This window comes from Gopherus evgoodei, chromosome 7 (assembly GCF_007399415.2).
Source record: "Gopherus evgoodei ecotype Sinaloan lineage chromosome 7, rGopEvg1_v1.p, whole genome shotgun sequence".
Taxonomy (NCBI): domain Eukaryota; kingdom Metazoa; phylum Chordata; order Testudines; family Testudinidae; genus Gopherus; species Gopherus evgoodei.
The window spans coordinates 120,229,666-120,373,844 of record NC_044328.1 but is presented as its reverse complement, the minus strand read 5'-3'; the positions used below and the strand labels follow the sequence as shown (position 1 = coordinate 120,373,844).

The 144,179-nt window shown below is 43.9% G+C and overlaps 1 protein-coding gene and 1 pseudogene across 1 annotated transcript; both read right to left on the bottom strand.

Annotated features, from left to right (window-relative positions):
• Positions 1-56,974: 56,974 nt before the first annotated feature.
• RYBP (RING1 and YY1 binding protein) lies at positions 56,975-128,163 on the bottom strand. The gene is made up of 5 exons (XM_030569893.1): positions 127,997-128,163; positions 126,780-126,905; positions 64,466-64,642; positions 64,229-64,327; positions 56,975-61,027 (listed from the first exon to the last, which is right to left on the bottom strand). Exons 1-5 carry the CDS (start codon positions 128,026-128,028, stop codon positions 60,775-60,777), a joined length of 687 nt encoding a protein of 228 aa, XP_030425753.1. The 5' UTR covers positions 128,029-128,163; the 3' UTR covers positions 56,975-60,774.
• Positions 123,432-123,609, bottom strand: LOC115655659 (annotated as a pseudogene).
• Positions 128,164-144,179: the final 16,016 nt, after the last annotated feature.

Genomic DNA, 144,179 nt, shown 5'->3' with positions numbered 1-144,179 from the left:
TCGTCTTATGTTCGGCACATTCCTCGACACTAATGCAGCACCATAACACCACACAAAAAACATTCAGACTCCACTTTCCCACCTCTTAATGAAATGGCTTACTAGCTATAGCAGGTATGTTAGACTGCCTAAGGCTGAGCTACTGTCATGCCAGCAAACTAGGATATTTATAGAGAAACTGGGCCAAGTTTTACTTTCATTTGCACTGGTACCAAAAAAGAGTGTCGCATTCCTCCAGTGATGTTAGCCTGGTGTAAGCGAGAGAAGAATCTGACCCAATAGCTACAAAAGCAGGAGCTGCGACCTAGGAAGAAGAAAGGATTCATGTCATCATCAGAATAGTAGCAGTTATAAGTTTATGCTCAAAGAGATCATGCCAAAGACTGTTTTGAGCTAATATTAGACAGGTATAGCGCTGAGGATTTTGTAATCCATTTCTTCTCGCCTTCTGTTTGAAGCACTGGCATTAAGTACATTTGTTTATACTTTTAAAGAACATTTCATGTGGGGGGGAATGAGGGGGACATGAGGAGAAAAGTTCTTTTCCATGCTAATGCTGCCAGCCACCATTAATGAGCTTTGGCTGGCTTGCAAGGAGTTTTGACAGGCCTTTTGAACTAGTGCCAAGAAGAGATGAATGTTTGGCTTAGAACAGCACAATGCTCTGTTTGTCTCATTGTTACATGGGAAGCGTGAGCAGACTAATGCGATGGGATGTAGAAACATACAACTGAAAAATGACTGAAAATAGAATTCTGTGTCAGTAGTGGCTATTGAAAGATTGTCTCTGTTGTCTTGGAGGGAACCTTTCTGATAACCTAAAAATAAAAAAAACAGGTGTGTGTGTTTGGGGAAGCAATCATTTAGTTGTAAACCTAGATCTGAGGAATTGCACTCTGCTAGACCTTATGTGCTTCTCAAGATTTACCTATAGTTCTATCAGCAACTATACTACAACCCTGTTTTCTACAATGCATGTTCTTGCAAAGAACGGTTATGCAAAGCATATAGGAGTCTGAGCTCTTTTCTGCTCTCAGGTATGTCCCCATATTCCTGTGATGTCAGTGAAAGGAATCCCCTGGATCTGAAGGTAGAATGCCAGAACTGCCATAACAGATCAGAGGGCCATCTCCTCCAGTATCCTGATCCTTCAGAGGAAGCTATGAGAATCCCAAAGTGAGTCAGGGGATAACCTGCCTACAGGGAAAGTATTTCTTATTTCTCCTCAGATGTTACCTTATACCCTGAGGACCCTTTATGTTAAATAGCAGACTGATGTATATTCATCCTTACACTGAGCCATGTTGTCCCCTTCCAGTGGAAAGCCACTCATGGGATAAGTTCAACTGGGAATTCTGCTTGGCTCACCTGAACTTTTCCCCTGAGTTGTTCTGCCTACAGGTGACCAAACTGCCAGCCCATATGCAGTGGACAGGGAGCTTAGCTCTCTACATGGATGGATAGCCTGAGAACCAAGAGGAAATATGATAAGTCTTGGGGCAACTGTTGCCACCCTGTGCCACTACATTGCTACTGAACCTCTTCCCCACCCCAACGCTGCAACTCTGTCAGGAAATACGGTAAAATTTAGGGTATCGGTGGAGACCCTGTGGCTCCACATGACCACCTGGACACCTTCTCACCCCCGACAGTACCACTCTCTCAGGAGCCATTCTGTTGTGCAGTGCCACTGTGGGCTGCCTCCCCCGCACCAGCTTCTGGCACCTCCATGGCTAAAGCTCTTATCAGGCTTTCAGAGATCTGTGGATAAGAATCCAAAAGAGCGGCAACTTGTTTGCTATAGAGCAAGGGTGGTGTGGTTAAGGCACTGGACTGGGACTGAGGAAATCTAGGTTCCATTCTCTGCTCCGCTGTAGATCTCCTAGGCAAATCACTTAAGCCCCACATCTTACCAAGACATGCTTAGCTTTCAGTATGTGACTTCAGCGAGCCTGCCCGTGCACTTGAAGTTAAAGCACCTACTTAAATCTTTGCAGGATGAGGGCCTTGCTCTCTCGCTGCTTCAGCTCCCTATATGTTAAATGGGAATAATACATCCTTTCTCCCATCCTCTCCTCTGCATATGTCAATAATTAGCTCTTTGGGGCTGGGATTGTCAGTCTGTTACTTTATGTACAGCACCAAACACAATGCTGTTTCTCTTCACCCCCGCAAAAAATCAGCTGAGGACTCTTGGTCCTACTGTAACATAACTCGTTATCTAACCTAAATTTATAGTCCAAGCATTGGGACTCTTCATCACCAGTATAAAAATGCTTTAATTTGGAGTTGCTCAGTAAAGAAAAAATCAATCAGTAATCGGGAGAATGTAGAGAGATATTGGGCCAGAATTACAGAGGTATTTAGGAGCCTAATGATGCAAATAGGTGCCTCGTGTGGTTTAGAAAAGTCCCATGACATGGAATGGCAGTTAATTGCCTAATCGGTTATATGCCACTACGTGCCAATATGCAACGTTAGGCTCCTAAATACCTTTGCAACCACAGACCTGATTTATAAAGTGCATTTTTAATGTACAAGATACCTGGGTTTACCTGCCCTCCAAAAATAATTGGATTGCATCTAAAACCAGCAGTACATAAAGGAGTACTCAACTTCTCTATTTTATAGTGTCTCATTTTTACATATCATCAATGCATTGAAACGTATCTGTTTAGCTAAGGTAGCTGTACTGTAGGTTGAAAAGACAAAACCATGAACATTTATTTAGATTCCTGGCACATTAGTATCAAGCTTAAAGTTCATCATATAATTATGTAAAATAGCTAGCCGTACTCTACCGAGACCATGTATAACCATTTAGTTATAGCTATATATTCTGCGGCTTGTACGTCAGGAAGAGACTAGCTGGTGCTAAATGTGCCCAGTTCGGTGCAGTATCGTTCAGCTGTTCAAATCATTCAAGGTTTAAAAAAATTGCAAGAAAAATGTGAGTCCTTTGATCTTGTTACAGTCTATTTTTCATTCATGAGATAGTTCACTAGGATTGCAGCACATGGAGTACAAATGTGTTTCCCACCTACCAAAGTTACTAAAATCCCAGGCTAAAGGAACTAGAGATTTGAAGTGTCAGCAGATTGGATTTTGGAGACTAGAACACAGAGGCAATATCCCTGGTGAGCTCTTTGGGGCAAGGATAGTCATTTATTCTATGTTTGTACCATTGCTAGCACGAGGGGGCTCTGGTTAAAGGATCTAGGCTAGAAGTGATCGGGGAGAGAATTGTTTGGAAAAAAATGTTTGTTGTTTGCATTTTGTAGGGCTCAACAAATGGACCCATTGTCAATTTTTTGGTGATGTTTCCCCACAATAATTTTAATGAAAATTTTATCAAGAGTTTGTTTATCGAAAGCCACATTTTCCTACTGATAGGCAGGGTTTTTGGCACACAGGTGTGTTCCAACACACACAGTGATAGGGACTTTGGTAAAAAAAGATATTTGCGGGAAACTTCAATACATTTGAGAATTAAATAATAATAAATAATAATAATAATGATAAGAAGAAACAACCCACAGTATTCCCCCTTTTGTGCATATGAGTTTTCACCTGTCTCCAATATACTTGTCTAAGGTCTAGAAGGAGGCGAAAAGTAGACCAGTTGAAAGTTTCTAGGTAAAGATAAAGGGGGAGGGAGGCAACAGACAAACCAGGAGTGATGTCTTGGTAAGGGGTCTAGTACAAAATCACCAAGTCAGGAAGAGGTGGAGGATGTGGCATTTCTAGAACAAACAAATATCCAAAAGCACAAGACCTGATAGTAATGGAGTGACTTTAACTACCCAGATATCTGTTGGAAAAACAACAATGCAAACAAACTTTCCCATAAGTTCTTGGAATGTATCAGGGACAACCGCATGTTTCAAGAAGTGGCAGGGGACAGCCATTTTAGACTTGATGGTGACCAATATGGAGGAATTGGTTGTGAATCTGAAGGTGGAAGTGCTCATGAAATGATAGATTTGATGATTCTAGGAAAGAGGAAGGAGTAAGAGCAGTAGAATAAGGACAATGGACTTTGGACAAGCAGACTAAAACTCAGAGACCTGGCAAGTAGTGTCCCTTGGAAAGAAAACTTCAGGGATAAAAAACGTTCAGGAAACCTTGCAGTTTCTCAAGGAGAAAATACTAAATGTTCAATGGCAGACTATCCCAATGTGAAGGAAAGATAGAAAGACTAGTAACAGGCCAATACAGCTCCACCAGAAGCTCTTTAGTTAGCTGAATAATCAAAGGAGGAATCCTACCAATAAATAAATAAAGTGGAAACGTGGACTAATTGCTGAGGAGGAATACAAAAGAATAGCACAGGCATGTAAGAAAATCCGAAAGGCTAAGGCACAACATGAATTACACATAGCAAGGGACACAGAAGGCAATAAGAAGAGGTTCTTAAAATACATTTTGAGAGAGAGAAAGACAAAGAAAAGTGTAGGTCCTCTACTTAGCTGGGAAGGGGAACTCAAAGCTGATGACATCAAGAAAGCTAAGGTGTTTGAAGCAAAACAGGCATTAGTCTTTCCTAGAAAGGGAAATGGTGACCAGATACTAAACACAATTAATATTAACAACAAGGGGGAAGGAATGCAAATCAGAATAGGGAAAGAACAAGTTAAAGAATATTTGGATAAGTTAGATGTATTCAAGTCGGCAGGGACTGATGAAATTCATCCTAGTGCACTTAAAGAATTAGCTGAAGCAGTCTTGGAATTTTAGCAATTATCTTTGAGAACCCTTGGAAGACTGGTGAGGTCCCAGAGGACTGGAGAAGGGCAAAACATTGTACCTATCTTTAAAAAGGGGATCAAAGAAGAGCTAGGGAATTATAGACCAGTTGCCTAACTTCAATACCTAGAAAGACACTGGAGCAAGTTATTAAATAATCAGTTTGTAAGCACCTAGAGGATGCTAGGGAATAGCCAGTATGGATTTGTCAAGGACAAGACCGGTCAAAACAAACTCATTCCCCTCTTTGATAGGATTACTGGCCCAGTGTACAGGAAAGAAAAGCTGTAGATGTGACAGGATAGTAATTTTAGTAAGCTTTTGACACTGTCCCACATAATATTCTCATAAGCAAACTAGGGAAATGCAGTCTAGATGAAATTAATATAAGGTGGGTGCAAAACTGGCTGAAAGACCGTACTCAAACAGTAGTTATCAATGGTTTGCTGTCAAATTGGGAGGGCTTGTCTAGTGGAGTCCTGCAGGGGTCAATCTTGGGTCCATACTACTCAATAGGACTTGGATAATGGAGTGGAGTAGATGTATGAAATTCGCAGAGGAGACCAAGCTAGGAGGGGTTGCAAGTCGGCTGTGAATTAATTGCAGTTAATACCTGCAATTAACTGACAACAAAATGAATGCATTAATTTTTAATGCATTAATCACATGCCTCCCTCCCCGCCCACAGGTATCGGCAGTGAGAGAGCTGAAATCCCAGTCCAGAGTTCTGTGGGCTGCAGTAGAGGAAGGGGGTCTGAAGCCCAAAGCCCCACGCCTATATCTGAAAAAATAGAAAACCTAAAACTATTTGAATAAATGGTATTATAATATAGTTTAGCCATGTGATTAAAACTGCTATTAATTATGATTAATTGCTTGACAGCCCCAGCTGCAAGCACTTTGGAGGGCAGGATTAGAAATCAAAACAAACTGGAGAATTAGTCTGAATTCAATAAAGACGTACAAAGTGCTAGACTTGTGCATTTGATTTCGCCCCTGCCCCCAAACTACAAAATGGCTAGGCAGTCATACTGCTGAAAAGGTCTGGGGTTTAGTAGATCACAAATTGAATACAAGTCAACAATGTGATGCAGTTGCAAAGAAGCCCAGTATCATTCTGGGGTGTATTAACAGGAATGTCCTAGGTGAGGCATGGAGGTAATTGACCCACTTAAGTCAGCACTGGTGAGGCCTTAGCTGGAGTTGTGTGTCCAATTCTGGGCACCGCATTTTAGGAAAGATGTGGATAAATTGGAGAGAGAGTGTGTCCAGAGAAGAGCAACAAAAATGATAAAAGATCTAAAAAACTGACCTATGAGGAAAGGTTAGAAACCTGGGCCCAGGGCCGGCGCTACCATTTACGCAGCCTAGGCAATCGCCTAGGGAGCCAGAATAATTGGTGGAGCTGCCGCAGTGGTGCCTGCGGAGGGTATGGTGCTCCACGGCTCCGGTGGAGCTGCCACAGTCGTGCCTGCGGACGGTCGGCTGCTCGAGCAGCTCCGGTGGACCTCCCGCAGGCACCACTGCGGCAGCTCCACCAGAGCCGCGGGACCAGTGTGAGAGGCAGCAAAATTGCCGTCCGCCTAGGGTGCTCAAACCCCTGGCGCCGGTCCTGCCTGGGCCCGTTTAGTTTTGAGAAAAGACGACCGAGACCTGATAACAGTCTTCAAATATGGGAAAGGCTTTATAAAGAGAATGGGGATCAATTGTTCTCCCTGTCAAGTAAAAGTTGGACAAGAAATCATGGGCTTAACCTGCAGCAGTGAAGATTTAGGTTAGATATTAAAAAGAACTTTCTAATTATCAGGATAGTTCAGCGTTGTGGAATCCCCATTGCCAGACATTTTTAAGAACAGGCTGGACAAACACCTGTCATGGATGGTCTAGGTTTACTTGGTCCTGCTTCAGTGCAGGGGGCTGGACTTGATGACTTTGAGGTTCTTTCCAGCCCTACATTGCTATGAATACCGGTACTCCCATAACATAAATGAGAAAATAGTTTGAGCAAGCATGCAGCTCTCTTTCTGGAGTTCCCATGGAATCCTGTGATACATCCCAAATGGGTGCAGAACAAACAGACATTATATGGAATACAAACTTCCTAAGGCTCTTGGCTGCTCAGGATTGGGCCTGCTCTCAAGGCAACTGGTTCTAATCTGACCATAGTTGGTTGGTAGGCACAAAAAAGTTACTACCATCATCATGATACAAGATGCATAGGTGCAAACTCTGTGGATGCTCCAGGGCTTAGCCCCCACCGGCAGCCCCCCATCAGTGTCTTCCCCTCCTCCTCACACCTGCTGCCCACTGGCAGGCCCCCCAATCAGTGCCACCCACTCTCTCCCAGCGCCTACTGTGGATCAGCTGTTTCATGGCATCAGGAGGCGCTGGAGATGGGGAGGAATGAGAGCACAGCGGGGGGGGGGGGTGGAACTGGGTGGGCATTGGGGGAAGGGTGGAGTGGGGGCAGGGTCTGGGCACGGGCAGGGGGAGCACCCCCCGGTAGATTAGAAACTCAGCGCCTATGGTGAGATGAACTGGCAATTCTGATCTACTTCCCAATGGACAGACATCTCCATCACAAGCATCAACACCAAACCTCAGAACAGAGTGATTTTTAAAACAGTGAATGAATCTGAAGGAAAGCTAAATCAGATCAATGCTTTAGATCAGTGGTCTCCAAACTTTTTTGATCATGCACCCCATCAGTAAAAAAATTTTGAGCACGCACCCCCCGCCGCACTGGCTCTACCGTTTTTGCCAAAGCAAAAAAAAAAAAAAAAGGCTGCTCGGACTCCCGCCCGAACTTTTGAAGCAAAAAGAAAAAAAAAAGCTCCTCCGGCCGCGCACCTCCACGGATCCTCTTGCGCACCCCACTTTGCAGACCACTGCTTTAGATAGCTGGAGTACAGCTAATGCCAAGCAGAGGCCAGCACGCTAATATTCTAATAGGGCACAACAATAAAACACTGTTTCCATAATAAGCATTTCACCGGGTGCTTCATGTTTTTATCATACAAGCCCACCAGCAGCTGAGAGATTTAGGTGTGGGCTAGAGGTCAAGGGTGTCTAAGCCAGCGATCAATAAAAGTAGGTGGCTCTGGTGGCCTGATGGACTCCTACTAGCTTGAATTCTCTGCATGCACACAGAGATATGGATCCCTGGCCCTGGAGGTGGGTAGCCACTTTGCACAGTGCCATCCATAAAATGTGGGCATGCAGCTGACATAGCAGGTCATGGGATGGTCAGTCCAGTGTAGAAGGGGCCTCCAGTGGTGTAGACATCATTGCATCTCCTCTCCCATCACCCCTTCCCTGCTGCCAGTGTAGGAATTGTGGCTCCCTGGGGCTGCTGGCAGCTGAAGTAACTTAGGAGTAGCCTTCAGACTCCACTCAGCTACACTGGGGGACTGGCCTGACACCTCCAGCTCAGCAACAGAGACCACAAAGATCTCCCTAGTATCCCCCTTCCAGCAGAGGTGGGTGTTTGGGGATTGTAGCTGAGCCTGCCGTGTACCTACTGAGAGGCCTCATGATCGAGTGGAATGAGCACAAGATCAGATCTGGGTTCAGAAATTCTGATTCCGGCTCACTGCAGGTTTCAGCAAGTCATTCTGTTATGTCTCCATCTGTATAGTGGGGACACCACCTGACCGCCTGCCACAAAGGGTTGTCAAGAGTTAGTGAGTGCCTGTCTCTCTAGCACTCTGAATGCCAGCCCTTAGCACCTGGATACCAGCTAAACATTATTAAGGGACCATTGAAATTCAAAGCAGTTACTTCCAGACACACCTATATGGGGAGAATAACAAGCCTGAAATACAGCCCCTTGATGCATATTTTGGAAGAGGTGACTTGCACATTAGACCTTTGGGAGGTTGTGCACCAGCATTTCAGATTCAACGACCCCATCATTCTGTGTATAGTAAAGGAAAAAAGCAATTGCAATCCATGTCTGCAGCCACTGTCATACAATATAAATGAGAGCCTGCTGCTGCATACAGCGAGCACTTGTGATTCAGACTCTCAGAAACAGGTTTAACAGGCAGTGTGAAATCAGGGCTGGCTCTCTCAGGAGCCAATCTGAAGCTGGCTGCTCTGAGAGGGGCTACTGTCTTTCAGAAGGAAGCACGTGTCAGTGCCATTCCTGTGAGAGCTAGTAGGTGGCAGCTGTCTCATAAAGTGACAGAGAGATGCTCACGGGTCACCAAGCATGAGTCAATATCACTTCTCCCCCATGCAAGCCAAATGATTACCAAAAAAACAAAACAAAAACCCACATGCCAGTGGGAAAGTTTATCATTGCAAGATGAAAGAACACTGAGGGATCCCAAGCCAATCTTCTGCCCAGCACCGCTTGTCCCCAGGGGGAATTGATCAGAGGCCTGATTAACTCATCTAGTCCATGAACCACATCTGACAAAAGAGGTGCATGTCTAATTCTTTCGAGAAGTTCCACCAAAAATAGATGTCTTGTGACTAGGGTTGCCAACCCTCCTGGTTTCACCAGGAATCTCCCTGAGTCAGGCTCTATCTACCAGAGCTACTGAAGCCAAACCAGGAGATTTTGGATCATAAAAGTCCAGGTCCCTACCTGCCCTGGTTCTGTGCCACCCCAGGAAGCACCTGGCACATCCCTGTGGTCCCTGGTGTGGGGTCTCTGTGCACTGCTCCCGCCCTGAGTGCTGACTCTGCAGTTTCCATTGGCTGGGAACTGCAGCCAGTGGGATCTGTGAAGAAAGTGCCTGCAGGCAGGGGCACCATGTGGAGACCTCCTAGGCCCCCCACCTGAGCTCCTTTGGGAGCTGCCTGAGGTAAGCGCCTCCTGGCTGGAGCCCACACTCCTCACCCCCTCCCACACCCCACTCCCCTGCCCCAGCCTGGTGAAAATGAGTGAGGGTGGAGGAGAGCAAGCAATGGGAGGGGGAATGGAGTGAGCAGAGGTGGAGCAGGGCAAGGGTGTTTTGGTTTGTGTGATCAGACAGTTGCCAACCCTACTTATGACCCAGAAGGCTTATACCATGCATGGGACTTGCTCCTTTTTTGGAGGGTGGGGGACACTGTAGAATACATGGCCCTGGCATTAAAACCCCCTCACAAGGTCAGGACATGTTCACTGCCTCCCAGATTTCTGAGATAATAGGTATGCATGGATGTAAAAGAAATAAGTGTGTTCATAGCACTATTAGACAGGGCATTCTCAGGGCCAGCACTTCCATTTAGGCGACCTAGACGGTTGCCTAGGGCACTAGGATTTGGGGGGGGGGGGCAGCATTCAGTCGCTCCGGGACCTGCCACCAAAATGCCCCAAAGACCAAGCTGGGGAAGGACCCCCCGCTGCAGAATTGACGCCAACAACTGAGAGCGAGAAAGGACCCCCGCCTAGGGTGCCAAAAACCCTGGCGCCGCTCCTGGGCACTCTGCAGATGAATATTTTGCCTCATCACCTTTGATTTACCTGCGGTATGATGGTGTTTATCACTGTGATTCTGAACCATGCATCGCCCGCACTCATACTGTCTCCTCTACCTGCTTCAGTGATGCCCCTACCAATGTGCTATGCTTACCAGAGACCTTTTCCAGCTCAGCTTGTTCCTTTAGTTACATGCTACAGGCAACATGTTCATTTTCAGGGTCCCCAGGAGCCATAAAGGGAGGTGCTTTTGCAGCATTTGGTAAAAAGTTGCCTCTTCACCTGCCCTGGTTTCTATCTCAGATGGGTTTCCTGCTTAGCTGTTGGGCAACAACCCACACTTAAGTAGCCTGTTCTGCCCAGAGCACAGCTGTAGACCAGTGTGCCTCAGCGGTGCTCCCAAGGAATGTTACAGGGACAACAGCTGTTGCATCTGTTAATCAGCTCTGCTGTCTTTGACAGAAAGCAAAGCGAACAGTTTACTTTCACGTGCTGTCACCTCTCAATTAATTCTGTTGCTTCTGCAGGGGAACATGTGACTACAGGTCACAGGGTCACCACAGCTCTGTTTCTTTGCCACAAAGATTGAATAGATCTGCAGAGCAACATATGTGATCAACTCTCCCCCTTTCGCTGGAAGGGAGTGGCAGGAGGTCAGCGTTCAGGGTGAGTGCAGCTACTGTGATCAGAAGAGGAGAGGCGGCTAGACAGGGGAAGGAAGAAAAGATGAAGGCAGCAGGGGATGCCTTAGAATGTTTACTCAGAGCAGCTGCTGCAGGAAACACCTTGACTCCTCTCTGGGAAGAGGTTGAGCTCTCTCAGAAGAGGAGCTATGCAGAAGCCTGCCTCACCAAAAAGCTTGTCCCTTTTGGACAGAGATAGGCCGCAACTGAAGTACAGAATCCAAACACCTTTGTACTTGAGAAGCAGGAGGGATACAGTATTTGAATTTATATGCCTGGATCTGCACTCACTCTTAGGATCTTGGGACAGATACAAAAAAGAGGAAAAGATACTGGGAGTGGCTGGGTCATTACACAGATTGAATCTATTTCCCTATGTTAAGTATCCTCAGACCTTCTTGTCAAACTGAAATGGGCCATCTTGATTATCACTACAAAACGTTTTTTTTCTCCTGCTGATAAAGCTCATCTTAATTAATTAATTAGCCTCTTACAGTTGGTATGCCTACTTCCACTTTTTCATGTTCTCTGTGGCCTTGGCTACACTGGTGCTTTACAGCACTGCAACTTTCTCCCTCAGGGGTGTGAAAAAAACACCCCCCTGAGCGCTGCAAGATACAGCGCTGTAAAGTGTCAGTGTAAACAGTGCTGCAGCGCTGGGAGCTAAACCCCATCAGGATGTGGGGTACGTGCAGCACTGGGAGAGCTCTCTCCCAGCGCTGTGACCACACTCAAACTTCAAATGTAGCCATACCGTGTGTGTGTGTGTTCCATTGTAGTCATCTGATGAAGTGGGCTGTAGCCCACAAAAGCTTATGCTGAAATAAATTTGTTAGTCTAAGGTGCCACAAGCACTCCTGTTCTTTTTGCAGATACAGACTAACACGGTTGCTACTCAAACCTAAAAAAGAGGAAGGAGTCTGCTTTCTTGAGATTTCAGCCTGAAATAGTGAAATTCTCACCAGCTTAACCGCTCTGAGACTTCTGTGGCTCTTGAACAGAACACAAAACAACCTGAGAAGTTATAGCCAACCTATTATCCTTAACTTGCACATCACACTAAGCAGGAGTGAGCTCCCTGACATGAGAGGGGCTACACACCCTCTTAAGTACCTTCCTGGGTTAGGGGTCAGTATGCTAAGTGCAGCTGACTAGAAAAGGCATCTCTATCTTGAGATTTACTCAGCCCTTGGGGCCAGATCCACAGAGGGTATTTAGACACCTAATTCACATGGGCGTTAGGCACTTTGAGGATCCGAGCCCTTAGGAACTATGGCAAGGGGTGCTAGAGAGCACCCCAAGGTGAAGTAATCTAAAGCAGCAGACATCACTCCTCATTAGAATTACTTGTACCCAAAAGAGTGAGTGTTGGCAGTGACAAACCCCTGGAAATAAAACAGGCTGTAACTGCAGCACCATTAATGAAATGCTAGAGAGAAGTACATAAAAACTTGCTTTCCCAGACTTTCAGGGCCTTCTGTAGAGTTTCATCATGAAAAATCCTCTACATCAGAGCCTAGCATTTCAGACAAAAAGCAAAGACAAAAAGGCCCCATGTACCCACAAGTTCTTTAACTCCTGCTGTGCTCCCTAGTTCAATCTTTCAGGAATAGCTTAGCCTAGGGCTTTTCAACTCATCCTTTTTACAAGCTAAGCTTCCCCTTCTGTGCCTCTATCTAGTTGGGTTTTTTGCTAGGCTTTTACACACCTGCCAACTCACCCCCTCATTTGCTACCAATTAGCATTTAATCATCCAATTACCTCAGCAGCACAAACTTTCCCACAGCTGAAGATGTACAGCTACTTAACAAAGAGTTAGCCGTCGCTTCCCATGAGGCCTAATGGCATGATACTACTCTCAGTTTGATGACTAGGGCTCAGAGGTAGGAGTAAGGAAACTGAGGTTTTAGTTCTATCACAGATGGGTTGGGTGGCTTGGGGCAAGTAATTTCACTTCTGCCTTAGTTTCTCCACCTCTAATATGGAAATAAGGGTACTCTCCTTCAGGGAGTGTTTTGAGGTCTAAAGTAGTAAGATTGTCCTGGAGATAGGCCACTGCGCCAAAGACCTGGGTTCAGTTTCCAACTCATCCACAAATTATCCTATCTGAGTTTGGGCCAGTCACTTCATTCACCCTGTGCCTTGTTTCCCCCAGAGGGATTTTATTAGTTGTAAAAAGAACAGGAGCACTTGTGGCACCTTAGAGACTAACAAATTTATTTGAGCATAAGCTTTTATGGGTTACAGCCCACTTCATCGGATGCACAGAGTGGAACATCTGGTAAGAAATCTATATCTATACAGAGAACAAGAAAAAGTGAAAGTAGCCATACCAACTGTAAGAGGCTAATTAATTAAGATGAGACTAACATGGCTGCTACTCTGAAACCTTTATTAGCTGTATTACCATACAGCCTAGGATGCCTAGATAGCCCCTTTTGTGCTAGGTGCTGTACAAGCACAGAACAAAAAGACTGTCCTTGCCCCAATCTAAGTAATAATGTTTCCTGATCTGATGGGGGTGTTGGGAGCACAAAGTCCATTAATGATTTTGCAGCATTCTTATCATACAGTAACAGGGGCCAACTAAGTACTTAGATATAAGAGGTAAGAATTTATCTTATCTGCTTTTAACAACAGACTTCAATCATTAAACACTGTCCCTGTGCTGTGGTGAGTAATGAATAATGAGCACTGTCTATCATTAATTATGTGCATTTTTAAAGTTCCTGTACTTAGGGAGCTAGGATCTGCTGTCCTGACATTTTTCAATTTTCTGAAATGTAACCATTTGAAATAACTATAATTGGTAGAGCTGATTGGAAAACACTGACAAATTCAATTTTTACAAACACTGGAAATCAAAAGTTTGTGAAAATGTGAGCAATATTCCTCCTTCCCCCCCAGCTCTACTAACCAGTTACATTTGTGTGCTGTGTATTGATTGTTTTCAGTTACATATGTATAGATGAAATTATCTTATAGACATAAGCTCAATACAGAGAGGCATGAAGGGGGAACAGCCATATTCTCACCTTTCTTCCATCTGCTTTAGTCCTTTTCTATACTTCCCAAAATGTTGGTTTTCTATGTGGGATGTTTGCTGCAAAATGTTGATTAGTCTCATGGTTACTTTTGAGAGCTGGATTTTCTGGTGTGATGCTCACCTACTTACACGTCTCTCAAGCTACCTCTGAAAAAATGAATGGAGGTAGGGAAAAAAAGGCATGAGTTGATTACAGGACTGGGAATTTCTGGCCCTAATGAAGTGACCTTGTCTCAGTTTCCCCTTCTGTAAAATGAGGGTAATATTTATTCACCTACCTCACAGGGATATTATGAGGACAGTTGGTTGCCATCTTCTCTAAGGCGGATGGTGCTGCATCATTTCTCTTGGGAGGATTTAATTTCTTGGGTCATAGCCCATCAATTTTAGAGAGTCATGTGAGACTTGTATGATTTGTCAATCAATAAAGAGCTATTCGGAGTCTTTCCTTGATTGTCTTTCCCTTCTGGCCATTTCGGAACTATTATCTACATCTTCCTATCATTTGTAGTTGGCACCACATGCACGTCCTTCAGTAAGGGAACAGAATGTTCAGTACATGAGCTTCATGCTAGCACAGTCTAGTCACCATCTGATCTCATGGCATGAAAGTATTCTGGGGTAAGGGGAATGTTGTCTCTAAGGTGCCACAAGTACTCCTCGTTCTTTTGGCGGATACCCTGTGGTTCCGGAAATCCTCAATCAGGCAGCAGCAGAGACAAAAAAAAATAAAATAAAAAGGGGGGGCAAATACTGCTCAGGGTTTCAGCCATAGGGGGTTGGGGGTGCAGCTTCACGGTGTGTGGTGGAGGGAGGTTGGGGCTTCTGACCCTCAGGGAGCACCGGGGCTCAGGGCTTTAGACTGGGGGGAGGGGTGCTGGGGTTCTTGGCTTCAGCCCCATAACTCTGTTTCCAGCTTCAGCCCTGTGGGGGGGGCACCAGGGATCAGGACTTTAGCTATGAGGGGAGTGCCCATTTCAGCCCCAGTGCTCCCCCCATTGCTAAAGCCCCGAGCCCTGGCGTGCCCTCCTCTCTCCCCCCCCCCCACTGAACCCAGGGGGCTGAGCCATTGGGAGCCCTGAACCCTGGCACCCCCCACGGGCTGAAGCCAGGAAGGGAGCTATGGGAATGAAGCCCTGAGCCCCAGTGCTTCTCCCAGGTCTAAAGTGGTGAGCCCTGATGCTCCCATGGGGCAGAAGTCCTGAGCCCATTGCCCAGAGCCCTGGTGCCTCAACGGTCAGAAGCCCCAACTCCCTCCCACCCCCGGAAGCCCTGACGCGTCCCCCCCCCACCATTTCCATTTCTGAGGTGTCCGTAAGTCTGAGGTTCTCCTGTATTCTCATAAGCAAACTAGGGAAATGCAGTTTAGATGAAATTACTATAAGGTGGGTGCACAACTGGTTGAAAGGCTGTACTCAAACAGTGTATCAATGGTTTGCTTTCAAATTGGGAGGACCTTGTTTAGTGGGGTCCCGCAGAGGTCGGTCTCAGGTCCAGAACTGCTCAGTATTTTCATTAAAGACTTGAATAATGGGGTGTTGAATATGCTTATTAAACTTGCAGATAACACCACGCTGGGAGGGTTCGCAGATATTTTGGAGGACAGAATTAAAATTCAGAATGACTTTGACAAACTGAAGAACTAGTCTGAATTCAATCAGATAAAATTCAATAAAAGTAAGTGCAAAATACTTCACCTTCAAAGGAAAACTCAACTGCACAACTACAAACTGGCTATGCAATATTCCTGCTGAAAAGGATCTGGGGGTTTATAATAAATCACAAAATGAATATGAGTCAACAGTGTGCTTGTAACACACAAGAGGTAACTGTCCTACTCTACTCAGCACTGATGAGGCCTCTGCTGGCGTACTGTGTCCAGTTCTAGGGGCCGCACTTTAGGAAAGATGTGGACAAATTGGAGAGTCCAGAGGAGCTCAACAAAATTTATAGCCTGACCTGTGAGGGAAGGTTTAAAACCCTGGGCCTGTTCAGTCTTCAGAAAAAAAGACTAAGAAGGGACTTGGTAACAGTCTTCAACTGTCAGAGGGGTTAGTCTGGATCTGTAAAAAGCGACAGAGCCCTGTGGCCCTTTATAGATTAACCAACGTATTGGAGCATAAGCTTTCATGGGTGAATCCCCACTTCGTCAGTCTTCAACTAAGTTATGGGCTGTTATAAAGAGGATGGTGATCAATTGTTCTCCAGGTCCATTGAAGGTAGGACAAGAAGAAGTGGAATTAATTTGTAGCAAGGAAGGTTAGATATTAGGTTAGATATTAGGAAAATCTTTCTAACTGTAAGGGTGATGAAGCTCTGGAATAGGCTTCCAAGGAAGGTTGTGGAATCCCCATCACTGGAGGTTTTTAAGAACATGCTGGACAAACACCTGTCAGGGATGGTCTAGGTTTATTTGGTCCTGCCTCAGTGCAGGAGGCTGGACTTGCTGACCTTTTGAGGTCCCTACCAGCCCTACAACTCTATGATTATTTATATTACAGCAGTGCCTGCAAGCCTCGGTAAGATCAGGGCCCCATTGTGCTAGGCACAGTAAAAGACTACCCTTTCCCCAAAGAGCTTACAGTCTGAATACTAAGGCCAGACAAAGCCTGGGAGGAAAAACAGAGGCACAGGCCTGGGAAACGACTTGCCCCAGCACAAACACCAGACAAGTGGCAGAGCTGGGACTGAGAACCCAGGTCTCCTAGGCCAGTGTTGTAGGCAGCTATAGGCCACGCTGCTGCTGATCAACCCCATTCTTCCACATTTTTACAGTGCCCACTTGTGTGCTGCTAGTGTTGCAGGTCAGTGCAGTCAGGCAGATTCTCCGGTTCAAAGCTAGCCTCGGACCTTTGTTCTAGCACGTGAGTTTTTCCCCTGCCTTCGGTGCCCTCTTTCACAGTGTTTCATTTGTGATGCTGCAGTACAAATTGCCTGAGCATGTCCATTATAATTTCCTGGTGGTTGTTCTTTTTAATGAGTTGTAAGCAGAGCTGTGAAAAGACTGCCTGTTCCAGTTCACACTGGCTTCTACAAGCTGTTTTTGGTCAGTTGCAGTTCATGTGGTTTCAGGTCCTTGACTTTACCTTGAAAGGCCAAATTCAAAGGACAAAAATAGAGGAAAAAGGTGGTTTGCTCTTTCCCGCTTCTTTGGATTCAGCACACCACGTATTCCCTCTGCTTGCCCCTGAGCATCTCTGCATTCAGCTTCCCCTCACTCAGGGGATCCTGATCAGTAGCACTCAAGGAGCATTTGGCATAAAGACTGGCATCAAGTGGTACCTGGGGAATGGAAAAGCAGCTGCCAGACCTGAAGGATCCTGAAAGGCAGGAAATCCTAGGGAGGTAGTTGAGAATCTGTATCATGCAGGAGAGAGGAGGACACATTTAATTTTCAGGGGGTAGCTATATTAGTCTGTATCCACAAAAACAACAAGCTCTTTGACATTTAATTTTGGAAAGCTGCTTCACACATTCCTAATTTTCAGATTGTGTAAGAAGCCCCTAATTCAGGACAACTCTATGGGACTATACACCTGCTAATACCTATTGTCAGCTGTGTGTTAATCTCAAACTCTTGGACTGCTGGGTCCTGATTCAGCCAGTTAATTAAGCCTTTGCCTAACTAAGAATGCAAATATATTTATTGAAACCATTGGGATTGATCAGAGGTTTAAAATTAGGCCCATATATAACTACCTTGCTGAATTGGGCCTGGAAGAGAGGAAGACAAGAGGATTCTGCGTACTGCACATGGGCTTGCTAACTAGATTATGTTCAGCAGGTGCCAGGGAAGTGGATGTAAGATTATGTTCAATATCCCCCAGACACTCTATGTGAGCAAAATGCAATTGCTGAAAAAGTCATCCGGGGACCAGGCTGAACACAATGGAGTCAAGGCCAAGGATCAGACAAATCAGCCTTCCTAGAATGCTGGACCTGGAAGGAGGAATGAGGATTGGCAAGTCCTTGGAAATATGGCATCCAAAGCCAAGCAACACCCTTTCCAGGAAAGCTGCTGCTCTTTCACCATGTGGCATATTAAATTGGAAACAAGAAAGCTTCAGCAAAAGAGGAACTGATGAGTCCCAAGGCTACCCGCCGGCAATGAGAATGTAGACAGACCCAATGGCAACGTTTCAGAAACAAACAATCTTCAAAGCACTAAAGCTTAGTCCCCTAGTGGCTAAGTCCCTTGGTGACTGAAAGTCACTGAGTGCATGCAGCTGTCTGAAGCCAGGGCACACGTGCACAGTTTACAGGTGTGTCAGGATTATGCAACACTCACATTTTCAATCTATACTATTCATTACAGTCGCTCTGAAATTTCAAGCTTTAGGGCCAAATTCTGAACTCAGCTAGCTGGAGTTATGGAGTTCCTAGCGGCATGTGCTCTAAAGATATAATGAAGTCTAGCAACACGTACCACATAGCAGTACATTCAACAGAGTGGACTCATTGCCTCCAGTATGCTCCAGTGCCTCTCTGCAGAGATGTTTTGCTGTTAGCAAGGGGACAATAATCCTGCACCAGCATTTTTCAGTATTCCTTAAATGTTCCTCACGATAGTCCTCTTCTTTTTCTTCTGAACACAGATTTCTTGCAGTGCCTGGAACAAACAGGGGCGCATGTAACATTTTCACAAAGATGATGCTTTACAGACCAGAAATGTTTGACTTTGGCTGAAATCACACCCCAGCTCCCCACACTGCAGCTGTCCTCTCTACAGTCTCTCCAACTCTTGAGGCTCCCAGGTACGCAGCATGCTATTACCTGCCTTCCTATGCACACAAGGAAGAATGATCAAATAAGCCGGATCCCCATTGTGTTTCCAGCCACAAAGCGCATTCTGTCTGTTTCAAATGACTCTAAGGGGGCGGGAAACAACAACTGGCCAGAAGCAGTAAAGCCTGCTTGAGAGAGCAGAGTGTGTGTGAGCCCCCACTAGAACAGCTCCCAGAGCAACATGGCTCCTGCCCGCAGGCAGCAGCCTCAGAAACTTGAAAGTTCAGCGCACAGAAAGCAAAGGCAAAATGGTTGCAAAGCAGCATAGGCCACAAACTTCAAGCAGCTCCATCAGATCCCCATTTATTTCAGGAGAGTGTTAGAAATGGCGTTTGGTTCACATTCAGAATGGCAGCAGGTGGATGGACTTCTCCAAACTGAAATAGGACAAGGCCTCTGACACCACCAAAGTCTGGAAAAGTTGACTTTGAATTCAGGCCTCAATGACTGGCCCCTGCATCTAATTCTCCCCTTCCAGGAACCAGTTTTGCAAGGGGCTAGCACCACTGACTTCTACAAAGTCACTCCCGATATACACTGGTGGAAATGAGAGCAGAATCAACCCCCCAAGGTGTGATTCTCTACCATCCTGCACCCTGCGCTGTCACTTCTGCTGGTGCAAAATGAGCGTGTGACGCTGCTAGTGATCTGGTGGAACTGTATACTCACTTTGCACTGGTGTAAATAACAAGACAAGGGGCAGGGCAGGGGAGAATTAGGCCTCTTTTCACCAATGTGTGGCAAAGCAAGGCAAGGCTTGCTGCACTCCTGCTATTTAATTTACTGCATTTCGTGCAGCTCGGTTAAAGAATAAAGACTGAAATTCTGTGCTGAGGTACAGCTGGGGGGGCAAAGGTAGCTTTAAGAATTCCTCACCCACTACCATCTGGCATCCACCGTGCTTCACCTGTGGTGCCTTCTTGCACCAGGGCTTGGGCGGGGCACACACATAGGAGAAGCAGCAGCCATAGGTGAACCTATCTGTACCATGAGAATTCTTACAGCTCCTCTGCACCTGTAAACCCTCCCTAAAGAGCATGCTAGATTTGCATTTCTGCTGTAAGATACACCTAGGGTCTTTAACATGCTTGATGGGTGGATCCCTTTGTAAAATGCAAACATGTTAGAACAAACACTTCTGTTTGTGGAGTGGAAGGTAAAGTAAACAAGGAAACATCCAACTGCTGAATGCCATTGGTTCTTGCATGATTTCGACCGAGTGCTGAGACTTGGTCATTTGCTTTCATAACAGTTTGGCCTATAAAATGAAAATCCCTAAAATAAACATGCCCATTTTATTAGTTTTCTGTGTGTTTTCAAAGCCCTTATCCCTGCAGTTATGTTTGAGGAGCTAAAAATAGGCAGCAGAGTCACATGGAAATCTCCGGATGTGAGAATTCACATAAAAGATATGAGCCTGAGTTCTCGTTTCCTTGGAAATAATACTAGTAGTAATTCTTGAATGTGAGGGCGTAATGGCGAGATCTAAAAATGGCCTATTGTTCTCTGAACCACTCCAGGAATATCCAGGGACAGCATAAAAACTGGCTACAAAGAGAATCAACTGCTTTAGTTCTTCGTGCTGAGTGGTGCATCGCAATTGTAGCAATGCCACATACATTATTCAAAACTCAGAGGTACTGATCAGTACATTCCTGTTACACGGTGAGACAATCCTGCCCTGAAGGGCTCTGGAAAACTGACAGAGGCTTGATTCTGGGAAGCAATTCATACCTGTGGAGGACTTTCCCAACTGGTCCAGAGCTTTCCAATATTACAGAGAGTGGGAGAGGGCATTCCAGAGCTCTAGAACTGGCTGGTTGAAATTTTGATTGAAGGTTTGGATTAGGGATTAGAACTGGGTCTTGGATTGGATTAGAGATGGGCCTATTCTGTGACGGGCTGGATCACAACCTCCCCTCCCCCCAGGAGCTGCCACCTGATGTGGCCAGGCTACTTCTACCCCTGCCTTCCCTGCCAGCTAGGGGCCCCCACACCCTGTCTTGCTGAGCCAGATACTCCTGTCTGCTCCAACACAGACCCAGGGTCTGAATTACCTGCCCCAAAGCTGTAGGTTTACCTGAAAGCAGCTCACAGAAGTGTTACTGCCTTTAACACTCAGCTGCCCAACTCCCAATGGGGTCTAAACCCAAATAAATTCGTTTTACCCTGTATAAAGCTTATGCAGGGAAAACTTATAAATTGTTCTCCCTCTATAACACTGATAGAGAGAGATGCACAGTTGTTTGCTCCCCCAGGTATTAATACATACTCTGAGTTCATTAATAAATAAAAAGTGATTTTATTAAACACAGACAGTAGGATTTAAGTGGTTCCAAGTAGTAACAGACAGAACAAAGTCAGTCACCAAGCAAAATAAAATGCGCAAATCTATGTCTAATCAAACTGAATACCGATAATCTTACCCTCAGAGATGCTTCAGTAAGTTTTTTCCTCGGACTGGACACCTTCCAGGCCTGGGCACAATTCTTTCCCCTGATACAGCTCTTGTTCCAGCTCAGATGGTAGCTAGGGGATTCTTCATGATGGCTCTTTACTTCTTTGTTCTGTTCCACTTTCTTTATATATCTTTTGCATAAGGCAGGAATCCTTTGTCACTCTGTGGGTTCCCACTCTCTCCTTCACAATGGAAAGACACCAGGTTAAAGATGGATTCCAGTTCAGGTGACTTGATCACATGTCACTGCAAAACTTCATTGCCCACTTGCCAGAACACACCTACACAGGAAGACTTACAGGTAAAACACACCCATCTACAGTCAATTGTCCTGGTTAATGGGAGTCATCAAGATCCCAAACCACCATTAGTGGCCCACACTTTGCATAATTACAATAGGCCCTTAGAGTTATATTTCATAGTTCTAGTTTCAGATACAAGAGTGGTACCTTTATACAAATAGGATGATCACACTCTGTAGATTATAAGCTTTGTAATGATACCTTATAAGAGACCTTCTGCGTGAAGCATATTCCAGTTACATTGTATTAACTCTTTAGCATATTTTTATAAAACCATATAGACTGCAACATCGCATATGCCCAGGGGCCCTGGCCAATTTGGGGCCCCCAGAAAAATCTTCCCCACTGCTGCGGCCCCAGGGCTGGAAAAGACACAGAACTTCTCCAATCTCAAGGCCACAGCAGGGGTGAGGGGCAGGGCCGCCAGAGAAGAGGCAGAACGGGGGCGATGTTGTGGGTGGAATGGGGGCAGGGCCCCGGGGGAAGGGCATAACAGGGCATGTCTGTGGGCAGAACAAAGGCGGGGCCACGGGGCGGAACGGCACAAGGCCGTGGGTCTGGTCACAGGCGGAAGGAGTGGAAAGGGGCCGGGTCGAAGGCAGAAGGGATGGGGCAGGGCCTCGGTTCCCACTGGGACCCTCTCACTTGCTCCAGCCCATGGCCCCAAGAGACCTTGACTTGCCTCTACCTGAACTCAAAGCTTGGCTCCCCACACTCCCAATCTTCGGATCTGGATACAGATTTGGAGCTGAGCTTGGCAGCTGGTGATGAATGGGAGAGTTGAACCTGGGCACTTTGGGGAAAGTTCAGCTCTGAATCTGAACTCCAAGGCTTAGGCCCACCCCTGGCAAGAATCTGTTAGCCATATGATAACACAGCAGCTTTTATTTAGCAATTCCTTTATATTTTAATTGTAATGACTTGAGGCTGTGAGGTTCTGAGTACCTCTTGCGTGATGCTTCGTATCCTCAACTTCCATTCAGTGGGCAGGGTGGTCATTCCGCATCATATAAGGAGGCACATGGCAATTTACATGGATAAAAAACACCGAGGGGCTGAGCCTTCCAAAGCTTTCTAGGGGATTCAGATGCACAACTCCTTCACACTTCAATGGGACTCATGAGTCTAAATCACAGCTTGGACAATCACAGCCAACATTTCTAAATTCGTTCATTCCTCCTGAAGTGGAATCTATTTTCTTTCCACTCAAAGGTTTTCAATTTCTGCATTGTCAAGATGAATTATGTGCTGGCTCTTACAAATCCTTTCTAAAGGAACGTCAGTATTTACTTTCTTTCCCAAAAGTTTATTGCTCTCTCCATAGATTTATTACATTAAAAACACCTCCATGGAAAGAACATTAAGGTTGCAAAGTTGAGCACTCAGAAGTTAGGAAATGCCAGAATTAAAGAGCTTTGGGGGGATGGTGCTTGCTTATGGCAGCCAGAATCTTAAGAGAATTTAGTTGCCAAACTCTAACAAGTCTCTACTGAGCACTCGCAAAATGAGATTTTTCAGAGACTCATAACTAAGTTTCCGTGTTTGTCACAGAGGTTGTGGAAGTCAGGGCTGCCCAGAGGGGGGGCAAGTGGGGCAATCTGCCCCAGGCCCTGGGCCCTGCAGAGGTCCCCACAAGAATATAGTATTCTATAGTATTGCAACTTTTTTTATGGAAGGGGCCCCCGAAATTGCTTTGCCCTAGGCCCCCCTGAATCCTCTGGGCAGCCCTGATGGAAGTCACAGATTCTGTGACTTCTGCAGCAGCTAGTATGGCTGACCCTAGGGCCGCCCAAGCAGCTGGCCCTGGGGATGCCACACTGGCCGCTGCTGGAGCGGCTCTGCAGCTAGCTGCTCAGACAGTCATGCTGCAGTACCGGGGGCGGCAGGAGCAGACAGACACAGCTCAGGAGCTCCCAGTAGCAATCCCAGAGCGGTTGGTGCAGCAACTGGCCCTAGGGCTCCCTGCCCTGGCAGCGGCCGGAGTGTCAGCGGGCCCCCTGGGGCTCCCCCCCATCCCCCAGCTACGGCTGAAACAGCCGCTGGCTGCCCAGGGCTTCCCTCCCCACCCCACCAGTGGCAGCAGGCCTCTCAGGATTCCTCCCAGGTCTCAATGGCAACAGGCCCCCTGGGGACCCCCCCTGCAGTTGGTGCCACAGGCCCCCTGGGGCTCCCCACCCACTACTGCTGGAGCAGCAGTGGGCCCCAAGGGGCTCTTCCCCCACCACCACAACTGGTGCTGCAAGCCCCCCGGGGTTCCCCCGCACAGCTGTTGCCACAGGCTCACTCCCCCTCACAACACCCGCTCCCGCTTAGGATTCAATCAGGGGTATTTACGGCATAAGTCATGGGCAGGTCACGGGCCGTGATTTTTTTGTTTTTTGCCCGTGACCTGTCCGTGACTTTTACTAGGAATACCCATAACTAAATCTTAGCCTTACTCATAACTAGGCCATATCTGGGCAGATTTTCATAGGGAAGGCAAAAGGCATTCCCCTGATCCCAGGGCAACTCTCCCGCCAAATTTAAAGCCCTTAATCCAAAGCTTGGAGAATTTTTTTAACATAGTTTTGACTATGTCCTTTGCCCTAATCTTGCTTTCAGAAGTGGCTGAACCATTTTAGCTGAAACTTCCCCCAAAACTTCAGCCTGAGGCAAATACCACACATGGCACATTTTAGCCCAAATAGTTAAGTTTGGGGAAATTATAAGCAACTGAAAACAAGCGGTTATAACGGAAAGTTATATGACAGTGGAAAGTCAGGCAGCCGTAACTATACAGGCAGCGTTACCAGTTCCACTTAGTGCTTTACAAGCAGTAGATCCTAAAGCACTTTGCAGAGGAGGACGGTATCATTCGTCCTGTTTTACAAAGGAGGAAACTGAAGCATAGGGCAATGAAGTGAGTTGCCCAAGGTCACCCACAGGCCTGGGCTGGAAACAGAGCCCGTGTCTCCTGAGTCCCAGTCCAGTGCACTATCCACTAGGCCGCACTGCCTCCATATTTGTCCCCAGCACATCCTCTTTTAACAAAAAGAGGGAAAAAAGAGGATGACTCCTTGATGACCACTAGGTATTTGACTGTGCTGTTCTTACAGACCTAGAAAGCTCTTAGATGCTACTGCGATGAGCATAGAAAACCCTAAGAGACAGACGTATTAGCAAAATATTGCTGGTGGTATCTAGTGCTATTCTCCAGCTAACAGACTGCTGCTGTTCTCCAGCTCCTGCCTATTTAGAGCTGCAGAAGGAACTCCCATGCCACCCTCATTAGCAAATTGATTTTAAAATAACACGATTATCCCTTCCCTCATCACCTATTATCTACCTAATCCCACCCCAATACTGTTTCAAGTTCATCTCCAGATGATAATACAGGGGCAAGCATTTATGAACCATCCGTCAAACACTACTGCCTGTTCATTGTGTTGTATTTGTGTATTTGATTTCTTTTCTCTGGGATACTATTTCCCCCCCCCATGCTGATGGTTTCTGTTGTAACTCCACTATGGCAATAATACCATACATATAAAAATTATTTCACCGCTGAGAGTGTAAAGAAGTCTGCTAGAGCTGGGCAACATTTTTCAATTTGGGGCAATTCTGATGAAATTCCAACCAAGTTTTTCAATTAAAAAAAGCAAAGAGCAAAGAAAAATGATCTTTTTCAGGAACACCCCCCAATTTTGAACCAGCTGTAGAGCGGGTGACATTTCGCAGCTTCCGAAATTGCAAATTTCAAAATTGCAAATGTAGGGGATGGACCCCACCCCACTTTTTAACACCAGCTCCAGAGCTCCTGTGGGTAACCTACCTGCTGACGTATAAATGAAACCAGCCTCTTTGCAAGTCTCCAGTGTAGAGTGCCTTAAGGACTGGCTGCACTTCAAGCTGGGGCGTAATTTCCAGCTCTAGGTGACTTAGCTGTGCAAGTTCGGAGCCCCTCCCGCTGCTCATGCTGCTGTGGGTTCACTCTGTTTTTAGTGTGAAGAGCCTCTCGCTCCATCTCTAACTTTCCTATCGGGGATCCATTCTGTGACTGTTCTCCTGCTGTCTCTGTTTCATCTTCTAGGAATCTGGGAACTTTCTGTAGCTTTAGACAAAGGGACAGATCCTGTGTTGAGCCAGATGAGAGATGAGACGCGGGGAGGGTGAGGGGGTGAGTGGTGCCGGCGGGGCAAAAAAAAAGCTGGCGGCAGAAGAAAAAACAAAAGCAAAAACACTAGAGTCGCCAGAGCATAGGAAAAATTGGTAGGGGCTGAGCACCCACCGGTAGCTCCACGCCCCGCCCCTCCCCACACCGGCTCACCTCTGCTCTGCCTCCTGCAGCATCATGCTTCTCCCTCCTCCCTCCAATACAGCTGATTAGCGCAAGCCTGGGAGGGAAGGGGGAGGAGGAGGAGGAATGCGGCGTACTTGGGGAAGAGGTGGGGCCAGAGCGGGGATTTGGGGAGGGATCCAATGGAGGAGAGAAGGGGCAGAGTGAGGGCAGAGGGCATGAGCCCCCTCCACCTGTGCGCCGGAGGGCAAAATGTCGGGACACGGGACAAACAAGTAAATATCGGGACAGTCCCCATAAAATCAGGACGTCTGGTCACCCTTGCTGAGCCCTGAGAGAGAGAGCCTAGAACTCTCAGCCTGTGGGTGGCACAGGCCCAAGATGACTTCCACCACCTTTGGTAACCTGAGCTGCTGTGAATAACAGCAGCCTCTCCTGGCTGTCCTAGGGACTGCAGCGCTGCCTGGGATCTCCACAGCCCCCAGTGCACCCCCTCTGCCAAGGCTTTCAAGAGGGTCCCCACTTACAGCTGGCTTCCACTGACCCCGCTCCAGAGGAATCCAGCCCTGCCTGCATACAGGGCTTTGGGAGCCCGTTTACGCTGCTCCTGTCCGTTTATATGCCACGAAGCGACCAGAGGTGGGGGTTAGGAGGATATCACCCAAAGACTTGGAAAAGTCCCAGCCTGATCCCCCACCCCAGGAAGCCAAATGGAATTGTTGCCATTAGCGTCAATGAGAGCAGGATTGGACCTGAATTTGTATTATGAGTCAGCCCTCTCCTTTCCTGTAATGAGCGTAGGGTGCCTCGTGGAGAGCGGGTACGGCTCAGGATCGTTCCAGGCATTGCAGCCACTTCTCCTACTCTCTACATCAGTCGGTTTGTCCTGTTTCTAGGCTTGCCAACCCTCCAGGGTTGCCCCTGGAGTCTCCAGGAATTAAAAATTAATCTTTCATTAAAGATTATGTCATATGATGAAACCTCCAGCAATACGTCCAACCTAAATTGGCAACCCTGCCAGTTTCATGTATTTGATTTCGTTTCTCCTGGTTACTGACCTTTTATTGCTAGTGGCTTTAACTGTAAGTCCTCAGTGGCTAGATAAAAAATATGCACAAATCTTACCTTGTCATTATATCTGTTGGTGTTGCCGCTGCTGGGCGTATTCAGGGTTCCTGCTGCTGCTACTGGAGATAATGTTGCCTGAATAACAACTTTCTTCCTGCCCCACATTTTCTGCAGGATCCTGAGACTGCAGCAATCAATCTGATGTGATGAGAGTCATAACAGAGTGTGCAAAACCCTGCTGCTGATTTTACTGCAAGAAGTGAAAGGGGAGCATGAGCTGTAAGGGGAAAACCCAAAGAGTGAAACAGAAAGGGCTGGAAAGAGCAAAAACATCAAGACACAGTACAGAAAAAAATCAGAAAAGTAAAAAGGGTCTTAGAGGCTTTGTTCTATTATTTGTGTTGTGATAGAGCACACAGGCCACTCCCCCATTGTGCAAGGTACTGTGCAAACACAGAACAAAGAGCCAGTCCCTGCCCTAAGTGCTTACAAACAAAGACTATTTCGTGGTAGTAGCAGTGCACTCCGAAGTGCTGCACGGTTAGTCCCTTGTGGGGATGCCGTGTGCACCAACTAAAAGACTCCTACTTGGCATTAATGGAATCCTGTTTGAAGAGAACTATAGTAATGTGAACTGGGAACTTTTTAGCTTGCGCCTGCAGCATCCTCATGGGAGAGATACAGCGCCACACTTCGGTGCGCACCGCTGTTCACACTCCCGGATGGCAGGGTGGTGTAGACAAGCCCTGCGTAACTGACCAAGCGATTAAATACTTCTGATCAGAGCTACAGCAGATCAAATGGGGAGGGACCCCAATGTAGCAAACAGGGCTATGTTAGTGTAAAAGAGGGGTCAGTGAGATCAGAGTCAGATCTAAGTTGTGCATGTTCACCATAAAACATAAAAACACCTTAAAGTTGCCTGGTTGCGGGGGGGAGGAAGGGAGGGTTGTTCTTGGTTTGTTTATTTAAAATACACCCTCATTCAAAAGGTTCACAAACTTTTCAAATAAACTTGAGTCTTGTGGTCGTGCATTAAAATCATGTGGAGTTTGTGGTTCCTGTGCAAAACCAGTCACCCAGACGACTACTTTCAAACTCGATGTGAGCCTGCAGTGGAGGGGGTAAAGTTAGAAGCCCAGAGGACATATTCACATGGACCTGTGCGGGGCAGACTGGCTGAGTGTTGTACAGCTCTGCTTGGGAGTAGGTTTAAGTAATGGTAAATTTTAAACTTGGCACCTGTCTGATCACCCTCCTTTAATAGTGTTATGTTTGAAAACACTTTGATTCACTGATGGCTGTTCTGTTTTGATCAGTGTAGCACTTCTCCTAGTTTGACACGTCTCTGGGGCTTGCTTCAGAATTTCACTCGTTTTAGTCTTCAGCAGATAACAGATAGATAAGGGTCAGCATGGGGGGATGGATGAGATGGTCTCTTGAGGTCCCTTCCAGCCCTTCATTTCTATGATTCTATAATTGAGGCTTGGTCTATGCACATGAGCAGGGTAGCATGAATCCCAGGTATACGCCTATGAAAGCTACATGGACCTTGGGTCTGGATACAGGTGGGGATGTTGCATGCCCCCTTACTCCTTTGACCAAGTTGAATAAGGCCTTGGTTCTACCCTCTTTACTCATTGGCTCAAGGGCTGTAGTAATTTTGCTGGTATAGGCCAGCAACAAATTGCTACTCCTCCCACTGGAGCAAGGAGAGTAGGAATTGCAGTTCTAGGGTTGCTCCTGGTTATGCAATGTGCACTGCTCTGTGCTCAGGGAGTGTCTCTAAAGGCACAGCCTAACCCACAGCGAGCTCGAATTTCATATCCATCCACTGAAGAAATGCATCCACTGCGCTAGCAACATGCATGTGTAACCCACACACATAGAACTTAGAGGGAGGAGCAGAGGTTGCAGGAGGGAAGAGTTTGGAGGTGGCATCACAAAGCCAATCTGTTTGCACCTGGCTGGAACAGAGCTGTAATTGCAACATCTCTGTAAGTAAGTCACTTAATAAAGAGCACATTTAGTTTTAGAAGCTTGGAGTCCTCTCCTGCTATTATCCAGTGCATGGTACATGAAACAACTGCAGGCTCAAACCTAGAGAAAATCTTTGGAACGGGACAGATATCTCCATGCCTCATGGCCCACTTTCACCTATGCTCATTTGTCACTGCTACCGAGCACAGATCACCTCATCTGGGCTCAGCTGCCTGGTGGGGTTGCCAGGTGTCCAGTTTTCGACCGGAACGCCTGATCAAAAAGGGACCCTAGTGTCTCTGGTCAGCACTGCTGACTGGGCCATTAAAAGTTCGGTCGATGGCACAGCAGGGCTGGCAGGATTCCTGCCTGCCCTGGCTCTGCGCGGCTCCCGGAAGCGGACGCTGTTTCCCTGCAGCCCCTAGGCACAGGGGTGGCCAGGGAGGCTCTGCATGCTGCCCATGCCCCAAGCGCCGGCTCCACAGCTCCCATTGGCCAGGAACCACAGCCAATGGGAGCTGCAGAGTGGCGTCTGCGGGCGAGGGCAGTGTGCAGAACCCCCAGACCACCCCGGCACCTAGGGGCTGCAGGAACATGTTGGTCACTTCCGGGAGCCGCCTAAGGTAAGTGCCGCCCAGAGGCTGTTAAGGATGCTGGAGACATAACACAGTTCATGCGAACAAACATGGCTCTGGCATCATACTTTCTATTTAAGCAAGAGATACCACTCACTACAAATTAGAGGTCAATGTTAAGTGCATTGTCACTTGTTCATCCTGAAGTTGAACACTGATTCCGAACAAGACCAGCAAATGCTCACTATCTTTCTGCAAGAAACTCAACTAACTGGCTAGAAGCATGCGGTGCAACAGTGAAAGACTCAACAGTTGAAAAAGTGACGAACTCTCTCACCACATTCCAAAAAATTGCATACATGGCTGATGAATGCACCAATGCAAATGGGCATCCAGTATTAAGTCACTGTGTATGTTATCTTGATGTCAGGAGTAGGCCAGTAGATGCATTTCTAGATGTTCAAGTTATAGAAGACACATCGGATGCATCTGTGACAACCAACATCTTAGAAGAGTTAAATGCTTGTCAATTGGACCCCAAACAGATGGCTGCTTGTGCATTTGATGGAGCTGCAAACTTCTCTGGAACACATGGAGAGAAAAGTGTAACCCTAATCTCTCCTATACACACTGCAGAGGCCATCTACTCCAACTAGTGCTAGTACATGATGCAGACTTTTCAAAAGACATTTTAAAAGCTATGCATTTAATGTCATTATATTCTTTTTTCAGCAAGAGTCCAAAAAGACTGAATATCTTGGAAAACATAGAAAATACCCTGGGACTGAAGTTCAAATTAGTCCAACCTGTGAAAACCCGCTGGCTTTCTCATGAGTGATCTTTAGCTGTCGTAAAATTACTCCAGCCATTATTACTGGCTTTGGAAAGTATCTCCCAAGATGGGATGGATCTAAGTAGTGAGGCTGGTGGATTACTTTTGCTACTACATTCAGAGAAGACTATTGCCATTCTCTCTCTTGTAAGTCTACTGTTGAAACCACTTGGGTCATTAAACGATGCTGTCATAAATATAAAGGGAAGGATAACAATCATCCTGTATACAGTACTATAAAATCCCTCTTGGTCAGAGGCATAAAATCCTTTTACCTGTAAAGGGTTACAAAGCTCAGGTAACTTAGCTGGCACCTGACCAAAAGGATCAATAAGGGGACAAGATAACTTTCAAATCAGGGGGGAGAGGGAGGCTGTGTTTGTCTGTTCTTTGTCTGTCTGTTCTGTGTGCTTGCCGGAGACAGATCAAGAAAGCAAGCAATCCAACTCCATTAGAAGTACTAGCAAGGGAATGTGTTAGCTTACTTTTATTTTGACTTGTGATTTTCTCTGTGCTGAGAAGGAGGTTTATTCATGGTTTTCTTTTTGTAACTTAAAAGTTTTGCCCAGAGGGAAAGCCTCTGTGTTTTGAATCTGATTGCCCTGTGAGATTAGCTTCCATTCTAATTTTACAAAGGTGCTTCTTTTACCTTTTTTCTTTCTAAAGTTCTTTTTTTTTAAGAATCTGATTGGGGTTTATTTTAGTGTCCTAAAAAACCTCAAGGTTGGTCTGTGCTCATCTTGTTTATTCTCAAGCCTCCCCAGGAAAGGGGGTGTAGGGCTTGGAGAGATATTAGGGGGAGTAGGATTTCCAAGTGGTCCTTTCCCTGAGTTTTGTCTGATCACTTGGTGGTGGCAGCGTTACCTAATCCAAAGTACAAGGAAGAATTTGTGCCTTGGGGAGTTTTTAACCTAAGCTGGTAGAAGTAAGCTTAGGGGATCTTTCATGTGGGTCCCCACATCTGTACCCTAGAGTTCAGAGTGGGGAGGGAACCCTGAGAAATGCCATCCAGGCATCTGCTACAACAATAGTAGATCTTTGCCCAGCAATAGAAGTTACATTTGGATCAATCTGAGAGCTATCCACTGAAAAAATACTGGAAGAAGCAAAGACTTCAGTCCAGAAGTTGACTAATTAAGGCATTTACATTGAATCCATAAGTGAAGAGGACAAGAAGTGTTTGTTAAGACAATTGAAAAAGTGCACAGACTTGATTCTTAAAAATCTACAGCAGCGGCTTCTAGATTCTACTCAACCGCTTCGTAGCTTTTTCAGATCCCTGTCCTATAAAACTCCGACAGTTGAGTGGAGTGAGGCAATACCAGCAATGGGGTTGCCATATACTCAGAACAGAATAGAGAATTTGAACACAGAGTGGAATATCATACGACGAATGAATGAAGGTTTGACTTCAACTTCATTTTTATCATTACTAGTGGCTCGACCCGATGTTTCTGTTCTGTTTCCTGGGATGAAGAAAGAAGGAATTCATCTCTTGCTACTCCCAGTCACAACAGCTACTGTCGAGCGTTCTTCTTCATTGTCGAATAGAATTTTGTGTTCTGAAAGAAGTCTCCTTCTGCCTGATCATATTAACTAATGAGCATATCAATTGAAGGAATGGAAGGACCGGACACATGAGAAGCCAAAGATGAACACATTGCATTCAAGAAGTTCATTATCAGAGTTGTGCAAAATTATAACAAGAAACCAAGATGGATGTAGACGTAGTGCTTCATAGAAGGGTTGAGTAGCCAACTTTAATTTGTGTGATGATTTTAAAACATGAGTTAAATCTAATACAATGGTCATGAAACATTTTTCAGTTTTTACTATGTGCCATACAGCCCACCTTCACCCTCATTGGTCTCAACTCTCATCAGCCCTGACCACCCCCGCGTAAATTCAAACACCCCTTTCCCCCCACCCCCATTTCAATTCCTGGGGAAAACACTGGTTCTAATCAACCTGTGTACTGGGACAGGAGGACAGACTGCTACAAGACTAACCACTAAGAATTTTATAGGCAGGCTCTTCACCAACATCTGAAATGCTGTCTGTCAGAGAGCACAGATTTTGCTAAAATGATCGGCTTTGGCTAGCAGCACTCCCACCCTTTTCCATAGGCTGGGGCTTGTCTGTCTCTTGCTTCGCCAGATGCCTTGATGAGGTTTTGTTATGGATGACCAGAAACTGAATTAGGTTGCATCCAGAGAGACAGAGCCATGTTGCTGGGCAATTGCGCCTGGCTGAAAGAAACTGACAGTCATCCAGAGTTACTGATTTGTACAGAGTGCAGTCACAAGGTTACCTAATTCTGAATGTGACCTGTATATATTTTGTGTATGTTTTAACTGACAGCGAGCTGAGCCTTGAAGGTCAAGGCTTGTTAGGTGCTTAGGACCTACAGGGCCGGCTTTATGACCCACGGGGCCCGATTTGAATACCCAGCAGTGGTCCAGGGCTTCAGTGGCACTTTGGTGGCGGGGAGTCTGCTACGGGTCTTCTGTGGTACTGAAGGACCCCCCCCCCGCTGCCAAAATGCCGCCGAAGACCCCTGGAGTGGACCCCCTGCCGCCAAAATGCTGCCAGAGACCCCCCGGAGATTCTGGGGAATAGGAGGAATTGGCCTAAAGCCGGTCCTGAGGACCTTATTAAGGAATAGGCTGCCTAAGTAGGAGTTGCAGAGAAAACAGAGCAGAAAGCAGGCCATTCAGTTCAGTCTGTTTGGGTCAGTCTCTGGGGTGTAGAGCAGGTTCCTCCATGGCAAAACTGCAATGAGGATGTCTGGAGAGCTAAGTTATGAAGCAAACCAGAGTGGGTTGTGAGTTCAGCAAGATTCTGAATCCAATCCTACTCCAATGTTAAAAAGCAAGTTTCCATCTTCAGTGTGACATGAACTGCTTTTCCCTCAGAGAAAGTGGTCCCCCCTTTCACCATCAAGGTGTTATTATTGAACAGAATCTTTTTATCTACCGCTACAGGCTGTGAGCTGGTATAAATTTCTGACATACCTGCCTTCAAAATAGCAGGATAGTCTCCATTTTGGAACATTGGTTCAGCAACCAGGGAGCAGGATTTTCTCCAGGCCTCACCCCCTTTTAGCTGCTGGTGGCATCCTGCTGGTTGTTGTTGCAGATTAATTCCTGCTGATGCTTTAGGGAAGGTATGGTTCGTTAAACTCCACCCTGAATGCAAGGGTTGCTGCTGGGGCAGTGAGCTGGGGGAGAAGGAGCTCAAACAGCCAAAGCTGAGATGCTTTACACTGGTTCATGGAGTGTTATTTTGGAATTACCTTTTCGTTAATAAAAACTAGACCCCAGGAAGAGGGACTTTGGGACTCTGTGTAATAGAGCTCATCACAACACAACCTTGTTATTGTCTGAAAATGCTGATTCATCAAAACTGAAACTCTTTGGTCGGTTTCGGTTGATCTCCCAATTTGAAAATTTTGGTGGGGGAGAACAGTTTCCAACTTATCAAAAAAATCCCATTTGCACATTTTTTGAAGTGAAACATTTTGCTTTCCCGTCTGAAACGTCCCTTCATTTCAAAAATAAAAACGTCACGACGCAAACAAAATACTGCAAAACCACCGACATGAAATATTTGTTGCCCCAGTTCAAATATTTTTTTGAATGATCAGTTTTCAACATTTTTACTGTTTGTCCTGATTCAGTGGCTCCCATGTGCAGTTTTTCTTTGGAGCCAGTAGCAACTACACCAGCGTCCACTCCTGATTCCCTCTGCTAGAGGGTACAGAAAACAAGGAAAAGAAGAGAGCTCTTCCAGTAGGCTCAGCTAATTTATAATCAGCAATGTCCAAAGGAATCTGAAACCTGTTAAGTTCCTCTCCAAGGAGCCAGTGAGCTGAAAGGAAAACACTGACTCGAATGAACAACTCTGAAGGTTGGTGATAAGGGACACAGTGCAGGAAAACCCTCCTTTAGGACCGGATTCAACACGGTCCTAAGCATGTGCCTAATTTCTAAGTGTGCAACAGTTCCATTGGTTTCAGTGAAAATCCTGGATCACTTCACTGCACTATGTCAGCAGTTATTTGAGTGACTTTCTACTTTCTAGTTGTTCTGCAGAAAAGAGGCAGGGTCCACTAAGGCCCTGAATGATTCAGCAAAGTTACTCAAGCATTTGCCTAACATTGTGCAGGAGAGCCATGCCAGGAAGTCACTTTTTCATGCTCCTGATTTACACACACACCAGGGCAATGCATGAACTCTAGCCAGCGGCATGTGAAATAGGAGTGTCCTTTAGATCATGTGCGACTGTGGTCACTTCATTACAGCACACTGTGCACATTACAGCGGTATGAATGCCCACCCCCCTTAGAGGTGTTCTGGGAGCAGGGGGCAAAGGAGGGGTTCTGGGTTTGCAAAATGTAAGCCACATAGCCTGAGATTTATTTTTGCTGCTTTAATTCCCTCTCTAAGAATCTAAAATGCCTCCCTTTACCAAGCTAGTGCACACGCTAGCTGTCATGCACTATGCTAGCAAAGCGGGGCCCAAGTTCATTCAGCGCTGACAGTATTTCAGCGCTATGCAGCACGGTGCTTTTCGCTGCAAGCCTCAGCCCCTGAATGGCACGGGCCCACAGCCTCTGAATAAGGATGTATTGTTTGCTGCCGGGCAGGCTCTTGGCTCATAACACCAGTCAGCGCCTTATCAGCTAGCACATTAATCTTAATTAACAGATCGACAGCTGCAGTGCCTCCCTCCAGCTTCCCAGAGCATTCACAAGCTCGGCCTGTGCACAGTGCTGTATTGCGGCTCAGACATCACCATTGCTTCCACTATAGGGAGGGCCAAATTCTGTTCTCAGCACACATGTGGAGTCACTTCACTGACTTCAGTACTTAGATGCTGTCCCGTGACAGGAGCGTTATAAATACCCAACTGGCACCAGGGGGACTACGTGCAGAATCCAGGTCCCCTAATGATAAAACCCAGGGGAGTCGTCCCAGCAGAAAGAACATTCGTGAGCTGCCTGCTGTGAAGTTTCCACAAAATTCTCCTGTTCATGGGGTGGGTTTGATCCATTCTTCCACCCCGGCAAGAAGCAGTAGATCTGGCCCCCATGCTTCATGGATAGAGTGACGACATGTCCCGATTTTATAGGGACAGTCCCGCTATTTGGGGCTTTTTCTTATATAGGCTCCTATTACCCCCATCTTCTGTCCCAATTATTCACATTTGCTGTCTGGTCACCCTATTCATGGATCACACAAGCTCTGCCAGCAGTCCATGCCTTCTGAATAGAGCCCTCATACCTTTGCTTTGCCTGCAAAGTTCTTCATACCTCTGCAGGCCTCTCTGCCAATTGTTGCTTCAAACCAGACTTCCTTGGCCAGTTCCCCCACCCCCCAAGAAGGGTGGGGGAGGTCCCTGGATGTCCCGGAGATATAGAATAGGCAATACAGCCTGGAGCACTGCTATCTTGTACCACTGGTTGCTGGGGGGATTCGTGCACCTGGACCTTCTTGCAGTCCACTCCTCATGCACAGGGTGCTGGTTCCAGACAGGGAGCTCCACAAAGTCAAGGGAAGATGGGAGGGGTCCATGACCCTCCTCCCCTGCTCCATGAGGGAGTGGCGAGAGCCACATGTGGGGGGAGACCCTCTAGGCCAGCAGTTCTCAAACTGTGAGTTGGGATCCCAAAGTGCCAGGGCTGACTTAGACTTGCTGGAGCCCAAGGCCAAAGCCCAAGCCCCACCGCCCAGGTCTGAAGCAGAAGTCTGAGGGCTTCAGCCCTGGGAGGGGGGGCTCAGGTTACAGGCCCCCTGCCTGGGGCTGGAGCCCTGGGGCTTTGGCCCCCTCATCCGGGGCAGTGGGGTTTAGATGGGCTCAGGTTTCAGTCCCCTCATCCTGGATAGTAGTTTTTGCTGTCAGAAGAGGGTCACAGCGCAATGAAGTTTGGGAACCCTGCTCTCAGCGAAACAATTCCCCTTCCCCCCATTCTATACAAAGGTAGCTAAGTAGAGGCTTACACCTGACTGGTCAGTTGCTCTTGTGACCAAGATGGGTATTTTAAATAACTGTCCATTTCCCCCTCTCCTCACATTAGTCATGGCTCAGGTTAAGATTCTGTCCCAGGTATTTTTATTTAAAAAGTCAGGGATGGGTCATGGGCAATAAACAAAAATTCACAAAAGCCCAGGGACTGTCCCTGACTTTTACGAAAATACCCAGGGGTGAGGTGACAACCAGAGCTCTGCTGGGGCTTACAGCAGCTCCAGCCCTGGTACTGCTCCTGTGGCAGGGCTGACTGCTGCTGCATCAGCCCCAGGGGAGCTCACCCAACCCAGCAGGCCAGGGCTGGCCATTGGTCAGCTGTTCTGTTGACCCCATGACCACTGGTGGCCCCAGGGCTGACTGCTGGGCAGCTGCTGCTCCAGTAGCCCCAAGGCTGAGAGCTGCTTCAGCCCTGCCCCAGAAATCACAGAGGTCCGAGGAGGGGAGGGGGGAATCACAGAATCCATAACCTCTGTGACAGAATCGTATCCTTAGTAATGGTCCCTGTTTCAGACAAACACTGATGGCCAGATTTACATTCCTGAACTCTGTCTTAGCATCTCTAGCTTTGAAATCACCTTGGGCTTGGTTGGTATATCATGAATTCTCCCAACTGTTCTTGGAACAGTTGGGAGAATTCACAATATACCGGCCAACAGAAACCCTAAACGTGATGCTTTGTCCCCAGCGCACTGATTTCAACTCACAGCTTACAGCCTTTCCCTTTTGGCAGCAGAATGCAGGGCTGAGCCACTCGGAGACAAAAAAATGTTGGAGGAGTGGATGCATTTCACTGTAGCTGGTCTCATTTCTTTGCAGTGCATCGCTCTAGTTTCAATATTGTTCCAAAACAATAAATAGTTAATCAGAGTCTGCTACACTTCATGCTACACCAGAGCAGTAATAGATGCTATGAGTAATAGCATGTTACAACAGGATGGGCTGCTAGGTCAAAACTTCCACCTGGCTAGAACTTGATATATAAAGACTTAGCTAGGGAAGCCATTTCCCCCTTGTCTATTCCCAAACTCATGCTGGTTTTTCATTGCAGAGAATAGAAATTCAAGAGTTTGAGATCATTTTCAGCACTTAGAATGGCAAGAATTTTTGTTACAGGTAATTTGATGCTAATATGCTAAAGTCTGAGGCTAACATTTTCAAACACAGGAGCTTAATTCTACACCCACAGCAATTAGGTTCCTAAATAAGTGGCCTAATTTTCAAAAGTAAATTTCAGTGGAAGCAACTGGGTCTCAGTAGTTTTTAAAATACAATATGGAGCCATGCTTCAGATAGCTACTTCTTAGTCTAAATGCTTTTTCAACTTAGGAAAAAAGAAATGTAGTTGAAATCCTGAGGCTTTAAACATTAGTTACTGTCCACGTGCAGTAGCTCTTTTCATTAAAAAGCTCATAATGGTTTTTACTATGCTGACTTAGGGTGTATGTTAGGCATCTAACTTGCCTTGACAGACCATAAAGGAACTTTTGTGACCTATTCGGCCAATGATGTGCGAGGAAGTGTTTACACAATAGTCTATAGCTGAGATGTATTGTCAGTGTTAGTAAGTTTTGTACCAAAATAATGCTTCAACCTGACAGCTGCAGCTGCTAGTCTCTGATGGGTAAATAATTTAACATTAAAATTTGTATCAACGTACCTGCTTAATTGTTCTGTAGATTGTATTTATTCAGAAGGACCCCGGATGGTATATTAACTTTAGTACACATAACTGGATGCATTTAGCTGATTTTTTTTATGATCTTTTGAGTCACAAACATGGCTTTATAAAAGATCCTGAAAAGCTCACAGAAGGAAGTCCATTACAGGCCATCATATCAATTCTCACACGGGGATAGGAGTCAGGAAGTCTAAGGTCCAGTCCCAGCTCTGCTACTGATGTGTGTGATCTCAGGAAAGTCACTTAACTTCTCTAGCCCAGGTTTTGCTCTCATTTAATTCAGCATACATATGGAGTAACTCTGCTAAATCAGATTCTGCTCTCATTTACACCAATGTTAATCTGGAATGACTTCAGTGAAGTGATGGAGTTATTTGGGATTTACACTGGTGGAACAGAGCACCAAAGTGGAATCTTAGTTTTCCATCAGTGTCTAGGGATGATGGCAACACTGCTCACCCATCTTTATAATGCATGTGATAGGGCCTTCATGGCTAGATGGCCTAGTGGCTAGATGGCTGGTTCATCACAGGGCCAGAGGATTCAAGGGGTCTGGGGCAAAGCAATTTCAGGGGCCCCTTCCATAAAAAAAAGTTGCAATACTATAGAATACTATATTCTCATGGAGGCCCCTGCGGGGCCCAGGGCCTGGGACAAATTGCCCCACTTGCCCCTGGGCAGCCCTGGTTCATCAGGCTAAAGGGCGTGGTAGGGGGACTTGGTCCTCCCTCTCCACCAAATGCCAGGGCCATGTGTATGTAGTTCAACCTATAAGCAGAGGGATGGGTTTCCCTCACAGCAGTGAGAGGACAGGGGCTAGGGGGGCAGGGTCAACACCATTTTCCAAGAGCTACTTCATACAAGTCCCTTTAGTTTGGGGCGTGGCCAGACTAGTCCAGTTACCCTGCTGTTGAGGCTTAGCTGCAGGGGAAGGCTTACTTGCTTCCAGTGGCCACGCTGGCTATCAGGTCACTGATCCATCTCTTTGGGCAGGCAAAGAGAGGTCCTGCCTCCTCACCAATCAGCCCCCAGCTGAGCCAGCTTCCCTTCTTTTCTCCCCCCCTCCAGGCCTGGCATTGGTTGCAGGTATAGCGGGGCGGGGCGATCTGAACCCAAAGCTTTTCTTTAACCCCTGCTGTGCCAGGCAGTTTCTCTGCTCCCTCAAAATGCACTTTGAGCTCTATGGGTGTGTAGTTCAGTGTGTCATACTGAAGCACATACATGTGAACGATTTAATCCTGCATTCCAGTGAAATCCAAATAGCCTCACAGATAGAAAATGTGGCAGGTGTCTTTATAAATTGAAGCCATAGCCCCAATTCCACCTCTGTAATCTTCAGACTAGAAGTGCTCAGGAATTCTTATCCCCAGTGAAAAGAAACTCCCTCGGCACCAATCTTGGAACGCTTCGCTGAGACTGCCTAGATGGGCACCAACTGGGGGTTGGGGGCGCGGGGTGTAACCAGGACACCGATCTACTAAGAACTGGACTTAACTGATAGCTTATTTCATGTTGTCCTTGTTTACAGTCCCACCCACTCTCCCAATCCTATCTGAGCAAAGGAACATCTTCATAACCCATCACCAGCCTCTGGCACCAGCCAGTCCCTCTTTAGTGATGAAAAGCAAACGTACACCAAACCCCACCCCAACTATTGCTCTTGGGGACATTGACATGTCAAATTTTCTCTTTCATGCAGCCAAATTCTATCCGCCGTGAGGGCCGAAGGCACAAAATGAATCTTTTTCCTATTGTTCTTAACTGCAGATGATTGGGATAGGGCAGCGCCGGGCATAGCCGAGGGCAGGACATAGTATGGTAATTGTGTGCCTGTTGTCTCCTTTAGGAACAAATCAGCTGAAGGAGGGTAGCGCTCCGGAGCTGGGTGCCTGTGGGAGGCAGAAGCAGACTGATAATCAAACACTGCAGAAATTTCTCTCCAAAGTGACAGTGTGGGCTGAAAGGAGGAGACCAAAGTGTTTCAAGTGCTAGGGGTTGAAGGGCTCTTTCAGATGTATGCTCACTACCATCTCTTCCCGCCTGGATAAACCTTCTGAAATATTTCCCAGCTGAGGCGCAGCCCTGCATAGACCGTGAGGCTCTAGGAGCATGCTACAAGTTCCACTTCTGGTTTTTACGTTCTTAGAAAGGTCCCGTCCCTTTGGCCAAGCTGCTGGCTAGAGACCTCCCCAGACTCATCTCCATGTGTGCACTCAACCCCGCCTAACAGAGATCGTCCAGAGCACGGCCCCGCTTTCATAGATCCAGCCTCAGAGTATTGTTTAATCACACTGGTTTCCTTTGCATGCCTTCTTCCCCAGCATTAGCCCCACGCTTTGCCCCTTGGGAGGCAGCCACAAACCGAATGGGGGCTGCTAAACATGTGGAAGGGTTTCTTTGGCAACAATAGTAAAAGCTCGCTGCACTTTTCTTGCTCTCTCTCACATGACTTTAGCCGCTCAGGTAATGGGGACTGTGGAAGCAAAGAAACTGTAAGCATCTGGTTTAAATTACTGCCGCTGATAGGAATCAGACACACTCCAGCCCGCCTGCTGCATATTTATTCATTTGTTTGGAATTTGATTGATTGATGGAGTCCCTATTGCCCAGGCAGCAGCCTGGCACAATAATTCACTCGCTCTCCTGCTGTAACAAAGCAGGGTGCTTTTGCCCTGCCCAGCACTAAGCTGGATGAGTCAATAGCAAACATTGCAGGACGTCACTAGGGCAAGCAAGCCTTGCATTAGGGCCCTGATCCTGCAGTCTAATCCATGTGCACGGAGGCCTGCACCCAGGGCTGAGTGCCATTGGGCAGTAGAGTTTCCTGTACAGATCCGATTGTAGGTCAAGGGCCTTAGTTTCCTTCTGTCCCCTGCAACTTTAGAGCTCTAACTTAAGAGCCCACCGTGCCAGAAAGGGATGATGCGAGAGAAGAGACTCACCATCCGCTACCCCATACGTGTTGTACGTTACTGTCACTGTCCTTTGCCCTCTGGCTCTTCAGACAGGTGCAACGTGTGATGGGACCATCCACACTTACTGCTGCCTCAGCCCAGTCAGCCCCAGCCGCTCTCACTCCAGTGGGGCCCGGCCCTACACTCAGGTGGGCTCTCCCAGGGGTGGTGGAAGGGCTGCTCAGGGCTTGGTGAGTTTTCCCCAGTGGCAGGGTAGGCAGGAAGGGGAAACCTGTGACTCAGGGATACCAGGTGCCTGCTGAAGGGAAGGGCTCGAGCCCTGCAAGGTGCCTGCCTGAATGAGGCACCTCTGTGCCTGCAATACCCCTGGCCAGCCCTAGGACTGAGTGGGAGGCACAAGTCAAGCATTACCCCTGCCCTGCCCCCAGAATACGTCCCAGTTCATTTCAAGGGCCAGTTTGGTTTGGTTTCCTTGTTACATTTGCCTGTGTGTGTATTTCCTCTATGTGTCGGAGGAAGGTGAAAGTCTCTGCCCTCTTGGAAGTTTCTCTGCTCTGATGCTTACCCGGTGCTCTCCAGGGACCCGACAGCTGTTTATTACGCTCATGCTGCTACCTTGGGTGCCCGCCTGTAGTCCTGCTCTTTGGCGGGGGCGGTGCAGCGTACCACACCTAGCACAGCAGGGCCTACCTCCCTGCTTTCGTCAGGTCTCTAGTCCCCACCACAGGTCACATAATATTGGGGCTTCACCCCTATTTATAACACCAGCAACACTGTTTTACTCAGTTTCTCAAACAGGGATGCCGCTTCTGTAGGGAAAGCCTCTGGCGGGCAGGGCCGGTTTGTTTACCTGCCTGTCCGCAGGTCTGGCCGATCGCGGCTCCCACTGGCCGTGGATCACTGCTCCAGGCCAATGGGAGCTGCTGGAAGTGGTGTGGTCTGAGGGACGTACTGGCTGCTGCTTCCAGCAGCTCCCATTGGCCCAAAGCAGCGAACTGTAGCCAGTGGGATCTGCAATTGGCCAGACCTGTGGACGGGGCAGGTAAACAAACAGGCCTGGACCACCAGGGGCTTTCCCTACACAAGCGGCGACACCAGTTTGAGAAACCCTGGTTTTACTTATTTAGTGCACAGAATCCCAGGGGCTTACAGGCATTAGGCCCCAACTGTGTAAAATGTGCAATTGCCCTGATGGTACCTGGTGGAACAACCCCAAGATCAATCCTTGCTGTCGGTGTCATGACAACACTGGACCTGAACACCTGGGCTTGGCTGTTTCACTGTGGATGGGAAAGCCCAGAGATGTTGGCTCATTACTGGCTGGGCTGGATCGGCAGCATCCATCAGTATGACATGCGAACAAGCTGCAGCAGGGAGCCAGGGTCAACACAGCAGTAATTAGACTATCCCCTGCTGTTTGCTTCCTTGCTTGTGGGTTTAAGACAGACTATTAATGCTCCTTAATCATTGTATTATTTTCAGGAGCTTTTTAAATGAGCGAAGTGTAAAAAGGATACAGGGATGCTGCGAGATTTTTTTATAGGCTCCCAAGAAGCACAATTATTAGGGTGCAAGAAGGAAATTTCGAAGGGAATCAGACTGAGCTAACTCCTTTCTCCAGCATTCTGGAATCTTTGTTTTGTTCAGGGACCTTGGGTTTTAGGCAACTGTTTGTTAGCAGCACTACTAGAAAGTAGAAAGAGGATGGCCCAGTGGTTAGGGGCTAACCAGGGACTCGGCTGACCTGGATTCAATTGCAGGCTATGCCAGAGACTGCCTCTAGAACCTCTGGCAAATAACAGAGTGAAATCCTGGCCCTATTGACGTCAAGCCAGGATTTTACCCAATTCCCCTCTCTGTGCCTCAGTTCCCCATCTGTAAAATGGGGATGAAAGTACTTCCTGGCCTTGTGGGAGTGTTGTGAGGAGAAATACATTACAGACTGTGAGGTGCTTGGATGCTATGCTAGCAGGTGCCACGTAAGTATCTAAAAGTAGCTGCAGCATCGGGCTATTTGCTTGAGCTTGAGTTTCATACACTTCTTTCCCCTTCATCTTTATAGTACTAATTGTATTGAACAATGTTAAGCTCTGCTATTCACTGGGCTGCTTCCCACATGGAAATAGCCTACAGCGTTTAACAGGAATAAAAACAATAGCTTTCTGTGGAATGCTGCTTCCCGCATGGAAATATCGTAGGAGAGGTTAATAGAAATAAAAACAATAGCCTTCTTTGGAAATGTAAGAGGGTTCTTCTAAAGTTACCCTAATCATGCTGGGCCAGAGTCCGAGATCTTTGCTCTCATTGAGTTCTCTGAGTAGCCCCATTGATTTCAGTGAAATAAAGTATGATTTAATAATGACAAAGACAGCAGAATATGGCCCTTACAGAACTTCAGAGGATTAAGTCCTTTCTGGTGGTTGGGGGAGGGGGAGATTTAGCCATTGTATAATTTTTATTTCTAATTCATATTCTTAGTCTGAATTGTATAGGATGATCCAGTAGAATGGTTATGTTCTATTCAGTTCTAGAGGACTTTTGCCATATGGACTCTTCTTTGGATTTGAACAAGAGGGTAATAAAGAGACTTTACAGCTTTTGCTGGATTAAACCCACCGCTAATGAGAAGGCCTGAAGCTAAAAGAACACTAATGATTTAAAAAAAATAATCTAGTTAATAGCCCAGTATCCCTTGTTCCATGTACATGTAGCTGCCAAGCTTGGTTCAGGCAGTCAGTTTGGAGGGGTTTGAAAATACTGAGTGGTGTCTCTTGCACTGATCTGAGTCACTTACTGTGAATTTGTACATAAGAAGTGGTGTGGGGAGCATGGCAATTAGAGTCTCATGCGTCCCGGGTTAGAAAGCATTTTGCTCCTCTGATCAGTGCACTAGTGTCGCACACTGGCTCTTGCTGGCTGGGTAGCACTTCACACTGGCTGGGTAGCACCAGGGCATTCGTGCATGGTGTGACTGCACAATAGTGTGGCCTTCCCTGAAGCCTCGATATGGGAGCTGTAATAGGATGAGCACAATTAGTTGTTCCAGCTGGATGCAGCAGCTTTCATCTATTAACTTTACTGGACATAAATACAATGGAAGTGGTGTCGAAGTGACATACAAGATACGAGTCATTCCTGCTGATTCACATGTACCAGGGAGAAAGTGCCTGAGAATGGCCAAGATCCATTTGGCTGAGGGAACTGGGATTGTTTAGCCTGCAGATGAGAAGAATGAGAGAGGATTTGATAGCTGCTTTCAAGTACCTGAAAGGGGGTTCCAAAGAGGGTGGAGCTAGACTGTTCTCAGTGGTAGCAGATGACTGAACAAGGAGTAATGGTCTCAAGTTGCAGTGGGGGAGATTTAGGGATATTAGGAAAAACTTTTTCACTGGGAGGGTGGTGAAGCACTGGAATGGGTTACTTAGGGAGGTGGTGGAATCTTCTGCCTTAGAGGTTTTTAAGGTCAGGCTTGACAAAGCCCTGGTTGGGATGATTTAGTTGGGAATTGGTCCTGCTTTGAGCAGGGAGTTGGTCCCTTCCAACCCTGATATTCTATGATTCTGTGAAACTAGCTCTTCTGCCCCCTCCAGGATCCTTAATCTACAAGCTCCACAGCCACAATCTGTGGAACACACACACACACTCTTTCTAGCTTTAACTGTGTCTTCTTCAGCTCAGAAACTAAAGAGGGGTCACATCTCCCCTCTTCTTCCAGCTGTCTAGTTCAGTGAGTGCCCACACTTTTCCTCTTGTGCTCCCTTACCAGTAATGGAATGTGCCCACACCCCCAGAGACCAGGACTGGAGCTGCAGCTGGGACCAGAGCAGAGCTGGGGGCAGGGTGGGGCTAGATGGCACTTCCTCCCTCCCCACCCACTGTGGGGGCTGGCCTGGGTCCTACCATGTCCCCCCAAGACATTGCTCCACGCCCCCCTGAGCAGCGGTTCCTCACGGTTTGGGGGTCACTGGTCTAGCAGGAAGTCAGAACATCAGTCAAATAATATGCAATAAATCCAGTGATCCTAGCTAACTTGCCATTGCTCATTAAAAGCAGGCTGTGCCAAAGCCAAGTGAGAGCTGCTACGGGAATCAGACCTGTGACCTACGTCTACCTGGTCAAGGTGCTAGTAGTATCTAAGGTGGTGGCTACACCGCGGACCTTACAGCTGTACCGCTGCAGCTGCGCAGAAGTCTCCGGTGTAGTCGCTTTATGCTGGCAGGACCGAGCTCTTCTGCCGGCATAATTAAACTGTCCCCAACAAGCAGCCATAGCTATGTCCACAGGTGAGCAACATAGCGCTGGCCACACTGGCGCTTTTGTCGTCCTGTAGTTTCAATAGAACGTATGGTATTTGCTTCATTTGCGACAGACAGCAATGTAGTGAGATTGAATTCAGTTTCTTTTGCTCTGTTCCAGCTTTTTCAGTGTGCCACTGCTCTGTACTGACAACACAAAACTACAGGGTAGTTGGAAGCTGGAAGTTTTGGGAGCTGGGTTTGGAAATTCTGGACAGCTGGGATTTTAGGGAGTGTGTGTATGTATGTGTGCGTGCGTGTGCGCACATAAGAGGTAGAAAGCCAGCACTATCTAGTAGACAGCAAGAGAAGTAGTCATGAGCATGACCCTGGGAGGAAGCAGGGGGATGATGCTTGTTGGGCACAGGAAAGGCAGGCTTGGAAATTGTGAGCAAGGAAACTGCCTGGTACTGTTTGTTCCTTTTGTGTCCAGGGAACACAGGACTGTGTGTACATGCTTGGTAAATAAAGAGAAATACCTTGCTCGGATCATCAGTTCCTCCTCCTAACAACCAACCAATCAAGGCCCTGCACACTGGCTAACAACTCAGGCCCAAAGTACAGCAGCTAAATGTCTCCGCTAAAGCAGTCAGCTGTGAATCATTAACAATGGTGACATTTACCTTATCATTTTAGGTTTCATAGTTGAGTTGTAAAGACAGGCTGGCCCAGTGGTTGGGGAGCCAGCCTAGGACTTGAGAGCTGGGCTCACTTCCCTGTGAGACCCTGATCATGTCAGTAAGGTCTTGTCTTCACTGTAGCGTGAGCTCAAACTAACTTGAATGATTCTATAATGGTTGAGGTGCAGACAGCCGGACAAGGAGTCCAAGGGAGGAGTTGAGAGTAGTTACCAAGCCACATCAGCAGATAGGCATCATGCTGGGTCAGGTTTGAAGGCAGGAGTCAGGAGCAAAATGGGGCAAAAGACGAAATCTGTAACAGTAGCCAGCTGTTCTGTGGTGTTGCTCAGACAATTTCTTGGTTTGAAAAGTTGATGTGGACCAATCAGGTGGCCGCAGGGTTCTGTCACTCCGGCCTCTCCAAGCGGTACTTTCTGCAGTGCCTAACCCACCACTAATTCTCAGATGCTCCTTTGCCTTGCTCCCCAGTGGCAACGTGGAGGTGTTGGTCCTCCAGGACCCCACAAGTGCAGGTTCTAGCCCTGTGGATCCTTAGTTGCCCCTGACTCCCATTCACAAACAAAGTCTCTATTCAGTGGTGCTTTAAACTCTAGCTACTTGTCCCTTTGCAGGAGAGGAGGTGTTGATATGTGAGCACTACTGATTCAGCTCCAGCTAGCACTACCCATCAGCTGCTAACCCAATCACTCTGCACAGCTGGAGTGGTTCGTCGCAATGTGGTCAAGTGGAGTGACACTAGTTAACTTTTGCAGCGAAGACAAGTCCTCGGTGCCTCAGTTCCCCATCTGTAAAATGGGATTAGTAAAGGGCGAAAAATTTATACGATCTGAAGAGAAACCAGAGTATACCTACCTACCTATTTCACCACCTCACAGGGTGCTGTTCATTTTCCAGGTGATTATGGCAACTGAGGGGCTAGGCACAAAATCTTTTTAAAAGAATGGCCTATTTTGTCTGGCTGGTAACATATTCGCCCTCTGCAGAGTGGCTGATCACAAAGAGGGCATGTGGGTACATGCCCCGCTAAAGAGAACACTTGCCGGTTGGAAGGTCTAAAAAAAAAAATGCAAAACAAATGCAGCACTCATTTTTGTCTGGTAGGCCCAGGGGCTGGTTTATGGGCTGGCGTAAAGGAGGAAAACATTGAAGGCCATGCTCCCTTCTCAGTTCACTCCTGTTCAGATTGTTTTCGTGTTGCTGTTCTCTGATTTTCTTGGCAGGGTAAATACAGCACAGGGACAGGTCTGCTCAAGTTGCTCTTGTTAGCCAAGCAGCACACGTGCTCACACACACACACACAGTCCCACGTGCTTCCCCCAGATAAGCTGGAAGCAAACCACAGCCCTGCACAGGACTTGCCTACAGCCCTGCAGTTGGACTGGGATCCCGCAGGTCCCAGAGGACGCGCTGCCATAATAGGAGCAGGGTTAAAGAGGAGTCCCACCCAGGGCTCTAAAGCAAACCGAGCTATGGCTGAATTGCCTGCCTGCGTCACCCCTGCCAGTGACAGTCAGGCTTGCCCTGTGGATTCATGGGACTCTGGCTGCTTTCACACTGCAGCCTCCAAGCGGGAAACTTCAGTGCTTCCCTGGAAGCCGAGCGAAGGTGGCTGCAGGCAACAGACTCCTCTGTTCTGAGTCAGAGCTGCCAGTCACCGCACAACACCCAAACCTAGCACCTTCCCAGAGCAGCCTTCCCTTGCACCCACTGCCTCTGACTTGTCTCAGCTTCCCCCTTCCCCCCTCAAAATGTCATCACATTTCATGATCATTTGCAGTCGTGCAGGTTTCCCATCAGTCATTTTTCTCCTTGCTATTGTATAACAGTGACTCCCAATTAGCTCCTTGTCATAGCCTGTCACACACCCATCAAGCTCAGCACTGCAGTAACAATGAAACCCCTCTGGGTTTGCCAGCACAGCGCAGCACTTATCCCTACATCCAGGCCATGGTTTTAACTCCAGCCCCGCTTTTAGGTTGCTAAGTTCACACCAACAACGTTTCTATTGAATAACTGGGGAGCGATGGGAACAGCTAACTACACGACCAACCCGACCATTTCCTGGTAGGGAGAACAAACCCTGCAGCAAACACATGAGGATACAGTTTGGCTCACTGTGAGTTTTTTCCCCTATCTGCTATATTCTGTCCATCAGTGTCCAAGCACCTACAATCGCCTGTCCAGCCAAGCCCTTTGCACGGAAGATTTCTAAGGCCTTACACATTCTCCTTGAGGGAAATCAAGGGCAGGAGCATCTGGATTAAGGATACAAACTGCTTTTTGCAGTGTTGTAGAAGCTGTGATGGTCCTAGAATGACCAGACAGCAAGTGTAAAAAATCAGGACGGGGGTCAGGGGTAATAGGCGCCTATATAAGAAAACGCCCGCAAAATTGGGACTGTCCCTATAAAATTGGACATCTGGTCACCCTAGATCAGGGGTTGGCAACCTATGGTACCCATGCCAAGGATGGCACGTGAGCTGATTTTTAATGGCACGCTGCTGCCTGCTGGAGTCCCAGCAGACAGCAGCGTGCCATTAAAAGTCCAGCCCGGCCCAGCCTGCTCTTCTCTAATCTCCGCTTCCTCCGTGGGAGCAGGGGGCAGAAGCATAGGCGTGCGCACAGGGTGTGCCAGGTGTGGCCAGGCACACCCTAATGCAGGGGTGGGAAAATGGCCCCACTCTCCCAGCGCAGCAAGCCGCAGGGTCCGTGCTCCTGGGCCAGAGCCCCCAGCCGAGCGCAACAAGCTGCTGGCCCCACCTCTGGAGCTATGCCGCCACGCACACAGCGCTCTGGGGGCCAGGGCTGCGTGCCTCCGCGGGGCAGTGTTTGGCTCTGCAGGGAGGCAGACTTGCTCCCCCCTCCCTGGAGCCATGCTGCCACATGTGCAGCGCTCTGAGGAGCGGGGCTGCCTGCTCTCACGGGGCAGCATGTCTGGCTCTGTGCGGAGCAGAACATGCTGCTAAGAGCCTCATGGTAAGGGGTGTGGGGCAAGGGGGGTTGGATAAGGGGTGGGGGTAGTCAGGGGACAGGAAGCAGGACGGGTTGGATAGGGGGTGATTAGGGGCAGAGGGTCTCTGGAGGGGGCAGTCAGGAAGGAGGGGGGGTTGGATGGGGCATAGGAGTCCTGGCGTCTGTCAGGAGACGGGGGGTGGATAGAGGTCAGGGCAGTCAGGGGACAGAGAGCAAGGAGAGTCCTGGGGGGGCAGTTAGGATGGGGTGGGGGGGGTCTCTGGAGGGGGTGGTCAGGGGACAAAGAGCTGGGGGGGGGTTGGATGAGTCAGGAGTTCTGGCAGGGGGCCTGTCAGGAGGCAGGGGTGTGGAGAGGGGTTGGGGCAGGCAGGGAGCCATGGGGGTTGTATGGGTTGGGAGTTTGGGGTCCTGTCAGGGGGTGGGGAATGGTTGGGTAGGCATGGGAGTCCCAGGGGTCTGGCTGGGGGTGGGGGTGTGAATAAGGGTTGGCAGCAGTCAGTGGAGAGGTAGTGAGTAGGGTCCTGGGGGGACAGTCAGGGGACAAAGAGCAGGGAGGCTGCCCTGACACCACACCCCATGCACTCCCCACATCCTGACTCTTGCACTCCCCACATCCCCAACTCCATCCTGAGCACCAAACAGGAGCTCCTGCACCATAACCCCATACATTCCCACCTGCACCCCTCGCACCAAATGGGAGCTACCCAGGTAAGTGCCCCCACACCCAAACCTCCTGAACTCCCTCCCTCATTCTAGCTCCTGGCCAGAGCCTTCACCCCCAGCCCTGTGCTCAGTCCACTCCCACCCTAGCTCTGTGCAGAGAGAGGAAGAGAATGGGCCAGAACTAGGGGGAAGGTAGGTACCTACTGTAAGTGGGGAGGGCCGGGACCCCAGATCGGCAGCGGGCTGAGCAGATCCGACAGCCGGGATCCCAGCTGGCATGAGCCGGCGGATGAAACCCCTGAGCAGCAGTGGGCTCAGCTGCTCAGCCCACTGTCAGTCTGGAGTCCCAGCTGCCGGTCTGGGGTTCTGGCTGCCAGACCCTTGCCAGCTGGGGTCCTGGCCACAGGCCCTGCTCAGCCCACTGCCGGCCTAGGTGAACAGAACCCCAGACCAGCAGCGGGCTGGCGGCGTAAGATAAACTTTTTTATTTAATTTTAAAGGAAGCTTCTTAAACATTTTGAAAACCTTGTTTATTTTACAATACGACACTAGTTTAGTTATATAAAATATAGACTTATAGAGACCCCCTAAAAAACATTAGAATGTATTACTGGCATGCGAAACTTTAAATCAGAGTGAATAAAAGAAGAGTCGGCACACCACTTCCGAAAGGTTGCCAACCCCTGCCCTAGATGGTCCCAGGATATGAAAGACATGGAGTGGGTGAGGTAATAAGAGGAGGGATAGCTCAGTAGTTTAAACATTGGCCTGCTAAACCCAGGGTTGTGAGTTCAATCCCTGTAGGGGACCATTTGGGGATTGGTCCTGCTTTGAGCAGGGGGTTGGACTAGATGATCTCTTCAGGTCCCTTGCAAGCTATGCAGAATTCTTCAGAGACCAGACACACTGTGGTGGCCACTACTACCTCCCCTGAAACCAGCTTGATGAAAAAAGATTGCAGCAAACAGCTTTGGGCTTTTTTAACAAATATCCCTCAACTTCAGGCATGCTCCCCCCCTTTCCCTCATGCCCAGCTGTGAGCACATCCAACCTCCTCCAGCTTCCTGACACACTGCTGGGTGTCCCACAAGGATCGTGCAGTCAGGGACATTGGCATGGCCCAGTATGGCTCCCAGGAAGATGACAGGCTCTGATCTGCATCCCTCTGCCTGTAGGGCATCTTTCCCCAGACAGTCTCTGATCCTCCTCCAACTGGCGCTCAGCCCAGAAGCACATAGTGGTTGCTTAGCAGATAATGGGTGGAATTTTCAAAAATGCCTAAGGGAGATGGACGTGCCAACTCTGTCAAACACTTGAAAATCCCACCCATGTAACTGGCTTAGCAGACACTAAAGCAGCCCTGGAAATCAGCTGCTGTCTGCCTCCAATTCAACACCAACAAGACTGTGCTGCTGAAGGACAAAGTGATCCAGCAAGCAATGAGAATGACATCTGGGGGTTGATAGCCAGCACTGCTAGAGCACTCAGCCAGGCTGCGGGCCATTCTTGGTGTGGTTGTCCAGAGCATATGCCCATTTTCTTCCTAGCCTCTGATCACAGTGGAGCCGGGCCCTGGCAGTGCAAAATGAGCAGAGGGGCTGTCTGTATGATCACACTCCAGCTTACAGCTGCAGGGCAAGGCTGGTGTGCTCGGTTATATAAAGCTGTTTGTTTTGAGGAATGAAACAGCAGCAGTAGCCGCCTCATTTAGTTACAGTAAACAAGGTGGTAGTGGAGTGTTACAATGGCATCTGAGCAGCTAAGGCGTACAGAAAAGCAGCAGAACTCCATGTTACATTATTCAACTTGTCTAGAAGAAAGCAGAGTAAAACGATAAATGGGGAAAAAAATTGTTTCTGCTTTTGAACGGCTGGCCTCCACATTTCTCCAGCTAAAAAAACAGTGGCGGATGCTAGGATTTATAATTGGTGTGGCTGTGAATTAGCCCTGGATGCGGTCAATAGAAAAATACCATTTCTTCAAAACTGAAAAAACTGTCCTGCGATCTCTACATTGAACTTCCCAGAGAAGATCAGTCAGCAGCCATGAGTCTAACCATTGCAGATATGAGAGCAGATATTTGTCCTTCCTCAACCTGGAAAGGTTACATATCACTACCAGAGTCCATATCTACTGGCACTTACAGAAGCTCAAGATCTCTCCTGCTAGAAACACCTGCTACTCTGATACTCTCTTTATGTTTCTAGACACCGATATTCTAGAGAAATCAGTTTAATCTAATAGGTAGCTAAAGTTGTTTTATTATTTTATATAAACTACATTGGGAGCCTCTCTGAGAACTGACTTAAGTAGCAAGTGGGCTGAATCTTTCTGCTCCAATTCAGTGATAACAGGCTAAGCTTTACGCAGAATAGTTGAGATTCTTATGCCTAGTGATACATTGCCAATTCTTACTAGTGCTAAAATGAGCCAGCAGAGGTGGGTGAGCAGACATTAGACAGAGAAATTTGGAGATCACATCTTTCTGCAGCTTTATGTATTTACTCTGTTGCTGAGGATGTCTCTGCAGCCCTGAGCCTGTTTCAATTTTAAATCATAAGATTTTTAACTTGCAGGGGAAAGGTGTAATTCAAATAAATCAATGGCTCTACCAATTCTGTACTGCTCTGGGTTTTACATTTAAAAACAGAGTTGCACACGACGTGCAGGGTAATACAAACCACATGTCTGAATGCCGCATTCTTCAGGCAGACAATCTGAAGCAAGCCGTACAGCAGAAAGCCCCATAAACAGCAGATGAAAGGCACAGTGTGGCACCAGGCAAACAACTGTTTTGATGCATTATCAGTCCCTCCTCTTTTGCTGTGTGCAACATGCTGTCCTGCTGCAGCATGCTGGAGCTCTGTTTGATTGCATACATGCTCCACTCCCCGGGCCATTCTAAAATTCACTGTTTCCCTGCTAGCTTTCTCCAGCACTCACCTACAGCCTCCAACAGCCTTTCAGGGCCTTTAGGTTTCGGGCCAGCTCTAGTAGCGATAACCAATGAACACGTCCTAAAAGCTTTTGATGTGCAATTTTCAAATGTGTGTTACACAGGATATTTCAGAGCATTTAAGTGAACTGTCAGGTTACATGCTTCAAACATTTCTGACTCACCTGCTGGCAGGAGGAAATAGGGAGCAGCAGCTCCAGGGAATCCAGGACCTGGATTTTCACAGCATGACTCAAGTGTAATTGTTGATTTGGAAAATGAAAATACTTGTGAGCAAACAGCAAACAAGCATGCTGGAACACCCGTTCAGACACATCAGGTGCACTATTGCCAACACCAAATGGTTTAAAAAAAACAAAACACTCATGAATCAGGCCCCTAAATAGATTGATTTTTTAATTTAATATAATGAATTCAGGGATTTTGACTTCTTGGTTTCAGATCCTTAGGGGGTACTTAGGTTACATTTAAACCCTTTGCAAGCAAGAGGACTAGAAACTTTTCTTTTTCAACAAAAGGAAACTTGAGAGTCAGCACCATGAGCTGGGACCTTAAACAAAGGAGTAAATATTATGAGACTTGTGATAACATCATGAGTTGGCAAGACTGCAGCTACCATATTTTCCAGTTAAAGCCAAAGAGCAAAGCAAAGAAATAAAGCTTCATAGCTATTGCTCTTTACTGCTCATTTTCTTGCCATCATGTATTTGGCTGTGGCAGCATTGTTGGTACTTAGAAACTAAGCATTTATTTAAAAAAAAATCTTTTTGGAATTTCTCAAGTTTGTTGTTGCTGGTTGCGCACACACACACACCCCTTTCCTTTTGTGAGTATACTACGTAGGGCAAACTTTGTCTCGCTGATCTCTCTATATTAGATATAATGGTAACAGGATAGCAGGTTTCAAAGGATGGATTGATGTTAGATTCAACCCACCCCTGGGGAGTGATTTCTTATAAATGTAAAGCAAACATCCCAAGGTTAGTGAAAGTAATAGATCTGTATTATTTGGCTTAACAATTATAGACGCAAAAATAGGATTAGCAATTATATAACTATTATAGAAGGAAACCACCAATACACAAGAAAAACTAGGAAAATGTAAATAAATATTTTCCTAGGCTTTATAACAGCTATGCACAGCAGCATGAACAGATTTGAAATCCCATAGATCACAGTATCTTTCCTCAGATGTGTCCTGATCATCTCTCTTTTACCCCAAGAAGTTGCCAGGGATTATTTGTGCAACCTGAGCTGCAAATCCTCCTTTCCTTGCTGCTTCAGTGGAAATCCAGGCTCTTTCCACACAATCCTTCCACAAGCCTCAAGAGTTGGATAACTCTTGTGGGGCTCAGTGCCGTATCACAGAAGAACTCTAACCAGGTATAACCAAGTTAGAGACCACTCCAGAGCTCCTAGGTGAGACAGCCATGTCATCAGGTTCCTGAGCACATGGCTACCGCACAAAACCTCATTCCGAGAGCAAATATACCAAGGTCAGACTACTTATTTAGAACTTTAGCTGGTCACCATTAAGCAATGTCCAAGAAGTGACTCCTTCCAAAGAGTACAACTTGGGACTCCCAGAAAAGGGCCTGATTTTCAAGAAAGTGTGAGCATCCATCCTCTGCAAGATCAAGCCATTTCAAGATGTTTTCAGATAGGGCACACAAAAACAGAGGCAGCCAGCCTCACTAGTCACTTTCGAAAATCTTAACATTGGACTGAAGGAGGCTAAGGATGATAGATGGAGTTAAAGCAATGGAGTTACCCAAGGGATCACTCCAGACTAATATTTAGCACGGAGCAAGCACTGCCAGCCAGTGATAGGCACACGTTTCTATAAAGAGACTGAGCGTGGACAGTGCTGAGCTTATTGGCATGGAAACAAGCCCAAAGCCATTGAGAAGAGAATTGCACATTCAAAGCAGAATTAAAAGAGCAGCACATCATCCTGCTGCAAGCTGTTCTTGCATTCAGTGGAACAGAAGTATTTGCTAATTAGACTGCACGGCGCTGTTTGAGTTCACATACCTCAACCAAAGAGATCTTCACAGTGGTTCCAAAGAGGCTGCTGTCTCTGCTTGCTTTGCACATGGGTATTAAAGAAACTGGAGTTTTGTCAGCCTTGCAAGGACGGATGGGAAGCAGCTACAATCCTAATGACAAAAGCAGCCGCCATTTCTTCTCTGATGTAACAGTGTCTCCATGGGATTCTGAAGGGTTTGCCTACTCTCTGGATCTAACACAAATCCTGTCTTCTGGTGTTTTCCTGATTTGACACGGCACTCAGTGGTCTGTAATCCAACACCTTGCTACAGCTGGGGCAGAAACTGCCATTCGTCACATCTGTCATCTCTTTTGTAGACAATTTTCAGCTCGAGCCCTAGAAACTCCAATTGTGAGTTCACTGCAATAAAACTGATGGTAGTTACATGTAATTAATCACTATGAGGGTGTCTGCCTAGTAGTTAAATAGAGTAATCCTGCTGTGGGTTTCTAATACTCTTACCCAGTCTTCAGGGGTATCTTTCTGTGTTAATTATCCTGTTAGCTTCTTTATGACTTTTTTGTTCCTATTTAATTAGTACGGCAAGTTTTTACAGCAGATGCCACCCTCAGAACTCTTATTCGCTGTGTTGATATAAAGCTAGATCAGGATTCCTACTAATTTTTATGTCAGATAAAGACTGTTAGTTGGTGTAGCTGATAATTGGGCTCCATAGCCCTGGACTGAAATTCACATGGCCTTGTGTCTTTCAAAGGATTGATTGCATGGGTCTTTCAAACTGGTTGTAATCTAGCCCTTACTAACAAAAAAAAATTCTCTTATTAATATGAAATTATGGAATTTTAGGGCACAGTTTCAAAACATGGCTCTTGGCTGTTCAGCCTTTGTGCCCAAACTAACCCAGTGAGTTCATGGTTCTGCAATGGATGTTGAAAGTGACACCATACTCTAAAAGACTTCTACTTTCTTATTACAGCTGGCGCCTCTTTGGTGCATCTATCCCTATTCTTCTCTACAAAGCCAGTAAAGAAAAGCTTTCAAATTAGCTGACATACAAGCTGATGAGTTTTATCACCTTTATTTTGTATAATGAAATAGCAGGATACTATTTTATAACCATGACCAATATACACTTTAAAATTTGACATTTTAGGGCAGAAGTTGAACAGCTGCTATGAACTAGATTCCCGCATGCAAATACATCTGGCTTTTGCCTTGTTCCCTACAAGTAGCTGGTTAAAACACTAATTTAATGGATCTTTCATGCTGTGTATGTTTCTTAATAAAAGTGATCCTATTACTGAAGTCCTCACTTTCTCCTTTCTATCACTCTCATCAAAGCTGAGGCCGCAATCCTGCAAATGATTACGCTGACTCTGAGGTCTGCTCATCCAGTTGCCTGAAGAGTCAGGGCCTTACACTTTCATTTTTTTGAGGCAAGGCCGGTTTCTTTACTTTTTTCTGTGATGCACCAACCAATGCTTCCGGGCTCTCTAAAACTACCTTCCTGTTGCTACTTATTGTTTTAAAACATTTGCAAGTGAGATAAATATTTAAACAGTTTGCATCTATAGCAGGGGTTGGCAACCTCTGGCACGCGGCTTGCCAGAGTAAGCGCCCTGGCTGACCTGGCCAGTTTGTTTACCTGCTGCGTTGGCAGGTTTGGCCGATTGTGGCTCCCACTGGCTGCGGTTTGCCGTCCCAGGCCAATGGGGGTGGTGGGAAGCCGCACGGGCCGAGGGATGTGCTGGCCACGGCTTCCCACCGCCCCCATTGGCCTGGAGCGGCGAACTGCAGCCAGTGGGAGCCGCGATCGGCCGAAACTGCCGACACGGCAGGTAAACAAACTGGCCCAGTACACCAGGGTAAGCCGCATGCCAGATGTTGCCGACCCCTGATCTATAGTGAGGATTTTTTTTTAAGCAACTTCTAGTTACATTAGTTATAAGACACAAAAGAATCCCAACTGCTTTTAGCTTGATAGCTCTCCATGTGTTTCAGTGCAAGAATTTTATGGTTGGTTAGATTGGAAAGAATAATACTCCTCTTTTCCCCTATATCATGTGTACTGTTTGGGTCCTAAGCCTTCCAATTTAGCATTTAACTTGTACAGTTCTATTGAATTACTCAATCACTTAAAAAGACCCCAGAACCGGTAGGAGTTCAGTATTTCATACCATCTTGTTTCCTAGACAGTGCAAGCAAATATTACTTGTAAAATAGCAGTATTTTACAATGCAAAAATATATCTAGATTTCCAATTAAAGTCTTATAAAATTTTACTCTGAAGAGTTTAGTAGCTCGAGATAACCCAGGAGCTCTCACTAAAATTCTTTGCACTAAACTTCACCATAGCTGCATAAGTGGGAGGGGGAGAAATTGTCTATTTCTGTTATTTGCAAAGCAATATAACCCAAATTCTGCAAACACATCTGCAACTTTACTCATGCGATTAGCCCCAGTGAACAATATGGTATTACTCACATGCGTGAAGTTCACCATGTGCATTAAGTGTTTGCAGGATTGGAGTACAGGAACTGTTTCCCATATATAATTATTCTGTACATTCTGCAGAAAAGCAGCTACAATAATACAAGCTTTTCACCTTGTCTGAATACTGGCATCTCCCAAAAAAGAGAGCTTTCAGATTCAATTAAATTTTACTATTTTATTTGTGAAAAAAACTACAAGCAGAATTCATAAATAGACATTTCTATTTAAAGCAGGAAAATGATAAAGTGGCTTCTAATAACAGTCGTGCACATGCCAGTAACAGGAATATATTAACATCTTTTATTTGCTAGACAAAGAGCAGTGTCCAATATAAATTTCCCGAAAACATTTAAGACCTGTGAATTTCTGACCAGTTCACAAAACCACCATTGACACTTTAGCATGAAGATCAAAACAAACCTAACAGGACTGTCAGCTCTAAAGACTTTACAGAGCAGAGAAACTTTCAAAAGCGTTATACAAGCTGTCTTTCTGGGCAAATGAAAAATATAGCTCGTATAATACATTAACATAAAAATCCACAAGATAAGATTATGTTTTGACATACTTAAACAAGCATTCTATATTTGTCTCCAACAAACAAAGCTAAGGAAATAATGTAACCATCTTTACACAGTAAATTAAGGTTACAAGTCATACACAAGAACAGAACTGCTTGCGCATTAAAAACTGTTCAGCTCCATTGTCATACTCTAAATGTTGGCTCTTAAAACCATGTTTCGGTTACATACAAGCAAAGGTTATTATATAGTCAGCAATTAATAAATTTTCAATAATTTAAGTTTATTGTAGCTTAAAAAAGTAGACTGAGAATGATCTTAATAAGGCAGGTGAAAATATCTCAGTGGAAATAAACTCACAGAAGCTACTGCCAAATTTTAAATCTGTCCAATTTGAAATGACCAAAGTGTTTTGATTAAAATAAATAGTCTGTGTTAAAATTATTTTACTTTTTCTTTTGCATGACTATGTCAAACTGAGCAAGTCAGGCAAGCTGTGTTTGTGTGTAAAAGTTGAAACTTGCAAACATAACACTGTGCTTTTCTTATCTGCTTTCTGTGCCACTGAATACCAAGCATTTCTGGTCTTTCCTTTACACTAGTGTCTTATTTTATTTTTAAAACATGCTCCCTAACGATAGCAGGGTAAACTGAAAATGCAGAAAGAGAAGGGAAATCCATTTCCAGATACATGCCTTAAGGGTGTTATCAATTTCAGAAATTAAAGTGTAAAAGTAAACACTATCCTTCAAATCCACAACACAACAGTTAAAAATGTGGCCCGGTTAGGTTCAAATGCAGAGTTTCAGTTCTTTTGTACCGAAGCAATTTTCCACTCCATCCTTACAATAAGCTAATTTATCAAGGAGGCACACCCGAAATAAACCGCCACCAAAGAAGATTTCACTGACTTAATCAGTAGCCTCTGAGTAGCTCGTTACTGTGTGTTAAAGCTTTTTCAAATGACCTATGGGTCTATTCATTTAACATGAAGTAATTTTCTGGTACATACAGTGCTTTTTTGCACCAAGTACAACAGCCAACAAAGCGCACAAGCACATGCGTAACTTTAAGCATAAGTATAGCCCCACTGAAGTTAGTAGGACTAGACCTGCTTACACACTTTCCTGGCTTAGGCCAAATGCATTCAAGCTAATTGATTATGGTTCTTTTATAAAGCAGTGCAAAATATATAAGTTCAGGGGCATCTTCAGAAAAATCTCTCTTTAAAAAAATTATTCCAATACATCTCAGTAAAATAAATAAATATGGCTGACCGGTTTACCCTCCCTGAGACCCTTAAAGGAACATTAAAACTTGAAAAGGAATGTCTTTGCAATGTTCCACTAATGTTAAAATGTGGATTGAGAAATTTATAGTATTAAAACTATGTATAACATATTGATGCTCAAAGGTAGCATCTGATTTCCTTTGGTTTTTCAATAAATACTTTAAAAATGTGGTTTAAAAAAAGGTAAATATAGCTTATATCCCAGATATAAAACAGAATTAAAAGAGAGTGCCCATGTTAACATGTTCAGAATAAAACTGCAGCTGTTAAGACACTGCTTTGCACTCTACAAATGCAAGCAGAGCTGGTAACGGATTAGTTAAGCACAGACTAAGTTTGAAAGGAACCTACATGTCTGCTACTCAAAACCAAGCTGATTTCAAAACAGAATTTTATTCAGTTGCCTCCACAGACAGAAGTTATTTTGACCAGGCAACTAATTCTCAATGGAAGAAGCTGGCACCAAGTTACCGAGAAGTGGCCCTCTTTCCAAGTGTAACACCCAAAAGCTATCTTGTTGATGTTAAATAAAGCTACAGACTCTGTGCCTGAAATTACTGCAAAGCACTCTGGGCCACATCATTAAGGATAAAAAGACAAACAGAGCTTGAATCTTAAAAAAAAAAAAAATTGTTTCACCTCTTCAGATTATTATTTTAGCAGGATAATGCACAGAAGGTAAACTGTAAAGCAATGCTAATAGACCCGGAAAGAAGTTTATAGTCTGAAAAGACAGAGCAAGAATGAAAGAGACACGGACCATCAACATGAGCAGCATTGTTGCTCACTTACCAGCATGAAAGTTTTTTCTCAACTGTAGCTCCCACAGCAGAATATCTAGAAGTGTCCAAACATTAACAAGCCTATATATGTCATCGTTGGATGATATGCTGTTCAGAAATTGCTCTTGGGAGTAACAAACCCAACTCAATTAAACAGAAAAATAATCCCCAGAACAGAAAGAGACAGAAATGAAAAGAGTTGACCAAGAAAGAATCAAGCCACATCAGATGTGAACATGCAGTGGTTTGATTCACCAGCTCAAAAAAGCTTCCAGTCTTAGGGCTCCCTTCTGCCTTGAATTCTAAAGCAAACAGCCACTCCACAGAGATTTAATGTCACCTCAGTCATTGATGCCAGTCTGGAAAATGGATGGAATTAATCAAAATTACAGAATACCAAATTTTTGTATGATTGGCTATGAAAGAAACAGCCATGTCAACAAGTAAACAAAATATACATTAATGCATGGCATTCTGAAACCAGCTGAGTTACTTTTGAATAAGCACACTCCAATTGGACACAGCCTTGTGATTTGTCATTCTGAGTTATTCTATTGGGAATGCAGGCTATCTGGAGGAGTCTTCCCATTACAGATCACAATGTATAATAAAAACTATTTGTCCAGAACTGTTTAGCTAAAAGTTGGCGGGGGATGGGAGGAGGGAGAAATCAGGTCTCGTCTAGGTTTAAACCTTCTGGAACACACTTTTCATCTAAGCCTGGTTCCATTTCAGTATCAGCACTTTCACAAAGGGAGACTGTCCCAGATCTTTAACTGTTCAATATTTTTGTTTCACTTCACAGTGTTTCAAGCACCAGCGTTTCCATGTATTGGTTTCAAATAACCCTTTATATATATTTATTTATATATTTATTTATATATAATTTATATCAAAACTGATAGTACACAGTATAACTGGAAGAAGGAAGAACTGAACTTAAAGGATATGCTAAAGGAGGATGGAGTTTGTGAATGCAATAAATAAAGTCCCGTTCCCCTCCCCCCACACACTCCAAAAAAACAAAAAGTTATAATGTTCATGGAAAATTGTGCACAGCAGATATTATAAAAAAGTAGATTCAGGAGCACATCCAATTATAAATGATTGTTAGGAAAATTATATAAAACAATGGAATACATAAAAGTGTCAAGAGTAACTGTCAGGGTGCGAAATTCCTTGGTGGCCAGATGCCCATGACAAGCAGAAATTATCCTAGTTGCATCAGTATGGGGGTGATGTCCAAGAAAGGGTGTGTTCAAGCACAGATGAGGCTCTCCAGGATTGAAGCCCCATGGGCAGGTGGAGTGTTTGAATTTCATACCCTGATTCATAGTTTTCCACAACTCCATGTGCAATTTTCAGAAAGATTCATCGTTAACTGCTGACATGTCGCCCTTTGGCGTGGAGGAACGGGACGAGCCTTTGTCTGTGCTCTCAGAGCCGGAGCTGCTCTGATTCTGCTGTTCTGATCCTGCACTGGAGGTCACTGTAGATGAAGATGTGGAAGAGGAGCGAGTCTTTTCTTTAAAGTCTGTGATAATTACTGTGACGTTCCCCACTGTGACTGCCAGCTGCTGCGCAGTACTTCTGTCCACATTTTTCAGTCTGGGCCTAAAGAACAAGATAGAAAAAAAAAGGGAAAAAAATGATTAGGAACCATATTTCAGAAACAAACTTTCTACTACGTGACAGATCAGATTAGTTTGGAAGTGAGCTCTGGTTCCAGCCCCGTGCTTAATCCTGTGCAGTATCATGCAAGTGACCCAGGTGTGACCTTTTGCTCCCTGCAACAGCACAGGCTGTGAGGGCTGCAGCAGCAGTCCCCAGACGGAAGGGATGACTTGCAAAGCACAGCAGAGATTACTTGGATGTAGGGAATTAACTTTAACCCCACTCAGCCAGAAAGACCAAAGATGACAGGCATATGGGGCTGGGAGACAGATTTTCAGAATCTTCCCCCCTCCACCCGCCCATGCGATAGATAAAAGAATTGTTATCTGAATTCTCCATCTTGTCACATCACATGCCCTGATGTTCTGAGACAAGGCTGTGACTTTGCAATACAAAACCACATGAAAGCATTCGAATATGGACCTTCATTCCCATGTGGGGAACACTGTAGCTGCATATAACTCAGGCACTGGGACAACTTGGCTTCCCCTTCTCAACTATTCTGAGTTTATACAAATCAAAGGCCCAATCAATCCAAGTATAAAATTCCTTAAAATGCTCCCTTCAGAAGACTGTTGTAAGTAAAACCCAGGACATTTCTCAGTGTTAGCTTTTCTCCGTCAAGAGACAAAACAAAGTGAACACATTGGTTTTTACAGCTCAGGATTCTTTCAGTAATTTGTTTATGCCCTATCACGCAATTATTAACCCAGCTAATAAAGGATTGTGCTCTGCACAGAGGCTGACATTCATGTGTTTGCAGGATTTGGTCCAAAATTCTGATACAAATACTATGCAATGAGTTTATTTAAGGGCAAACTTCTGCTGGTGTGTGCTGTTGCTGGCCATGTGCAGTCCTTTAGCTGTTGGCGGATGCCATGTCTGCTTCAGTGACTACCTGTGATTTACAGTCAACTCTTTTCCCTTCCAACCATGGGTCAGACTGATGCAGCAGAACTTCCCCCACTAGGGAAATCAGAGGGGTCATTCTCCAGACATCAAATAGAACTAGCTCGCTAGTGCTAGAAATGGCCTTTTTCAGGGAAATAGGAGACAGACAGGTTTTTCTTCCAGACCAGGCCCCCGTTTTCCAACTGAGCAGAAAATAACCCTTTCCTGTACAGTTGGGTCATATTAGACTAACTTAGAACAGTGAGAAGAGAGGAAGTGGACCTGATTTTATACTTTTGATGCATCTCCACTGATGTCAGGAATTTGTAGATGATCATCCCAGTGCTACCCCTTCCAAGATTATCCTATAAAATCACTGAAACAGATGTAGGTTCTACATCAAGATTATCTAAAGTGGGGGGAAATAATGATAAATAGTTTCAAAAGGAAAATAACGATATTCTTGTGAATTTAAACCTTCAGTAAAGTGTGCTGTAAATTTCTCATTCTAAAAACAGTGTTTTGTAGGTAACCTAGAAAGAAAATTGCATCAAATTTAACAGGAAAAACAATAATCACATTTAAATATTAAATTATAACTATGTTGGGATAACAACCTGACACGGAATAACTATTTTCTTTAATACTGCCCCTCCACTTAGTCACTAGATTCTTCAAAACCGTAGGTGCTTTCAGTAAGTTCTAATGTGAAGCCACCCATACACAGAAGTATGTATATACTCATTTACACATCCATGTAACCACAGACTTAGATGAAAAGATTAACGTCACCTGGCTTGTGGGGGTGCTAAAGGCCAACTAGCTCAGCATATCTGGGCAATTTTGTCAGCTTTGAGACTCAGTAGGCGAAGGCTATTCTATACTGATAGATCCTTTGTATCTACAGTAAATATTCCAGGAAGTGTAGTAGGTTTGTTTATTTTTCTCCCCCAAGTCCCCATTTCCTTTAGGAAACCCAGTTCTTCCTGTAACTTTACAGACTCATTTGTTTTCTCTTGTACTCAGAAATAGCTAAAAAGCCTGGCCCGAATTTTGTCACTGGGCTCTTGGTGCAGATCTGTCTGCTAGTGCCCTTCTCTGCTATTGAGTTCTCCTCTCTGCTGTCACTTGGCACGAGCTGGAACAGTGACAGGTGCACTGAGCAGACTTCTTCCTCTCAATGGTCTGCTTAACATGGCCCCAAGCCACATTAACTTCTGTCCAGAATAACTCCATGCTACCAAACCACTTCAGGGGATTCCTGTACAGCTGCAGCTGGGAAATACCCTGTCAGCATGACTCCACTGGAACATGCTGACAAAAAAATAGGGGATAACTGCAGGAGTGTGATAGGTGGTAACAGCCGTGGCTTTCCATCCACCCTGATGTTTGGGACTAAACCCCCTGATCATTCTTCAGGGTCTGGGAGGGCTTAAATCTGGTTGACGCTCAAAAGGGAATTTAAAGGCACTCTCCTCCCCTTGGTACTTTCACACAGGTAGTCAAACTGTGGTGTCAAATTCTGCTTGTTGCCTCCCTGACTTCAGGGTGTAAAGACGACTAGAATTTGGGCCTGCTGCATTGGAGAAGGAGAAATAGCTTTTATTTCAAAAGGAACCTGCAATGTCAGCACAGCTGAGGATAGGACTTAACTCTAACACATAGGCAAAAGCCCATCTGAAATATCAACTCGAATCAACTGTTTTATCCTTGGACAAAAATAAAGTTTGTAAATACCTGAATTGTTTAATTAGGCCTTTCATGTGGTCCCCTAAGAACACAATCAAAATAGTGCTTGAATTGGAGACATGGGCACAGGTAAATACAATATCCACTCTTGACACAGTTATTGGGTATAAACAGAGAAAAAGTAAGAAGAAATTGACAGATGCCCTCCTTTGAGGAGATTAATATCTATTTTCTACACAGCAGTTTAACTGCCTAAAAGCAACAAACCATCACAACTGACACATGACAGTTTTATCAGAAGGCCAAGGACTGAGTGTCTAGTGAGTCAATGGCTTCCACTATTTGAAGCTACTCTTTTCCAGGTAATCATTCAGATGCACAGGTACAGAGGAAGCTTATACTACTGATGTTCATGCCATACCAATTCTGTGGATAAATCAGAGTCTTCCGTCTCTAGGGCTGTCAACCCAATTAAAAAGCCCACAATATGGACCCTTCAGTTCAATTCTCAGATGTCAAGATCTAACTAATGAACATCAATTGATTCTATATTAAACTTACCTTGAAGTGTGATTTAAGTCGCTGGTCTTTGTTGTGGTATTCCCAGACTGTATACTGTTTGCTTCACTAGGAGGATCTTTTACAATATCTGACTTTGGTCTGTAAAAGTAGGGGAAAAAATTATAATAGGTTTTCTGGCTGATTAAAGTGCACTATTACTTGACAAGACAATCATTAATAAAGCTTACATAATGAATAACTAACTGTAAACCTTACTAGTGTCCCCCTGAAACTTACTTAGTTTTTTTATTGGTGTTCTTCTTCGTAACACTTGGACTAATTTCTTTTTCTTTGTCAGGTTTTTCTTTGTCTTGTTTTTCCACTTTCTCTTTCTTCTCCTTTTTAGGAGGCGGAGGTGTGGCATATTGCTGGGCAACTTGTTGAGCAACCAGCTGAGAATTTATTCTAGGTTTTCTATAAAAAGAAAAAAATAAGACCCACAATCAATGATTTAATAAAGGACATGTCATTTCAAATATAGCAGAAGCACCATTAAGATCCGTTTAATCATTTATGGAAGGATATTTGACTTTCAGGTACAGAGGATATTTCCTTACTTAGTATCAGATATTACCAGCTACCTGCAAGTATGAAACTTTCAAACTAAAAATCTGACAGCCCTACAAACTAGAATTTTATTGAAACTAATCCATAGTCCAGGAACCCTTCTCAATATATTTCTAACAAATATAATATTCTTTTCCACGTGCTTCACAAATTTACACTCTTAAACCTTTCACAGTTACATGGACAGACAACTTTCAAACATCCGAGACTTAAAGTGTTCTCTCATTTTCTTAAAGAGACAGATTGGTAATATGTTAAATACAGAAAAATAAAGTTAGTAAGGTGCCATTCCCATTTACTTTTTCAGAATAAGTTCTAGTTCTCTGAAGCAGTGGACTTGGCCTGAACAACAGATAAAGAGCAACAGAAGGTTTACTGATAAGGAGCAACTAAGACTTACTGTGTCCCACCAAAGGCTCAGATTGTAATTCACTGCAAACAACAAAACAAATGGGACATTCACTGTACCATTAAGTGTCATGTCTGTCTGTGCCAATCTCCAGCTAGCATTCACTCTCAACACAATTGTTTACAAACTCCAAATAGTATTCAGTAATCTTTACAACCTATATATTTCTTTAGACAAAAAAAAATAACAAACAAAAATTGAAGGATGCTCGTTCTGGAATATGAGGTCCTCAGTCAAAGACCCTAGTTAGCTGACTTGCTGTAACTGAGATCAAGAATTCTAAAAGTCTATTGCTGTCCAGGTGAGGGGCAAAAAAGACAACGTGAGGTGAAATGGCTAGTTTCTGCTGTGACTAAAGGCTAGTAGGTTTGAGTTTTTGAGGGAGATAATGTGATTAAGGGGGCAGGCAGTGTGCAGGCAGAAAGAGAGAAAAGGTTACATTAAGGAGGTGAAATGGGAAGAGAAGAGGTAAACAAATTACTCTGTCTTTTTAGACAGATTTTTATTTCAAATGTTTCAAACAGAAATCTAACCCACCAGACAGTTAACAATTCAGCGCTGAGTGCTCTCAGTAGTAATTCATACATTCATCCCTTCTACAATCCTCATTCCTGCCTTCATCTCCTCTCACCTTGACAGCTGTATATTTTCCTTCTCTCTGGCCCCTCCAAAGCCCAGCATATGCAAACTGCTGACTTTCTTCACATGTGTTCAAAGCAGCACTAACACATCCTCCCTATCGTCAAACAACTCCATTGGCTCCCTATTTTTATTTCAGGTTCAAGTTAAAAATTGTTCTGGTTAATAAAACATCTCTATGAATGCTTCCTAGGACACAACTTTTCAAAGTGTCCAAATGGATTGAGGATCCTTGGTCTCACTAAAAATCAATGGAACTCAGGCTCCCAAATAACTCAAGGGCTTTTCAAAATTTTACCAGATCTACTCTGTGGACTTCACTGCCTCTCTACTTCCCTCACCTAGCACCACCCTTTTTTCACTCTCTGCAAACTCCTTGGATTGTAGAGAGAGCATTCACCTCTGCAGCTCTAGCCATCCCTAACAACCTCCTTCACACAACCCATCTGTTTGCTACCTTGTTTATACCTCTTCATTTCTCTCTCTTGGTCCTAATGTTTAACTCTGGATATACTGAGACTGTGCTTTTATAAACACTATATAAAATTAAAGTTGTAATGTACACACATATTCGCACATTTTCAATTACTTTTTTTTAAAGCAGATTTAGATACAGCTTAAACTCATCCAGCATGGATCTCTAGTTCTGCTAGATTCAATCAAAACCAAAAATACTACAGACTACAAAATAAACTCCTCTCAAGAATGAAATCAGCCAGATTTTCCTGGCACACAAAGTTCTCATTTCATACAAGATCCAAAGATAGTACAAAATGTTCTGCAGGGAACCAGAGACAAACATAATCAATGCATTCTTTGCTACACATACAAAGTTTTACATAGGTCAGTCCATTTCTGTAATCACTCTTGTATATCTTTACAAAAGGACTCCATAAATTACACCTCAGCACTAAATGAAAAATTTAGAAAGGGTCAGTTAACATTAGTCCCAAAGTTAAAATAAATAAATGAATGCAAATCTAAATAATCCCTAGTTTTGCAAGAAAAAAATCAATTAAAATATTTGCTGAACAACTTTTTGGGATTCAGACATTTCGCAAATACTATGCTAGAGCAGAACTGGATATTGAAACTTACTAGAAACTAAAAGTGAAATTGACTAGTCTATTTTTGCTGTCCAACCTGAATGAAATGGAGATGAAACATCAGAAGTGGGTAAAAGATAGGTTTTAAAGATTCTTCCAGTTTTATTAATCTAGGATGTCATTATTAAAAGGCAAGAAAACTTTTTTTTTAAATATAAAAACCCATATAAATTACACATCATTTAAAACTATTAATGTCCCTTTATTTTAGGCTAGAATCTGTGACCAAACCACTTTAGGGGCCTGATCCAAAGCTCATTTAAATCAAAGTAATTGAATGGAAAGACACTCTCACAACTTTGCAGTCTTTGGATTAGGTCCTAGTTACCTCTACACTAAAAAAATCTGCACTCATTTTTCAGCAGCAATGCAATTGCATCAGTGCTACCAGTTGTGTAGTGTAGACTCATCACAGGCTGTTAAAAAATAATACTACAAAACCCTATGATGCTATGGTTAGATTACACAGTATTAAAAATGTGCCCAACACCATAGGCGCCAACTTCACCCAGCACCAGTGGGTGCTCGCACCCCCCTCCAGCCTCTGGCCCCGCCCCCATTCCAACCCCTTCCCCAAAGTCCCAGCCCCATCTCCACTCCCTCCCTATCGGACCCCTTCCCCAAATCCCTGCCTCTTCCCTGAGCGTGCCACATTCCCCTTCCTCCACCCTCCCTCCCAGTGCTTGCCGCGCAAAAGAGCTGTTTCATGGCACAAGTGCTAGGAGCTAGAGGGAGAAGCGAGGACGCAGCTCCAGCCCCAGAGCACTCATGGAGTCAGCGCCTATGCCCGACACACCATTAACAGGACTCCTGCATCTACATTGATTCTGAAAAACAGATTTGCCTAGTTAGTGCATGCAAGGCCTCTGCTTTCACGCAGTCACATAGGATGACTAGTAAGAGGCAGAGTGTCTGAAATAGTGTGAAAACTCCTCTACGTAACACTATCCTATATTTCACTCGTTTGGGCGCTGCTTTCTTAGTTATACACACACATGTATTATAAGAGCAATCTTTCACCTTTTTTTTTGGTCATGTGTCAGTATTTTTGCCTTTCTAAGACTACTGGTGAAGTTTTTAAACCCAATAATTTAAACTGTAAAAGTTAGGGCTCTGTGACAAGATCAAAATTAACCTCTCTCTGCAAGTTAGCAATATGTAAAATCACCATTGGAGATCACCAAATTTGGAACCACTGATTAGCCAGCTCTTCAGAATGACAGTTCTGTGGGCCTGTTAGATATTACCAAGTAGTAAAAACAAGGCTGCTAAACATACCTACTGTAAATAGATGGTAGTTGCTTTTCCAGACTAAGAAGTCTGCTGTATAAATGTATTTTAACAGAAAGAAGTACCACACTAAGAACTGCCTGTGGCATTTCTGTTAAAGAAACACCAAAATTTAGATGAGAGCTCGTTTAAAACCTCCTTAGCGGTTTCACGTTTTTTTAAATGAAAGTGAACAATACTATTTGCTGATAAAAATATAATATTTAAATCTACAGTAGCCCCATGAAAACAATGGAAGTGTCCCCAGAAGTTTCTACCACCATTATGTGAAGGCCTATGTAAAGAAAAACTTCTCTTGATATCAACAGAAGGGATTTTGCTGGCAGTTGTTTTGTGGGTCCAAAGCTGCTTCCATTAAGACCATGTCTGTACTACAAACATGATCCTGTTTGTACAAGGCTTTAGCTTTATCACAACATACCATTATAGTCCAGTCTGCACAACAAATTGAAATAATGTTTGCAACCAGGTTATGAAACACCCATGTTGCATTTAGAATCTTCAAAACAGTTACAGCCCAATTCAGTTTATAACGTGGTTTGCTTACACTTCAAGAGTATACATACAGAGGGTCTCACTAAACAGTAAAACTGAAAAATGTATCCTAGAAAGCTTTTTTGGTACAATTATTGCTCATATGACCTGTAGTATGCACAAGGCCCAAGTTATGAACAATTCTAAATACAGTTACATCAGCAGCCTACTTATCAATAATATTCGGGGGGGGGGGGGGATTTAATGATAAGAGACTATCTACTGGTTTTTTTTTAATGGAATACTGGGGACAGTTTTGCATCCTTGCATTTTAAATAAGGATTCTACAGCTGTGACTGCATAACAACTAGTAGATATAAACATGACAAACGGAACAGTTTGGTTATGCATGTAGAAGGAAGATTTTACCTGATTAATGAATCCATTCTCACAAAAGTCTTACTTAAATAGCAGAGATTGTGAAATGCAACCTATTGATCTTTTAAACTTTAAATAAATTTTGCAACTTTTACAATTTTCCATGTCATCAGCTTGTACTACTGCACCGAAAAAATGGATGTTCACACATTGCTTCATCTTCACATCCTTTCTCCAGAATGGATCACACAATAAAGTAGCAGTTAACAAATCCTCGGAGAGCACAGGCTGTCCCCCTGCATGGCTGACCTCTCTGCTGAAGCTGCCTTTCCATCAAACATGCTGAGATCCATCCCTTTTCTCCCCCCCCACTCTCACAATTCCCCTTTGTTTGTGCACTCTCCTGCCTGCTACCTGTTTGTGGCTGTGCTACTAGACTGGAAGTTCTAGTTATTTGCTGCTTACACAACTAGTTAAATCAGAAACACATCATTTGTGCTTATGCATTTTGTCTAATCACCACATTAAGAAATTCACACTCTTAAGAATCTCATATAAGGTTTTCTATTTAGTAGCACTTCAATCCGCTCTTCATAATGTTAGCAAAGTGTGGAGCTTTGCTCCAACTTCAATGATTGGGGAGCTTGCATATCAGTATATTTTATTTATAAACCCTCCACCCATATTCTCTGCTGAGGAGTTAAGAGTGCAGCACTGTATAGTTAAAAATATAACTTCTTTAAAGGGACACTAAAACTTGAAAATCACATCTATCTCTGGAAACAGTCAAAGGTAACCTCCAGAAGAAAAATCATAGAAAATAAAGAGGATTTTTCACAATTTCGCATGCTTTATTTACTCTGTGCACTTGACAGCATTGTATGTATAGTCAGTTTTACTGCCTCAGGGATGGAAAGTGACATAACTCTCATGCATAGTTCCAGCAAGCTCATGTACATGCTCTTCCCTACTCCATGCAAAAGATTATTTACTAGTAGCACAGCCACAAACAGGTAGCAGGCAGGAGAGCGCACAAACAAAGGGGAATTGTGAGGGGGGGGAGAAAAGGGATGGATCTCAGCATGTTTGATGGCAAACATATATTTTTTTAATTCAGGACATGCTATTTTAAAAGAGATGCTAGGTCGAAAAACAGTCTATTTCAATAATTAAAAAAAAAAAATCCAGAATGATAGTGTCCCTCTAAACCAAAGTAGGGGCTTGTCTACATGAACATTTATGTACTTAATGGCAAGCTTGAGTGTGAATCTAACCCGCAGTAGCCAACCACGCGCTGTCTGTGCAGATCTTACTGATACACACTAAAAGTTCATTAGTGCACTTTAATCTACTTGAATTTCAATGGGGCACAGAATAAAGTGCACTAATTAACTTTCAGTGCACATCAGCAGGATCCACATGGACAGTTAGTGTGTGGGAAGCTAGTGTGGGATAGATTCATACCTCACTCTGAACTAAATGTTCACGTAGACAAGGCCTCAGTAAACATTTAGTCATCTACTTCAGATATGTATCAAACTTAGGAGAAAAGTAAACAATGCCTGGGTGAGTTATGGGGACCCCATGTCCCTGAAAATCCAAGGAAAAACACAATTTTAGGATATAATTTACAAAACTATGATTATCAAACTATACTGGATAGAAGACCTTTGCATGGAGAAAAGCCAAGCACGCATGCACCTACCACAATGCATTGTTAACCACAGGAGATGATGCAGAAGTAATGCTTTTGCTGTGTCCTGATATGTAAGTTGCTTGCCTGGCCTCTGGGCCATACTCTATCTCAAACAGGAGATCTTTTCCGCAGAGGACTCAAATTTTAAAAATAGTTAATAATCTCTCTCAACATAAAAATGTGTGGTATCCCTTTGGTTATGTGTCCACATACAGCATCCTTCATCTCAATTATTTTGTGAAATAACCCATTCTTTTCCTGAGATATGGGAATTTTTTTCTATATTTCTCTATTTTATAGCTTAGGTTTTTCCAATTTTAGAGTGGAGCAGGACTTGTTACAAGATGTCCCTATAACAATCTCATGAGTCCTTATAATAATATATGGAGATATACCTATCTCATAGAACTGGAAGGGACCTTGAAAGGTCATCAAGCCTAGACCCCTGTCTTCACTAGCAGGACCAACTACTGATTTTACATGAGATTCTTAAGTGCCCCTTGAAGGACTGAACTCACAACCCTTGGTTTAGCGGGTCAATGCTCAAACCACTGAGCTATCCCTTCTCCTTTCCTTCACTGGCTGTGGCTATAAAATAGCTTACTTTGCTTTCCAGAAAGGTAGAAGGTAAGACAGAAATCAGTATATTCAGGGGGATACAATTCTGGTCATATTTTAAAATTAAAAGATGGTGATTTGAAGCCTCGTTTCCATTTGGAATAGAATGAATTAACCTGCTCAGGCATCTGTTCCAGAGTTCTGAATCACTAAAATTATAGCAGGATCTCTCTGTGCTAGTTTAACACCACACTGCACTTGACTATTTCTGGCCACAATTTTGCTCCTATCTGCCATTTTATGACTGGAGAGTCAGCGAAAAACAGACTACCACTTTAAATAAAAATATCCCATTTTTTAAACAAGTTATCATGAGAGCATTGTGACCTGTGCAGAAACTTGTCTCCAACATACACTTGTTGCAAGAAAAAAAAATTACCTCGAAAATGAAGATTAACTGCTTTGTGCCCAAATCCTGCTGAGACAGAAAGGAAATTGAACTTTAATGCACTTCACATACCAAGATCCTGTTTGGGTGCCAAAATGAAAAAACATAGGGCAGTCTGCACTCTAAGGCCTGGTCCACACTACAGCATTAAATCGATTTAAACAGCGTTAAATCGATTTAACGCTGTACCCGTCCACACTACAAGGCTCTTAAAATCGATTTTAAGGGCTATTAAAATCGATTTCTGTACTCCTCCCCAACGAGAGGAGTAACCCTAAAATCGATATTACTATATCGAGTTAGGCTTAGTGTGGACGGAAATCGAAGTTATTGGTCTCATTCTTTTACTGAGCTACCCAGAGTGCACCGCTCCGGAAATCGATCGTAGCCTAGGACCATGAACACACACCACCGAATTAATGTGCCCTAGTGTGGACGTGTAAAATCGATTTTATAAAACCAGTTTTATAAAACCGGTTTTAATAATTTCGATTTTATGCTGTAGTGTAGACGTGGCCTAAGCCTTCTGTCAAACAGAAATGCTCAAGGAAACAGCTCGACTTTCACTGTATTGTGATTTTAGTGTCTTTTACTCAGTCCTGATCTATACTGAAAAGTTACCCAGCTCTGGTAGCTCAGAGGTGTGAAAAATCCACCCACCGAGCGACATAGTTAAGCCGACCTAACCCCTGGGGGTAGACAGTGTTGGGTTAATAAAATAATTCTTCCGTTCACTTAGCTACTGCAAATGCAGTATTACATGTATTACAAACACAGATGGAAGCTGCAGCACTGCAGCTGTGCTGCTAGTGTAGACAAGCACTCAGACAAGCTTCTCACTTGTCTCAATGAATGTATGAATACAGACTGCATGAACTAGCGAGAACGTTAAGATTAACCAGCACTATACATGAGCCAGAGTTAGTTAATGAATCGCAATATCCCCCTAAAAAACTTTTAAACAGAAGTGACATTTCAGGAATTCATGAAGCTACATTCATATGAAACTGCCACACATTAAATATGGTGGTAACTACAATGTCCTACCTGTTTTTGCAACTTAATCAGAGCCCTCCCAAAGCACCCAAGCAAGAAGATATACATTTTAAGTAACATCTACTAATCTGTTGCAGAAGATTTTCCCCTCAGCAGTGGTGAGCTTAGTAGTTTGGTTAGTTTCCATGTTGTCACTTGGACAACACAGAGGCCACCAAATATGTTATGGGCCTCCATGATGTTCTGTCCTGTGCCAAATCTGGTGTGCCATGGGGTGGGGAACAGGGGTCTGTTGGCACTGTCCAGCCATCATGTTTTAGGATTCGTAGGGGGTCTTTTCCATGCTGCTTTTACTGGATCCAAGTAGAAGATGATTCTTGCAGAAAAGCTGGTAGACATTTGGAGCAGATGACCATACTCCTTAGAGAGCATTGGGTGACCATCTGAGAGAGTGGGACGTCTTTAGTTCGGAAGTGGATCTCTTCTCTCAACTTGAATTCGTGCTGAGGGCTAAGGTAATTTGGTCACTCACGGGAGAAGACTTGACAGTAAACACCATGTGACTGAATTCTCAATACTATGGGTAGGCTTGGACGGATTAGATTTTTACTGGTAAATGTTGATAAACATCAACTTGACCACATATACACAAACCAATAAGAAATATTTCCATCAATAATAATAAAAATTTACAAAGTAAGAACAATGCTGCTTGAGAATTTCTTAGAGTTTGATTTAAGGCTATTTACTTTATATATTTTTACATATATGATGTTGAAAATTTGTGTTTTAACAGTTATAAAGCTTAAATTTTCGCATATCAACTTCGGTCATTAAATGATGATTGTCTGGCCCCTCATGTTTTCCTGCACTGTGAAAATTTAAAACATTGAAAAAAATGCTTAAAAACAAACGTCATCCATCAAAATATTAAAAAAATAAATTTGAATTTTGCTATGCTTACCTATGGGACAGACACCTACAACAGATTAGCCAAGCTTTTCTGGATGTGACTTTTTACAAAAATTATTATTTCAAGTAGCTGGCAGTGAGAAATCATTGGCCAATATGGGTTCTAATCTGCAGTCACTGTTTAGTGGTTTTCAGACCAGGATCGCGGAGATGTAACAGACCAGACCAAAAACAAAAAAGTGAGGGCCAAGTCTTACTAGTGTTCAAACAGCTGAGTAAAATCCAAAGGATATTCACACAACAGCCTGCCAGTCAATATTGTTCCAAAGAATCTGGATCCCTGGGTCACAACTTCATTCCAATGGATCTGGCCAGAGTCTGAATTCCTGTGAACTGGTATTTGCTACATGTCAGCAGCCAGCTTTGCTTGTCAAGTATGTTTTATAGGTGTCTGATGCTAGTGAGATGAGTGATTGGAAGTGAAGGCAAAGAAACTACTAAGTATTATATGACAATACTTACAGCTATGGAGAGAGTTAATGTGGCAGGGACATTCTCCTCAGCCTAGCAAGCCACACTTAGATCCTTGATTCATGTGGACTTGGAGCAAGGCAAATATAATGGCCAGAAATCCAGAGAGGCAGCAAGCCGCATAAATCCAGGTCTTATGCTAGGCAAAAGTCTTAGTCAAGAAATTACACCCCAGGGAGGAACAATGATTAGCAGACTCAGGCCCAGAGGAAAAGGAGTAGTAAATAGAGCAAGTTTTTAATCTCTGGAATTATTTAGAGCAATGGGAATGAGATGGTAACTAATATACTAGGCTAGCAAAGGAAACTGAACTAAAGACAGATAAGCAGCAAAGAATCAGATAGGAAATATGTTCCTACCTGTAAAAAAGGAGGCTGTTACACTTTCACTCCTCAACTGAACAGATCCTTAAGACTGAAAGTAACTCAATAATGAGAGTTTAAACTGCCAAAGCAGGAAGGTACAAAATGCAACAGCACAGAGTGGTACAAACATAAGCCTGATGCATGAGGACGCTACTTTGTGCGGTGAAGCCTCACGTTCACTTTCATCTTTACGAATGATCACAAAGAGGTACACTACAAGGTATGTTTTGACTGTCTGCACCTCTCTCCTTCGATCACCTTGATGCCATGATTAGTTCTGGAATAATGCAGAGATTCAGCTGGTGCCCAGTTAGTCAAGACTGATACTTCTTTCCCAATCAGGCTTTCTTGGCATCTTCTGTATGAGAACGCACTTACACATGGCTCTGTAACTAGGAACTCACTGCAGACACCCTCAGATTCCGCATTAAAAATATAAACCTTAAAAAGACACGCAAATTTCAGAACACCTGCTAGTTCTTTAATACTACCTAGATATTAGTAGTAAAAGACCAAATCTGACTCAAGCATCTAAAAACCGTTACTTTTTTTGGGTCAAAGGCTGAGATCTTAGTCTCATAGACTTTAAGGTCAGAAGGGACCATTATTATCATCTAGTCCAAGCTCAAACGCACAATGCAGGCCACAGAATCTCACCCACTCACATCCTGAAACAAAATCTCTAACTATGTCTGATCCATGAAGTCCTCAAATCACGGTTTTTAAAAGACTTCAAGGTGCAAAGAATCCTCCAGCAAGTGACCCGTGCCCCATGCTACAGAAGAAGGCAAAAAAAAACCCCACAACTGCGGGGTCTCTGCCAATTCTGCCCTGGGGGAAAATCCTTCCTGACCCCAATATGGCAAATCAGCTAAACCCTGAGCATGTGGGCAAGACTCACTACGCAGACACCCAGAAAAGAATTCTCTGTCGTAACTCAGATCCCACCCCATCTAACATCCCCTCACAAAGCCCCATTTGGGCATATTTACCGCTAATAGTAAAAGATCAATTAATTATCAACATTAGGCATTTCCTTACTTGCCAAATGCCTACTTATTTAAGTGACAGTTTTCCCCGGGTAAGGCCTTAGCTATTAAATTTGACCCTGATGGTGACGACAACATACAAGATGATTTCAGAAGCAAGTAACTAGATAAATAATAGCCTACCTTTGTCCTCTAAGACAAGTACAAAACCAAAACCAAATCATCTGCGTTTTGAAAATTATCACTGGAGAGCGGTAAAAATAGTCCAGTTAAAATTAGTTTGGCAGTCCTCTGGGAAGACGTAGTTCATGTCACAAGAGCAGATGTTTGCAGAATAAAATGCAATTAATATCTTTGTAGGAAGACAATATTGAGGCAGGAACTGACAGGGCCTGAAAATACATACACCTCTCCACAAAGCAGTTTTGGCAACCTAGGTCTTACAAACTGAAATTTTATTATACCAAAAGTGATACCCAATCACTGCAATAGTTGAGTTTCATACATATATAGATTCTAAGGCCAGAAAGGATCTTTACCATTATCTAGTCTGACCTCCTGTATGGACATACAATTTCTTCCAAGTAATTCTTAGAGCATATCTTTTAGAAAAATATCCAATCTTGATTTAAAAATAGTGATGGAGAAACTATCATGACCTATGGTAAATTGTTTCAATGGTTAATTACTCTATTAAAAATTGTGTGCGCATGCCTGATAAATGCTTACCAAAACAACTGCTGTAAGCTCAACTCAAAGGAGAAAGTAAATGGGGAGGCCAAAAATTAAATGCTTTAAAGGACACCCTCAAGATAAACATCAAGAAATGTGGCATTGACACCACATACTAGGAGACAGCAGCCCAGGATAGGGATAACTGACGAAGACTCATGAGAGAGGGAACATCCACTTTTGAGGAAAATTGCCTTGCCCTGGTTGCAGAAAAGCGCCAGAAAAGAAAGGAAAGACACTGTCACGCAGCAATCGCATCCCACCCTGTCTTCCAACACCACCTGTCATGTCCGCCAATGAGCCTGTGGCTTTACCATCAGACTCCTCAGTCAAAGGACCCATGAAAAACAAAACCTGTAAAAAAGATCTTCCTCGTCCTCGAGGGGGATTGCCGATGACTCTCACTGTTAAAAAATTTACCCTTACTTCCAGTCTGAATTTGTCTAGCCATTGGATACTTATACCTTCTCTGACACAATGAACCGCCCATTAAGTATTTGTTCCCCCCGTAGGAACATATAGCATAATTAGGTCTCCCTAAATAGTTTACTTTGTTAAACTAGACAGACTGACATGTTTAAGTCTATCACTGTAAGGATGTTTTCTAATCTTAAATCAGTCTCATGGCTCTTCTCTGAGCCATCTCCAATTTACCAACATCCTTCTTGAACGCGGGCACCGGAACTGGAAACGATATTCCAGCAGCGGTCACACCAACGCCAAATAGAGAATTGAGGAGTTTGGGTTTGGTTTGATTTTAATGACACAGTACCACACGAGCCCTCAGCAGGGATCTCATTGCACACGTCTCTAATTTCCAAGAGTGGTAATTGAATCCACATCTTGGACTCTGATAAAGTCTCTGTAGATACCTCACACACATTTCCTTCCTTTTCTCCAACAAAATGTTTTCCCTGTCAAAGTACATCTGTCCTTTGGAATCAGGTCCAGGGGTATTAAAATCCAGTTAGTTCTGCCCTTTTATTCACAAACTACTGTTAATGCCAAATTAAGTGGGAATAATAGCCAGCACCATACTCTGGTGCACGTTATTTACTGGGAAATAAAGTAGACTATTTAGCAAAATCACTTTACCACATGGTACAGATATTTTCTATGTGCTCCCAATTGGTGTACTTATGCAAGATCCCTGACCCTTTTTCTAGGACGGGCGTAGGCAACCTATGGCACGTGTGCCGAAGGCAGCATGCAAGCTCATTTTCAGTGGCACTCACACTAGCCGGGTCCTGGCCACCGGTCCCAGGGCCTCTGCATTTTAATTTAATGTTAAATGAAGCTCTTAAAACATTTTAAACCTTATTTACTTTACATACAACAATAGCTTAGTTATATATTATAGACTTATAGAAAGAGACCTTCTAAAAACGTTAAATGTATTACTGGCACACGAAACCTTAAATTGGAGTAAATAAACAAAGACTCAGCACACTACTATCTGAAACGTTGCCGACCTCTGCTCTAGGATTTGAAAGGCATAGGCCAACCACCTCCTGAAAACTGAGACAATTGACTCCTCCAGGGTAGACTCAATGCCTGGTAACACCCATGGAAGCACAGAAAGTCTCAGGGGACTCATACCATTCCCAGGAGTGTGGATCTAATTATAACTGCTTTTACCTTTACACTATGTTACTGCAGGAGTGAAAGTAGCATCAAGTGGTATTTTACCAAGTAAAAAACCTCAAGGTAACACGAAGTACTGATGAGTTGAATAATTTCACACAGTCGTGCAATATGCCAACCTCTGAGTGGGGTCTCACCATTTCTTCAAAGAAAACAAATATGTCTCACATGCAATGCAGCATGAAGAGAAGTACACAAATAGTTTAAGAATTCTCAAGTGTTCAGCCACACATTTAACAAAGAAAGAGTCCAAAGCAGTTTGAGAGAGTTGTTTATAAAACAATCTGTTCCAAGATCATAATACAATAAGGAGCACTCTTCTGATGCACTGCAAGAAGAGGGTAGACAATAACCCTTCAAAACATTACTTCAAATACCAAGTTCTATTTTCTCAAAACGTTGGTTTTTTCAAATCTAAAAACTGCAAGTTTTAGAAGATGTTAAGCCAGCTATGTGGTTGCATATTATGAAACTCACTTTTTGTGAACCCACTGTCATTTTTAGAGATCAGAAAGAGTGTAGACTAACGGACAAACTCTCCTTGTATAAACATGCACAACATTAATGACGTCAGTGGAAGTTGCTCAGATGTATCTGAGGGGAGATTTTAGTCCCAAGTGTATATGTTAAGCAATACACCAAAAAGGACAAGGCAACTGGATGACTACAGAGCACTAAAGGATAATACAGAACACTCCAACAGGAATAGAAAGAGCATGAGTGATTAAATAAAAGCACATAAACCATTACTTCTGAAGATTTTGGATTTTCTTGAAGTATTGTTTCAAATGCAATTAGCCAAAAGTAAAACAAAAACTACTATGAATGACTTTTACTCTTAGGTGACAAGTAACCAGAAATAGTTAATTAATCTAAGTAACCCAAGCATCTGATAAATATAATCAGAAACAGTACAGACTTCTCAAGTGAAGAAACATACTGTGCATCAGTATATACAGCCACATCCAAAGCCCTGTCTACATTAGGGTATGGCTACACTTGAAACTTCAAAGTGCTGCCGCAGCAGCGCTTTGATGTGTGAGTGTGGTCGCAGCGCCAGCGCTGGGAGAGAGCTCTCCCAGAGCTGCATGTACTCCACATCCTGATGGGGTTTAGCTTGCAGCGCTGTGAGCTGTGCTCTACAGCGCTGTGGCACTGTTTACACTGGCGCTCTACAGCGCTGTATCTTGCAACGCTCAGGGGGGTGTTTTTTTCACACCCCTGAGCGAGAAAGTTGCAGCGCTGTAAAGCGCCAGTGTAGCCAAGGCCTTTCAGTAATAACCAAGACATAGAAACTGGCTCAAGGCCAGTTCCACTTTGCAGTGTCAATGGGAACCATAACAATGTTCCATAACTGGACTTAACAGTTGTGGTCCCACCCATACTTCAGTTTTCAATGAAACTAACAAGACCATGGGACACTCACTATCTTGCAGCCAGTTGACAAATTATAACCACAGTGTAAATGGGGCGTCAGTTGTTCTTTATACTATCAGTCTGGAGCAATTATCCTTTAGAAGTGAAAAAAATGTGAATTGATATTAATCTAAAATGCAATATGTAAGGAAATACAGGAAAGTTATCTCAGGGAAGCTGCATATAAGATCAAGTATCACTGATAACATTTTCTAAATTTAACAAAATGTGGAAGAGGAAAATCATCATTCATTTGACAAAAAGCCAAGATATGTAATTTTGCTCCTCAAAAAAAAAAAAACCCAACAAACTTAAGTACCATATATACTTGTTCATAACCCTAATTTTTTTAGTAAAAAAGGGAAGCACCAGAGAAGGGTGTCAGCTTATGAACAGGTATAGAGAGGGAGAGATGGGACACAGCCATGACAAACCACCCATCTAAAACTGTGATACCAAATCAAAACCATGTACACAACTTCTCATAATTGGTAGCACAGGCACTTTCACAAGTCTAAATATAAAAGCAAACCAGGACAATTAAGTAAGAGCCGAGTCAAACCAAACAAACATCATCTTACATCGTCCTCAGTAAGCTGCCAAACTGAGGCTCTGGTAGACTGCCAATCGGAATGAGTTCCAAAGTTCAGGCCTTGTACTGAGAAGGCCCAAGTGCCAATCCTGGAAAGTTTGACACCACGGCCAACAGTCAGAGCATCCCAGTTGATTTTATCTTTATAGCATAACTAGTGTGAGGCACTCACTTAGAGTATATGCCTACACTTAAAATGCTACAGCAGCACAGCTGCAATATTGCAGTAGCTTCACCAAGATGCAGTAACTACAATCCTTCCATTGGGGTGGTTGGTGTTGAGTGAAAGAGAGAGAGAGAGGAGAGAGAATGTTTCACACCCCTGAGACACATAGCTATGCCATATAAGTTTTCAGTGTAGACCAGTAGGATCTGCTAAACTCAATACGACTACACACACCTAAGTTAAGCACATGAAAATGTCTTTTTAGCATCAGGGCCTTAATAGTTGGGTCCCACAGCATTCACTGCCAACCTTTAAATGCAAAGGGGGAGTCTTTAAGGGTAGCCCTAACAGAAGGATGTTACAGTAATCATGGCTGGAGGTAACAAAGACATAGATGCCATTCTGAACTTTGCATTAAAGAAGTAAGGTCATAACCTCTTGGTAGTCAGAGATGGAAAAAGGCATTATGCACCGCCGCTACTTCCTGAGAATCTACGAGGATGAGATCCCAACAGGATCCAGGGGCTATGAATCACGTCAGCGAACAGCAGGCAATTCCAATAGAGTGTATTCCAGATGCAAATACTAAATTAAGAGAAGAATTAAATCAAGCAAGACATATTAGACTTGCCTCTGGAGAGACTGTTCCTTACCAAATCAATCAGTCTGTTTATTTGAGATGGTCTCCAAACCAAAAGAAAAAAAACTTTCAAAAACCTGAATCATTATCCTCAAAAGGAACAAACCTGCTACAGTACATCTCCAAAATGAAAGGAGTCCATTTTCCCATTTTGAGCAAGAAATGGCAACAGACCAACAAAGGTTAAAACAGATAAGGCAAGTTGTAAATTGTTTGTTAAAATGAGTTTGTGCTTTTAATTCCACCCCCCACCCCCAAACAGTCCGAACAGGGCTGCAGGTCTGTCACAGCATTAAAAATGTCATGGTTAACATATGTTTGTCCGGCCTTTTTCTTGGTGTCTGTGATTTTAATAAACTCACCCTGCAGTGCTGGCTTCTGGCCTGCGCCTGGATTCCCGTTCCAGGTATTGCGACCTGGCACTGAGGGTCACAGTGCTGCTCAGGTTTGGACCAGCCACTCCTCCATCATGACAGGAGCTGCCGCTGCAGGACAGGCTTATTTTGTAGCCCCTCCCAGAGTGTCTCACCCCTGGGTCAGGACTCAACATCTCCCCTCCCGCATAGCTCCACCACTTTAAATGACACTCCCAAGATGTTACATGTCACTTTCCCCCATAGTGACTTTTACTAAATTTACCATGATTTTGACAAATTCCATGACAAATCTGCCCTTCTAAATCATGACTGAAAGTCATATGGAGTTTTCACTATGCTTACCTTCTATACATTCTTACACATAATTTTCTCCAGAAGTCCTTTCATCAGTGTGAATAAAATTCACAATACTGCACACTGCCTTACCTGTATTGGAATGAGAGCTTCAATTATTCTCATAAGGCAAGAGCAAAAGGCATTACAAAGTTTGTTTTCACAATAGCATGGTTTAAGGCTAGGAGCAGCCAAATTTTCTTTCACTCATGAAATATTTCACATAGCAGCTCAATGTGTTTAGAAAATAGTTAACCAATAGTTATTCTCCACCACTGTTCTACGCCAATGGGGAGGGGAGAAGTTCTGCTTTTCAAAATATAAAACCACGATAGATTAAAAAATAGGGGAGACCAAGATCACTTCAACTATCTAACACACTGAAATTACAACTTCCCACATCTACATTAGGATTTTAAAATATTAGCCATCGTGTTTTAAAACAGGGGTCAGCAACCTTTCAGAAGTGGTGTGCCGAGTCTTCATTTAGTCACTCTGATTTAAGGTTTCGCGTGCCAGTAATACATTTTAACATTTTTAAAAGGTCTCTTTCTATAAGTCTACAATATATAACTAAACTATTGTTGTACGTAAAGTAAATAAGGTTTTTAAAATGTTTGAGAAGCTTCATTTAAAATTAAATTAAAATGCAGAGCCCCCCAGACAAGTGGCCAGGACCCGGGCAGTGTAGGTGCCACTAAAAATCAGCTCGTGTGCCGCCTTTGGCACGCATGCCATAGGTTGCCTAGCCTGTTTTTTTAAAACAGGTAACACCCAGCACTTTTTCCTGGTTAAGCCCTCAGAAGGGCTGACAATTCTGTAGCATCAGAGAGATGGGCACAGCAGATCACAAAGAGAATACAGAAGAACCTCAGAGATACGAACACTAGAGTTATGAACTGACATAGGTGTAAGTTGGGGAGGCTTGGGGCAAGAGGCGGCACTGCCCGACCAAGCAGAGGAAAGGTGTGGGGGGGGAGGACACATGGGGTCATAAGTCACTGCCCCCATCCTTGATTTCTCTGAGCACTGAGCTGTCCAGGGTTTGCTCTACTCGGCCTGCCAGGGAAAGGGTCCTTGTTGTTCCCACGCTGCACTTCCCTCACCCCCCTAGCATGATTCCAGCTCACCCGGGTGGGGAGAAGAGGCGGTGGGACAGAGCCTCTTCTGTTGGGTGAGGGAGGGTGGCTGCTCTGGCTCACTGCCTCTGCAGCTGGACACTGCCTCCTGGATCCTAGTGCAGGTTATCTTCCCCTTCTGTGTGCGCTGGGCGCCTTGCATGGCCACCATCCTATTTCCTGTACAATGCTGAATGCCAGCAGTGGGCAGGGCAAGGGATGTGGGGAAGGGCAGTGGAAATGAGGGGGGCAGAATTGGGTAGTGGGTTAGAGTTAGCATTTTTGTTCTGCATAATAAGTTTCAAAGCTGTATTAAAGTCAATGTTCACTTGTAATCTTTTGAAAGAACTGTAACATTTTGTTCAGAGTTCTGAACAATCTCCATTCCCGAGGTGTTCGTAACTCTGAGGTTCTGCTTTACTTCCAAATGTAATCTCTAGTTGCTAAGAAAAGTGCTGGGGAAAGCCCAAGTGACTGTTCAACAATTACAGGGAGAAGCATCCACCTTCTTTGCCATGTCTAGTGTCCTGGCCAAATTCCAATTTGATTAACTGAACTGTATTCTGCCTACCTATATCCTATCATCTCCCTGCAGTTGCAATTCTATCCAACAGTCTTCACTTCTTGTCCTATGCGGTTGTGTAGGGAGTTACTTATATGCGTCGACAGAATTCTCTGTGACCAGTTCAGTAACTCCTGTATATAAAGTTTGTAAAGTACGGAATGCTTTCGGAATGAGGATATATACATACAGTGCAAGATTACATAAGAACATCAGAACGGCTACACTGGGTCGTACCAATGGTCCATCTAGCCCAATACCCTATTTTCTGACAGTAGCCAATGCCAGGTGCTTCAGAGGAAATCAACAGAACAGGTGATCCATTCCCTATCACCCACTCCCAGTTTCTGGCAAACAAAGACTGGGGGTACTTCAGAGCATGGGTTTGCACCCTGCCCATCCTGGCTAATGGCCACTGATGGACCAATCCTCCATGAACTTATCTAGTTCTTTTTTTAAATTCTGTTATAGTCTTGGCTTTTACAACATCCTCTGGCAAAGAGTTCCATAAGTTGACTGTGCATTCTGTGAAGAAATACTTCCTTTTGTTTTAAACCTGCTGCCTATTAATTTAATTTGGTGACCCCTAGTTCCTGAATTATGAGGAGTAAATAATATTTCCGTATTTACTTTCTCCACACGTCGTGATTTCACAGATCTTTATCATATCCCCACTTAGTCGCCTCTTTTCCAAGCTGAAAAGTCCCAGTCTTATTATTTCACAGTTAACTCACACTTCCTCCAGCTAATTAAGTACATCTACTACAGGACAGAAAGAATAGCTAAAAATCAGCACTTTCTATTTCATCTTTAGTTAAACATACAAATAAAGCACTTTTCCCTATGCAACAGCTTAGAAGACTCCACTAGGACACTGCTGAGCATAAAGTGTAAGAATCAGTATGAAGAAATTGGTACACTATACAAAAATTACACAGATCTTGAGAGTAAGAGGGGGAGGAGGGGAGAGAGACTTTTTAAAAAGTTTTAAAATTAGGGCATCAGAAAACAGCACAAATATATCCACCCTCTTCTCAATAAAGAAAGACTGAACGCACAAGTCTTTCACCTCTTAAAAGAAAACCAAAGATACAGAAGGGATCTGAAACCCTTGGTGTTGTCATTATAAAAACTCTTCATGTCATTAAAAATGCAGTCTTCATATCAAACTACTGTGGTTCACACACTACATGAAAACTAAAAGAAAAGATACATCATAGTTTATAATCAAACAGGATATCTGTTTTCCAGAAGTGTCACCTACATTATTATTATTTTTTTGCTGTTTTAAATAAACAGAAATGCTCTATCCAGGTTAGGATATGAACAGGGTTAAAGAGAAATTCAGAAACTAACTAGGTAACAAGGACAGAATCACCTTCCTTATGTGGCTCCCAAATTTGCAGCGTGCGGTAATTCACAGACTGTATTAATTTCATACTGCAATGTCCTCCAAACATCCAGTGGGTCATGCAGTTAAGGAAAGTTCTGATTAGTTCTGACGTAACAAGTGTTCCCGTATTAATTCTAATTATTAGTCCCGTGTCAAAGCATTAGCCTTGAGGATTTAAAGGAATTGAAAATACCGTTGATTAGAACTTCTATATTGTATCTAAAGGGAGAAAAGTTTTCTTACAGCACAGACATGTCTTACAAGTGCAAACATATATATGCCACACCCAAGCCTTTTGGGAAAGATGAGGAATAAGACAAGTGGTTCCAATGTAAACCCCAAAAATGATGTCTGAACTGACCAATAAAGAAATATATAAATAAATGGGCTATTTTAGATTTCTCAGATGAAAAACACAATAGAAAATGAAACCACCTGTAAAGCATCATCACAATTAAAATATTGAACCACTATCGTTTTATTAAGCACACAACCTTCTTTTAGAAAAAACTGATATTTTAAGAAACTTTTGTGTCACAACTATTGCATTACTTACATTTCTCTGTAATACAGGTAGTAATTTAAAAAAAGCCTGCACTTTGCCCACAACGCAAGGAACTAACTGCACAACTGCAATCTCAGGCCATGTCTACATCTAAAATTTTGCAGCGCTGGTTGTTACAGCTGTATTAGTACAGCTGTATAGGGCCAGCGCTGCAGAGTGGCCACACTTACAGCAACCAGCGCTGCAAGTGGTGTTAGATGTGGCCACACTGCAGCGCTGTTGGGCGGCTTCAAGGGGGTTCCGGGACGAGAGAGCAAACCGGGAAAGGAAACCAGCTTCCCCGCGGTTTGCTCTCTCGGTCCCGGAGCCACCCAGCAAACCGCAGGGAAGGAGACCTGCTTGCTCGGGGTTCCGGGACCGAGAGAGCAAACCGGGAACGCCGCGGTTTGCTCTCTCGGTCCCGGAGCCACCCAGCAAACCGCAGGGAAGGAGACCTGCTTGCTCGGGGTTCCGGGACCGAGAGAGCAAACCGCGGCGAAGCTGGTTTCCTTTCCCGGTTTGCTCTCTCGGTCCCGGAACCCCGAGCAAGCAGGTCTCCTTCCCTGCGGTTTGCTGGGTGGCTCCGGGACCGAGAGAGCAAACCGCGGCGAAGCTGGTCTCCTTTCCCGGTTTGCTCTCTCGGTCCCGGAACCCCGAGCAAGCAGGTCTCCTTCCCTGCGGTTTGCTGGGTGGCTCCGGGACCGAGAGAGCAAACCGGGAAAGGAAACCAGCTTGATTACCAGAGGCTTCCTCCTTCCACGGAGGTCAAGAAAAGCGCTGGTAACTGTCTACATTGGATTACCAGCGCTGGATCACCAGCGCTGGATCCTCTACACCCGAGACAAAACGGGAGTACGGCCAGCGCTGCAAACAGGGAGTTGCAGCGCTGGTGGTGCCCTGCAGATGTGTACACCTTCAAAGTTGCAGCGCTGTAACTCCCTCACCAGCGCTGCAACTTTCTGATGTAGACAAGCCCTCAGACTCATACAGGAACATCCCACAGAAACGTTTAAGTATAAAAGAGTAAGAATTATTTGGTTCTTGTATAAATATGTTTTACATGAGTGGATTTGTAAATGTTAAGCCATATGTCAAGAATCATTTACCATTCTGCAGGAGTTAACTGATAGCCCACCTGCACACTCATCATGCTCAACTAACCCTTTGAGTGATATTCAAAAGAAAATACAAGAATACAAGACACGAAAAATGGTTCTGAAACTCTCTGCCACTGTCTTCAACTCAATAATATAATCAATAAGCTCCTGTTTGGGCTATCTAGTACTGAAACTTCAAATTGGCAGTTTGCATAAGAACAGGGGAAACATCAGGATGAGATTTCTTGGGTTATTTTCACTTTTGTTTAAGCCTTCCAATTAAGTAAATGGTGAGAATTATTTAACAGCCTCCCAAAAAACACAGCACTTTACTGCAGGCTCATAATTTATGTCTTTCATAAATCACTATGAAAATTTACTAGCCTGGACACAAATTTCACTTGCCTGCTATTGCCATGACTATGCAAAACTAATGAATTTTTTTTTTTTTTTTAAACAGGCGAGTAAAAGTTGCTCTTGCCAGTGGAATTCAGCAAGGCTGCGATAGAATGAGGAGCTACCAGCAACGGCGATGACCATAATCAAATGCTCAGATTTACAATACAAATACGTAACTAATTTATTTTAAATAGTTCCTCAAATTTATGACTGTTTGTTAAGCTAAGTGAACCTTCTGAATCAAGAATCAGAACATGCTAATTATAGCAGTGTGCATTCCACAATATGGACTACAAATGGGTCCAAAATCAAGCTTGCTTTATCACACAGGTTTCACAGAAGTTTGCAGAACTACTGCTAACAGCTAACACCATATGTCATTGTTTTAACTCAAACTCAGAACTGAAGTACCGATGGGAGCCGTTACAACATTAACCATATCTGAAGTAGAGTAATATTTGAATTAACACAATGTACACAAATACTTTAAAACAACTTCTAATATGTTTCATACTCCGAATTCTCAAGTTTAAAAAGGGATATTGTCACAGTTATATCACACCTTAATTTATCTTGACAGTTGTCCCATCTGGAAGCATATGTCTCAAGGATTTCTGCCACTTCAAACAAGAAGGTTCAAGCTAATCTAGAATACTTCAACTCAGTGTTTCTCCAGCCTTGCCTCGGAAGGTCACAGATTGTGTCCCTTTTGGAGGTAGAGGGGACCCATACTTGTTCAGGGAGAGGAGCATATGCCAAAAAGGGATGGGAAAAGCTGCATGCTCTCATGTTTATCTCCTACTGCAAATGTGCTCCCATGGCTTCGGGTATAGCGGTGGATGGCTGCTTGAAAGCTGCCTGGCTTCCCTCCATGATCCCACAGCTGTCCCTATTACAGTGGGCTGCTGAAGAATTTCACATGTAAGCCGCAGGCTTTGACAGCAGCAGCCTGCCAAACTTTTCTCTGCTCCCACACTGCTCATCTCAGTCATTAGAGCACATGCAGCCCAGCCGTGAATGAATGGTACCAAGTCCCCACTACAAACAGCATGTTGCTGTCTGTTGAAGGGATAGGAAGGACGAAGAGGAACAGAAATAGAGGGAAAAGATGGCAATACTATCATCCAAAGGAAAAAACAGCACAGGAAAAAAAGAAAAAAAGTCAGGGGAGAGAGAGTCTACTGAGAAAAAAAGGATAAATGCGAATAACTGTGCCAGAGCACAGTGAGAAGGGACGTTGGGAATGGCAAACATTGTTTTGTTATAGCAACTGTTGGGCAAGATGTGTCTTCCCTAAACTCCCCATCACAAATATTTCCTTATTTCCATAGCCCGTATTAAACATTTCACAAAACAAAATCAGTGTTTTTAAAAGTTTTAGAAGTATGGTCTTGGATTACTCATGTCAAAACATATATGACATACAAGTTTCAGTGTTCTAAGGTATTAAGTAGTACTGTTGTGATCCCTGAGAACTACTTCTACCCCCCAAAAAAGATATGAAGACAATTTAACAGGATATAGTCTATAAAACCAACAGATAAGCAATAAAGCATGACAACCATGCCCGGATAAATATAACAAATGTTGGATGGGATTCTAAAGGAGTTACAATGATCCCTTCAAAATAACTTTATCAAGGTTACTAGGTCCACAATTTGACACTTTTGATAACATACATGTTTTCCAGATATGCACTTTTCATCATCTGAACCCATCCTTAAATGTAATAAATGTGGTGAATTTATTTCCCTAAACAATGAAATCTTTTTGATCAATAAAGTCAACTACAACATTAACTCAAACTTCCCCACATACTTCCCTAACCATGTGCCTCGACCCTGACCCAAAGGACCACTTTTTAAATTATCCCCATACCCATATTCTTAAATATTGTCCTGAAGTTAATGCTGTTAGTTGTGTCTGAAACAGCTTCTCAATCTGTCAGTGGTGGTCCATGGCAGGAACATCAACTGGCTGTTCCATCCAGGCCAGTCACTCTTGGGAGATCCATGGTTAAAGTGACACATAACAGTAGAATGTCAGAGTTACAAACTGACCGGTCAACCACACACCTCATTTGGAACTGGAATTATGTACTCAGACAGAGACCAAAAATATAGATATAGATATATACATACCCACACACCCACCCCTCTTTGGAGACGCATGGATATTTCAAATATTTACATTTTTGCTTCCAAAGTAGATATTTAAATCATTATGAAACTACAGATACACTTGCTTCAAGTAACCAGCAGGTCTTGCTTAAAATGACAGAGAAATGAGCATGGAAATTGATTTGTGCTGTAATATTACACGGCAAGCTGGGATGCACTGGCAGATCACAGTGAAGCTTTACACTCAAAAAATATTGGGACACCTTACACATATAGATAAGCAAAGGAACACTGCCTTCAACCTACCATTCATTGTTAGGCAATAAATTCATCATAAAACAAGTAAAACTGGAACGTCTATCTGTTCAAAAATAGATACACCAAACCATGTTTTCCTATTACACTTCCTACATCTCTTAGGATTCCATTTGAAAACCCAGTAAGAATCCAGCTGTAGATAAGACATGTTTTCGCCAACCACTTCAGATGCTACAAGTTTTACTCAAATGAAGGGCGTTTTGACCTTAGAGCAAGTGAAAATCTATTTAAAAGAGGATCAAGGATAGATTTCATTTGATATGAAAACAAAGCTTCAGTCCTTCAAGTAACAGTAATTTTATGAACAAAGTTTCAGTTTATATATAGTACAAAGGCAATTTATGTCACATACTCCTGACAAAATCTGTAGGGAAATTTGATTTGTCAATGGTTATTTTAAGAGGAAAATTTACCACTCAAGATGTCAGTTTGCTTCTTTCAAAAATGAAATGTGAGATTAAGAATTCCTGTAATTATCTTTATCAGCAGAAGACAATGCATAGCATACCTATGTATCCTGTATTTTCAAATTTGCACCAACACATTTAAGTACTATCAATATAGGTGCTGCTAGAACAGCTATTAGAAATACAGAACACTGTGCATTCCTACTAGCTAATTTTATTTTTAATGGGCTTGAGGATGGGGCACAATGTTTGCTGAAAGTTTACAGGGAGCTAAAGAGTGCATTGCTATGCTCAGCTGAAAACCTTCCTCTTCCTCTCGGCCTGTCCTTTAACTAGGGAACATCAGAAGAGATTTACTTCATAAACAATCAATTCCTCACTTACAGAGTCCTAATCCTAATTGTCCACATGTACCAAACAAACTGTCCAATAAGGAAAAACAACTAACTTTATAAACAAAATTAGCACGATAAAGAACAATCCTACACAACAGAAGCCAGGAAAAATTAATTTAAGTATCAGCATTTTTTCTATATTCAAGGTATTTGTCCAAGATACAAAATTACCATTTTTAGGAAAAACTCCTTGCTTAAAGTGAGCCTAAGAAGTATAACATTAATTCTATTGTATTTGTCCAGCAGATTAAATATTTGCATATTTTACTTATCATCACTACTTTGCCACTATTAACATGCCAAATATTTTAAATACATTCATGTGCCATATGCATAGCATCTTTAATTTCCTTCATTCTGGTGCATGCGCTAAAGAAAAGAGGAAGCCAGCAAATTTCAGATTGAAGGTTTGTTTTCTTTTTAATTCTAAAAGCACATTTCTGGTGCTACATTCTGAAGTGGATAGTGTTGTTGAGAACTAACAGTTAAACTGTGAACTTGTGCCAGCTGTAAATCACTCCAACCATCCTGGCACCATCATTTAAAGTCATTTTCTATTTAAAGAGTCTCACATCAATGCCAGTATAGCCTTTCATTACCCATCCCACTTAATACCCGCAATCTCTCCACAGATCACTTGTTCAGTCTCCACTGACCAAGGAGTATACAGAGACTGATGGGTGGATTATTGGGATTCCTAATGCTTTTTTCCCCTGCTGGCTAAATGCGGAAAACTTGGCAGTGTGCCTGACCCACAACATATGTGGAATTGTCAGCCCAATACAATGCGTCATCTGGAGAGTCTCAGATTGAAGTAAAACTAAACACCTGATTAGTAACAACCTCAGGCTTCCAAAACGTCCAATTATTAAAGTTTCAAATACTGGTCCAAAAAGATTGGGGCATGAATATTTGGGTTTTTTCTCCCCCTTGTTTTATGGGACAGATGAACAGATTGATAAGATCAAGAACAACATTGAGCCTTATATTGCTGTAACTTAAAGCATGTAAACACAAATATATGAATTCAACTTTCATTTGTTTATTTCCTTTCCAACCGTGAAAAGGATTCAAAATTTGGAAGTAAGAATTCTGTTTTAAAATTACTTTGTATGTAACTCATCTTAATTGTATAATTACAGAAAAGATTCAATGGGATGATCTAAAAAATGAATTCTGAGTGAAATAGTTATCACTAACAGGATTAAGATGTAGCTATTTTAAAAAGTTCTTCATGATTTGATTGGGAGATGAAGGAGACGACGGAAATCAGACACAAAAATTCTGAGTATAGACATGGTCCCTGCCATTAAGAGTTTACAATTGAAAAGAACAGTCCATTTAGCCCATTATCCTGTCTTCTGACAGCTGCCAGTGCCAGACGCTTCAGAAGGAATGAAGAGAACAGGGCAATTCCAAATGCTCCATCCCATCCATCCAGTCCCAGGTTCTGGCAGTCAGAGGTTTAGGGATACCCAGCGCATAGGTTTACATCCCTGACCATCTCAGCTAGTAGCCATTCGTAGACCTATCCTCCATGAATTCTTTTTTTTAACCCAGTTATAGTTTGGCCTTCACAACATCGCCTGGCAAGGCATTCCACATGTTAACTGTGTGTTTTGTGAAGAAGTGCATCCTTTTGTTTGTTTTAAACCTGCTGCGTATTAATTTTATTGGGTGACCCCCTGATTCTTGTGTTATGTGAAGGGATGAATAATACTTTCCTATTCACTTTCTCCACCTTTCATGATTTTATGAACCTCTATCATAACCCCTTCTTTGTCATCTCTTTCTAAACTGAACTATCCAAGTCTTTTTACTCTCTCTTCATATGGAAGCTGCTCCATACCCTCCTACTCACTTTTGCTGTCCTTCTCTGTGCCTTTTCCAATCCCAATATATCTGAAACTCCACCACAAAATACACTTTGAAAGCATAGTATAGTTCTCATTTTTTTTCTTATTAGCAACTGTACTATAAAGGTAATACACCGTGCGACAGCACAGCCATATTAAGTCTTTGCTGAGAAGTGCTGAGAGACCACTAGCTTGGGTTGCTCTGGAGTTTTTATGGCTATTTTAAGTGCTTCTGTGACCTCCCACTGCCAAGGTATTAGTGTGTCTCACAGCCTATTAGCACATTTATCCTCAACATCCCTGTGAGGCAGAAAAATACTATTATATGCATTTTACAGATGGGGAACTGAGGAACAGAGACCAAACAACTTACCTGAATTTCACATAAGATTTTGTGCAACAAGGAATTAAACTCAGGTTTCCCGAGTCCCTGGCTAGTGCCCTAACAACTAGATCATACTTCCTCAGGTTGGGACAATTACTGCAGTCTGCAACTTAACAAAAATAAGTGAGTGAGAGTCTAACTTACTTACTACTGTGCTAATAAGCGATGGTCACATAAATACACCCTATACCGGAATCCTACTGACCACTATACTTACCTACATGCCTCCAGCTTCCATCCAGAACACACCACATGATCCACTGTCTACAGCCAAGCTCTAAGATACAACCGCATTTGCTCCAATCCCTCAGACAGAGACAAACACCTACAAGATCTCTATCAAGCGTTCTTAGAACTACAATACCCACCTGCTGAAGTGAAGAAACAGATTGACAGAGCCAGAAGAATACCCAGAAATCACCTACTACAAGACAGGCCCAACAAAGAAAATAACAGAACGCCATAAGCCATCACCTTCAGCCCCCAACTAAAATCTCTTCAGCACATCATCAACGATCTACAACCTATCCTGAAAGATGATTCCTCACTCGCACAGATCTTCGGAGACAGACCTGTCCTTGCTTACAGACAGCCCCCCAACCTGAAGCAAATACTCACCAGCAACCCCACACCACAGAATAAAAACACTAACCCAGGAACCTATCCTTTTAACAAAGCCCAATGCCAACTCTGTCCACGTATCTATTCAAGTGATATTATCATAGGATCTAATCACATCAGCCAAGCCATCAGGGGCTCATACACCTGCACATCTACCAGTGTGATATATGCCATCATGCGCCAGAAATGCCCCTCTGCCATGGACACTGGCCAAACTGGACAGTCTCTATGCAAAAGAATGGACACAAATCTGACATCAGGAATCGTAACATTAAAAAACCAGTAGGAGAACACTTCAACTTCTCTGGTCACTCAGTAACAGACATACATGCATCCAATTAAGAGGGTATTCACCCAAGAAAGCTCATGCTCCAATACGTCTGTTAGTCTATAAGGTGACACAGGACCCTCTGCTGCTTTTACAGACTTAAAGATGGCATTCTTGCAACAGAAAAGCTTCAAAAACAGACTCCAAGAAACTGTTGAACTTGAATATGCAAACTAGATATCATCAATTTAGGCCTGAATACACACTGGGAATGGCTGAGCCATTACACACATTGAATCTATTTCCCATGTTAAGTATCCTCACATCTTCTTGTCAAAATGTCTGAAATGGGCCATCTTGATTATCACTATGAAAGTTTTTCTTCCTCCTGCTGATAACGGCTCACCTTAATTAATTAGCCTCTAAGAGTTGGCAGGGCAACTCGTGTGTGTGTGTGTGTGTGTGTGTGTGTTGTGTGTGTGTGTGTGTGGTGTGGTGTGTGTGTGTGTGGTGTGTGTGTTGTTGTGTGTGGGTGTGTGTGTGTGTGGTCCTTACTATATGTTCGATTCTATGCTCTGATGAAGTGGGCTGTAGCCCAAAAAACCTTATGCTCAAATAAATGTGTTAGTCTCTAAGGTGCCACAAGTACTCCTGTTCTTTTAACTTACTTACATTGCTTCCTATATTAATTGCTGGATAGCCAATCACTTTTTTTTTTTTTTAACTACTAACTTCCTGGAAATTGTGATGGTCTGGAAACAGTAACAAGTTCTTGCTGTATTATTTATTATATATTTATTATATATATTATTATATTATCTGATCCAGTGACCTACTGAGCACCTCCCAACAGCTCATACTAACATCAGGTAGATTGGGAAGTGTTTAGCAATTCACATGTCTCATCTAGTTTCAGGATAAACATACAAATTCATAAAGTAAATAAACTGAAAAACTAGAAAACATTTTCTCACTAACTTCTTAGTTTTAATGATCTGGATGCCCTTTTTAAACAATAGCAGGTACAATTTTTTCATACAAATGTGATTTTCATGCTAGTGGCCACATTTAAGTAAATTAGTAATTATGCCCAAATTTCAGTACAATTGGAAAGTTTACTTTCCATATGAGTTTCCTCGAGAGAAAAATAATCTGTAAGTGATATAGCTACACAAGCAAAATGCCTGGAAATGAACAATATTATGGTACAAATACAAGAGTTAAAATGCTTTTTTCTGTACATCATTCCTAATTAAAAAACCCTCATTTTCAAACAACTGCTTCACCTATTTAGTTTAAACACAGTCTACGCAGGGGAGCGAAGTTTTACTTTGTTTTTGTTTATTCCATAGTTTCACTTTATTCAGCCTTTTTCCTCCCCTGTAGCAGTAAAAAGCCATGCTGCTAGCTGAAGCACAGGGGCAGACTGCTTTATCCAAAAACAAGAACTACTCTCAGTGGATTGATCACTCCTTACCACTGGGCTCACCTCACACAAGACACTCTAAAACTCAGGCAGCTACTCCCCTTTAACCATGTACACAGGTTCAAATGGTTTTTAAGGAGAAGAGGGCAAATTATTTCAATTCAAAATGTGCTATTAATAGAAACTAAAAAGAAAAAAAAACTTACAGCTTCTGTTTAATTTCATTCCCCTGACACACACACACAGCACTTAGTTTGAATTTTGTCTTGTACCTATAGAATTTAAACTTAAATACTACTTAGGAAGTTGAATCTGAATTCAAAACTTAAAGCAGGAAAAGACTTCTAAGTATTACAAAACCTTATACCACTGGCAAACATTTTCCCAGAGATCCTTTATTCACTCTCATATGAACTAATATTGGATATGAATTGTATTTCTTCAGATACTGAAAAGTACACCTCAGTGATGTGTTGTGTGTGCTCAGTAACACACACAACACATACTGCACACACTTACCCATATACTTAACTTGATTCATGAGTAGGTCCACTGACTTCAGTGGGGCTATTCATATTTGAACAATTGTGTGTTCGCAGCGATATGGCTTACAGTGAGAGCAAGGTCAAAAAAACAAAGACTAGCTAGAGCCAAAAACAGCACTGTTACTGCAAATTTGTCCGGATTGTGCTGGCTAATGAGCAATTACTATACTAATATGGTAACATCATGTGCTTCTAAGAGTAGCCTTCCAGCACAGATGATCATTATGTAGAACAACTTTAAGTGCATCCCCTCAGGTGTCAGGCCTGTGGCTTCACCTATCCTAGGGCAGAATTCCACAGTTTCCCATGCTTAAATTGAGCCCTGAGCTACAGTACCTTGTGTCTCAGCCCTGCTTACCCAGCAGATCCGACTCAGTTCAGCACCTGCAATTTTCCTTTTGGGAATCTGTGAGCACTGACAGTAACTAGACCACTTTTAAAACCAAACTATTGTTTATTTTAAAAGTAGGCACAAACCCACACCTATCCTACCTAAAGTCCTACCATTCTGAGTTGAAGATGTAGGCAAGCCTATCTTTTTCAGATATCCCCAGCTAGTGCCTGTGTGTCAGTTTGGTTCTACAGAACAACTTCTCCACTCTCGAGTGAGTTACTTTTAACCCAGCAAAAGTTCCTTTAAACTTTCAAGCTCTCACACGTTGACCCTGCTTGTCAAAACCAGTTCTGTAAATGGGCTGGATCTAGGTGGTAGAATCTTCAAAACTAACAATTTGGGCATTCTCTCAACAACCTGTAAGTGTTTACTGAAGGATGGCATATCTTGAGCCATTGTTTCCCTGTTTGTTTTTCCTGACAACCCCCTATTACTAAACTAACATTCACACAATAGATCACAATAACCATGTCATTATGCTATGCTCAAATATTTCAGAGCAGCTTCAATTCCATTACAAGCTGAAATAGCTGCAGCTCAAAGTCAAGTTCCCCTCTGGCCTAAGCCAGAATTAACACATGCGGATTCTAAAAAAAAGTATTACTGAGGCAACACTGCATTGGAGGGACAGAGGTAACTTGAAATCTAATCAATTTTAAAGAATTAGTTAAAGTAGTTTTCCATGTTACACCTACCAGAGTCCTCCATGATGATTTTTGTGCTTTTATCATCATAAATTCCACATTCTTGGATGCTTCTCCTTCCACATTCTTGGATGTTTCTCCTCCCTAATTTGTGAGTCTTTCATGCAGCAGCAGAGTGCAGCAGACTACAGTAACTCCTCACTTAACATCCTCTCACTTAATGTTGTTTCGATTTCATGTCCCTGCTCAATTACAGAACATGCTCCATTTAAAGTTGTGCAATGCTTCGCTATAACGTTGTTTGGCTGCCTGCTTTGTCCACAGCTGGCAGCCCCCCGCATCAGCTCCCCACACACCCCACAGTGCTTCCCGCCTGCCTGCTGCAGATCAGCACCTTCCAGATGGCTTGCGGCGTTCGGGGGGGGGGGGGAAGAGGAGTGAGGACTCGGCATGCAGGCTTCCCCTCCCGCCTGCCTCCTGAACGCCGCAAGCCAGCTGACTGCCGTGGGCAGGAGGGAGGGGGGAGGAGCGAGGACGTGGCGTGCGGAGTAAAGGGGGAAGAAGGAGAGGTGGGTTGAGGATAGGGAAAGGGGTGGAGTGGGCAGGCCGAGGGTTGAGTAGGGGAAGCTGCCGCTGCTGCTGCGCAACATGCTTCTCCTAGCCTACAGCACCTTCAGCCTCCTTATCCGCCTCATTGTCTCCAGCACCAGAGGCCTGTGTCTGTGTGGGGTAAGGCAGGGGCACCTCCCAACTATAGTACTGTATGTCAAAAAAAGTTTCCCTGGAACCTAATCCCCCCCATTTACATTCATTCTTATGGGGAAATTGGATTAGCTTAACATTGTTTTACTTAAAGTCGCATTTTTCAGGAACATAACTACATTAAGTGAGGAGTTACTGTATAGACAGTGCTGTCAAAATCCACAATAAAGTTGCCTAAATCTTGGGTGTTACTCAGTAAGTGGTTGAAAAAAAAAAAAAAAGTTTGTCAGACAGTTATTTGAAATTATCTTTAAGTTACACACCTGATATGCATTTTCATGAAATATCTGAAAGTTAAAACAGTATACTTATAGCAAGAAAAACATAGACCACCTTTACAAAATGCCTCAATAATACTTTATTAACTCCACGGGACAACTGAAGTCTGCCCTTATGGAGTTCATTGTATGATCAGCACTTAAGTCTTTCACAAAGCCACTGTTATCCACCACTTCATAAAACAACAAGCAACACACTCGGTTCCCGGTTTTAAGAATTTATTCATGTTTGTCCTATGCTTTACTCCTAGATTTGAGAAGACATACACTCTAATTGATGCCTCCCTGAGTAAGGAAACAATTGGATTTCTGTTTTAAATAATTGGTGTACTTCACAAGACAGACCGGAACATCTAATATTCATAGATTCTTCCATTCATTCCCTAGAAGTATTTCACTCAAAATAAGACATACCCAAAGGACTATCAGTTGATTACTACTATCGTGTATTAATGATAGTTGAAAACTTTGCTACAAACTTGAAAACTTTGGATCATTTATTCTCTTTTAAGCTCATTCCAGTGAGACAGTTATTCCTATCACCATGGCACTGGTTTTTTTCAGATCTTAAAGGAATAATGTGCCAAATTCCTCAGTGTGATAAAACTATTTTAACCCTGTATTCATACACTCCAATGGACTAAATAGATACAAAACCAATTCTGCTCACTGGGAAGAGATTGCTCAGCAATGATTTACAAACCATATGGAAGTTAACCTGTACGTATGTTTTAGATAAAGACTGGGGATTTTTCTATCAAAGTAATAGATGCTGAAGATGGAGACATTTGCTGTCAAAGCGGCATTCAGAAATTTGTGAATGTGCATATTCACAAGATATTTCTAAGTCAGTTTAAAATGGTTTCCACACAAATCTTTTCCAAAAACCCCTTTAAATTATGTATGTTCTCCATCCTAAAATTTTAAGCTCTGATTTTTAGCTCTCATGTCCTAATTATGACACAATCCAACTGCTTAGGCAGGCCCCAATTTTAATCATGGATTTTAAGAAAGTGAACAAAGAATGTGGTGTCAAGTTCACGGCAATTGTACCAGTATTTCCCCCCAGTGGTTCAGCAAGGGCACCCAGTGTCTGGCTTTCAACTCCCCAGCTGTTACCTCTCTTGGGTAGAGGCACATCTCACTCCCTTCTGACCAGGATAAGTCCACGCTGAGCAGTTTCCTGCCTTCTCTGTGTTAGTCCCACCAAAGACAGTCTGCCTAAACAGACCAACTTGCTTTCTCTTCAGAGACTGATAACAGAGTGATTGAGTGATTGCTACAGATATAAATCATCACACAGTTCTTTCTAAGCAAGCCTATTTTATTCTTAAGATAAAAAGCACTATAGAGAAAACATGAAAACAATAAAAGAACCTGCACATGTGCTTAATAACTTTACCAGAGTTCATGTCAGCTCATGTCAACATCATTTCTGGCAAAAGCAGTCTTTCAACACTCTACCCTAGGGTTTTCCTTGTGGTTACAAATACATCACAGCTTCAGCTCAGAATGGGCACCCAGTCTTATGGTGCCTCATTCGGTCAAAAACCTCCAATCCTTCCCTATGGATTGAGGCACTCTGTGGCCCAGAGGATCTATCAAATGTGTGGGGGGTGGGGGATTATGGGGATTCAGGAAGAAGGCCCTGAGTCTCAGGCTATTTATCCCAAAGTCTTTTCTTCTATTGATTTCTAGAGAATCCTGTTTGAACTATATGCAAACCTCCCTGTTGATGGGTGGGAGAGGGGTCTTCAAAGGGCGACAACTGGAAGAACTATATTAGGATATAATCCCTCCCCCTTGAGAAACTCCCTTAATCTTAAAAATTCGCATTGTTTCAAAAGGTCCTTTGAAGATCCTTACAGTCCCTTCCAGAGATTGCATTAATCCTGGCTTCTTGATAAAGAAGTTCCATATAATATCACAATAGTGCATAAATATTTGCATTTTAATAAAATGAACTCCAAAGATGTTAAAACTAATTCAGAAGGTTTAACTTAATTCAATAAAGTTCATTCAGAATATTGTTAGTCTGTCACATGTGACTCCAAGTGCTTGATTTAACTCCTACTTTAGTCTTTCCTTTGACTATAATGAGAGCTGGATGGACCCCTGTATCCCCATGTTCTATTTGGTTCCGCAGGACCTGATGCTCACATATAAACAATGCTGGGGGCATTAAAAATACTTGGGTTACAACAACCCTGTTAACAATGCTGGAGCACATGCTTTAAAGTTGGAATAAAAAATAATGGAGGAATGTTCCATCTTTTAGTTCCGCTGAAGTCTGGATCCACTCTGAGTGGATGTACTTGTACTGATAAGTGATTCTAGGTTTTGGTTATTTTTCTTGTTTTATACCACATCATTTCTAACCTCTGGTGTGAACACATAAAAGGACAGTAATACATTTCCTTACATGGGAAATGAAAAGGGAAAACCCTGGCTTTTCTGAACTCTTGTGATAGATATTGGTAATATTAAGTAATCTGTACACAACTAACAGTCCTTTGGGTACATGTCATTTTGAGTGAAGTACTTCCAGGAAACCAATGGAAGAACAGAAGAGTCTATGAACATCAGGCGTGCCCGTCTGCTTCATGAAGTGAGCAATTATTTAAAACAGTAATCCAAATTGTTTTCCTACTCAGGGAGGCACAGATTAGGGCGTGTGTCTTATCATACATGGGAGGCAAGGTATAAAATGGTCTCAAGTGGCAGCAAAATGTACAAGGGAAAATAAATCACCCCTGGGCAGTACTAGTTATGACAAGAAATATCTTCACTTGAATCCTTTTCTATTCTGGAAATAAAAAAATCTTTTACTCTTAACCACACAACAATGCAAACAATCTTCAGATACATCTGTTTCCTAACAAACCAGAATTTAGGACGTGTATCCAATTTTCAGTTAACTTTATAGAGGTATCGTCAGTTTATTTTATTCAAGTAGTGGCCCCACGTATTGCTGTGGATTATCCATCACCGTCTCCCGAAAAGCTCTCCAGACTCTACTGACAGAGCAAAGCTTGATGATCAACAGCTGCCACCTCAACTGCTGAATTCAGGCAACAAGCTACGTGTGAATTCAACAGCCAGAACAAATTTTATTGATCACTTTTAGTGCTCTCTCTTTTACTAGAGAATATACAGGCATGGTCAGGTTCTGCTAAGATACACAAGAAGAAAGCACAAAGGGAACAAATGGCTCGGAGAGTCCTTTTTTGATGCTTGAAATGTTCTTTAGTAAGTATTCCATTTGTTGCCATCAATCTCATAAAAACCGAAAGATGAGATTATGCATCTTTATGAAAAGAATAAAGATAGGATCCTGCTAGTTTAAGAAAGTAATTTAATTCTTAAATGCTATAAGTAATCGAAAATGAATATTTATATATATATACACACACCACAATTTCATAGAAGATAAGAAAATATATAGTGAGCATTAGTAGGATTATGTTATGTTTCCCACTCTAAATACATCCTTACCCCTCACTGTGTTCTCAGATGCAGGATACAGGGTAGGAAATAGAAGAGTTTACACCCCTTTTCATGAACAATTCAAAGAATTGATACCACACTGTTCTGTTATCACTCATTGCAATCAAGACCACCTTCATTAAAGCCCTTCCCCATTCAACTTTTTTCCCTTGCAGAACTTAAATGTCAGTGACAGTCGCTGCCTGACTTTTTTTTTAAATCTATTTAATATTTTTATATTAAACCAATTACACAAGTTGTTAAACCTACAGTAGCTACACAGTGATAATTTCAACAACAAAGATTATGCATCATTTCAAATAACTGAGATCCTATCAAAAAGGCTAAAATAAACAAAGATTTCAAAGTCTGCTGTCAATAGGTATGTTTTCAGAAGTTTGTAAAACTTGGGTGGCACCCCAAGGACACCCATATTTTTGTGTTTACCGTTTGTACTTCAGGTTCAGTAATAAAGACAATACCTATTAATTACTTGCACTGTAGCAGTACCCAAGGATGCCAACCATAATCAGTGCTACACTGTGTTAAGTGCTTTACCAACAAATAGAATATATAGTCTTGCCCAAAAGAGCTTCCAATTTAAGGGACTGTCTACACAGGATATTCAGAAAAGTTAAGGTGAATCAAATAATAAAGGTATGAAATTTAAAAAATTCTGCAATCAAGATCATAGAGCACCAAGTAATGGAAGAGGGATGTCAATGTGATGTCTGATATCCTGGCCAACATTAGGGACGTACAAAGCTAAAACCATAAGTAAGGCTAAGATTTAGTCATAGGTATTTTTAGTAAAAGTCATGGAAAGGTCACAGGCCGTGAATTTTGGTTTACTGCCCATGACCTATCCATGACTTTACCATAAATACTCCTCCTGGGGCCCAACGGCACCACTGCTGCCCTGGGGAAGGAGGGGCTTGCTGTTGCTCCAGAGGGAGGGGGCAGGGGGTTGTCTGAAGCGCTGCTGCTCCGTGGCTGTCTTCGGGACCGCTGCTGCTCAGGCAGCTCCAGGGCCAGCAGCTACCCGTTGCGGCTGTATAAGTCACAGAGGTCCCAGAAAGTCACAGAATCCGGGACTTCTGTAACCGACTCGCAGCTTCAACCATGAGCTAAAATAAGGGTCTGTTACATAACTCGTATCATCTGTGTCAAGCACAAATGGGGACATGTACCATGCACTGATCAGAGGGTTATACATTCCTCTAGATAGAAAAACTTCGTCTTCACCATCTAAGGCACATAGCAGTTTGAATCCTGGACAAGCCCCACTTATGGACACACAGAGGGACATGCAACACACACTGAACAGTGGATTACACTAGTTTGCCTGAAGCCATAGCATCAAAAAAAAGGTGTGTAGTTTCTCAAGTTAGTTCTTTTGAAACGTAGCGATTCCTTTTCTAATGATCTTCCTCTTGGAAAATTCTGAAATCTAATCAAACCAAGTATCAGCTGCAATATTAATATATTAATATCCACCTTTGAAATAGAGACACTGGGCTTGTATGCCAGCACAAACCTTCCTTCAGTTGACTACAGAAGGCGGCTCTTTAGAAGATGATGTTCATTCAGAGGCATTCAAGCAGCTGTTTAATCTCATTCATTACTTCCTCTGAACTACAGCTGCATCTGATAATTTTGATTGACCACCACCTTATATGCTTAGAACAGTGATACAACAATAATCTTGGAGAACACACACGGATGGCATCCATCCTCTTGGTTTGATGCCTATTAAGAGTTCAGATCTGAGAACTATACAGAATGGTTAGCATCACCTACCAAAAGCTTGGTGTCTATGAAGTCTATGGTCTTTCCAGACATTAGAGCGTTTCAAACAGCAGAAATGTCTTTGCTAATTTTCAGCATCTCTGAACGAAGTAGATTGTTCACAAGGTAGATAAAATGTTGACCAAGTTTTATTAATGCTCCATTAAAGAAGGTGCTGTACAATTTCTTCAATAACTCCTAAACAAACAGGCAACACAAGTAGCAACCGGAAAAAGGAGATCATATTGTAATGAATTGAAGGGTTTACTTTCTGCAAAGAGGATGCAGAATCCTGCTTGCGGGGGCAGCAATTAGAAATTGTAGCAATAGCATCAGCAAAAAGCAGATTTAACAAGCAAGGTGAGAATATCCATCCCTGCTTGACACCTGTTTCAACTGGAAAGGCATTTTAAAAGACAATTGTAAAAGATTCTTCCAGATTTATCCTGGTGGAATAACACAGGATAGTACAAACTTATCTGAGCAGCTGAGTGTCTTGAAGAGCTACCACAGTGCCTCTATTAATACCACCAAAGGCCTCTCTTAACTCAGTAAAAAGCCATGGATAGACCTATGGACCATGTCCCTGGAAGACAGGGTAGGAAGCAGAACAAGGGAATTAGCCATTGGTCCAGTTGTAGAACTGAACATAAATCAGTACGTTTCAGTTGGATCCCCACTGATTCAGTGGCAAATATACTCGCCACTGACAGGGCCCTGGGCTAGGACCTGGTGGAATAGGGAGAGACCAGATCCCCCTATCCCGGCCACTACCCCCTCTGGCCTCAGGCTACACAGCCCTGCTAAAGAGGGCAGCTGTACCGACTCTGGCCACTAAGCCACATAGCCTTGTGAGGGAAGGCAACTGTACTGACTCTGGCCATTAGATAGGCAGCCCCCACTAAAGAGGGCAGTCATATTGACTCTGGACACCAGGCTATACTGCTATGAAACTAAGGGTGGTCACATGGGCTCAGCTGCGGGGCTATAACGTCTTTTTCCCCACCCCAAAGGGGGACACGGTGTACTTGCACTGCGACAATGGGTTTTAACACAAGAGTTACACACAGCTTAAGACAATCTCTTTTAAGAGGTGTGCTGCTTTCAAACTGTATTCTATTTTCCTGTGCTTTATTCATGATGCTTAAGTTTTGGTACATCCCCTACTAGTAATTATGTTTCAAAGTCATGACAGATTCATAAACCGTTGCCAGTCCTCCATTAATATAGAATGCATGGGTTGCTCCCTCTCTCTCTCTTTACAGAGGTACACAGACCAAAAGTATTTGTTTTTTTCTATCTTTAAAAGTATTAAATAGCAGTCCTAATTCTGCAATTCAAATGTGCTTGAAAAAATTATCTTCTGATGGAATTCAGAGCAGAAGATGAGAGTGAAGTGCTGTGCTAGTGTACTGAGGTCATGTCTACACTACAGAGTTAAGTTTCATTCACAATCATAAACCGCTGTAATTACATCACTTGTGCATGTTCATACAACGCTCTTTGCGTCAGTAGACCACATCCACAGTTGGTGCATTAGTACTGACAGAGAGCAGTGCACCGTGGGTCCCACTACATGAATCACCACCTTCTCCCTCTCTGCACAGACCCAAAAAGATACGGCAATGCCAGACTCCATCAACAGACATTGCTGCAGACAGCTGGCATGGTCAGCTAGGAAGATGCAATGTGAGCTGTCTACACTGAGAAAACAGGAAGTAGAATTTCAAAAATTCCCAGAGCTTTAAAGGGGGAGGAGCGAATGCCTGTGTACCGGGCTTCAGGGCAGCAGAGTAGAAACTGCTTACCAGAGCATCGTGATTGGCATTATGGGACATGTCCTGGAGCCACTTAGGGCGACATAAGTAAGCAGTGTCCTACACTGACACTACGTCACTAACTTTGTTGCAAAAGCTCTATGCTGCCGGTTGAGATAGTTTTATTATGTTGGTGTAGCGGAGATTTAAATCAGCGGGAGGAGCACTGTTGTGTATACACATCTCTTTTGACAATGAAATCTGACTTTTGTCGACAAAAATGTTGAAGTATAGACAAAGCCCACACAAAGTATAGACAAAGTATGACTATTCACTCTCCTCTTTGCTCTCAAAGGCTCAGACAACAGCAGATAAGCATGTATGGCAAACAAAGAATGCAGGTGAAGTGTATAGAATTGATGGAGCAGCTGGAGCAAAAGCAACTGGCCATATAGAACCAAAGGGGGAGCAGAGAGCCTGAGGATTCCACAGCAGCAGATGCTCTCAGCTATATGTCCTATAGGCTATGAGGAGCCTGCAATCTGGAGGCAAGAGGCAGAGGAAGGAATTTGCTCCGGAGAGCACAGCCAATGCAGGGGACGAAGGGTTGCTCCCTACTTCGCTCTCTGATCTCTCATGACTCAGGAGAAGGAGGCAGAGCTGCTGCAGATAACTCCACTTGGTTGCCTATTCTCCTATGACTCCTGGACATCAGCTTCCCAAACTATCATCAACTCATTCCCTCCTGCACAAATCACGTCACAACCCAGCCCCAAAACTGGATCCCCACCAAAACTAGCTGAGCTCCTTAGGAGAAGCACTCTTGCCAGCATCCTAGCACAGTAGCTAGTTCAGCATGTGCTGTCTCCTGTCAGCTCCCTGCCCCAGACAGAAGGAGCTCTCCAACAATAAAGTAGAGGCAGGGCTGGACAAATCCTAAATATAATCTGAAACTAAACTACAAGCCAGCTACAAACAAAACCTCAGACTAGTTTTATTTTTTTTAATTTATTTATGTTTAATAATGTCTTGGTGAAAACGAAGCGAGGCCAACTTTAGAGTATGGTAGTGCCACAAACGACAATTGGTTTGCTAACTTGGCAATGATACCTTTAGGAAGGAAGCTACCTCACAGCCAATAAGAGTAATAGAAAAATGCATCTTTCTTAACATAAGCACTGAATTGAGTCAGTGGCTTCCAAGAAAAGGATCTGATGTGTCAGCTGTACGCGCTGTACCTTCTCCCTATCTTCCTTTCTCTTTCATCTACTCTGCTAGCATGTGTCTTCCCTTGCAAGCGCCAACACACATTCTATATGCATTATTATTGGTTCTGCTAAGTCATGCAGTAGGATAATTATTTAAATAGTGGCAAGTGATACTTTGCAATGGTTGTATTAGATTTTATGTGCTCTATTATTCTACTTGATTTTCTTGGGACTGCTTTTGATGCATGGTTTGAGCACAGAAAATGTATTTTTTCCCATCATATTAAAAAAATGTAAATTTTAAAATGCTTTGTTTAGGAGTAGAGTGGTTAAAAGTGAATTTTAAAAGAGGATACCAATATGAAAGATGGTATTTTTATAAAGCCAAAATTAATGCATTATTTAGATTTTCACATTTGCCAATAATCACTGAACATGAGCTTGTTTTGCAAAACATCCAGGGTGGATAAAAAAAATCAATTATTAAAATAAATAAATAAAATTGGATTTTTTTTTATTTAAATCAGATTTTCTGGTAAAATGCTTTTTCAGGAAAAAACCTATCTAAAGAAATGTTTGAGCTATAATGTGTCTTAATTAAACCTATCTCATCATGGAATAGGGATTATAATTCTAATTCTATAGTATGCGACAATATATTCATGTAATGTTAAGAAAAGTTTGTAAATGAGTTCCAATAGTTCATGGATTAGGGACCCAATCTTATGGGGTTCCACAGGCTTCTGTATAGATTATTTAGGTTAATCTTTCTATCTACCCAGTGGGACTCATGCTCAGTCTAGAAGATACCACCAGAGATGCTTAGTTTTGGCAGTTCTCAAACTGTGGATTTGTCTCTCCAGAGGTAACATGCTTGTTAACAGCAAAAATGTTTTTAAATAAGTATATAGAGGTGAGAAATAACAGACCCCAACTCTATTGTCCCTCTGCAAATTTGTGTACACAGAGTCAATCCCTCACCTCTCTCTAAAAGTGCAAAGTTTCAAAAAGTTCAATGAATAGAAGATTGATGGGGTGGAATAGATCTGGACAAGGAGAAGAAATCTGGAGATAAATGTGAGAAGTGGGGACATATGCTTGTTTTGTTAAAATATTATAGTGTTTGCTGTTGAAGAAAAAAATCCACAATATTTAACATTGTTGTTTTAGTTAAATAAAACAATTTAAATATCTGTCTGGTGATGTTCTCTTAGTACAGCATGGCAAGACAATCCTCCAAATATTAATGATTAACCCGCTGAATTGGAGATAGTTCACCTCCCAGTGACTTCATAAATATCTGCTTCAATTACCTTTGGTAAATGAAATAACCAAACAACCATTCATTTTCTAATGTAGCTGTAAAACTAATCTGAAAAGTTTTCAAAACAAATCTCTGTTTAAAAACATATACTGTGTATCTTCTAAAAATGAAACCTACATCTATCTCTGAGTTGTGAAGAATATGTATTAAGGTTATAACAACGAACAAGAATGCACTTTTATGTAGAAAACCATGATTAAATTGAGTCTTCCTGTCTAGTGATTTAAATCATGATTGATTTAAAATCAATAATGGATTGATTTAAATCAAATCCACCCTGAAAACATCTAATGAATGTTAGGAAAGTTATGAAATTCTTCTTTGTGATTTACAGGGTCTTCATGCACAATAATACTGAAATATGTTAAGATGAGATATCAATAGAATTTCTATTGATTAGCAAGATAAATGAAGTCAAGGCATATATCCTTGCTTAACAGCAAATTTTTACTAGGACAAATATTAGTTGACTACAATAAATGCTCTTCTAATCAACAAGTAAATTCAGTCTCATCCAAGGACTTAACATGATGGAAGTTACATTCTAAGACAGCCCAATTCGACACTTAAAAAATGATTTTTTTTTTAAATGCAATTTTAAAAATTATCCATCTCCTCTCCCCAGGAATACTCTTTCCTGCTACATAGTGATGTAATGAAAATAAAGAAAATTAGTGTTTTCCATTAGAAGTTTTATAGATCAAACTATATGAATTTAAAAACAAAAACAAACCCCAGGAGATCACATTTGGTAAGGGAACACAGATATTCGGCTTTGCTCCAAGCCACAATTTTTTCTGTACAAGAAGATCATTGCTTTGCTGCTACTGCACACAGTACTTCTTAGTTGACCAGGCAGGGGCAGTAGCATGGAACTCAGACTTCTACTCTATTCTGTCCCACTCTCATGACTGCACAGGCACGATTCTCAGCGGCTGCGAGCTTTTGCCTATGATTACGGCTAAGATTTTGTCAGATATTTTTGGAAAGAAGTCACAGACAGGTCAATAATGAAAAATTCACAGAAGCCCCTGACCTGTCCCTGACTTTTACTAAAAATATCCATTACAAAATGGGTAGCCTGGGCATCTGCCGTGGGCTAGGAGCTCCGGGGCCCCCACCACCTATGGGGGCTTGGAGTTATAGGGTCCCCCTCCTATGGTGGCTCCCAGCAGCAGGGTCCCCCCTGCCACCATGAAGATGGGGAGCAGGTAGAGGTCCCCTGCTGCATCCCCCATGCAGCCCACAGCGGCAGGGAGTTCCGGTGCCCTGTGTCACCTGCAGCAGTGGGAAACTGCAGGGTGCCTCATGCTGCCCGCTGGCAGGAAGGTGCAGAGTGGTCTTCCTGCTGTAGCCGGGAACTGCAGGAGGCTCTCACTGCCTGGGGTGGTGGGGATACTCTGCAGCTCTCTCCCGGTGCTGGCTGAAGTCATGGAGGACTTTGGAAGTCACAGATTCCGTCACATCTGTGAACTCCGTGACTAAATCGCAGCATTACTTATGACCCAAGATGACATACAAGTATTTAGTCAGTCAAAGGAGGGCAGCATGTTCTACACTGAATGAAATAAAAACATGGAATATTACATAGAAAAGTGATTAAGAGAAAAGATAATGTTCAAAGTCTACGCCCTTCATCAGAGAATTATAGCTATGCAAAAATGAATGAAAATTACACTTTTACTCTTTTGTTCCTTAAAAAAATAGATCTTTCCTGCACTGTAACTATGAAATGTCCACCATCTATAAGATTGATACAGAAATAATTTGTACAAGATGGTCTGCGTTATTAAGGATTTGCAAACACAAGAAGAATAAATACCATTAAGACTGGTAGAAGTGCTATATGTCCAATTTCACACAATTTCAGCTCTCTGTAGAAAAACAGCAGTAGTATTCTTTCTCCAGACTAAGACCAAGTTAAAAATTCTCATACCTTTTATCCCATTGTTAAAATAACTTTTATTCCACAGACTGAATTATTTTAAAGCAAGAGAACAGGCCTAGAATTAAGTCAGAGGTATCTCTTTAAAATGAGGAGATCAAACTGGCATTAAACTCAATTTTATTTTATTTTTTTGTGGCAGAAACCCATCAAGGGCCTGATCCAATATCCATCAATGACAACTGAAAGATTTCCACTGACTTCAGTGGACTTTGGACAAGATCCACAGCAATTATCCAAATGGCTATAAAAGAAAAATAAGCAGTTTTTCAATATCTGTGAAATGCCTGTCTGACCATTATATTTGAAATACCCTCTAGGTAAGAATCAGAAGTTACCAACAAACCAAAGGGAAAACTTCACATTTACAACACAAGAGAAACTGGTAGGCAATGGCTTAGCAATGAATGGAAGCAAAGCCAGGTGTTTTTTCCCACTGCATGTACAAGATAAGTCACAGAACTTTAATTATTAGTATAGAATTACCACAGATACCTGGTTATGGTTAATTTTCTATGATTTACCTTGACAGTTGGTGAGAGGGTACTGTTAAAGCAGAGATGGTGGGAGTGTACCAAATTCAAGACCTTTGGGAATTAGTATGTTCCCCGATGTATTAAAATTATAGGGTGTGATCTCATACATTTAATAGCTACTCTTGAGACTGCCATGACATATGGACTCAAGAGTCTAACCTGTGTACTGACCATCACTATTATTCAACAGCCATTCAGTGGAACATAATGAAGCTTTGAAACCAGTACTGAATATTTCTATTTTTTAACATTAAAAAGGATCAGTTTATTTGATTTCTTGAATATGGAGAAACCAATTTACACAACAAAATAATGCTAAAAGGATAGCATAACTGCCTGGCTCCCATTTACACATTTCTTACAGTACTGTAGATATTTTAGCTGTGAATTCAAAATAAGCCTCAGAACAAAACTCTTGAACTTAAATACTTAGCCTGATTTTCAGATATGCCAAGAATCTCCAACTCCAACTGAAGTCAATGGAAATGTCTAAAGACAGATAACAGTTCTTCAGTTAAGACACCCAAACCTAAAAATGTTGGTCACAGTATACAGCAATAAGAAATCTGCTTGGGGGCATTTTAAGTACTCTAGTTCTTTAATTTGAAGAACCATGTAGAAAAAGCTTTCAAAAAACATATGAAGAGTGCCATGCTTTGTTTGAAATTTTACTTTGTACTAATCAGGTTGTGCCTCTGTCTGGATAATGTATTGTTGCTTACCAGTGTGCATGTCAAGTAACTGCAGAAAGTTACCTAACAGAACCTCAAGATTAAGGCTATAGTTCAGATTCTGGTCTTGACAAGTGGACCATAAGGATGGACTCTTACACACCCAGAACTCCACTGATGCTGAGGCACTTCAAAGGTGCAGGGGTCTGCTTGCATGAAATAGCTTACTGAATCAGGGCTGATGTGTCTAAGGTTTTTTGGTGCTCTAAAAGGAATGAAATGTGGCTTGCCCCATCTATTTCCAGATGTGATTTTATGATTTGTATTTGTAAGTAATGATCTTTAACTGTTCCCAGTATAACACACTATAGTACCATCTTTAAGCAAGTGTATTCCACTCTCCAAGACATACAAATACAGCCTCCACCTACCAATCATATGCCTATTTAAAAGTAAGTATGATACAAATGAGTCTGAATTTAAACTCCTGTAACATGCTGGAGAAATTTCACTGCAGTCCATACAACAGCTAAATTCTAATGGATAAATCCAACTCACAACGTTAAACTATTAGCCATGCCACACCAAGAATAATTTAGTAGACATCATCCCCAGTCCTCTTGCAGCCTAGGTGATGTCCCAGTCACTTTATAGGTGTATTTGTATAGGTTGGGGAATGGAAGATCCAAAAGTTGCTTCTAAGTCTAAGCCTACTTGCATTTATTTTGGATGGGGAGTAGGGGAGATTGAGGATCTCAAAGCACTTTACAAACATTAAACAAACCACACAGCACCCATTTGTGACTTGTTTTGCAGATGGATAAATTGAAGCACAAAAGAAGTTAGGCAATCGACTAATGTCAAAGCAAATTAATAGAAGATCCAGAAATATCCATTCTTGACTCCTACTTTCATGCTCTTAGCTCTGACCACTCCTACTCTTGAGCCTCCCAAGCTGTAGCTCATAACATTAAGACTATGCAACTAATCTGACTAATACGCTTGTTAAACTCTCCTATCTTCTTTTCCAATGTGTTTATACTCTCCTGCTGCGGGGGACGGAGAGCAGAGGGGGAAGAAAGGGGCGGGAGGGAAGCGCACACAAAAAATCAGAGATCTTTGGACAGTTGGCCTTCTCACACATGCAAGATTTTCAGCCCTTGTCTTTTTAGACAGGACCGCCTCAAGACCTCAAGCTACTTTGGAAACAAACTCCTCCCCTTGGTCTGCTCCTCATTTGAGGCAGTTGGGTTTACCTTTACACTAATCCCCAGTGAATGATATCCAATAGAATATACCCAAAATATATAGCTAGTTTCTAATATCTTGTAATGATACAAGGTGCAAGAGGTTGATAAACAAGATTTGAAAATAAAACAAAACAACAAAGTTTAAACAATTAAATACAGTTCCATGAGTCAGTAACTCAGGCTCACATCTTACAAAGCTTTCTAGTATGCTTTGTTACAGCAAATGTGAATCTGACAGTAAACAGTTTGGGTGATAAGCTGAGTCCACCACGAAAACTACTCCAGCTCTAACCCACGATTGAAAACGAGTTCTGTCAGGCTCCATTGTAACAGCAGTTCTTTGACCTAAAAGGCTGATTTAATCATCAGCTGTATGCCCCTAATTTTTCTTTGAAGAAAGTTTTGTCACTCCATGAAAAATGTATTGGCCACTGGCAAACAGGAAGCTTTTCCTCAGCAAAGCGAAACTAACAATAATCAGATCAGTTTCATAACTACTCAAAATAAGGGATAGGACATGTCAATTTCACTCTGATATTTGAATTTGTTCATAGAACAATAGAAAAGTGTGGGTAATTTGGTTTTCTTTGGTGGGGCGGAGGAGGGTGGGGCTGACAGGGAGAGAAAGGTGAATGAGTGGCAAGCTTCCCCAGGAACACTTTTTTGCAGCCAAAGTTGCAAAGGTTGGGCTGAGGGGATAGAGACTCTCACAAGGCAACGGGAAGTTTCAAAATAAAAGATGCATCTCTTCTTTGTATTCATCTGGCAGCTGCAAGTCAGAATTACTGTGAAAAGTGAGCCACAGACCCCATCTTGGAAACTGCACTCTTGGGAAAACATCCAATCTCAACCAACCAACATCCCCATCCCCTTCTGCTCCATGCAGGCTTCAAAGCAGCCAAAGGGATACACTAGGCCTCTCACCTCTGTGTTGCTCCACATCTTGCTGGGATGGTTCCCTTTTTTTGATTCCTAATTCGGGCAATAAGGGTCTGGTTTTCAAGCCCTGATCTTAATCATTTAGAGAAAAGGCACCAAAATAAGTTCATTACGTTGTTTTTCTGATGTTCCAGTATTTAAACTGTCTGTAAAAATAAACAATCAGATAAACTGTGTCCCACTACATTCTTGAAACTGATATTATTTGTCTGAACAGGAAAATGTGCACTTAATTTGTGATGTCCTTTCTTACGTCCAACACCCCATGTTAAGCTATGTGTATTTAACTTGCCAGTAAAAGCTTCCCGCTTTGGAAAAATGTTGCTTATAAACCACACTGGGGTTATAAAGAAAAAAACCTGAAAAGTCAAAAGCTTTAAATAAGCAATTTACATTATACATTTTTGGGTGGGTGCAGGTTGGAAGGGAGAGAAGTTTTTAAAGATATGACCGTATTCAGTTTCTTTTCTGTTTCAGTTTCCACCAACCTGAGTATGCTCAGTTTAAAAATAATTCTTTACTGGACTAGATTACTAGCGTTACATGTCAACAACCTTAGTGACATAATAAAGCTTTATGGGGACTCAACTGTTCCTCAATACAGATGTTTACAATTTTAATACTATAAGTTTACCATATAAGCAGAATGCATAATGTTTCATTTAAAACGTTAAATAGACAAGCCATTAGCTGTAGTCACGTATTTTAAAGAGACAAATACTCCTGCTTTATTTTTTATATGTATAGCAATACCTGACCAAAAATTCTAAAACTGCTAATACTTGAAATAAAATATAGAAAGTATTTTTAAAAATAGCCTTCCTCCTTCTACATTCTACCTCTGATATATAACAATGACTAGAATTCTCAAATGTATTGTTAAATTAAGTGTATAAAAGCAGTTTAAAAACTGGAAATCACGTCACAAACAAAGGAAGGTTTGCAACTTTTGGACTTAAGCATTGTTAGAAATATTTGTTTGTGACACAGTCTTGCCTAGGGTGACCAGTCACCAAATGTGAAAAATCGGAACAGCAGGTGGGGGGTAATAGGAGCCTATATAAGAAAAAGAACCAAAAATCAGGACTATCCCTATAAAATCGGCTCATCTGGTCACCCTAGTCTTGCCTCTACTTAAGAGCATTTCAATAAAACTCAGTAAATGTTATTAAACTGAGCACTACATCCACTTTTACTATATTTAAATATATAATAGCAGCAAAGGGATAGCAAAGTTTCTACACTATATTAAGATCACAGAGGAACAGCCCTTCCCACAACAGCAAATGCCATGCTCCATCCTAGTATCCCCAGGAGACAAATGACTACACTGGCTGATTGACTCCATCACAGGGCTATCATACATCAATATATTGCCTCTTCTGTTGACATCTCAGGAAGAGGGTACTCAGTGCTGCTTCAGAAAGAAAACCAGTGCATGTATTTTCAGAATAAGAATGCCAAATACAGCAGCTCAAGTAATTAGATCCAAATATTTGAGCAGAATCTCAGAACACAGCTTCAAGAGCTTGAGCATAAGTGAATGCACTGTTCAACTAAGAATAAATAAAGTTATATGCCCTCACATGCATCTGGATTTTACAAGCTACAAACAGGGAGTAAAACACTTTGTACATAAATTAATCTAGATAGAATTATATTCACCCTTCACATCTGATCTCAACTAATTAGCAAATGCTAAATTGGGGATAATTAAGAAAAGACTAGCTGATCCCCTGACATTTTTAAACTGCTCTTTTCACTTAGGCTCAGAATGCACTGGGTATTACATTACCTTGATGGCCACTAAAGATAGGACTGAGAGGGAAATATAAAAGTAGGAGAATTTATATTACTTTACTATTAACCACATATAGAACATTTTTATATCCACATGGGCCTCCTCCCTACACTCACTAAAGTCATTACAAATTGTGTCACGGGTTTATCAAGGAGCAGGATTAGACCTCTAGTCTGCCTTCAAATTAGAGCAGTTGACGGTCCCAACTTCCAAACCTGCAGAACTTTTGTAAAATAATTCAAACAAATTAATCTGGGTCCATCTACATCTCCTAACCAAATCTGTTAGAATGAATAATGGTTAAATTACTCTGCCTGTTATGTTTGACTATTTTATGTAACATCTCCCAGTATAGATCAACCCCGGACAAATGAATCCACCAACTTAGTTCAGAAAATAAACAGCATTTTGGATTCCACTCAGTCACATGTTTACTCAGTAACAATCTGAAGACGACAGTTTTATCATAGGCAAGATAATTCATGTCATTCAGCACTTCTGCGTGCTACAAAGAAATCTATCATAACTCTTAAATACTGAGGAATATAGTCCTGCTTAGTGAAAGACCCACAAGTCTAAGCATTTATTCATTGTCTGTCCCTAAGCAGAATGCAAACTACCTTATGTGCATTACAAGAAGTGGAGCAAGCTTAAAAAAATAAAAATAAAAAAAAAAAGACAGTCTAAAAGTATACTATGGGCTTTAAAGCAGCTAAAACTTGTGTACATATTTGAACACAAGTTGTAAAAAGGATTCTTGGGGATTTCAATAATTTCAAATTAAGAATGGCAGTAAAGGAGATAAAGAAAATACATTGCTACATTTACCTAAAAGTGGAGGCTTCTCACCAAAACACCATAAATTATGAACTTTGATCAGATACATAGTAATCTAAATTCATATCTGTCAGAAATGTGATCAGCTCAAAAATAAGAAAAACTCTTGTGCTTCTATTGCAATTCCAAGCTGTGAATCTCAAAGTGCATTACACATATTAAGCCTGAACTCCCTTGTAACACAGACAGTTATCACCATTGTACAGAGGCAAAGGTAGGAAGGAAGACTAGGGCCAGGTCTACATTACAGACCTATATCAGGGTAACATCACTACTCAGAGGTGTGAAAGATCCACACCCCTGAGCAACACAGTTATACCATCTACTCAGGAGATTAAATCAGCGCTATGTCGGGGCAGGGTGGTAACTATGCTGACAGGAGAGGCCATCCCACTGGTATAGGAGCATCTTCACCAAAGTGCTACAGCACTGGTGCAGCTGCACAGCCATAACGCTTTATGTGAAGACAAGCCCTAGCAGAATCAGGGATCAAACCCAGGTCATCTTCTGAGTACCACAAGTTCCTTGCTTTAACTGTAGAGATATCCTTATCTCAGGTATTCCTAGCAACAATCATTTGTGAAAAGAGTGCTGACCATGGACACACCGGGACCACTTCTACTTTCAGGACTTGTCTACACTACTTCATTTTGTTGACGCAAGTTAAACTGACAATCAAAAAATGGTATAATTACACCACTTGTGCATGGTCACATTACGCTCCTTCTTTTGGTGGTGTACATCCACTCTTGGTGCTCTACACAGACACTGAGAGCATTGCACTATGGGTAACTATCCCACTATGCTACTTGTCACCTTCTGCAGTGGGAGTTGTGGGATGGGAGAGTGGTTCGCAGTGCATCATGGGTGTAGGCTCAACATCCCATGATGTAGCTCTTTCTGTCGCAGCATTCTATGGTTTACCAACTATGTTTCATGGCATTTTTCAAGGGCCTGTTTACTGTGCACACGTCATCTCTGTCTGAAAAGATGGATCCGCACAGCTCTACTGTTGTGGTCACAATTACAAAAATATTGCGGTTGGTCATGCAGTATATCATGAGTTCCCAATCTGAACAGGAATCAGACCTGCTGTGTGCCATGGAAAAACCACCACCAGATTACTTTTGGCATTCACGGAGCAACTGATCACAGTGGACCGTTGCTTTTGGGTTCAGGAAACAAGCACTGAGTGGTGGGATTGCATTGTTATGCAGGTCTGGAATGACAAGCAGTGGCTGCAGGACTTCCGGATGCAGAAAGCCACCTTCCTAGAACTGTGTTCAGACCTAGCCTCAGCACTACAGTACAAAGACAACAAAAACCGAGATCCCCTAGCAGTGAAGAAGCGTGTGGTTATCACTGTGCGGAACCTGGTGCTTCCAGACTGCTACCGGTCTGTCGCGAATCAGTTTGGAGTCAGGAAATGGACCATTAGGGCTGAGGTAATGCAAGTGTATAGGGCATCTTGCTATGAGGGACAGTGACTCCGGGCAATGTGCGTGAAATTGAGGATGGCTTTGCAGCAGTGGGATTCCTTAACTGCAGAGGGGCGACAGATGGCACACATATCCCAATTTTGGCCCCAGACCATCTTGTGATGGAGTATGTCAACAGAAAGGGCTACTTCATTATGGTACTGCAGTCACTGGTGGATCACCAGGGTCATTTCACTGATATCAACGCAGGATGGTCCAGAAAGATGCATGATGCACACATCTTCAGGAACACTGGCCATTACTGAAAGCTCCAAGAAGGGACTCTCTCTCGAGACCAGAAGATTCCAGTGGAGGATGTTGAAATGCCCATAGTGATCCTGGGAGACCCAGAGTATCCCTTACTCCTATGGCTCATGAAGTTTTACACGGGAAACCTGGACAGCAGCAAGGAGTGCTTCAATAATGGGCTGAGCAGGTGCAGAATGATAGTGGAAGATTAAAAGCATGCTCGCACTGCCTTTATGGCAGGTTAGATCTAAATGAGGAAAACATTCCCATCGTCATAGCAGCCCGCTGCATACTCCATAATATTTGTGAGGCTAAGGGTGAAAAGTTTCCCCTGGTGTGGAGCATGGAGGCGGATAGCCTGGCTGCTGAATTTGAATCAGGGAGGCTTTGAAACAATATTTTTATAATACCACCAGTAACGTATCATTCTATACAGCACTCTGCCATGCTTTGTTAACCTGCCACCTTGTATAAAAATTGTGAGGATTCCTGACGGAGATTTATAGTCAGAAAATGATCAAACTGATACTATGTATTACTACCAACAGAAATCACCATGCGTAGGAGACAAAGGTTGGTTATATTTCAGTTTGTTTTTATTAAATAACAATTAACAACACACACACACGGTTTGATGGGAAGGGAGATACCAGTGAGGGGCAGAGTAGGCTCTCATAGCTATGTGTAAGTCCAGCTATGATTTTGGAAGCTGTCCGAAGGGGTGGGGTGAATGGAGTCCTGAGATGGTCCAGGAAGCTGCAAGGAATGTGTGGGAGGAGTTTGGAAGGGCATGGAAAGCAGTTCTGTATCGGCTGGGGCGGGGAGGAGGAGGGAGCACACATGATCTCCCTGGAGCATGATCAGGGACTTCAACATCTCTGTTTGCTCCTCCATCACTTTTATCATCCACTCCCGGCCCTTTACAATGCGCTTCTCTCTCCTTTCTGTCCTGTCTTTCCTCCTTGCATTCTCTTTCTTCGGCCTCTGATGATTGGAACACCTCTCGGAACATGTCCTCTTTGCACCGCTTTGGTCATTTCCTTATCTGGCAGAGGCATTCTGCTGGTGTGGCCTTCACAGGAACCCCCTACACAAGTGGTTCTTAACCTGTGGATTGGGACAACCAAGTGGGTCACAACCCCATTTTAATAGGGTCACCAGGGCTGGTGTTAGACTTGCTGAGGCCTGGGGCCAAAGCCCTTCAGCTACGGGTGGCAGAGCTCGGTAACAGCCCCTCTCCTAGGGCTAAAGCCCTTGGGCTTTGGGCACTCCACCCCCACCCCCGTCATGGGGCTCAGGCTTTGCCTTTGGCCCTCCCTGCCAGGACAGCTGGGTTCAGATTTTGGCCCCCTGGAGCGGTGGGGCTCAGGCTTTGGTCCCCCCTCTTGGGGTCATGTAATAATTTTTGTTATCAAAAGGCGGTTGTGGTGCAGTGAAGTTTGAGAATGCCTACCCTATACATCTGCAGAAGAACAGTACACAGAAGCATGATTGTTAGTTCACGCACGGCATTGAATCATTATAGTAAATCACACATCTTTTTACATACAAATCACTTTCTCATTGTCCGTTTGCAAGCACACATCTCTGCGAATGCCCTGAATATGGTGAGTTCAGCTCGTGTGGGAGCTGGACATTTACTATAGGGCAAAAGGTCTAGGTGGGTTTTTTAAAGACATCAGTGCAGGTGACTAGGAACAATACTGTAAATTCTGCCACCATTTTTAACAGGCAGGGGTCACTGAAGCCGATCTTTCACTCCTGAGGGTAAGCAAGGATGCATCTCCTGCATGCTTTCCACTTCAGACCCTATGCTGCTCGCCTGTGTGCTGCTTTGGTCCCTGCACAAGTGATTGCCGAGTGGTGCAAGAAGTTTCCTACAGCAGGGGAAGGAACAAAGCAGCTCTTCCAAGGAACCTTCAGGAAAGGCTTGGTGAATTCCTCCAGGAAAGTTTCCTAGAGAGCTCTCTGGAGGAGTCCCATGAAATCTCAGAGTGCATTAACAGACTGCTGTTCCGTCGCACTGCTTAGTTGCGCAAAGGAATGTGGAGCACACTCAAACACAACTAGTCTTGTACACCCACTTCTAGAATATAAAGGACAGTTCTATCTCAGATAACAGAGCAGCATCAACTCAAAAAGATCACTTACCAGGGCTCTCCGCTCCTGCATGCCAGAGACAGACGGCTGGGACTAGCTAGATCCTCCAGAGTGGAAAAGAGCTCCTGATTTGCTGTGCCACCAGACAACCCTGCCATGTGCTCCACATGGTCATCTAACTTGACCTCCTCATCCATGACTTTGTCCTTGGGGTTAGTTTCACTGTCCACCACCTCCAGCCTCACCAAAGTATCCACAGGGCTCTTTGCAGTGGAAGTGGAGTTGCCACACAGGATGGCATCCAATTCCTTATAAAAGCGGGAGGTCTTCCGCGCAGCACGAGAGCAACGGTTGGCCTCCCTTCCCATCTGGTACACCTGCCTCAGCTCCTTTATCTTTTCACAGCACTGCTGCATGTCCTGCATGCTCTTATCCAACAGGCCATGAGAAACCTGCCTGTAGACGTCAAAGTTTCTATGGCTGGAGTGAAGCTAGGATTGCACAGCCTCCTCTCCCCATAATGCCAGTAAATCCGACGACTCAGGTGTACTTCAAGCAGAATAGCATTTGCTACGTGGAGCCGCCATGCTCAGCTGGGAAGATGGAACGTGAGCTCTCCATACAAGCAAACAGGATGTGGAATTTCAAAAATTCATGGGCCTTTAAAGGGGGAGGGCAAATGCCTGTGTACCTGGCTGCAGGCCAGGGGAGTTCAAACCGCTAACCAGAGCGGTCAGAATGGGCACTGTGGGACCCCTCCTGGAGGCCATTTTACAGCAACATAACCAAGCGCAGTGTCTACGATGACACTTGGGGATATATCTTTGCTGCAAAAAGCTCTATACCTCTTGTCAAGGTGGTTTTTATTTTGTCTGCAAAGCAGGAGAGTTTTGTTGGCAAAAGGAGCATTGGAGTGTGCACACTGCCTCAGAAACACAGGCAACACCTCCCATGACAAAAGGGAAATGCCCCACAATACAATGGGAGTTGCACCCAGATATTTAACTAATTCCATCATGTTTGTGTCAATTTTGATTTCTCTGGCTGGAGCAAAATTTATCAGAATTTTCTAAGATACCACTGCTGAGTCCAAAGTGAAAACAAGGAAAAATAGACCCACTTTCTCAGTCCTTAGCTGAACACTGGGAATATAAGAATTCTAATGCAAACTGACATGGTTGACAAGCTTATTAGCATGTCAATATCCAGAACGTGCTTCTAATTTGCACCTGTTTTATGGAAGGGGTGATGCTGTGTTTAGGAAATAAAGTGAAAGGATTGGCTGTTCTTATAGATGCACTAAAGATGTGTGAGTAGAGCACTGGTTGTGTTGTTCACAGAAATATTCTGTTTGCACAAAAGGTTGACAGATGTAGTAAGCACATACAGCCATGGAGTGAACTTAGGTGAATGAGATAAGCCAAAAATTTCACAATTTTCTCCCTCCTCTGGAACACTGAAGATTTGCTTAGTGTATTATATAAAGAATATTAAATAGATGTTTCTGTGATCTTGCTGAGAACTAAATAGAAGCCAGGCAACAGTAAGTACAAGTGGTCCCTATCTGTCTGTCTAAAATATGCATGCTTAAAATAAAATTTAAAAATCCACATAAGTCCTCTTGTAAAAATGCTTCCATCCAGCCCAAATTCTTTACTGTACCTTAGGAAAAGGAACAACAGGATAAAGACAGATACTAAGCTATACCTAGTACTGCTACAAAAAAAAAAAAGTTGCATGCATAGCCTGGGTAAATTTTGTTCCAGGTCAAAAGCTACTCATTACAGAAGCACTGCACATCTTCCAGGTGACCTACATTGTGGAATGGAAACCTACTGACCTACAGAACTAGCTGAATGCCCACAAAGTAGGTCATTGGGTTCCTCTCTTTAAAAAGAGTGTTTAATCATTGTGAAAGTGACAGGACTGACTACATAGATGTAGAGACAAGTTTATGTGTTTCATGCAGAGGAGCAAATTACCAAATGAGAACAATTAGGGTAGGTCTTCACTACGAAATTAACTCAAATGTTCGACACTAAGGTCTAAGCACTCTGGTTAGCCTAACCTGGGTGTGAGCAGACACATTGAAAACCTATACCCATTACCAGGTCCACACTGATGCTGTACTCAGCTGTGTGTGTCTCACTATGGCACATCCCGTGATTCTTTGCGCTGCAATATGCTGAGCCGCTCTATGACTCTTTCCTACTGAATTGTAGGAGAACTTGCCTGTCCTTCTGGGCACACAGTGTGGAATTGTGGGAAGGCACTGGAGGACTATCAGCATGAGTATCAAGTACAAGCCCAAGCTAATTCTGCAGAAAAGAAATGCTTTAAGGAGGTGACGGGATCTGGTAGTTTCCTAACTACTTGGTATAGTGTTACAGTGACCAGATGTCCCGATTTTATAGGGACAGTTCTGATTTTTGGGTCTTTTTCTTATATAGGCTCCTATTACCCTGCACCTCCTGTCCCAAATTTTCAGATTTGCTGTCTGGTCACCCTATACAGTGTACACTTGCTGCCTATTTCAGGTCCACGTGAGATTGGGTTCCAGTAATTTAAAAGGCCCACATAAGAGATCTTTCAGGGTGCACTGCATAGAAGCCACTCTCAAATCTTCTCAGCTTTCCAGTTTTTTGACCAACCCACAGGAAAGTGAAACAATCAAGTCAGTTTAAGGAAAGCATGCCCGGAAAGGGACTTTGCATTCCTCTGCATTCATGTAGTTCCAGCACAAGACTCTATAGAAACACAGAGAGAGCTGGTGTCCAGCTGATGCAGGGCCTGTTTACAAGAGACAAACCAAGATGAAGGGGAGGCCATCCACAGCATGTATATCTTGTGCTGGAGTAGCAGGCTCAATGCCAGAGGCAGGGGCTAACCCGTGGGGGCCACTAATGTCTTGTTTTCACTAGGAATAATGTTATGTCTTTTACACCTTCAGCTTCCCCCTAGTGTTTACGTCATCCTGCTAACATGTGAAGCAGACTGCTGTGTCCAAAATAGGATTTTACCGTATCAGCTAACATAGTAAAAAAAAAACAAAACCATTTTCCCAGTGAAGATGTACCCCAAAAGCTCTATTTATTTTGTTTGAATAAGGTGTTCAGAAATGGGAAGAGAGTAGGAGGGAATGGAGGTAGAAAAACATCTCTGCCAGTCAGATGGCACCTGCTGTATTAATCACCTGTAGCATTTCAGATGCCCAAGACTGGGAGGTAAAGAGATCCAGGGAAGGGATGTGAGGGTGTCTCCTGGTGTGCTCGTTTGTATGTCAATAACTAGGATACACTTCCTGTTCAGAGTTATTTCCCAGAGATGCTGGATTTTTAGCTCTGGGAAAAAACCTGAGTGGTTCAGGCCATGTTTGTGAACATCCAATATTTTCTGCTTTACAATGCCAGATCTGTGGAAGGTTCTTCCTATTTTTAGCTAACCAATCACACTGGGTTTGCCAACTCCAGTGTTGTTGGGGAGTTAAAAATAGGAAGAACCTTTTTACAGGGGTACAGCTGTAGCATATTAAGAGTATAGAAATATACTTATGTTGAAAAATCAAATGAATTTTAATACACATGAAAGACACTTAACTGAGAGCTAAATGAAAGCAGCTAGCTTCTAACTACCTCATGACTATAGCGTGAAATAAAAATCTTCAGGAAAGGACAGTCCAGCAGTTAAGTCCAAAGGATGGGACACAAAATTAGAGTTCAGCTCGTCGTTCCCAGAACAGAACTGGGCTACCTAGCAACTATTACAATGAGCTCAGCACTGACAATAAAAAGAGCCACACAGTGATGCGTGTGTTTGTATTCCATACAGAACGAGGGAAATGTTTTTTTTTTTAATCAGATAGGCTGGAGATTTGTGTCCTTCAAAAAAAGGGTTGGAAACCATATGCATTCTAAAAGGGGAGAAAAAATTGTCGAGGGGGGAGAGAGAAAAGGAGGGAGGCCAGTAATTTAGACTTTTGTCCCAAACTACAGATTATTAATTTTGTATCAAATGCTTTTATTATGATCCATAACCAATTGTTTCCAAAAAAGCATGTAGGGGAAGCATTGTAAATCTGTGTTTTGAGAAATGAGAAATAAGATCAAGATACTAATATCAAACATGTATTACCCCAAGTACAAAGAAGATATCTAATCAGATCTCCAAGCGCATACCTTGTGTCTACAAATACTAGTGATAACACACACATCCTCTTCAGGGTATTTATGGGGGAAATTGTTGCTCTTTTATTCAAAAGTCACTTACTCTCAAGAATCAGATGGCAAATTTCCACTCACATTTTTCACATGTGCAGAGAAGACACCAATCTCTGTAACTTGAAAGGAAAAGCCCTGCTCTGGGAGCAGAGAGGTAAAGAAGGAGCCTATCCTAAAGGGTTAAGCTAGGAAAATATCAGACATTCTGTGTTTTCTCCATCACCCTCCCGCATTTTCTCAGTCATCTAAGCAGGAAAATCCCAGAGAATGATCAATATTGTTGCTAAATACCACTTTTCTGGGAGCACCAGTAGCAGTGTGAAACTACGAACAGCAGCAGGATTCTCAGGTATGATCACTCAGCTGTGAGAGGAAGTAATCAGGAGAAGGGGAGGACTGGGGGAGAATGCAACATGTGCACACACCAAAATAGAAACAAAGGGAGAGGACTGCCCGGACCTTTAAGAGAACTAGCTGGAAACAATGGACTAAACTCTGCCCTCAAACAAACAACTTGCATTAATGTCAATGGGGGCAAAATCTGGCCCTAAAATGTCCAGATCAAATATTCCTTCTACATTTTGAAGTAATATTGGCTACTGGAAGGGTAGTGTGTGTTGAGCAAATCTCCCCAATAGTAGAAGTTTTAATTCAAGCCCTAATCTCTTTTTAGGTATCATGTAGCTATATCACCACAAACCCCTTAGTAGATGCAAGTAGACTTGCCCTAGTGCAACTTTCCCTGGCTAGAAACCAAGATAAGCCATGTTACCATAAGTCACCTTTTACACATGTGCACCACACCTACACTGGCAGTTCACTTTTTTTTTTTTAAAACCAGTCCTGGAGGCACTACAATACCAGGTCAATGCATGGGGTGGACAGAGTAAGCTCCTATTTCAGCCCCATTTCAAAAATAAATTTAATATACAGTCCTCAAATAAAGGATCTCTCAGATATTAAACTGATAAGAACACATTGATGTGGCTATGCCAGTACAAAAACCCCACTGTAGACAAAGCCTCAGCCTACTTGGCTTGATGTTACTATTGTTCAGTCTCAAGTCAGCTTTGAAGTTTTCACCTCACTGAAATGAATGTTGGATTGTATGTAATTCGCACCTTTGTTTCTTTTACTGTTTATCGGAAAATTCCTCAGAACACTCAATACTAGATAAATTTACTGAAATCGAGGGAGATAAAATTTTAGAAGTTAAAAAGTGAGAAGATAAGTTGTGAAAGTAAATAGCCTACCCTACCCTACCCTAGAATTTACATCATGTGTTTAAACCAACCATAAAATTTATGAATTCTTCCGGGCTGAATGTGGCCCTACATATTTTAAAAATATTATTTCATAACTTAAATATTTACATGGGGTCCACTGAAAAAAAACTGTGTTCAGGTACAGATTAATAATTAATAGTCTACCTTGGTTCTTCCTGTTCATTAACAAATTTGGAAGTCATTATCTGTATGTAAAATTCCTTCTAGGCTCCTAGGGAAGGGACATTAAATCATAAAATAAGTGAAACTTCTCACTGAAGCCAGTCACCCCTCCCACCCAGCAGACAAGGATTATATCAAGTCTGTAAAAACATACACAATGAGAGTTAACTAAAGTCTAAAGTAGTTCACAAATCAGAAAACAAATTCTACAGCAAATCATTGACTTCACTGTGGGGTTAAAAAAAAAAAAAAACAAAAACAGCACTTTGAGTCCATGTAAACCTGTTGAAACTGGGCACGTTTCAACTGCACAGAGTTAAAGATGAAAGACATTTGCTTCTCTTTATGTCTTTGAAAAATATTACAAATCTGCCAAATAACTTGTAAATACAAAGCAAAATACTTCAAACTTTAACGAAACTCACTAGTTGTAAGTATGGCTAAATGACATCAATTTGTCAAATTATATCTTAAATTACTGATCCAATCTCTCAGGTTAACCAGAGTTTTATCTGGACAAAATTTATATAAAATCACTCAAACAGAAGTATTCTGAGTAATAAATCATCAGCTATAAACCACTACATTTCCTTAGTCACTTATGAAAAAGACTCTGAAGAGTTTCCCAGCTATTGACTTATACGTCACATACAGTAACACTCAAAGCCAAACCACAATAAAGAACTGTGACCTCTGAGGTCTTCTACTTACGCACACAAACAAAAGTGCACTCACAACAGACAGTGACTACTACTTTCAGTTGACTATTCTTAAATGACACTGAAGCAAAACTTTATGATTTTTAGGGAGTATCCTGTACCATACATACTTTCAAATTCTACAACATAAATCAAACAGCAGCACACAAACTTAAAGCGCTCAAATGCATAAAAAGCTTAATATATTCTAAATTAAAATAAGCTGTTCAGAAAAAGTGCTAATGGAAAAATGCTCTATGATGTTCTAGACCCAATGATCACAGTTGCAAATTTATGTAGCATTTCTTAACCTAAAGTTGTCTCTTACAAAACAAATTTTTCATTCTTAACTGGAAGAGTAATAGTTCTGGCTTAACAAACATTTTCAAATGTATCCTTTTCAAAAAAGTTTTATATGGATTTTCATTTCTCCAAAACAACATCAGTACTGTGCTCAAATTGAAAAGATCTCATAGGGATACACCAAGTGAGTCCATGCACCACCTACACTTGCATTCCTAGTCTCATTTAGACCCCTATCCTGCAAGCACTTATATACATGCTCAACCTTATGACCATGATTACACTCACTGATTTCAACAGAATTACTCATAGGAGTAAAGTCAGGCCTTACCCCTGCAGATGGATCCATTAAGATAACCCACAGAAGCCCACAGCATCTTGCCCAGACTCAAGAGATCCACCTGTGCAGGTTAAATTGCTGGACTGGAGCCTAACAGAACAAGATTCAGGTCCACATGCAAATGGCTTTATATTCTTCATATTATTGTATCTAAATTAATGATATACCAATTTCAGATAAGACAATTTAGCTCAACACTTTTCAGAATACCCTACTGTAAAGCATACACACACTAGCATAATTATATTGAATGTTGATTATAGTTACCTAGTGGAGTAGTACTACAATACTATACATAGCTATAGTGGTCATGTCACCCACAGGCTCAATGACCCAAAAGCATGGTCTAAATTAAAAAAAAAAAAAAGGCTTCGCACTTATAAGGCACTTTTTTCTGTTCAAAGTACTGTACAAACAAACAAACAATGCATTTTTAGCCTCCTTTGTCAATCAACTCAAAACACTAGAAGTCTTCAAGAAAGTCTGCTCACGAAAATGTCTCTCAGCACGCAGAGTTTAACTTAAAACACTGTCTAAAACTTTGAAAAAAATAAGAATATAATATTTCCTTAATAGAAAGGGACAAAAATATGAACTCCTCAAATTTAGGAATGTACTTGTACAAAATATAAAAACATTAAAACGAATCAAAGGCATTTGAAAGGAGAGTTTCAAACAAAAAAGCAGTTCTATGTTTAAGAGTCTAGTCCTAACTCACACTGTCAAGAGTAACTTTCTAAAAGGGGGGGGGTGCATGGAGAGTGATTACCCGTACTCATTTAACTAGGAGTACGGCAGTCTCACCATCTTGAAAAAACTTCCATCATTCAGAAAGAACCAACAGTTAAAGATTTCAGAAATCCACATAAATTTCCACATTAAATTCTGTAGAAAACCAACTCATTTCAAATGACAATAGCAATTCAAAGATCAACAAGACAAGAGGAATAAAAAAAAGTTGTTTCTGTGGCATCTTTAGTTTCAACTATTTCTCTTCACTTCCCTTATCCTCCAAAATGCATAACAATATTTCCAACAAAACAAAAATTGTTTCTCCAAATGTCAGAGAGAAATGTTCCCCCCAATCAGAACTTAAAGGTTAAAAAAGTAGTGAGCCTTTTTTACATCATCAAATCGAGCATATAGAAAAAAAACATCAGGTCAGTACCATGCCTACAAAACAGTTGTGTCCAAGGAATACTTAAGCATTGAAACAGAATTTAAAACAACACACTGTATTAAGTGCAGGACAGGGGAGATTATTTCCTCTAAAGGAAATAAAATACTGAATCCACTTCAAGGTAGCAGGTAAAAATCAACAAAACAGAATAATCATAGATTAAAGAAATAAAAAGCAAAACTACATATTTTAATGTATATCTATACCTTGTGGAGGTGCCTTTCCTGACATCGCAGATGCTGCATTTGAAGGCTTCAGCACTGTTCCTAAAGGTGCAGACACTACAATCCCAAAAGCCTTCGTCTGCTGCAGGTTTTGCTTGCCTTTTTGGCCTTGAGGAGAGAGTGTGCGTGTGCGTGTGTGTATGGGGAGGAGGAAAAAAGGAGGAGGAGGAAGAGAGGAGGAGAAAAAGAAAAACACACACATTAGAAACCATATTATCAAGCGGTGAAATCCAGTGCATTCTGTAATTCTCAACTTGCATCGCCAGACTCCGTTTCTCTTCCTTGCCTAAAGAGTCATCAAATATCTGCTACTGGGGGCGAGAGGGGGTACTATTATGAAGCAGAAATCCCACACTTTGCCTTCCACTAGCCTGCGCCCCCACCCCCGTCCACACAGCCAGCTTTACCCAACTCCCCCCACACACACTACACACCCTGCATTACCTAACCACCACCCTACACACACCCTGGAAAGAAAGAAACTGAGGGGAGAGGGGGGTGTCTCCCCTCAATCTTTAAACCCAGACAATCGATTTTCACACAAACAACAGCGGTTACCCAGTGAACCTGGGAGGGCGAGACTTGGGCAGGGGCGGGGAGGGGAAAGACAAGAGGAGCCCGTCTCCCCCTCACCCTCCTTTTTCGGAGAGGGGGTGGGTGGTGAGACTTGAAGAGCTGGGAGGCGTGTTCCCCCCACCCCCATGTCTGTGTGTCTCCTCCACCTTGTTAAATCTCCCTTTGTCTGGGAGAAGTGAGGAGCGGAGGAGAGTGTTGTGTGAGGGAGAGGAGCCGCCATAGCTGCTCTCACACCAGCTCAGCCCTGGCACCAGCAGCAAGGAGACACAAGCCCTTCTCCCTCCTCCTCTTGCCCTCGCACGCTCCCTCCATCTTAGGCGCCTCGCTGCTGGCGAACAGCCCCTCGCACACCGCGGAGAGCCTGGAGTTTCTGTACCTGGCTGGAGGGGCACTAACACCCCCCCCCCGCTCCCTCCATCTTAGGAGCCCCCCCCCGCCACACAAGGGCCTAGGAGCCCCCAGCACCCAGACAAGAGGGAAGCTGCCCGCTGGGGGAGGCCCCACACTCCTCCCCGACCCCGGCCGGCCGGCCACCCTCCCTCCATCTTAGGAGCCTCTCTCCGCCGACCCCCCCGCCGGGGGCCTCCCCTGGCCGGACCCCCGCGAGCCCGCTCGCTCCGTACCTGGTCGGGCTCTTCTTGTCGCCCATGGTCATGGATCGGGGCCCCCCTGCCCTGCGCGCGAAGGGAGAGGAGACGGGTCGGGGCTGACTCGGTCCAGCGGGCTCCGGCTGCTCCTCAGCCGCCGCCGACGCTCCAGCCGCTGCCAGGCTCCGCTCCAGACTAGCAGCGCAGCCCGGCTGTCTCCCTCCCTCCCACAGCACGGCGACAGCGGGCGGAGCTCGCCGCCCGGCCCGGCCAATCCGGGCGGCCCGGCCTTGGGCTCCGCCGGGGAGGGGAGCGGGGACGGGAACGCGCCCCGAGCTAACCACCCGCAGGCGGCGGGACCCCCGCCGGGAGCCCGCAGGGGGGAGGGGAACGTGCCCCCCAACCACCCACCGGCAGGGGAGAGAGGAACGTGCCCCCCAGCCATAGGGCAATGTGCTCCCGAGGGGAACGTAGCCAGCCCCCCCCCAGGGGAACGTGTCCCCCCCCAGCCACAGGGCACTGTGCTCCCGAGGGGAACGTAGCCAGCCCCCCCCCGGGGAACGTGCCCCCCAGCCACAGGGCACTGTGCTCCCGAGGGGAACGTAGCCAGCCCCCCCCTGGGGAACGTGCCCCCCCCAGCCACAGGGCACTGTGCTCCCGAGGGGAACGTAGCCAGCCCCCCCCCAGGGCAATGTGCCCCCGAGGGGAACGTACCCCCCCCAGCCACAGGGCAATGTGCCCCCGAGGGGAACGTAGCCAGCCCCCCCCCAGGGGAACGTGCCCCCCCCAGCCACAGGGCAATGTGCCCCCGAGGGGAACGTGCCCCCGAGCCACAGGGCAATGTGCTCCCGAGGGGAACATAGCCAGCCCCCCCCCAGGGGAACGTGCCCCCCCCAGCCATAGGGCAATATGCCACCCAGGGGAACGTAGCCAGCCCCCCCCGGGGAACGTGCCCCCCCAGACATAGGACAATGTGCCCCCGAGGGGAACGTAGCCAGCCCCCCCCAGGGGAACATGCCCCCCAGCCACAGGGCAATGTGCCTCCGAGGGGAACGTAGCCAGCCCCCCCCCCGGGGAACATGCCCCCGAGGGGAATGTAGCCAGCCTCCCCTCCCCCCCAGGGGAACGTGCCCCCCAGCCACAAGGCAATATGCCCCCCAAGGGGAATGTAGCCAGCACCCCCGGGGGAACGTGCCCTCCCACAACCAGCCACCCCTTAGGGAGAGAGGAACCTGCCTCCCCCACCAGAAATGTGCACCCCCACAACCAGCCACCCACTGGGGAGAGAGGAACCTGCCTCCACTGCCCCCCCCCAGGGGAACATGCCCCCCCCCACAACCAGCCACCCACTGGGGAGAGGGAAACCTGCTTCCCCAGCCACAACCAGCCACTTACCCACAAGGCAGAGGGAAACATGTCCCTGACAACCACTCAGCCATCCATGTTCCCCCCACCCACCCACCCACAACCAGCCAGTCACCCAGAGCGGAGGGGGGAATGTGCTCCCACCCAACAACCAGCCCCCCACCCACCTGAAGAGGAAAGGGGAATGTAGCCAGCCAACAACCCCCACCCCCCAGCCCAGCCAGCTGTCCACCCATAGGAGAGAGGGGAAATGTGCTCCCCCCACAACCAGCCAGCCACAGGGAAGAGGGAAAAGTGTTCCCCACCCCAGTCAGTCAGCCACCACCCACAGGAGAGCGGGAACTGTGTCCCACAGCCAGCCCCGACCTCCCCAAAGGTGAGCCCAGGTAACCCAAGAGAGGGAAGAGGAGACAGGGAGCTCTTGAGACCAGGTGCAGAACAAGCTAAACCAACCAACAGGGAAGGCACAGCCTGAGCCCAGGGAAGAGGGTGCTCTTGAAAGACAGTGCAGTGGGGTCTGTACCCACCCAAAGCAGGGTAGAGCCACCCCATGGGAATGGTGGGAGACAACAAGGCAGCTTGTTTCCAGCTATAACACAGTGGTCTGCCCCTTTAAGGAGCCAGGATGCCTGGGGCCAGCCAGTCCTGTTCTCTGTAAAGGACAGAGAGGTTAGTTGGGGGCAGCTCTTGAAGGTGAGGGGCTCTGCAGTAGGCCCTGAAGCAGGGGAGGTTGAAGGAAAGGGTGTGTCTTGTTACAACTGCTGTGTTGTGATGGTTTTGCCTGAAAGTTTTATGTTGAAAGAATAAAACCAAGCCCTGGGGCAAGGCCCTGAAAGTCGCAGGTGCAGCAGTCTCTCCTTCCTAGGCTGGGGAAACAGGCCAGCAGCAGCCTACACCACCCAACAGCCATCTCAGCCCCTGTAAGAAGAGACCTGTGAATGTGCCACACCCAGTTCCGCTATCAGGGGCACAAAACAGTCCAGGGGAAGGAAAGGGATGGTCTCCCCCACTGAACCCAAAGAGATTTTACAGCACATGGCTGGGAGGATAGGGGCTTCCTAAGAGAGAGTAAGGTCACAAACCCCTATCCATCCAATGCAACCAGAGGGGACCACAGTGAGCCCAGGGAAGAGTGAAACACTGTGTCCCCTAAGAGCCCTCCCCATCCCCAAAGCCAAGAGTCCAGCCAAGTGGAGAGAGAGTATGGGGAGAAAGCAAGGGGGACTGTGTCCATATCTAGCCCACACGGAAAGCCAAGAGCTAGCCCAGGGGAATGAGGCAGATGGGAGTCCTGATCAAGAAACAGAGGATATCTACTCCCATTCCTTCCCTGTAGGGACTAGCGATGGGAGATCTTGGGAGAGGGCATTGAGGAAAGACCAGCATCAGCCCCAGTCAGCCCAGTGAAAAGGGGACTTGTGCACCAGAGCAGTGGGAGATTTGCTCACTCTCCCATCCACCAAAAGGAGGGTTCAGTGAGTCCGGAGGAGAGAGGGGAGGTACCCACCTAAAGGATGATGTAATAAGTCCCAGGGCAAGGGAAGGCGAGTCTACTCCCATGGGAGCAAAGTTGAGTATCTCAGAGGCAAGGAACATTAAGAGGAAAGCCGAGCAAGTATATCCCCATTTCCCTGCCACGCATTCTCTCAGACCCTGCAAAGGGTATCATAGCCAGCTCGGGGGAGAGGGGGCCAATCTCTGTCCTCACACATGTAAGAAACTTCATTGACTTCAATGGAATTTGCCCTGATATAATGGAGTGTGGAATTTAGCCTGGAAAGAGAAACAAAGAATGTAGTGAGTTCCTTAGGAGAGGCATCCATACTTGAGCCCCAAGTCTCCACTTCCCCCTCCTCAGAGTACATGAGCCACCTCTGAAGATGTCCAGACTTTACCTACTTTCTTTCTTCTCTCCATTGCTCTTCATGGTGAATCATAGACCCACACAGATACTTGACTATTGCCTTTATGGCATATTTGTAATTTCTTAGCTTTTCAAAAGTGACATTCACATTTGTTCATGATTGATTCATGAACCATTTGACATTTTTTAAAAACAAAGAGGGAATAGGGAGTAGTATATTCAGCATGAGCTGTGCATCCTCTCCCCTGCCCCTAATGCACACGCAAAGGAGTGCATCTATAGTAGTATTAGCCACAACCATAGTTCTGCACCGATGTAGCTGCATAGTGGAAGCTGTGTAGTGTATACAGGCTTTTTTACCACATTACCAGGGTTAGATGATGCACTGGCAAAAATGTATGTCTACATTAACAGCCTCCACTGCTGAAGAATTACAGCTGCCAAATTTGCTAGTGCAGACAAGACCACAGGATGCAACATGGTCTAGAGGGCCAGGTCTACTTTTAAAATTTAAATTGACCTAGCTGTGTCATTCAGGGGTGTGAAAAATTCACATCCCTGAGCAATATAGTTAAGCTGACCTAACCAGGTAGATTGACAGAAGAATTCTTCCATCGCCCTATCTATCGCCACTCAGAGAAGTGGATTAACAATAGCAATGGAAAATCCCCTTTTGTTGATGTAGGACACACCTACACTATGACGGTACAGCGACACAATGGCAGTGCCATACCTGTGCCACTATTCAGCCTGTAGTGTTAACCTAGGGGAGTTTAAGTGGCATGCACTGAGCCATACCCAGCAATACAAAGGGAAAAAGATCAGTCAGCAAGAAGACAGGGCTTGGGAGTGACAAAGGAAGGCAGGGCTGGAGAAGTTAGCTGGTGACAATGCACCCAAAAAAGGGAGTTGTTTCATGATTTAGAAAACAAACTCTTGTAAATGACTTAAGGTAGCATATGCTTGTATCAGGAAAAGGCAAGAGTGTGGCTGTGCTTTGCACTTTAAAGCCTCAGTGACATAGGCTTATCCATAGGTGGTGAGAGTCCTGCCCACGTGCCCATTCAGAGCCAAGCCCTGGGTATAATTTAACAGATTTGGATTGCATTTTTATGGAGCAGCAGGCCTCTCAGTAGTCAAAGGTTGCAGCCCAGTTCTACGCCTAGCCCTTCCCACACATGAGAATTTCACAACCTAAACCCTTTGCCCACAGGGCTGTCAAGAGAAACTCAGAACACCACAATATCCTACCTATCCTGAACACAAAGCAGAATTACCAACCCCAGGGGTTCAAAAACCATGAGTCAGGCCCCTAAAAATCATGATAATTTTACAAAGTAATAAATGTTGGGTTCTTTTTATTTGGCTTTTGAGACTTTAGGGGTTATGTTTTCAAGTTTTTTCCATAACTCTTAGGGCTAGAAAATTACTTTAAAAAAAAATGAAAGTTAAGATTCGCATGTAACCACATGACTCCAGGAGCTATGGCTTTAAAGAAAACCACCAGATATGAGATTTGTGATAAAATCAGTGGAGTTAGCAACACTGAAAAGTTCCATGTTATCTGGACCCACCATAACTTCCAATTAAGATTCCTATTTGTACAGCCTGTGTAGTAGCAGTGATCTGCACAGTAATTGCTACTGATTGACAGACTGCTACCACTCCTCCGTGTTTCCAGCTGTGCAATTACAATTAAAGAGGCTAACAATACACTAGGGGATTTCTGAAAATTGCTTTCTTGTACTTTATACAGATCACCAATTCCCTCTTCATCCAGCCCCAAGGACTGGGACAACAGGATGCTCACATCCCTACCAGGACAAAGTTAAGGTTATGTGGATATATGTGAGAAATATCACCTTATTTCCTAAAAGAACGGGAGTAATTGTGGCACCTTAGAGACTAACAAATTTATTTGAGCATAAGCTTTCCTGGGCTACAGCCCATTTCATTGGATGCATTTCCTGTTTTCCTAATATTTGCTGTTTGCTCTATATCATAGCGCTAATGTTCTTGTGAGGGATTTATATTGGAACAATAACTGCAACATTCACTAAGGACTTGGAGAGGTTGTTTTCACGTACAGTACTACAGCAGTGCAGTTGCACCAATTCAACTCGGCCACTGTAGCACCTTAGTGAAGACACTATTACGCCAATGGGAGAGCTTCTCCCATTGCTGTAGTCAGGGCCGGCTTCAGACACCAGCAAAACAAGCAGATGCTTGGGCGGCACATTCCTAGGGGTGGCATTCTGGCGCTGGCCATCATAGGTGCTGACTCCAGGGCATGGGGAAAAAGTGCCCCCGCTGCCCCAACTCGCCAGCTCAGCTCACCTCCGCCTGCTCTCCTAAGTGTGCCGCTGCCACTTCTCTTCTCCCCCTTCCATCCCAGGCTTGCTGTGTATGAAACAGCTGTTTTGCACAGCAAGTCTGGGAGAGAGAAGAAGCTAAGTGGCGGGTGGGGGAAGCAGCGGCAGTGGAGTGGAGGTGAGTTGGAGTGGGGAACAGTTCCTCTATCCCCCGTTACTTCCTGTGCCCCACCACCTTAGCTCACCTCCGCTTCGCCTGCTCCCCTGAATGCACCGCTGCACTGCTTCTCCCCCCTCCCTCCCAGGCTTGCCACCCGCGAAACAGCTGTTTCGTGCAGCAAGGCTGGGAGGGAGGGAGGAGAAGCCGAGCGGTGGGTGCTCGGGGGAGGCGGCAGTGGTGGAGTGGAGGTAAGCTGGAGCGGGGAGTGGTTCCTCTATCCCCCATTACTTCCTGTGCCCCCCCAAGCTCACCTCTGCTCCGCCTGCTCCCCTGAATGCGGCGCTGCTCTGCTTCTCCACCCTCCCTTGCCCGAGAGGGAGTGGGGAGAAATTGAGCAGCGGCACACCGGGGGGAGCAGGCAGAGCAGAGGTGAGCTAGGGTGGGATGTCATGGGGGCCCCCAGGAAGCAATGGGGAGGGAAATGCTGCACGCCCTGGGGAGAAGGTGGGACTGGGGATTTGGGGGAGGGGTTTACAAGGGGTGGAGTTGGGGAGGGGCCGGGGGGCATGAAAAAAAAAAGAGGGGGCGGCCAAATTTTTTTTTGCTTGGGGCTGCAAAAATCCTAGAGCTGGCCCTGGCCGTAGTTAATCCACTTTCCCCAGATGTGGTAGCTATGTTGGTAGGAGAAAATCTCCCGTCAACATAGCGCTCTCTACATGGGATGTCACTCAGGTATAGATTTTTCACACCCCTGAGCACCGTAGGTCTGTAGTGCCAGTAATCGCAATGGTCCAGATCCTCAAAGATATAGAGGCCTGACCGACACTAAAAAGTTAGGTCAACCCACCTACGGCGTTCAGGGCTGCGCAAAATCCTCACTGAGTGACGTAGTAAGCCGACCTAACTCTCCGTGTTGTCAGCGCTAGGTCAATGGAAGAATTCTGTCAACCTAGCTACCACCTTTCAGGGAGGTGGATTACCTACGCTGATTGGAAGGGTTCTGTACTGTCTACACTTAAAGTACTATGCAGCGCAGCTGAAGCTCTGCCTCTGTGCTGCTGTAGCATTTCAAGTGTAGACAAACCCTTAGACACCTAACTTCCATTGATTTCAGTGAATCTGGGCCAAGGATGACTGCAACCAGAACACTATCATACCAAAGGTTTTGTGTGTGTGATTGAGTACTTTGAGGAACATCAGTGGATAATCAGAAATGAATACGCTGAATTGAAAAGCTTCAGAACTTTGATTCAATTGTTGATTGGAGCACAATTTGACTGTCACATTCTGAAATACCAGAAAAATCTCATGTTGGCTTGAGTTTTTTGCTAAAGATTTAACTCAGAGTGCCTGTACTATACTAAAGGACAGTCTCTGCAAACAAAGAATAAGTTATTGTTGAGCGGTACTAAGGAGCCATGGCACATCATAGGAAGCAATTTATCTCCTCAAAAAGTTTTTTTTTTTTCTTAGTGAAAATTGTTTTCTTTCTAAAACCTACAACATCCGTTATGTAAATTGCCCTGGAAACCTTCCTTGCTTAGCAAATAATGTTTTCATAGTTACACGTTGAAAGTTTGGCAACCTAACCATAGTGTGACTTCATTTAATCATGTATATACAACAGAAGGTAATTATTCCCAGTTTATTAAATTCTCTTCAAGTGGCAATCAGTAGATTCTAGCTACCTAGATTGGATGGAAAGGCTGCAATGGTTCACTGAGAAGCAGCATAGTCTAGTGGTTGTCTAGTATAGTTACTCTTCAGCAGGAAGCTTGATGTTGCCACATCTTACAGGACACTATTTCCTGCAGACCCACACAGACCCTCTAACAGAGAGAGTGAGAGACAGGAACCAGGTGCGGAGAGTAAGACTGCGACTATAATCATCACTAGTGCAGCACTAGATCCTGCCTCCGAATTCACTGAAATGCAACAGTGGCTAGAGCACAGGACTGAGCATGAGGAGACCTGTATTGTAGTCCAGGTTCTGTTATTGACTCACTATGTGGCCTTGGACAAGTCACTTAGCATCTTCTTTTTATGAACTCCAGCACTACCGATGTTAAGAGCTAAAGCGGTAGGTTGCTTAGCTCCCATGTGAAATCTGTGGCACCTATTTCAAAACCAAACAATGCCAGTTAGATCTAGAGCGGCTTTGCCCAGCAGTCACTGACAGACCCTAAAATTTGGGACATACCCACTCTGAATTTCTAACCTGTCCCTCTGTTGTGTAATTAAAGCCCCGCATTAGGAACAGCTCTGAGATCAAACAGTTGCAGCCCTCCACCATGTTACTATCATTTCTTTGAAAGACTCCTCTGTAACTTGTTCTCCCTCCCCCTGATCTGTCTTTATACCCTTCTTCCCCAACTAGCCAGCTTGCCACTTCCCTATTGCACACATCCAGGGCCCTCTGGGCACAACTGCAGTTGTTATTGTTAAACGTGTGCCATTCATATTCAGACAGCCACTCCATTGACTGCTCCCTTCCTAGTGATCCTAACTGTTTCAGCTTTCCTGGCCGTCCACCCTCATGCCTGGCTTCATGTCCAAATCAGTGTCCACTAAATAGTTGTACGATACGCCAGATCTTTGCATTCCTGGCAGTTAATAAAGCACTGATTAGGTCAGGGGTGGGCAAACTTTTTGGCCCAAGGGGCACATCTGGGAATAGAAATGGTATGGCAGGCCATGAATGCTCGCGAAATTGGGATTGGGGTGCAGAAGGGGGTGAGGGCTCTGGTTGGGGGTGTGGGCTCCAGGGTGGGGCCAGAAATGAGGAGTTTAGGGTGTGAGAGGGGGCACTGGGCTGGGGCAAGAGAGTGAGGTGGTGAGGGAGCCAGCTGGGGTTGCGGGCTCTGGGGTGGAGTTGGGGATGAGAAATTTGGGGTGTAGGAGGGTTCTCCAGGCTGGGATTGAGGGGTTCAGAGGGCAGGAGGGGGATCAGGGCTGAGGCAGGTGTTTGGGGCACAGGAATAGGCTCAGGGGTACAGGCTCCAGGTGGCACTTACCTCAAGCGCCCCCTGGAAGCAGCAGCCATATCCCCCCTCCGGCTTCTATGCAGAGCTGCAGCCAGGCGGTTCTGAGCACTACCCGGTCTGCAGGTGCCGCCCCTGCAGCTCCCATTGGCCGCAGTTCCCAGTTAATGGGAACTGTGGGGGCAGCACTTGGGTCCAGGCAGCATGCAGAGTGGAGCCCCCTGGCTGGCCCTACACATAGGAGCTGGAGGAGGACCTTGCCACTGCTTCTGGGAGCCATGTAGAACGGCCCCCTAACCCTGCTCCCCGGCTAGAGCACTGGAGTGGGGCAAGCCCTAGACCCCACTCCCCGCAGCTTGAGGGCTGGATTAAAATGGCTGGAGGGCCGGATCCAGCCCGTGGGCCATAGTTTGCCCATCCCTGGATTAGGACATTTCTTGGGTCATGTGTGGGGGGAGAAAGTGCTACTAAAATATTGATATACATACATGCAAAATATAGGTAAATATATGCAAATCATAAATTACCATCTTAATCTTGGAAGATCCAGCAGTTTGCAGTTAGTAGTGATCCATCTTTGTTCTATGGCAATCACTGGATGAAGAACCTAGATACCCAGGTGATGTGCACATTAGAAATGCCAAATAAGCAGATAGGTTTAACAAATTATAACCACTTTCTGTGCACTTTTGTTCACAAAGGTCATGTTGACCATGTGAGAGATGAATGCTAGCAAGGGCATCTCCTCCCAACCCCCCAATATATAAGAATCCCCCCTAGAGAAATCTAAGCAATGCATCTAACTCTGCCTTCCCAATCCCTCTCCCTGCAGCCACTTAACTCCTGATTGACTGATCTCTCATCCCCAGTAGCAAGCAACTGCAGCTGCTCTGGCTTCTTTGCTTCAGCTGAGAAAGTGGGATATGGTCCAAGTCTACTGTCCAGGCTTCTCCATGGAGCAGCTGGCAAGGGATGCTCTGTGAGCACACAAACAACTTGCACCCTCCAACTCAGCGCCCAGTTAATTGCTTCTGCAATGTGGGTGGATTTCCCCAACCCAGGGAGCAGAGATCCTGAGATCATTTTCCTGCACCTAGTCTGTCAGTATAAACTGTTTTAATAATAAACTGGTGTGAATCATAAGGGGGCAAAGTCAGTATTTGTGTATCGGATTTGATGCCAAATATAAAAAATATTAACTCAAGCTTAATAGCCACCAATGTGGTAAATATGCATTTTTTTTAATTTTACGTCAGATATGTGCAATTTCTGAGAATAGATTTGTTGTGCACAACAGCCTGATTCCTAACCACTTGTAAATGGCTGTTTTTATTTGTTTGTTTATTGGTGGTGGGTTTATTCTAGTAAAGAATTTGTTACACTGGATTTGGGAACAAACTCAGAACTTGGAGGGTCTGTATTAAGATATGTCTATACTACAGCAGAGACAAGGTGGGTGAGGTAATATATTTTTTTGGACAAGCTTCTGTTGGTGAGAAAGACAAGCTTTTGAGCTCCCCAGAGCTCTTCCTCACATCTGGGAAAGGTAATCAGAGTGTCACAGCTAAATACAAGGTTGAACAGATAGTTTAGCATAAGTAGTTATCCCATAAGAGACCATTCAAAGTGAAGTGGCCCATTAGCATCCCTGTAGTCAAAAGACAAAAAGGAGGGGTGGGGCGGGACTCAGTGGCTTACGAACTGTTGTAATAAGCCATAAATCCAGTGTCTTTATTAAGACTAGGACTTTTAGTGTCTAGCAAAGTTATGAATTTAAGCTCCCAGGCTTGTCTTTTGAAAGTGTTGTGCAAGTTTCCTTTGAGGATAAGGACTGATAGGTTGGATAGCACGTTGTGAAAAGTGTTCACCCACAGGTGATACAGTGTTTTTGTCTTTTATATTTTCCTGTGAGAGTTCCTTTGAGATAGTAGTGATTATCAGGTTTCATCCACCTAGTTGTTATTGGGGGATTTATTTGCATTTGATAAGGTACACCACATGTTGTGATAGGCATGTGTAGGACCCATGGATCTTCAAAGCTATGTTGTGGAGGGTGTTGATCATTGTAGCAGTGAAGATATTTCTGCAGGTTTTGCATCTGTTGTTCTGGCAGCGTTTGGTGCCACTTTGAATTGGTGTGTCCTTGTCTGTGGGAAGCAGACTTCTGATGATGAGCCTGGAGAGATTGGGGGTTGTTTGAAGGCCAGAAGAGGGGGCTAGGGAAAGATTTCTTTCAGGATGGCGAGCAGGTTCTCTCGGGGTATTTGGGTGGCCCGTTACATAACTTAGCGGAGTATCCTTGTTTGGGGAAGGCAGTTTTGAGTGTGTGAAGGTGCATATTCTGGACTTTAACCTTGGACCATATCCTGTGATATCTGAGTGCCTGGTTGTACATAACAGATTTCTTGGTGAGTTTGGGGGTTTACTTTCAAGATCGCTGGGTCCTACACGTCTATCACAATATGTGGAATACCTCATCCAGTGCACTAAATGCACTGTGCACGCCTCTAGAAAAAAAGAGGATGGTTTGGTAACAGCCTGTGGACCTCACACAGATCAACATCATATACTGTAGCCGTGTGATCACTCTCTTGGCCGGGGCCATGAGGAAGACATGCTCAGAAGCCTCAGAGCCTCCACCATAAGAGAAAATACCAGAACAGAAAGTATGTGTTAAATTTGTCCAACTGACTTCACCTTCTTTTATGGTCACATACTCTTAAAAAATAGCACTAAACTACACTGACTGTCAGGTGTTGATTTCAATGAGTTAGGCACGTGAGCCCAGATCCTCAAAGGTATTAATGAGTCCAAGGCTATGTCTACACAGGCAACTGAACGTCAAAACTTTTATCTTTCAGAGGCGTCAAACCCTTCCCCCTCCTCCGAAAGACAAAGGTTTTTCCCCGACAAGTGCCAGTGCGAACAGCATGTTGTCAGCAGGAGTGCTCTCCTGCCAACAACCAAAAAGCCGCGCATTGGGGGTGGAAATTTTTTGTCGGTAGGAGAGCCAACATACAGTGGCTACATTGCACAAGTTTTAGCAGCATGGCTGTGGTGATGCAGCCATGTCACTAAAAGCTGTGTAGTGTAGACAAAGCCTGACTCCCATTGAGATTGATGCCTAAACACCTTTGAGGATCTGGTAGGGTTGCCAACTTTCTGATTGCAGAAAACTGAACACCCTTGCCCTGTCCCTTCCCTGAGGCCCCGCCCCTTCTCTGAGACCCCACCCCCACTCACTCCATCCCCCCCTCCCTCCATTGCTCGCTCTCCCCCACCCTCACTCACTCACTCATTTTCACTGGGCTGGGGCAGGGTTTTGAGGTGCAGGACAGGGTACGGGCTCAGGGCTGGGGTCATGGGTTGAGGGTTGGCATGCGGGAGGGTGAGGGCTCCAGCTGGGGGTGTGGGCTCTGGCGTGGGGCTGGTGATGAGGGGTTTGAGGTATTGGATGGGGCTCAGGCCTGGGGCAGGGGGCCTGAAGAAACTGTAGTGACAATCACAAGAACCCTTGAGGAGAGAAGCAGGAAATAGTTGAGGAAGCATTCATAGAAACGATGGCAGTTTGTGAGGAGGGAGTTGTCAGAGGAGGGAAGAGGAGTTAAAGAAATAAAAAATGGAGACAGTTACAATATAAAAGAAGAGAGTGAGTGGCAAAGAAAGAAGAACAGACTGAGAAATTCATCATGAATGACAAAAGTGCTCCTGAGTCTCTCTAACTTGTAGGAAGGGCTGGAGTTTTGAATTGCTCTCTCTCTGCCCCCTCTTTTGTCCAGGGCTTTTCCACACATACAGTGCTTCAGTTGCTCCGCATCACTGTAGCGCTTTAATGTTACTACACCAATGACAGCGCGTCTCCCTTCGGCATAGTTAATCCACCTCCATGAGAGGTGGTCGCATGGATTTTTCACACCCCTGAGCAATATAGTTATACCGATGTAAATTTGTAGTGTAGAAGACCTGGCCAAATTTTGTTATGCTGAGAGGTAGTGGTGACTGCACTGATCAAAAACCTCACCGAGATTGGGTGTGAACACATAATTCAGTTAATGTAACTGTCAGGATGAGTTAATCAGAAGCCCCTCAACTAAGACAAAAGCAGATTGTGAACCAGCCCAGAATGTGTAGTGAGTGGGCGATGTTGCTGAGCAATGTGTGTATGTGTATGTCTACTGTGGTCCTGAAACACTTTTAGTAGTGGGGGTGCTGAAAGCCAGCCTCCTTGCCCCTGTCCGTACCCCCCTCCCCCAGAGCTGAGGCTGGGAGTAAAGCCCCAGGCACTAGGTGGCAGCAGAGCCCTGGGTGCAGGGGTGGCATCTGGGAGCCCAGGGTGCTGCAGCACCCCCTGCTCCCAAAATTCCCATGCCTATGTGTGTGTAGGTAGAACCAGGGATGGCTTTAGGAAGTGCAGGGCCCAATTCGAACAGTTTTGACGGGGCCCCGGCATGGAAGACCAAAAAAAAAAAACACGTAAAAAAACCACATGGGGCTTCACCGGGTGGTGCTCCGAATATTCGGCGGTGCGGCACTTTGGCGGTGGGTCCTTCACTCACTCCAGATCTTTGGCGGCACTGAAGGACCCGCCGCTGAAGTGCCGCCGAAGACCCAGAACAAGCGAAGGACCCACCACAGAAGTGCTGCTAAAGACCCAGAGCACCGCCAGGTAAGTAAAAATTAAAAAGGCGCCTCTATCCAGGGAAGAGATTCTCACTGGGCGTGGGTCCCTCTTAGGCGCGGGGCCCAATTCGGGGGAATTGGTGGAATGGGCCTAAAGCCGGCCCTGGGGAGAACACACAGAAATCGAGAATAGACAGAACAGAGGGAAGCAGAGGCAAAAAGCCAAGCAGTAGCCACTGAACACAGTGTGACCCTAGAAAAAGCTAGACAGATCTTTGGGTCTCTTGGCTAAAAAGACTTGGGGCTATAAGTTAAGAAACTCAGCCTTTTGTTCTTGCTTCCTCCTGTATTCAGAGGAGCAGGACTTTGTACATTCTTTGTAAATAAACAAGATTGCATCAAACAAAATACCAGACTCCATCAATTTCTGCTCCCAAATGGAACATCCCCGGGCCCTGAACTTTGACTAGCCACTCTAATCAGAAAGGGGGAACAATATATGTTATTTTATAACTCTAGCCTTCTTTTCCCTCACTGAATACATTTCTCAAACTTAGTCCTAGTGAATGGGATTCAGGGGATGCTCCTCCTGATAGATATTTGCAATTTGTGTGTCAAGGCACAGGGATTTAGAGGGCAGGGAAGAGAGACCTCATGGTGATAAGTATCAAAGGGGTAGCCATGTTAGTCTGGATCTGTAAAAGCAGCAAAGAGTCCTGTGGCACCTTATAGACTAACAGACGTATTGGAGCATGAGCTTCGTGGGTGAATACCCACTTCGTCGGATGCATGAAAGCTCATGCTCCCAATACGTCTGTTAGTCTATAAGGTGCCACGGGACTCTTTGCTGCTCATGGTGATGTGTACGTAGATACAAAAACAGTTTGCATATTGAAATGCCCCAAAGTTTTTTGGCTTCTTTTTAAATTCTGTTTCTTAATTTGAAGTCTTCCAGAAAAACAAAATAGTTTTTAATAATCTATTTCTAGATTATCTTTCATGATTCTTTAGGAACAATAAATAAAATAGCTAATTAGCACCAAATCAGCAAATGATCAAATCAACTATCAATAACTTAAATTCATGAGCCAAAAACTTTCCATCAGAAACACCCTACAGCAAGCACAACACAGTGTAAAAGGGATCTGAAAGATGAGGTGTAACATGCAAGCCAGTCAGTGCCATGAATCTACAAACCACTGACAGACAGAGAATGGAGTAGAAAAAAAATCTGAATAGGTAACAAAATGCTTGAAATACTTTGTGTGGCAGAGTCAAATATGAATCTCACCTGAGTAGAACTGAAGAGAGAGCCAGCTAAAACCAGGGACACTGGTAAAGCATCCCGCTTGCTGTATTCTGCAGAGGCTGGTGTCCATGCAATTTAAATCTCTAATCCCTTCCCTACCAAAGAGGTTTTTTGCAACAGTATAATCTAGATGTCACTAGCGAATGAATAGGCATCTTGGGACCGCTCTGGGGAGCATAGGTCAAAGTTTAGTGATGTATGTAGTTGTCTTTCTAATGGGTCTTATTGATTGTTATCCATAGAAAAACCCAACAGCTCAGAATCTTCCCCCTCTCACAAGACACTGGCAACTCACAAAAAAGCACCTTTGTCTACCAGCTCTAAACAATTTGTTGAATATACAAGTTTGCAATATAGAAAGACTCTAAGGCACTGAAGAGATTACCGCAACAGGATAAATGGAAAATGATAAATAGATCTGTCTAACATCTGCATAGCAATGATACCTAGCAGCAAAATGCTGGAAAACAATAAATATCATATTAAAACATTGAAAAGCAGGGGAGCATGATGGAGCCCTCAGGGACCCAACATTGCAATTCAACCAGCTGAGCAAAATATGTTTGGTGGAAACAAATTGACAGCACTAGTGCAGACAGAACTGAATGCACACTAGCTAAATCTCATGTAAGGGTTCTGAAGTATTCCCACAAAACCTCCAGGTTCACAGTACAAAATGCTGCTAACCGGTTGATGTGCTAGTGACACGGAGCCAATCCTGTAGTCAGGATTTCAATGGGGTCAGTAAGGATGTTTTCAGGATGGAGTAATTATTTGCAGGGTTGTCTGAGCTAATAAATGCAAATCTAGAATCTACAGCCTTGGCTACAGACTTGTGGTGCATGAACAGCAAATACCCTTTTATAGCACAATCAGACAATACCAATGATGTGGCCTTCTTATCAGAGGTCGAATCCTGCTTGTTCTACTCTTAGCAGCAGTGGCACTGAAGCCAGCAGGATTTGCTCTCAGCTTTCTAACGGAGAGCCAGAAACCCCCTTGAAAATGGAGATCAAACTAAACGGGGAATCTGTCTTTGCAAAGGTCTGTGTCATCAAGCGCTGGGGTTCAGGTTTAGTTCGGAAAAGCAACCAAAATGACGGATGCTTATCTGAACTATCAAAACTTCCTGTGTGTGCAAGCTTGAGCTCGTAAGGACTGACGTGCTCACAAGATTTCTAGCTATGACCAGAAGTGGAAGTGAAAAAGGCTTATCCATGGGTTTCAGATTCTTACCAAAAGATTCCATTTGTGTGCAGTTCTAGAAAAGCTCTGTGGGGGAGGTAGGGGTCTGGCTTTCTTGGAATCAAACTGCGCATTGCCAGACCCAGTCAACATTAGTGTCCTGTGACTAACAGGCATATGAAACAATCTCCTGAAAAAGTAGCATCAGATCAGGTCAAAGCCAGAGCAATGCTTGTGCATGAGCCTAAAATCAAACTGCAAAGAGTTGTTTTGAGTCTTGTATGTATTTTTGCAAATTTTAGAGGGCTTTAAATTTTAAAGTTAAGGCAGGGAGGGCAGTGTCATTCAAGAGGGGTGGGGATAAATAGCAACTGGCTGGATCCTACCACTGTTCATTTACATTTAACACCTTGCACTCGAAGT

Excerpts from the sequence above, each read along its gene's own strand:
- RYBP (XM_030569893.1), bottom strand. The coding sequence starts at position 128,028 with ATGACCATGGGCGACAAGAAGAGCCCGACCAG. Across the intron at positions 64,328-64,465 it reads AACACCAATAAAAAAACTAA|ACCAAAGTCAGATATTGTAA; the intron begins GTAAGTTTCAGG and ends CTACTTTTACAG. Across the intron at positions 61,028-64,228 it reads GACTTAAATCACACTTCAAG|GCCCAGACTGAAAAATGTGG; the intron begins GTAAGTTTAATA and ends CTTGTTCTTTAG.